General features: G+C 34.9%; 4 protein-coding genes and 1 long non-coding RNA gene across 6 annotated transcripts; 1 reads left to right on the top strand and 4 right to left on the bottom strand.

The window, feature by feature from the left end:
• Positions 1–19,273: 19,273 nt before the first annotated feature.
• On the bottom strand, positions 19,274–59,137 carry LOC144453135 (protein kinase C-binding protein NELL1-like). Its single transcript, XM_078144414.1, has 18 exons — positions 59,003–59,137; positions 43,768–43,933; positions 38,402–38,552; positions 37,231–37,257; positions 34,484–34,751; positions 33,083–33,238; positions 32,585–32,713; positions 31,553–31,646; positions 30,735–30,814; positions 29,728–29,839; positions 29,203–29,460; positions 28,605–28,727; positions 28,019–28,114; positions 27,498–27,641; positions 26,382–26,569; positions 25,653–25,823; positions 25,007–25,246; positions 19,274–23,994 (listed from the first exon to the last, which is right to left on the bottom strand). The coding sequence occupies exons 1-18, from the start codon at positions 59,135–59,137 to the stop codon at positions 23,956–23,958; spliced, it is 2,577 nt and encodes an 858-aa protein (XP_078000540.1). The 3' UTR covers positions 19,274–23,955.
• A 12,095-nt stretch (positions 59,138–71,232) lies between these two features.
• Positions 71,233–108,855, top strand: LOC144453134 (uncharacterized). Its single transcript, XM_078144413.1, has 24 exons — positions 71,233–71,376; positions 77,529–77,816; positions 78,091–78,156; positions 79,656–79,723; positions 80,619–80,751; positions 81,418–81,487; positions 81,969–82,042; positions 82,787–82,895; positions 83,233–83,357; positions 87,797–87,955; positions 88,488–88,604; positions 90,625–90,729; positions 92,257–92,360; positions 96,131–96,248; positions 96,960–97,112; positions 97,994–98,245; positions 98,801–98,974; positions 99,421–99,522; positions 99,804–99,950; positions 100,815–101,025; positions 101,733–101,914; positions 103,098–103,277; positions 104,411–104,524; positions 108,670–108,855. The coding sequence occupies exons 1-24, from the start codon at positions 71,233–71,235 to the stop codon at positions 108,853–108,855; spliced, it is 3,381 nt and encodes a 1,126-aa protein (XP_078000539.1).
• On the bottom strand, positions 84,517–85,934 carry LOC144452924 (uncharacterized). The gene is made up of 3 exons (XR_013482379.1): positions 85,741–85,934; positions 85,218–85,454; positions 84,517–84,980 (listed from the first exon to the last, which is right to left on the bottom strand). It is a non-coding gene; the product is annotated as an uncharacterized LOC144452924 (long non-coding RNA).
• A 4,922-nt stretch (positions 108,856–113,777) lies between the features above and the next one.
• On the bottom strand, positions 113,778–120,170 carry LOC144452811 (ciliary microtubule associated protein 1A-like). 2 transcript variants are annotated; one of them, XM_078143966.1, is made up of 5 exons: positions 120,050–120,170; positions 118,016–118,441; positions 117,514–117,776; positions 116,760–116,867; positions 113,778–114,956 (listed from the first exon to the last, which is right to left on the bottom strand). In XM_078143966.1, exons 2-4 carry the CDS (start codon positions 118,413–118,415, stop codon positions 116,778–116,780), a joined length of 753 nt encoding a protein of 250 aa, XP_078000092.1. In that variant the 5' UTR covers positions 118,416–118,441; positions 120,050–120,170; the 3' UTR covers positions 113,778–114,956; positions 116,760–116,777. The 2 variants fall into 2 exon arrangements, with proteins under 2 accessions (XP_078000092.1, XP_078000091.1); XM_078143965.1 differs by lacking the exon at positions 116,760–116,867.
• Positions 120,171–126,081: 5,911 nt separating this feature from the next.
• On the bottom strand, positions 126,082–141,138 carry LOC144453133 (tenascin-N-like). Its single transcript, XM_078144412.1, has 15 exons — positions 141,069–141,138; positions 139,993–140,102; positions 139,080–139,361; positions 138,007–138,174; positions 137,470–137,598; positions 136,343–136,615; positions 134,471–134,638; positions 133,317–133,445; positions 132,022–132,294; positions 131,283–131,387; positions 129,697–129,969; positions 128,568–129,094; positions 127,939–128,151; positions 127,214–127,397; positions 126,082–126,452 (listed from the first exon to the last, which is right to left on the bottom strand). Exons 2-15 carry the CDS (start codon positions 140,078–140,080, stop codon positions 126,217–126,219), a joined length of 3,048 nt encoding a protein of 1,015 aa, XP_078000538.1. The 5' UTR covers positions 140,081–140,102; positions 141,069–141,138; the 3' UTR covers positions 126,082–126,216.
• Positions 141,139–144,179: the final 3,041 nt, after the last annotated feature.

Genomic DNA, 144,179 nt, shown 5'->3' with positions numbered 1-144,179 from the left:
TAAATTAATGTGTTGCGAGTGGTAAGAAATCTTGAATTTCAGTGTATAACCAAAGTATGGCAGTTTTTATTAATTTTTTTATTAATGTTTTCAGAAATATTGATTTTAATTTTTCAAAAACCACTCTAAATTACATGTTTGATATTATGAAACGTAAAAGAGATGATTTGGTTTGGCCGTGGACACGCTATTATCGATTAAAAGAAGAAAAGTCGCATTTTTCAACTATTACGCAATAATGCGTTTTTGCAGTCCAAACGGCCCCAATTTCGGCTTTTTTGAACTTTGTGAAGAAATCGACTTTTGGCGATGTATACTGCCATCTACAGTTGACCTATCATTATTAATGCATAAATTAATGTGTTGCGAGTGGTAAGAAATCTTGAATTTCAGTGTATAACCAAAGTATGGCAGTTTTTATTAATTTTTTTATTAATGTTTTCAGAAATATTGATTTTAATTTTTCAAAAACCACTCTAAATTACATGTTTGATATTATGAAACGTAAAAGAGATGATTTGGTTTGGCCGTGGACACGCTATTATCGATTAAAAGAAGAAAAGTCGCATTTTTCAACTATTACGCAATAATGCGTTTTTGCAGTCCAAACGGCCCCAATTTCGGCTTTTTTGAACTTTGTGAAGAAATCGACTTTTGGCGATGTATACTGCCATCTACAGTTGACCTATCATTATTAATGCATAAATTAATGTGTTGCGAGTGGTAAGAAATCTTGAATTTCAGTGTATAACCAAAGTATGGCAGTTTTTATTAATTTTTTTATTAATGTTTTCAGAAATATTGATTTTAATTTTTCAAAAACCACTCTAAATTACATGTTTGACATTATGAAACGTAAAAGAGATGATTTGGTTTGGCCCTGGACACGCTATTATCGATTAAAAGAAGAAAAGTCGCATTTTTCAACTATTACGCAATAATGCGTTTTTGCAGTCCAAACGGCCCCAATTTCGGCTTTTTTGAACTTTGTGAAGAAATCGACTTTTGGCGATGTATACTGCCATCTACAGTTGACCTATCATTATTAATGCATAAATTAATGTGTTGCGAGTGGTAAGAAATCTTGAATTTCAGTGTATAACCAAAGTATGGCAGTTTTTATTAATTTTTTTATTAATGTTTTCAGAAATATTGATTTTAATTTTTCAAAAACCACTCTAAATTACATGTTTGATATTATGAAACGTAAAAGAGATGATTTGGTTTGGCCGTGGACACGCTATTATCGATTAAAAGAAGAAAAGTCGCATTTTTCAACTATTACGCAATAATGCGTTTTTGCAGTCCAAACGGCCCCAATTTCGGCTTTTTTGACCTTTGTGAAGAAATCGACTTTTGGCGATGTATACTGCCATCTACAGTTGACCTATCATTATTAATGCATAAATTAATGTGTTGCGAGTGGTAAGAAATCTTGAATTTCAGTTTATAACCAAAGTATGGCAGTTTTTATTAATTTTTTTATTAATGTTTTCAGAAATATTGATTTTAATTTTTCAAAAACCACTCTAAATTACATGTTTGATATTATGAAACGTAAAAGAGATGATTTGGTTTGGCCCTGGACACGCTATTATCGATTAAAAGAAGAAAAGTCGCATTTTTCAACTATTACGCAATAATGCGTTTTTGCAGTCCAAACGGCCCCAATTTCGGCTTTTTTGAACTTTGTGAAGAAATCGACTTTTGGCGATGTATACTGCCATCTACAGTTGACCTATCATTATTAATGCATAAATTAATGTGTTGCGAGTGGTAAGAAATCTTGAATTTCAGTGTATAACCAAAGTATGGCAGTTTTTATTAATTTTTTTATTAATGTTTTCAGAAATATTGATTTTAATTTTTCAAAAACCACTCTAAATTACATGTTTGATATTATGAAACGTAAAAGAGATGATTTGGTTTGGCCGTGGACACGCTATTATCGATTAAAAGAAGAAAAGTCGCATTTTTCAACTATTACGCAATAATGCGTTTTTGCAGTCCAAACGGCCCCAATTTCGGCTTTTTTGAACTTTGTGAAGAAATCGACTTTTGGCGATGTATACTGCCATCTACAGTTGACCTATCATTATTAATGCATAAATTAATGTGTTGCGAGTGGTAAGAAATCTTGAATTTCAGTGTATAACCAAAGTATGGCAGTTTTTATTAATTTTTTTATTAATGTTTTCAGAAATATTGATTTTAATTTTTCAAAAACCACTCTAAATTACATGTTTGATATTATGAAACGTAAAAGAGATGATTTGGTTTGGCCGTGGACACGCTATTATCGATTAAAAGAAGAAAAGTCGCATTTTTCAACTATTACGCAATAATGCGTTTTTGCAGTCCAAACGGCCCCAATTTCGGCTTTTTTGACCTTTGTGAAGAAATCGACTTTTGGCGATGTATACTGCCATCTACAGTTGACCTATCATTATTAATGCATAAATTAATGTGTTGCGAGTGGTAAGAAATCTTGAATTTCAGTTTATAACCAAAGTATGGCAGTTTTTATTAATTTTTTTATTAATGTTTTCAGAAATATTGATTTTAATTTTTCAAAAACCACTCTAAATTACATGTTTGATATTATGAAACGTAAAAGAGATGATTTGGTTTGGCCCTGGACACGCTATTATCGATTAAAAGAAGAAAAGTCGCATTTTTCAACTATTACGCAATAATGCGTTTTTGCAGTCCAAACGGCCCCAATTTCGGCTTTTTTGAACTTTGTGAAGAAATCGACTTTTGGCGATGTATACTGCCATCTACAGTTGACCTATCATTATTAATGCATAAATTAATGTGTTGCGAGTGGTAAGAAATCTTGAATTTCAGTGTATAACCAAAGTATGGCAGTTTTTATTAATTTTTTTATTAATGTTTTCAGAAATATTGATTTTAATTTTTCAAAAACCACTCTAAATTACATGTTTGATATTATGAAACGTAAAAGAGATGATTTGGTTTGGCCGTGGACACGCTATTATCGATTAAAAGAAGAAAAGTCGCATTTTTCAACTATTACGCAATAATGCGTTTTTGCAGTCCAAACGGCCCCAATTTCGGCTTTTTTGAACTTTGTGAAGAAATCGACTTTTGGCGATGTATACTGCCATCTACAGTTGACCTATCATTATTAATGCATAAATTAATGTGTTGCGAGTGGTAAGAAATCTTGAATTTCAGTGTATAACCAAAGTATGGCAGTTTTTATTAATTTTTTTATTAATGTTTTCAGAAATATTGATTTTAATTTTTCAAAAACCACTCTAAATTACATGTTTGATATTATGAAACGTAAAAGAGATGATTTGGTTTGGCCGTGGACACGCTATTATCGATTAAAAGAAGAAAAGTCGCATTTTTCAACTATTACGCAATAATGCGTTTTTGCAGTCCAAACGGCCCCAATTTCGGCTTTTTTGAACTTTGTGAAGAAATCGACTTTTGGCGATGTATACTGCCATCTACAGTTGACCTATCATTATTAATGCATAAATTAATGTGTTGCGAGTGGTAAGAAATCTTGAATTTCAGTGTATAACCAAAGTATGGCAGTTTTTATTAATTTTTTTATTAATGTTTTCAGAAATATTGATTTTAATTTTTCAAAAACCACTCTAAATTACATGTTTGACATTATGAAACGTAAAAGAGATGATTTGGTTTGGCCCTGGACACGCTATTATCGATTAAAAGAAGAAAAGTCGCATTTTTCAACTATTACGCAATAATGCGTTTTTGCAGTCCAAACGGCCCCAATTTCGGCTTTTTTGAACTTTGTGAAGAAATCGACTTTTGGCGATGTATACTGCCATCTACAGTTGACCTATCATTATTAATGCATAAATTAATGTGTTGCGAGTGGTAAGAAATCTTGAATTTCAGTGTATAACCAAAGTATGGCAGTTTTTATTAATTTTTTTATTAATGTTTTCAGAAATATTGATTTTAATTTTTCAAAAACCACTCTAAATTACATGTTTGATATTATGAAACGTAAAAGAGATGATTTGGTTTGGCCGTGGACACGCTATTATCGATTAAAAGAAGAAAAGTCGCATTTTTCAACTATTACGCAATAATGCGTTTTTGCAGTCCAAACGGCCCCAATTTCGGCTTTTTTGACCTTTGTGAAGAAATCGACTTTTGGCGATGTATACTGCCATCTACAGTTGACCTATCATTATTAATGCATAAATTAATGTGTTGCGAGTGGTAAGAAATCTTGAATTTCAGTTTATAACCAAAGTATGGCAGTTTTTATTAATTTTTTTATTAATGTTTTCAGAAATATTGATTTTAATTTTTCAAAAACCACTCTAAATTACATGTTTGATATTATGAAACGTAAAAGAGATGATTTGGTTTGGCCCTGGACACGCTATTATCGATTAAAAGAAGAAAAGTCGCATTTTTCAACTATTACGCAATAATGCGTTTTTGCAGTCCAAACGGCCCCAATTTCGGCTTTTTTGAACTTTGTGAAGAAATCGACTTTTGGCGATGTATACTGCCATCTACAGTTGACCTATCATTATTAATGCATAAATTAATGTGTTGCGAGTGGTAAGAAATCTTGAATTTCAGTGTATAACCAAAGTATGGCAGTTTTTATTAATTTTTTTATTAATGTTTTCAGAAATATTGATTTTAATTTTTCAAAAACCACTCTAAATTACATGTTTGATATTATGAAACGTAAAAGAGATGATTTGGTTTGGCCGTGGACACGCTATTATCGATTAAAAGAAGAAAAGTCGCATTTTTCAACTATTACGCAATAATGCGTTTTTGCAGTCCAAACGGCCCCAATTTCGGCTTTTTTGAACTTTGTGAAGAAATCGACTTTTGGCGATGTATACTGCCATCTACAGTTGACCTATCATTATTAATGCATAAATTAATGTGTTGCGAGTGGTAAGAAATCTTGAATTTCAGTGTATAACCAAAGTATGGCAGTTTTTATTAATTTTTTTATTAATGTTTTCAGAAATATTGATTTTAATTTTTCAAAAACCACTCTAAATTACATGTTTGATATTATGAAACGTAAAAGAGATGATTTGGTTTGGCCGTGGACACGCTATTATCGATTAAAAGAAGAAAAGTCGCATTTTTCAACTATTACGCAATAATGCGTTTTTGCAGTCCAAACGGCCCCAATTTCGGCTTTTTTGAACTTTGTGAAGAAATCGACTTTTGGCGATGTATACTGCCATCTACAGTTGACCTATCATTATTAATGCATAAATTAATGTGTTGCGAGTGGTAAGAAATCTTGAATTTCAGTGTATAACCAAAGTATGGCAGTTTTTATTAATTTTTTTATTAATGTTTTCAGAAATATTGATTTTAATTTTTCAAAAACCACTCTAAATTACATGTTTGATATTATGAAACGTAAAAGAGATGATTTGGTTTGGCCGTGGACACGCTATTATCGATTAAAAGAAGAAAAGTCGCATTTTTCAACTATTACGCAATAATGCGTTTTTGCAGTCCAAACGGCCCCAATTTCGGCTTTTTTGAACTTTGTGAAGAAATCGACTTTTGGCGATGTATACTGCCATCTACAGTTGACCTATCATTATTAATGCATAAATTGATGTGTTGCGAGTGGTAAGAAATCTTGAATTTCAGTGTATAACCAAAGTATGGCAGTTTTTATTAATTTTTTTATTAATGTTTTCAGAAATATTGATTTTAATTTTTCAAAAACCACTCTAAATTACATGTTTGATATTATGAAACGTAAAAGAGATGATTTGGTTTGGCCGTGGACACGCTATTATCGATTAAAAGAAGAAAAGTCGCATTTTTCAACTATTACGCAATAATGCGTTTTTGCAGTCCAAACGGCCCCAATTTCGGCCTTTTTGAACTTTGTGAAGAAATAGACTTTTGGCGATGTATACTGCCATCTACAGTTGACCTATCATTATTAATGCATAAATTAATGTGTTGCGAGTGGTAAGAAATCTTGAATTTCAGTGTATAACCAAAGTATGGCAGTTTTTATTAATTTTTTTATTAATGTTTTCAGAAATATTGATTTTAATTTTTCAAAAACCACTCTAAATTACATGTTTGATATTATGAAACGTAAAAGAGATGATTTGGTTTGGCCGTGGACACGCTATTATCGATTAAAAGAAGAAAAGTCGCATTTTTCAACTATTACGCAATAATGCGTTTTTGCAGTCCAAACGGCCCCAATTTCGGCTTTTTTGAACTTTGTGAAGAAATCGACTTTTGGCGATGTATACTGCCATCTACAGTTGACCTATCATTATTAATGCATAAATTAATGTGTTGCTAGTGGTAAGACATCTTGAATTTCAGTTTATAACCAAAGTATGGCAGTTTTTATTAATTTTTTTATTAATGTTTTCAGAAATATTGATTTTAATTTTTCAAAAACCACTCTAAATTACATGTTTGATATTATGAAACGTAAAAGAGATGATTTGGTTTGGCCGTGGACACGCTATTATCGATTAAAAGAAGAAAAGTCGCATTTTTCAACTATTACGCAATAATGCGTTTTTGCAGTCCAAACGGCCCCAATTTCGGCTTTTTTGAACTTTGTGAAGAAATCGACTTTTGGCGATGTATACTGCCATCTACAGTTGACCTATCATTATTAATGCATAAATTAATGTGTTGCGAGTGGTAAGAAATCTTGAATTTCAGTGTATAACCAAAGTATGGCAGTTTTTATTAATTTTTTTATTAATGTTTTCAGAAATATTGATTTTAATTTTTCAAAAACCACTCTAAATTACATGTTTGACATTATGAAACGTAAAAGAGATGATTTGGTTTGGCCCTGGACACGCTATTATCGATTAAAAGAAGAAAAGTCGCATTTTTCAACTATTACGCAATAATGCGTTTTTGCAGTCCAAACGGCCCCAATTTCGGCTTTTTTGAACTTTGTGAAGAAATCGACTTTTGGCGATGTATACTGCCATCTACAGTTGACCTATCATTATTAATGCATAAATTAATGTGTTGCGAGTGGTAAGAAATCTTGAATTTCAGTGTATAACCAAAGTATGGCAGTTTTTATTAATTTTTTTATTAATGTTTTCAGAAATATTGATTTTAATTTTTCAAAAACCACTCTAAATTACATGTTTGATATTATGAAACGTAAAAGAGATGATTTGGTTTGGCCGTGGACACGCTATTATCGATTAAAAGAAGAAAAGTCGCATTTTTCAACTATTACGCAATAATGCGTTTTTGCAGTCCAAACGGCCCCAATTTCGGCTTTTTTGACCTTTGTGAAGAAATCGACTTTTGGCGATGTATACTGCCATCTACAGTTGACCTATCATTATTAATGCATAAATTAATGTGTTGCGAGTGGTAAGAAATCTTGAATTTCAGTTTATAACCAAAGTATGGCAGTTTTTATTAATTTTTTTATTAATGTTTTCAGAAATATTGATTTTAATTTTTCAAAAACCACTCTAAATTACATGTTTGATATTATGAAACGTAAAAGAGATGATTTGGTTTGGCCCTGGACACGCTATTATCGATTAAAAGAAGAAAAGTCGCATTTTTCAACTATTACGCAATAATGCGTTTTTGCAGTCCAAACGGCCCCAATTTCGGCTTTTTTGAACTTTGTGAAGAAATCGACTTTTGGCGATGTATACTGCCATCTACAGTTGACCTATCATTATTAATGCATAAATTAATGTGTTGCGAGTGGTAAGAAATCTTGAATTTCAGTGTATAACCAAAGTATGGCAGTTTTTATTAATTTTTTTATTAATGTTTTCAGAAATATTGATTTTAATTTTTCAAAAACCACTCTAAATTACATGTTTGATATTATGAAACGTAAAAGAGATGATTTGGTTTGGCCGTGGACACGCTATTATCGATTAAAAGAAGAAAAGTCGCATTTTTCAACTATTACGCAATAATGCGTTTTTGCAGTCCAAACGGCCCCAATTTCGGCTTTTTTGAACTTTGTGAAGAAATCGACTTTTGGCGATGTATACTGCCATCTACAGTTGACCTATCATTATTAATGCATAAATTAATGTGTTGCGAGTGGTAAGAAATCTTGAATTTCAGTGTATAACCAAAGTATGGCAGTTTTTATTAATTTTTTTATTAATGTTTTCAGAAATATTGATTTTAATTTTTCAAAAACCACTCTAAATTACATGTTTGATATTATGAAACGTAAAAGAGATGATTTGGTTTGGCCGTGGACACGCTATTATCGATTAAAAGAAGAAAAGTCGCATTTTTCAACTATTACGCAATAATGCGTTTTTGCAGTCCAAACGGCCCCAATTTCGGCTTTTTTGAACTTTGTGAAGAAATCGACTTTTGGCGATGTATACTGCCATCTACAGTTGACCTATCATTATTAATGCATAAATTAATGTGTTGCGAGTGGTAAGAAATCTTGAATTTCAGTGTATAACCAAAGTATGGCAGTTTTTATTAATTTTTTTATTAATGTTTTCAGAAATATTGATTTTAATTTTTCAAAAACCACTCTAAATTACATGTTTGACATTATGAAACGTAAAAGAGATGATTTGGTTTGGCCCTGGACACGCTATTATCGATTAAAAGAAGAAAAGTCGCATTTTTCAACTATTACGCAATAATGCGTTTTTGCAGTCCAAACGGCCCCAATTTCGGCTTTTTTGAACTTTGTGAAGAAATCGACTTTTGGCGATGTATACTGCCATCTACAGTTGACCTATCATTATTAATGCATAAATTAATGTGTTGCGAGTGGTAAGAAATCTTGAATTTCAGTGTATAACCAAAGTATGGCAGTTTTTATTAATTTTTTTATTAATGTTTTCAGAAATATTGATTTTAATTTTTCAAAAACCACTCTAAATTACATGTTTGATATTATGAAACGTAAAAGAGATGATTTGGTTTGGCCGTGGACACGCTATTATCGATTAAAAGAAGAAAAGTCGCATTTTTCAACTATTACGCAATAATGCGTTTTTGCAGTCCAAACGGCCCCAATTTCGGCTTTTTTGACCTTTGTGAAGAAATCGACTTTTGGCGATGTATACTGCCATCTACAGTTGACCTATCATTATTAATGCATAAATTAATGTGTTGCGAGTGGTAAGAAATCTTGAATTTCAGTTTATAACCAAAGTATGGCAGTTTTTATTAATTTTTTTATTAATGTTTTCAGAAATATTGATTTTAATTTTTCAAAAACCACTCTAAATTACATGTTTGATATTATGAAACGTAAAAGAGATGATTTGGTTTGGCCGTGGACACGCTATTATCGATTAAAAGAAGAAAAGTCGCATTTTTCAACTATTACGCAATAATGCGTTTTTGCAGTCCAAACGGCCCCAATTTCGGCCTTTTTGAACTTTGTGAAGAAATAGACTTTTGGCGATGTATACTGCCATCTACAGTTGACCTATCATTATTAATGCATAAATTAATGTGTTGCGAGTGGTAAGAAATCTTGAATTTCAGTGTATAACCAAAGTATGGCAGTTTTTATTAATTTTTTTATTAATGTTTTCAGAAATATTGATTTTAATTTTTCAAAAACCACTCTAAATTACATGTTTGATATTATGAAACGTAAAAGAGATGATTTGGTTTGGCCGTGGACACGCTATTATCGATTAAAAGAAGAAAAGTCGCATTTTTCAACTATTACGCAATAATGCGTTTTTGCAGTCCAAACGGCCCCAATTTCGGCTTTTTTGAACTTTGTGAAGAAATCGACTTTTGGCGATGTATACTGCCATCTACAGTTGACCTATCATTATTAATGCATAAATTAATGTGTTGCTAGTGGTAAGACATCTTGAATTTCAGTTTATAACCAAAGTATGGCAGTTTTTATTAATTTTTTTATTAATGTTTTCAGAAATATTGATTTTAATTTTTCAAAAACCACTCTAAATTACATGTTTGATATTATGAAACGTAAAAGAGATGATTTGGTTTGGCCGTGGACACGCTATTATCGATTAAAAGAAGAAAAGTCGCATTTTTCAACTATTACGCAATAATGCGTTTTTGCAGTCCAAACGGCCCCAATTTCGGCTTTTTTGAACTTTGTGAAGAAATCGACTTTTGGCGATGTATACTGCCATCTACAGTTGACCTATCATTATTAATGCATAAATTAATGTGTTGCGAGTGGTAAGAAATCTTGAATTTCAGTGTATAACCAAAGTATGGCAGTTTTTATTAATTTTTTTATTAATGTTTTCAGAAATATTGATTTTAATTTTTCAAAAACCACTCTAAATTACATGTTTGACATTATGAAACGTAAAAGAGATGATTTGGTTTGGCCCTGGACACGCTATTATCGATTAAAAGAAGAAAAGTCGCATTTTTCAACTATTACGCAATAATGCGTTTTTGCAGTCCAAACGGCCCCAATTTCGGCTTTTTTGAACTTTGTGAAGAAATCGACTTTTGGCGATGTATACTGCCATCTACAGTTGACCTATCATTATTAATGCATAAATTAATGTGTTGCGAGTGGTAAGAAATCTTGAATTTCAGTGTATAACCAAAGTATGGCAGTTTTTATTAATTTTTTTATTAATGTTTTCAGAAATATTGATTTTAATTTTTCAAAAACCACTCTAAATTACATGTTTGATATTATGAAACGTAAAAGAGATGATTTGGTTTGGCCGTGGACACGCTATTATCGATTAAAAGAAGAAAAGTCGCATTTTTCAACTATTACGCAATAATGCGTTTTTGCAGTCCAAACGGCCCCAATTTCGGCTTTTTTGACCTTTGTGAAGAAATCGACTTTTGGCGATGTATACTGCCATCTACAGTTGACCTATCATTATTAATGCATAAATTAATGTGTTGCGAGTGGTAAGAAATCTTGAATTTCAGTTTATAACCAAAGTATGGCAGTTTTTATTAATTTTTTTATTAATGTTTTCAGAAATATTGATTTTAATTTTTCAAAAACCACTCTAAATTACATGTTTGATATTATGAAACGTAAAAGAGATGATTTGGTTTGGCCCTGGACACGCTATTATCGATTAAAAGAAGAAAAGTCGCATTTTTCAACTATTACGCAATAATGCGTTTTTGCAGTCCAAACGGCCCCAATTTCGGCTTTTTTGAACTTTGTGAAGAAATCGACTTTTGGCGATGTATACTGCCATCTACAGTTGACCTATCATTATTAATGCATAAATTAATGTGTTGCGAGTGGTAAGAAATCTTGAATTTCAGTGTATAACCAAAGTATGGCAGTTTTTATTAATTTTTTTATTAATGTTTTCAGAAATATTGATTTTAATTTTTCAAAAACCACTCTAAATTACATGTTTGATATTATGAAACGTAAAAGAGATGATTTGGTTTGGCCGTGGACACGCTATTATCGATTAAAAGAAGAAAAGTCGCATTTTTCAACTATTACGCAATAATGCGTTTTTGCAGTCCAAACGGCCCCAATTTCGGCTTTTTTGAACTTTGTGAAGAAATCGACTTTTGGCGATGTATACTGCCATCTACAGTTGACCTATCATTATTAATGCATAAATTAATGTGTTGCGAGTGGTAAGAAATCTTGAATTTCAGTGTATAACCAAAGTATGGCAGTTTTTATTAATTTTTTTATTAATGTTTTCAGAAATATTGATTTTAATTTTTCAAAAACCACTCTAAATTACATGTTTGATATTATGAAACGTAAAAGAGATGATTTGGTTTGGCCGTGGACACGCTATTATCGATTAAAAGAAGAAAAGTCGCATTTTTCAACTATTACGCAATAATGCGTTTTTGCAGTCCAAACGGCCCCAATTTCGGCTTTTTTGAACTTTGTGAAGAAATCGACTTTTGGCGATGTATACTGCCATCTACAGTTGACCTATCATTATTAATGCATAAATTAATGTGTTGCGAGTGGTAAGAAATCTTGAATTTCAGTGTATAACCAAAGTATGGCAGTTTTTATTAATTTTTTTATTAATGTTTTCAGAAATATTGATTTTAATTTTTCAAAAACCACTCTAAATTACATGTTTGACATTATGAAACGTAAAAGAGATGATTTGGTTTGGCCCTGGACACGCTATTATCGATTAAAAGAAGAAAAGTCGCATTTTTCAACTATTACGCAATAATGCGTTTTTGCAGTCCAAACGGCCCCAATTTCGGCTTTTTTGAACTTTGTGAAGAAATCGACTTTTGGCGATGTATACTGCCATCTACAGTTGACCTATCATTATTAATGCATAAATTAATGTGTTGCGAGTGGTAAGAAATCTTGAATTTCAGTGTATAACCAAAGTATGGCAGTTTTTATTAATTTTTTTATTAATGTTTTCAGAAATATTGATTTTAATTTTTCAAAAACCACTCTAAATTACATGTTTGATATTATGAAACGTAAAAGAGATGATTTGGTTTGGCCGTGGACACGCTATTATCGATTAAAAGAAGAAAAGTCGCATTTTTCAACTATTACGCAATAATGCGTTTTTGCAGTCCAAACGGCCCCAATTTCGGCTTTTTTGACCTTTGTGAAGAAATCGACTTTTGGCGATGTATACTGCCATCTACAGTTGACCTATCATTATTAATGCATAAATTAATGTGTTGCGAGTGGTAAGAAATCTTGAATTTCAGTTTATAACCAAAGTATGGCAGTTTTTATTAATTTTTTTATTAATGTTTTCAGAAATATTGATTTTAATTTTTCAAAAACCACTCTAAATTACATGTTTGATATTATGAAACGTAAAAGAGATGATTTGGTTTGGCCCTGGACACGCTATTATCGATTAAAAGAAGAAAAGTCGCATTTTTCAACTATTACGCAATAATGCGTTTTTGCAGTCCAAACGGCCCCAATTTCGGCTTTTTTGAACTTTGTGAAGAAATCGACTTTTGGCGATGTATACTGCCATCTACAGTTGACCTATCATTATTAATGCATAAATTAATGTGTTGCGAGTGGTAAGAAATCTTGAATTTCAGTGTATAACCAAAGTATGGCAGTTTTTATTAATTTTTTTATTAATGTTTTCAGAAATATTGATTTTAATTTTTCAAAAACCACTCTAAATTACATGTTTGATATTATGAAACGTAAAAGAGATGATTTGGTTTGGCCGTGGACACGCTATTATCGATTAAAAGAAGAAAAGTCGCATTTTTCAACTATTACGCAATAATGCGTTTTTGCAGTCCAAACGGCCCCAATTTCGGCTTTTTTGAACTTTGTGAAGAAATCGACTTTTGGCGATGTATACTGCCATCTACAGTTGACCTATCATTATTAATGCATAAATTAATGTGTTGCGAGTGGTAAGAAATCTTGAATTTCAGTGTATAACCAAAGTATGGCAGTTTTTATTAATTTTTTTATTAATGTTTTCAGAAATATTGATTTTAATTTTTCAAAAACCACTCTAAATTACATGTTTGATATTATGAAACGTAAAAGAGATGATTTGGTTTGGCCGTGGACACGCTATTATCGATTAAAAGAAGAAAAGTCGCATTTTTCAACTATTACGCAATAATGCGTTTTTGCAGTCCAAACGGCCCCAATTTCGGCTTTTTTGAACTTTGTGAAGAAATCGACTTTTGGCGATGTATACTGCCATCTACAGTTGACCTATCATTATTAATGCATAAATTAATGTGTTGCGAGTGGTAAGAAATCTTGAATTTCAGTGTATAACCAAAGTATGGCAGTTTTTATTAATTTTTTTATTAATGTTTTCAGAAATATTGATTTTAATTTTTCAAAAACCAATCTAAATTACATGTTTGATATTATGAAACGTAAAAGAGATGATTTGGTTTGGCCGTGGACACGCTATTATCGATTAAAAGAAGAAAAGTCGCATTTTTCAACTATTACGCAATAATGCGTTTTTGCAGTCCAAACGGCCCCAATTTCGGCTTTTTTGAACTTTGTGAAGAAATCGACTTTTGGCGATGTATACTGCCATCTACAGTTGACCTATCATTATTAATGCATAAATTGATGTGTTGCGAGTGGTAAGAAATCTTGAATTTCAGTTTATAACCAAAGTATGGCAGTTTTTATTAATTTTTTTATTAATGTTTTCAGAAATATTGATTTTAATTTTTCAAAAACCACTCTAAATTACATGTTTGATATTATGAAACGTAAAAGAGATGATTTGGTTTGGCCGTGGACACGCTATTATCGATTAAAAGAAGAAAAGTCGCATTTTTCAACTATTACGCAATAATGCGTTTTTGCAGTCCAAACGGCCCCAATTTCGGCCTTTTTGAACTTTGTGAAGAAATAGACTTTTGGCGATGTATACTGCCATCTACAGTTGACCTATCATTATTAATGCATAAATTAATGTGTTGCGAGTGGTAAGAAATCTTGAATTTCAGTGTATAACCAAAGTATGGCAGTTTTTATTAATTTTTTTATTAATGTTTTCAGAAATATTGATTTTAATTTTTCAAAAACCACTCTAAATTACATGTTTGATATTATGAAACGTAAAAGAGATGATTTGGTTTGGCCCTGGACACGCTATTATCGATTAAAAGAAGAAAAGTCGCATTTTTCAACTATTACGCAATAATGCGTTTTTGCAGTCCAAACGGCCCCAATTTCGGCTTTTTTGAACTTTGTGAAGAAATAGACTTTTGGCGATGTATACTGCCATCTACAGTTGACCTATCATTATTAATGCATAAATTAATGTGTTGCTAGTGGTAAGACATCTTGAATTTCAGTTTATAACCAAAGTATGGCAGTTTTTATTAATTTTTTTATTAATGTTTTCAGAAATATTGATTTTAATTTTTCAAAAACCACTCTAAATTACATGTTTGATATTATGAAACGTAAAAGAGATGATTTGGTTTGGCCGTGGACACGCTATTATCGATTAAAAGAAGAAAAGTCGCATTTTTCAACTATTACGCAATAATGCGTTTTTGCAGTCCAAACGGCCCCAATTTCGGCTTTTTTGACCTTTGTGAAGAAATCGACTTTTGGCGATGTATACTGCCATCTACAGTTGACCTATCATTATTAATGCATAAATTAATGTGTTGCGAGTGGTAAGAAATCTTGAATTTCAGTTTATAACCAAAGTATGGCAGTTTTTATTAATTTTTTTATTAATGTTTTGAGAAATATTGATTTTAATTTTTCAAAAACCACTCTAAATTACATGTTTGATATTATGAAACGTAAAAGAGATGATCTGGTTTGGCCCTGGACACGCTATTATCGATTAAAAGAAGAAAAGTCGCATTTTTCAACTATTACGCAATAATGCGTTTTTGCAGTCCAAACGGCCCCAATTTCGGCTTTTTTGAACTTTGTGAAGAAATCGACTTTTGGCGATGTATACTGCCATCTACAGTTGACCTATCATTATTAATGCATAAATTAATGTGTTGCGAGTGGTAAGAAATCTTGAATTTCAGTGTATAACCAAAGTATGGCAGTTTTTATTAATTTTTTTATTAATGTTTTCAGAAATATTGATTTTAATTTTTCAAAAACCACTCTAAATTACATGTTTGATGTTATGAAACGTAAAAGAGATGATTTGGTTTGGCCCTGGACACGCTATTATCGATTAAAAGAAGAAAAGTCGCATTTTTCAACTATTACGCAATAATGCGTTTTTGCAGTCCAAACGGCCCCAATTTCGGCTTTTTTGAACTTTGTGAAGAAATCGACTTTTGGCGATGTATACTGCCATCTACAGTTGACCTATCATTATTAATGCATAAATTAATGTGTTGCGAGTGGTAAGAAATCTTGAATTTCAGTGTATAACCAAAGTATGGCAGTTTTTATTAATTTTTTTATTAATGTTTTCAGAAATATTGATTTTAATTTTTCAAAAACCACTCTAAATTACATGTTTGATATTATGAAACGTAAAAGAGATGATTTGGTTTGGCCGTGGACACGCTATTATCGATTAAAAGAAGAAAAGTCGCATTTTTCAACTATTACGCAATAATGCGTTTTTGCAGTCCAAACGGCCCCAATTTCGGCTTTTTTGACCTTTGTGAAGAAATCGACTTTTGGCGATGTATACTGCCATCTACAGTTGACTTATCATTATTAATGCATAAATTAATGTGTTGCTAGTGGTAAGAAATCTTGAATTTCAGTTTATAACCAAAGTATGGCAGTTTTTATTAATGTTTTCAGAAATATTGATTTTAATTTTTCAAAAACCACTCTAAATTACATGTTTGATATTATGAAACGTAAAAGAGATGATTTGGTTTGGCCGTGGACACGCTATTATCGATTAAAAGAAGAAAAGTCGCATTTTTCAACTATTACGCAATAATGCGTTTTTGCAGTTCAAACGGCCCCAATTTCGGCTTTTTTGAACTTTGTGAAGAAATCGACTTTTGGCGATGTATACTGCCATCTACAGTTGACCTATCATTATTAATGCATAAATTAATGTGTTGCGAGTGGTAAGAAATCTTGAATTTCAGTTTATAACCAAAGTATGGCAGTTTTTATTAATTTTTTTATTAATGTTTTCAGAAATATTGATTTTAATTTTTCAAAAACCACTCTAAATTACATGTTTGATATTATGAAACGTAAAAGAGATGATTTGGTTTGGCCGTGGACACGCTATTATCGATTAAAAGAAGAAAAGTCGCATTTTTCAACTATTACGCAATAATGCGTTTTTGCAGTCCAAACGGCCCCAATTTCGGCTTTTTTGACCTTTGTGAAGAAATCGACTTTTGGCGATGTATACTGCCATCTACAGTTGACCTATCATTATTAATGCATAAATTAATGTGTTGCGAGTGGTAAGAAATCTTGAATTTCAGTGTATAACCAAAGTATGGCAGTTTTTATTAATTTTTTTATTAATGTTTTCAGAAATATTGATTTTAATTTTTCAAAAACCACTCTAAATTACATGTTTGATATTATGAAACGTAAAAGAGATGATTTGGTTTGGCCGTGGACACGCTATTATCGATTAAAAGAAGAAAAGTCGCATTTTTCAACTATTACGCAATAATGCGTTTTTGCAGTCCAAACGGCCCCAATTTCGGCTTTTTTGACCTTTGTGAAGAAATCGACTTTTGGCGATGTATACTGCCATCTACAGTTGACCTATCATTATTAATGCATAAATTAATGTGTTGCGAGTGGTAAGAAATCTTGAATTTCAGTGTATAACCAAAGTATGGCAGTTTTTATTAATTTTTTTATTAATGTTTTCAGAAATATTGATTTTAATTTTTCAAAAACCACTCTAAATTACATGTTTGATATTATGAAACGTAAAAGAGATGATTTGGTTTGGCCGTGGACACGCTATTATCGATTAAAAGAAGAAAAGTCGCATTTTTCAACTATTACGCAATAATGCGTTTTTGCAGTCCAAACGGCCCCAATTTCGGCTTTTTTGAACTTTGTGAAGAAATCGACTTTTGGCGATGTATACTGCCATCTACAGTTGACCTATCATTATTAATGCATAAATTAATGTGTTGCGAGTGGTAAGAAATCTTGAATTTCAGTGTATAACCAAAGTATGGCAGTTTTTATTAATTTTTTTATTAATGTTTTCAGAAATATTGATTTTAATTTTTCAAAAACCACTCTAAATTACATGTTTGATATTATGAAACGTAAAAGAGATGATTTGGTTTGGCCCTGGACACGCTATTATCGATTAAAAGAAGAAAAGTCGCATTTTTCAACTATTACGCAATAATGCGTTTTTGCAGTCCAAACGGCCCCAATTTCGGCTTTTTTGAACTTTGTGAAGAAATCGACTTTTGGCGATGTATACTGCCATCTACAGTTGACCTATCATTATTAATGCATAAATTAATGTGTTGCTAGTGGTAAGACATCTTGAATTTCAGTTTATAACCAAAGTATGGCAGTTTTTATTAATTTTTTTATTAATGTTTTCAGAAATATTGATTTTAATTTTTCAAAAACCACTCTAAATTACATGTTTGATATTATGAAACGTAAAAGAGATGATTTGGTTTGGCCGTGGACACGCTATTATCGATTAAAAGAAGAAAAGTCGCATTTTTCAACTATTACGCAATAATGCGTTTTTGCAGTCCAAACGGCCCCAATTTCGGCTTTTTTGACCTTTGTGAAGAAATCGACTTTTGGCGATGTATACTGCCCTCTACAGTTGACCTTATATTTATCTTTGTTTTGCAAGGGTTGGCGTTATATTTAGAGCTAATTATAAATTATAGTATTTTTCACTTCAGCAGACGACACTTCAATATTGCCAATTCTGACCAACTAATTTGCATAAATCAAGGTACATTATTCAAAAACTGTATTCATATTGCATCCACTTCAAACGTTAGATGTCTACAGTGAACAACTTGTTTTATCTTATCTCTTTATTTGCACAGGTGATTTTTTCCAATCACTATCATAACATGGCCATCACTTATCATATTCAAATTTTGAAAATCAAATTCAAAACTTGCAAATTAATTCTGATGATAATTTACGAGAGGTTTTATATTTTATCTTTATTTTTCAAAATCATAATTGATGTGTTATTGTTCTATATAGGTGGGAAGAAAGTGTGAATTTAAAGAAGACAAAACTGATAACTGTGATACATGTGACTCTGGAGATGATCCTTCATATGATCTCACAAACCTGACAGATCCCTGTGGACTGTGCTTCGTAGACACTCATATCTACGCCCATATACTGTATCTTGTTCACGACAGTGGTACCCGTCCTGTCTGTTACCAACTTGATGGTGATGTATGGGAACCTGTGACGGGTCAGTCTTGTACTTCTAGACTCCATTTCATCCTGTATTTGGCTATAGTTGTATATGTAATCCAAGTTTTGGTTGATGGGGACTCTCGATAGCAGGAGTAACAGTCCAAATGTTACCAATGGCCAAAGTGTGGATACATACATACATACATTGTACATACACACACACACACACATGTACATACATACATACATACATACATACATACATACACACATGTACATACATACATACATACATACATACATACATACATACATACATACATACATGTACATACATACATACATACATACATGTACATACATACATACATACATACTGTCATACATACATACTGTCATACATACATACATACATATACACACACATTTCCTGTCAATATGTACTTTTGTCACATCAAAGTAAAAATATTCAAGGCAATAAAATATTGGTATAATAAACTAAGACTTGGGTTTGTTTTATTTCTGTGAGGACAAATTGAAATAATCCATTTCATCTACATAATTGTTTTCGGTTAATAAACACATACATAAACAAATATTGTGTTCAAGTAGTGACTTTTGTGCAACATTCTTATCTTGACATAAACTTACAAGTCAACCGATATACATCATCACTTTTATCACAAAATCGCTGCTTAGACATAGATGTAATATGGTGAAGTACAACCATTGAAAGATTTAGTTCCTGTATGCTTGGTACAATACATGTTCAAATATTGAGATGCTAGGTCCTTCTTTTCTTTTAACAAAAGTTTACCAGAAGCGGGGGCCTTCGAAATATTTTAACAGACTATGAACAAAACTGTTCTGATAACAAATACATTGAAATTCCACTTTGCATGTCTAGAAGTGTGGACCAAATGCAACAAGACAGAAACATAAACAATTATTAATGAAAACTAATACAAAATTAAAGTTATGAAATTAAAAAAATGCTTTGTTTAAAAATAACTAAAACTTTTTACGAAATCTAGAATGGGTGAATGCTGTTCCCCTGATTAAAAATTGATAGTATGAAATGTAATGAGGTAAACTAATTTCAGTACGAGTACAAAAATGGCTTTTCAAACTAAGATTTGCACCTGAGCAGGCTTTCAAGGTTTCTGATTCCTAGGACACTGAATTATGATGTAATGTTTACAACACATTACAACTGCACTGTAAATGGCGCCCTCTAGAGTTGAACAATGCATGTAGATGACTTGTTTACATTACAAATTGCGCGGTAAATGGCACCCTCTAGAGTTGAACAGTGCATTTTACACTTCCATCTTACAACAGATAAAATATTTTAAAGCTCTATAAATTTAGAAGTGAAAAAAAAACAGGGAAAAGTGAAAAAAATAAATCTCTGCTACTAAATTCCTCAAATTTTGGTCACGATATCTTCAAGCACTGAATCCTGTGGCAGTGAGTAAAACATTTTGAGTGCAGAGGTTTAAGTTATCCTTCCTAGTAAAAGTTTCTTAAGATTGTATTTTCCTTGGAAGTAAAAATCTTCAAATTCGCCTTTTTAGTTTGTTAAAAAAATATTAACCCTTTTTTGGGGGTAAAACCTGGGGGGAACAATCAGGTTCATCATACAATTTCTTTAAACGTTATCAAAATGGCTACATAATATTATTTTAACTGTACATAAATAATAAAATAAAGACTGTCAAGTTCCTTAAAAAAAAGTAAAACCACAAAATTTTACACTTTGAAAAAGGATCAAGAGCTTTCATATGGTAAAGTGTGCAGAGACTGACATATTTTGACAAAACTGATTCCTGTATCACATTCTATGTTTTAGCTATTAATGGGGAATACCACTCTCAGAAATAGATATGTTTTCATAAACTGGGGTTTTTGGAGAGTCATTTCATGATTTCATATCACATAAATTTTATGCAAATACCAAGACACAACAAAACTGAAACTCTGTATCACCTTTGTTGTTCTCACACTGGTCCACCATTGCATCATGGGACTTCAGATTCATGAATATTCATTAGATGCACACTGAATATTCATGACTATTTATCTACAGGTAATAAGCACTTAGGAGTCACTCACAAGTTTAATCAAACGCATCTATTTCCTGGATGGAATTCTCCGTTTTCGGTGTGAGACTGCCATTTTTTAACTTATCTTTGAACAACTCTGCTTAAGTCATGGATGTAGTCACATAAGTTAACTCTATGCGTATGTAACATTGCGATTTTAACACTGTTTTAGCAACCCCCCACCCCCACCCCCGACTCGCATCACCTCTTTGAACAGTCTCTATTCTGCAGCATAATATAATATACAAAATAAAAGGCATCTGACCTGAGAACAAAATAATTTTCAAAGTAATTTTCAACTCAAAAATCTAGTACTCTCAAATATATAACACACAACCCTAACGCTACTAAATATAATTTATGCAAAACAGTATAAACAGAAATATATTGGAACATGTACATCACGTTTAGGAAATTTAAATATACAAACAAACAAAAACAATATTATTACATATGTACCAGTGATTCCTTGCACCAGTGTGCATGTATGTTTGCTAGGAGGTATAATAACTGGCAGTGCAATACTAAAAACCGTATTTTGCATCTATATGCAAATGATATGCAAATGATTTTACAATCATTCCTTGTACATGAAAGCGTGTGTCTGCACACGATGAATTTTATGGAAATTTGCTGTCTTGAATAAACATATGTAATAATAACATATCCCTGTGCAGCTTGAGTTTGAGTGTGGAACATGGGGCGTATTTGCACATGTACTTGCAGTGTTTTGTGCTGCACATTCTCTCACTACGCTCGTGAAAGTACGTACGCAGAGAACACTGCAACAACTCACGAAATACCCCTTCGCTGGTCCCGGCAACGTAATTACACACCAAATATCGGGTGTGTCAAGCTTTAAAGGGTTAAAATTGGGAAAAATAATGAAAAATAAATTTATAAATAATATGAAAGTGGGTACTAATATTGTAGAACACACTTGCTAAGGATGGGGTGACAAAAATGTAGTAAGTGCAGTGTACATTTTCAATTGAAATGGCTGACTGTATATTGTATTTCATATTACAACTACTGACATCAGACCATGGATGAACAGAGCCTATTGAAAACAGGAAAAATAAACAAATGAATTGGATTAATAACACTTAGCACAGCATGTAGGAAGTACAGAAACTGTGAATTTATAGTCCATTATTTGATAAGAACAGTTTTATGTTGAAATAAGAACAGTTTTATGACCACTTTAGTAAAATTCCAGTTCCCCTGGCATTTCATGTACACACAAAGCGGCCATAAAACTGTTCTTATCAAACCATGGTATGTAGTACAAGTCTCTGTACTTCCAACATGCTGAGCCAAGTGTTATTAATCCAATTCATTTGTTTACTTTCCCTGTTTGTAACAGGTTCCGTTCATCCATGGTCTGACGTCAGCAGTTGTAGTTAACATTTAAAACAACACAATATCAGCTAAGTTGCTAAGTCAAAGTAATTGTCAACCAGTACAAAGTTTTCACATTAAATAATTTTACATATAAAACACCTAGATAGAGTGGATTTTTTAAAAATAAACATTCCTTGGTAATCACTACGTATGTATCATTTAAGTTGAACAAACAGCATTTTTCATACAAAATAAAAACAATTGAAAAGTTCTATCACAACACGATATCATACAAATACAACAGTATATCCTTGATATGGTAACTTGAGTACAACTAACACTATTGACAAAAACAAAAGAAATCTTACATTGGCCTGTGAGGGCAGATTCTTTACTTTCCAATTTGTGGCACTATTACAATAAAATGAATCAGTGAATGAGACTAGGACTTGTTCAGCCTGTTGTTCTATGATGGCTTAAATGATAGCAACATAATTATATTTTCTTAAGTAGTATGTACCAATTACCTACAACTTACAGTTTTTGACAAAAACAAAGGAAATCTTACACTGACCAATGACGGCACTGTTCCTTTCCCCCAAATGAATAGAAATGATAAAAACAAATGAAATCTTATTTTGATCTGTGAGGGCGCTGTCTTTCTCTATTTGAGCAGCTGTCATAATATGACGGTATGACAAACTATGTTCTTTGTTATGTCATATCCATTTCTTATTTAATGTTGAAAGGAAGAAAATTATAACACAGCCATATTTCCTCTTTCTACTCTTCCCTGTAAGATTCCTGACATCTATCACAACATGATACAATATATAAACACATTGATTCTTTGGTATGTGATAAGTAGTTTTACATGCAATTTGACAAAAACAAAGGTTATTTCACTTTCACCTGTGGTGGCGCTGTTCATATCGTCCTTCATCCTACTTTAACCGTAATCAGGTACACAGGCATGTGAGTGCCACCGTCTTCAACTTTCATACTAAGATATCCTCTCCTTTTTTTACAGTTGAGTTGTAACTTGTGTGTAAATGTCTAATAAATAGTCAACATTTTCAAATCTTTGCATAAATATCAGTAAATTATGACAGTTTTTTTGGATAGATAATATTATATTTCCAATAGTGTATATTATACTGTAAATATTCACATTGAACAAATGAACATCTATCTGTAAACCAATACAAATATTGAGTAACTTACTAACATATACGGGATCACAAGTCAATATTTAGAAGTGTACTCCAACATTTTGGGTCTTTTTTTGGGAATGGACAGATGTTTGAATTCCTTGGGATATCCTCTGTGGTTTTTTTTTTGAAATCTGTGGAATATCTTCGGCATTGCTCTTGAAATCCTTGGGATATCTTCTGTGTTGTTTTTGAAATCTGGAATATCCTCGGTGTTGTTTTTTCAAATCCATGGAATATCTTCCGTGTTGTTTTATTTGAAATCTGTGGAATATCTCCAGTGCTGCTTTGAAATCCATGGAATATCTTCAGAGTGTTTTTTAAATCCATGGAATATCTTCAGATTTTTTTAATCCGTGGAATAAACTTCAGAGTTGTTTTTGAAATCCATGGAATATCTTCAGAGTTGTTTTTGAAATCTGTGAAATATCTTCAGTGTTGTTTTTTAAATCCTTGGGACATCTTGTGTTGTTTTTGAAATGTGTAGAATACCTTCAATGTTATTTTCAGACTCTTAGCATTCTGGTTTAAATGTGCAGCAGACCTTTCCTCTCTGTTAGGAAAAGAAAATTTTAGACCAAAATGAAAACTAAACTAAAATATATAAATTATGTATAATTATTGATTTACACAGGTTATATAACACAAGAAGTTCAAAGTTTTTAGCATTGAGCTTTTGTTCTGTCTTGGTTGACAATCCTCATCAGAATGACAAATTCCATAGTTACAGTTGTCCACTAGGTGGCGGTATGATCGGTTGATTATAGATGTTAGGTGGTCAGTAGTAATGGACTTTGTCATTCTCATGAGGATTACTGTAAAGTACAAATTAAGTGCATATGCAAACACATTAGATTATGATCAAGTCTGGCCTGTGACACATCTGTGTACACAGCAATGTACAGTTATGTACATACAGGTACTGTCACATGTAGACAAAACAGACCTGTGACATGCCTGTATACACATCACTGTATCAGCAGTGTACCTACAGCAATGTATACAGTCAATGTACACACAGGTACTGTTACATGTAGAAAAGACAGACCCTGTGACCTGCCTGTATACACATCACTGTATCAGCAGTGTACCTACAGCAATGTATACAGTCAATGCACATACAGGTACTGTCAAATGTAGAAAAGACAGACCCTGTGACATGCCTGTATACACATCACTGTATGAGCAGTGTACATACAGTAATGTACATAGTCAATGTACACACAGGTACTGTCACATGTAGAAAAGACATCCTGTGACATGCCTGTATACACATCACTGTATCAGAAGTGTACCTACAGCAATGTATACAGTCAATGTACACAAGGTACTGTCACATGTAGACAAGGCAGACCCCATGACATGCCTGTATACACATCACTGTATCAGAAGTGTACTCACAACAATGTATACAGTAATGTCCCTACACCTCTGTTGACTGACCTGTGGCTACAGATCTGTTACAACCCTTAGCCATCTTCACAGACACCAGTACCACAGGACTGTTACACGATTTGCACATGACCTAATCCAGGGGCCAAACTTTATTTGGTGTGTATACTTACCCTACAAACACAATCTGAGCAGTTATCTTCCGAGAGTACCCATCTATCGCCCTCAAAATACTCCACGCCATCTTGTTCACAATTGATGAGGACATCATCAGGGTTTCTAATGATGTCATCAGTAATGTCTAGACTACATACATCATCGAGACAGATAGGACAGCAAGCACCAACAGGTGTGACGGTTTCACCACAGTTTAACTCAGGGCATGACTTGTCATTGCAATCGATACGTCCATTCTGTAACAAAATTAACCAAGTATATTTGTCAATGCTAGACTGATTGTTAATAATCTTCATTCATCCAAACATATTCAGAAATTTGTTGAAATGGTTGCCACAAGAGCAGCGCCCTAGTGTTGAAGAAGCAGGAGGAAACTGGAGTACCCGGAGAAAATCTGCATTGTTCAGCAGGGTCAACCTCAGCATCACCCTTCTTACATACAGACCTGGTGAAATTTTAATGAAACCCAGCTAACACTTGTTAAGAACTTTAACATTATTTTAACAATTTGTTGTGCCAAAATAAATCAGCATGAACTGGAATCATTGTTATTGATAATTTATGAGTAACTACAGATAATATTTTAAATCATAATGTGGACAGCACTCTCACTTATCAACTTAAATTTGGTAAGTTACTTACCAAACACTGACATCTTTGACACTCGTAGTCCCAGCGATCCCCATCGTCGTACACTACAGGTTTAAGTTGGTGTAAACACTGTCCGTTGAAATCACAATGTGGACAACAATCTAAGTTGACGGTAGCCGCATTACAATCACACACATCAGGTGTACATGTCTTCACACCGTCCTGAAAATACAAACATATCGTGTAAGGGACCAACACAAGATATGTACTGCAGTAACCTAAACTGAAATACAATCCCAGAAAAAACACTGATGCATTTGCTTGCTTGTGGTAAAAGCACAAAGGAGACAAAGTTCATGCAAAGATACACAATGTAATTAGCGCCAATACTTCATCAAAGTACCTAGCTAAGAGACTTGGAAGGACTTGAATCTTTCATCTGACACTAGCTAAGAGACTTTGAAAACCCTAGTTACTGTAACGCCTGGAAGGACTTCAATCTTTCACCTGACACTGGTTAAGAGACTTTGAAACCCTACTTACTTTAACGCCTGGAATGACATGAATCTTTCACCTGACACTAGCTAAGAAGCTTTGAAACCTTAGTTATTATAATGCCTGGAAGGACTTAAATAACACTGGCTAAGAGACTTTGAAACCCTGGTTATTATAACACTTGGAAAGACTTACAAATGTAAATCTCTCACCTGACACTGGCTGAGACTGTGAAACCCTAATTGCATATTTACTATAATGCTTGGAAGGACTTGAATCTCTCACCTGACATTGACAAGTATAGCATTCATCATCTGGTTTGAATTGTTGTCCATTACGTATTTCTTCACCGTCATGTATACATTTACCGTGACATTGATCAATATTGTTACACTGACACTGATAGCCACCATCTTCATTTAGACACGTCATGTCACGATGACACATACCATTATCATCACACTCATCAATGTCTGAAATGATAATAATAATTAATAGAATGAGACAAATTACTTCACAAAATGTGGTAACGTGGTTCGAGCGTCACCACTGCACACCATCATAGCATTTATATACAAAACATCAACAGTAGTCTGGATGACCAAACTTGTTTCCTAACCCAGTCTGGTTAAATTCCCTCAATCAGCACACATTCCTGTGCGCCCTCCTACAGCGTTCATATAAACATGATTATGCTGTTGCATCCCCACGTGATTTAGTTTAAAAGGGCTGGCTGTGGAGTACTGGTTGGACATTGTCAAAAACAGCTGTACCAAATGAATATTTAATGAGTGGTGACAACAGTCTGTTATTACTAGTGACATGTGCTTTTAGCGCTTTACTCACTATGAGGTTAAACCATAATTAACACCTTTCATCAGGGCCTTGACTATACTGTGAGTCATAGCATGGAAGTATATGTCCATGGTCGTAGCGATACTGTATAGGAACTAGACTACATCAACAGGCATTGCCCAATAACAGGATGGTTCAGTGTTAGTGCAGGGGGAAACCAGAGTCAAACTGAACGACACTCTTCTTACTTACAGGGTGGTATATTTAATCAAACCTTGAATGGGTTTGAACCCCGACCGCAGTGGTAAGAGGCAGGTGGTTTAACTACTCGGCCACTGACAACCCTGAATGGATTCGAACCCCAACCACAGTGGTAAGAGGCAAGTGGTTTAACCACTTGGTCACTGCCAACCCTGTTTGAATTGAGCAGTATTCTGGAGTCCAATGACATCCAAATCAAATTTTCAAAGGGTGACAAAGTTAAGATGTAGTTTGAAAAACTCTAAATTAGGACGACAGAAGAAACTAAGATAAGTCAAATTATTGCCCTACGTTATCATCGTTATATTTACATTACAACATACAATTCTTAAATCTTTGAATTACCTTCACAAGAAGCACCTAGATCTGAGTGAGGATCTTCGTCACTATGGTAACCAGTCTTACATTGACAATAGAAGCTTCCTGGTAAGTTGATACATTCTGAGTTGCTGTGGCAACCATGAGTTCCTGACGCACACTCGTCAATATCTGTTACAGAAATAAATATGGTATTTAGATAAAGATGTTTAGCAATGATAAAGGGCGGTAGTTGTTGTGAAGGTCTATTGTGTTTTGCTATACAGGTGATGACTTCCCAGTTTGACAATGAGAGCAGGTGCTAATGTCTGATAGATAGGTCTATCCCAATACATATGATGGTTTGTAAGTAGGGTGATGATAGAGGGCGCTAGTTGCTGTAAAGGTCTATTCTAATACAAGTGGTGACTTCCCAGTTTGACAATGAGAGCAGGTGCTAATGTCTGATAGATAGGTCTATTGCAATACATATGATGGTTTGTCAGTAGGGCGATGATAGAGGGTGCTAGTTGTTGTAAAGGTCCATTGTAATACAGGTAGTGACTTACCGGTTTGGCAATGATCTCCAAGATATCCAGATGGACACTGGCAGGAGTCAGGTGCAACACAACGACCACCATTCAAACAAGTACTAGTGCATTTAGCTGTCCAAGAAAAAGTTGTTTATTCCAATATTAATATCATGAATCCGTGAAAGTATACGTTATTTGCCAAATACTTAATATTTCATATATAATAATTATGGTTAACCAGAAAAATGTCCTTATATAGAATTAGAGTAAGATATGTTGTCACAAATATTCAGTGTTCAACCATTGAATAATGTTTTTCTGCTATACTACTATCTCCCATCATGCAATAGCCCATAGCAAAGATACCCTATAAAGGCACAAGATCAACTTGATGTTTCTCTGAATTCGCAACTAATTGTAGGTGATGTAAAATCATGAAATGACTCTCCAGAACCAATAGTACCCACACTATCTCCTGGAGTGGCATTCAATTTAAACTTTTATAAATCACTTACATGGTTGGGTCAAAAGACTTCACATGATAAATTATGACTGAATCAAACGTTGATCTGATACGGAAATACGCCAGGTAAATGTGAGAGGGCAATGGTAGGATACATACCTTCACATTTGAAGCCATCACCATAGTAACCCGATGGACATACACACTTGTAACTGCCATCTGTATTAATACACTGTGCGTTAATATCACAATCGTGGACTGCAAAGGCACATTCGTCTAATTCTGAAAAATAAAATTAATGCACATTTATTACATCTTCGTAGAATGGTACAAATCTGGGAATATTTTTAAATATACTTTACATGTAAAAATTTGCATCGCTAGGCATTAAGAACGATGTCATATACTGTAATGAATGATTACTGGGCAATTATACCCTGTCACATGATAGTCATGTGACTGTCAGATCCAATCATATGACATTTAATCTGTCAAAGTATGCTTATCTCACTCAATCACATGATCATCTCCATATACGGGCAATGATGTAATACAATGTCATGTGACAGTCTTGTGACTATCTCATCTGATCACATGACTATAAAACCTTCATTACCTCTGCAAGTGTAAGCATCTATTCTTCTATATCTCACACCTAGGAACACACATTACTGCTCTCATGGCAATGATGTAACAATGTCATGTGACAGTCATGTGACTATCATGTCTAATCACATGACTATAAAACCTTCTTTACCTATGCAAGTGTAAGCATCTATTCGTCTATATCCAGGCAGACATTGACAGTAATAAGACCCGGGAACATTGACACATTCAGTGCTATCACGGCAATGATGACCGATTGGTCCGCCTTCATTTTCACACTCATTTACATCAACGCATTCTTTCCCGTCTCCCTGGAAACCAGCATTACACTGACAAGTGTGCGATGTTTCTAAGCTGACACAGGTTGCATTAGGGTGGCAATCATGTCCGTCTGTACAGTAATCAACACCTACAAAAAGAACAACGACGTCACATTTTAGTGTTTAAGTTTTTGTTATACAGCTGGGTTGACTGAGGCACAGTCGTGGTTCAAATCTTGCACAAGGACTTTAGCTAGCCATTCAGAAAAAAATGGCAGCGGCAAGACTCGACCTGCAGCCTGCAGATTGTAAACCGACCACTCTAACCAACTGACCATCATCAGTGACTCCAGTAAACATAAACAAAAGCATCAAACATTTTTACTTATAGTTTGTGATGGTGCTATATCACTCACCTCTACAAAACTTGCAGCATTCACCACTAACAGTGAATTGTTCATCAGTGGGACACGTCAACTTGGGACAGATTTCATTACGATCGTGAGATACACACCCTACGTTACCATTCTAGAAAGACAGAAATCATATGAATTAACAATCACAAAGATAACATTAAATTTAACTGTTATTAATCACAAAATAAAATATTAGTTTGTATTGTATGTAGAATACAGTATATCATGGGGGAAATGTCTTAATATTTCACATAATAATAATAATAATAAAAATAATAATGTTGGTGTTTATATAGCGCTTTCCTACACTGTGCTCAAAGTGCTTTACAATTACTACCCCTGGTACGGATCTATGGTGGCACAATGGACCTTTATACTTTCTCAACTCCCTGGGGAGCATACAAATCCATTGCAGCCTCTATAAGTATAGAGGATTAAAACATTCACATTTCAACCTCTATCCTACCAGATCCCCAATTATACAGCTGGGTTGACTCAGGTACAGTCGTGGTTGAAATCTTGCCCAGGAACTTTAGCTATTCAGAAACAAATGGCATCGATGGGCTTGAACCTGCAACCTGCAGATTCAAAGCGGGGCACTCTAACCATTCACCCATCATGACGCCACCTGATAATTTCTGTGCTATCTTAAGTGTAGGCATACACTTGTCACCTAATCTGATCTCATAGTGAGTTGTCAATCATGAAGGTGTGTGCATGAGCCAATCAGATCTGATAGTGAGCTGTCAATCATTTGTTAGGTGTAGATATACAGTTATGAGCCAATCAGATCTGATAGTGAGTTGTCAATCATTGTAAAGTATAAGCATAAACTAATCACCAATCAGATCAGACTTTGAGTTTTCAATTTGAATATATATTCATATGCTAATTAGCTTATGTCACAACTTTCACTATGAGTTGTCAATCATTCCATTATCCAATCAGATCTAAGAATCATCTATCAATCAATACATATTAGAATGTATACTGGGTGTGATACTCACCGTACATTTACAGGTGTAACACTCCCTAGGTGAGATCTCCTCGCCGTCATCCAGGTATTTACCGATAAAAAAACATTGCTCTGTGAAAATATACAAAACACATGTCAAGCAAAGACTTTATCATATATACGTACAGTTCTAGTCAAATCTGATTAAAATCTGATGTAGTGTACACGTCATGATTTCTTTTTGGCTGTTACGTTTACTGTCGTTTGTTCTTTTGTGAGCGCTCATTACAGACATACATAGTCAAATCTGATTAAAATCTGATGTAGTGTACACGTCGTGATTTCTTTTTGGCTGTTACGTTTACTGTCGTTTGTTCTTTTGTGAGCGCTCATTACATACATCTGACACAATACTATATTTACGAGATTCAGAATCATATGAATGGGTGGCTCGAGCACAGACATGACGATCATCAATATTAATCGATCGATTGATCATGATCATTTTCCAGGGTTTTCCAGGGGTAGGGCGCATTTTTCCAGGGTTTTCCAGGGCTTTCCAGGGAGGGTTTGAAATTCCAGGGTTTTCCAGGACCGTGCGAACCCTGATATGAACTATTGTGTAAAATGTCCATAAAACTGTTCTTATCATATGATGAAATGTAATATAAGTCTGTGTACTTCCAACATGCTGTGCAAATGTTATTAATCCAATTCAGTTGTTTACTTTCCCTGTTTGTAACAGGTTCCATTCATCCACGGTCTGATGTCAGCAGTTGTAGTTATGTTGTTTAAAGAACACAGGAAAACAAAAATGTTAAAGTTAAATAAAATGCAATAAAATGCAATTGTTTCATTTATATAACTTACCTCTGCACACAGGACAGCACTGCCCATTTGGTATGACGGGATATTTACAGGATACAGTAGGGCATGTCATTGGACCACACTGCACAACACCTCCCTGTAAATTTTTTAACGTCTTTGTTAGATATAATGATTTAATGCTTGTAATATTACACACACCCTAGCAGTACAGGCCTTTCCAAAATTTACCACGGTGGCACTCTACTTCCTGTCCGTGTGTACATTGGGGGTATACATGGTATAGGTTACTTGGTTAATCATAGAGCACTGCTACTTTCCTCAATGTCTGAACAATACGAAAAACATCTCTGATTTACACTTCTACAGAATACCAAGGGACAAAGCTCTTAAGAAACGGTACTTTGAGGTGATGATACCCCTAATTTGAGCGAGGGCGCTGTATTCTCAATTTACTGTTTGCAGTCTGCAATGGCCTATTGAATCACCTGTGGGTACATGTATTTCAAGGAGTGCAAAAGTACTGGTATAAAAGTCATGGATAAAGGCAAGATATATGTACTAAGTATTAAACCTAAGAAATATCAGTGATAAATATCCTTGTGTAGCTGTACAAAGAGATTTTGCAGTAAATCCAACCAATTTGATTTTTGGGTCTGCACCAAAAAATTAGCACCGTAATGCGATCATGATTCAACCAATTACTCAATCTGATTAAAATCTGATGTTAGATAGGCTGGTTTTCCTGTATTTACCTTTATTCCATCGTTATTGCGTCTTTTATGTGAGTTTTTTTTCCCCTGGGCTAACGAAAGGTGTTCGCCCAGGGGAAAAAAAACTCATGTAAAAGACGCAATAACGATGGAATAAAGGTAAATACAGGAAAACCAGCCTATCTAACATCAGATTTTAATCAGATTGCCAATTACTGTACTACTTATGGATAAAATTGATCCCTTATTAACATGTACAATGTCTTGGTATTTTTGACAATTTTCAGTGAATATATTGCTGGTTGTCTTATCGAAAAAATAATACCTCAGTTACAGCTAGTGCAGGAATATGAGATAAACTTACAGTACAATTACAAACTTGACACTCATCTGTCCATGTATCACTGTCTTCCTTCAACATATCTTTGTATTGACATGATTTCTGACACCTGCATTCTTCTAATTCAGTGATACGTCTCTCTGCTGTCACCACCTGTGTGTACAAGTCACAAACTTGTATTAAATGGCACAAGCTGAGTTTCTATACCTTTTACTCAAGTGAAAATACTTACAAAAAACTTTGATTAAACTATTCTAGTATAATGTTAATGTCAATGCATGTATTCTATGACATTGCAATTTGTCTTCTGGCATTGTTAGAACAGTTGATTGCCTTGTATAGATTCCTCAACATTTTAGGGTACAAATAAAAAATCATGTTATCAGATCGTTTACATGTTATGTCTAATACTAGGTTTGATTGCAAGTGATAGTTAAGTATGCTTCAGTAAGTAGAATACTATAAGTGACTTTGAAATACACAGTATAAATCTCGTCATTGAGCTATGTACATGTAACTTACCCTATTCTCCATCACCTGTAGTAAACTTGCTAGTCTATCCATATCTTCCACCATCTGCATATATTCACCGCATGTAGGACATTGTCTTTCTAGTTCTGAACACTGAGATAAATATCCATGGCTTGATACAACTAGTTTTACATCCTGCAGAATACCCTACAAGTTAAACAATTCACAAGAAAAATTGAAATATATCTACAAAATTAACAAAATAGAAATGGCATGTTCGCATAATAGTCATATTCAAGTTGCACACTGAATATTCATGATACACTGTTAGGATATACTCATGAATATTCAGTGTGCAACTTGAATATATTATTTTTACTATCTCCCATGATGCAATAGACCCCAAAGATACCCTACAAAGGCACAATATCAATTTGATTTTTTTCCTGAAATCACAACTAATTGTAGGTGATGTAACATCATGAAATTACTCTCCAGAACCCATAGTTTATGAAAATGTCTGTATTTCCTGCAGTATTGTTCACTTTTTTTGTAAATTGATAACTGTTCTTCTAGGTTCAACTGTTTCTAAAAGATAGCCGGATTTCTACACGACATGCTGCCATCAGAACAAGTCTACGTGATGTAGGTAAAGGGTGGTTTAATTTACATGAAACTAACTGGGAAGTCTATCAAATCTCCAAACTCAAGAAGTTTATGGAAATGGTCAAGTTTTCAATGCAGGTAAATATACTCTTTTAAAATGTCCACCACTAAAGTTGTCATATGTAGTTCTATTTCTTGGAGTTGTTTATCAACCTAGCAACAGTTGCCAGGTATATGACACAAGTAAAGCAATGACATTAAGTACTAGTATATAATCTATCAGAAGTTCTCAAAAACAAGTTAAAACTACAAACCTAAATCAAACAACCAGATAACTAAGTTTAGAGCGGTTTCTACACTTCAATCAAATATTTCGAGAAATTTCTAGAAATATTTGATTGAAGTTTAGAAACTAAAATGGTTTGAAATTCTAGGATTGTTTGTTTGTTTGTGCTTGTAAGTGATTTGATTGGCTATCTGCCTCACCATTAGACTGTAAATACATTGTATCATGCCACCCTCACTGGCCTGTTTTCAAAGGGGTTGATTGATGTGTGAGGGCGCCATATCACGGCATATCTTACAGACTAACTCAACATACTATCTCAATAGTGCTGGTTCTGGCAAATGCTATTGTCAAACCAGATAACCAAGGCTAATTCTAATAAGGACTGTGAGATATGTCGTGTCATTTGGCCCTCACTGGCCCACTCTATCCGACGGTACTAATCTGAAGAACTATGATGGCAACTCATCAGGCCCCATCCTGAACTGGTGATGAAAAGGGGTTGACTGATAATGTGAGGGCGCCCCATTACGGTGTGTATCACTTCTAGTATTACTCACTTTAAAGTAAGCTTGCTGACTTCGCTGTCCCAGGAACATAGCCAAACCTTTAGGATCTACATCAAGATCTGGCTTGTGGATAACTCTCTCATAGATTTTGTTACAATCTACGTATAGGGCTAAGTGAGTACCGCTAACACTGAGGGCGATCTTTGTCCATGTCTCAGGCTTCAGCTGGTATGAGAATCGTTCCTGGTATACCTCGTTATCAGACCGATAGAAGAATTTAATTTCTTCTCGACGTGTACTGGTGTAGAGTTCAAGATATCTGAAAAATTGGAGTTATGTGTGTCCATTAGTTTTTGATAACAATGATATTATTTTTGCAAATTCGTCTTTGGAAACACACACCGTGACCAGATCTGAAATAAATTCTGGTAGATTTCATAACTTACAGCTATTTCATGACGTACTTTGCTAATGATATAGGATTAACAACATGATATGACGTCCTTAGCACAGAGATGTGTGGTGTCGTGTCACTATTTCAAGCTATAGTTCAAACCAAGTCTCTGGGCAGACATGTCAAACCCTTTACACAACCACCTGTGGAATGTCTCCTGACAATGCTTGACTGACATGACCTTTGTGTGACCTTGTAGTGTATATTATGCATCATTTATGAATAAATTTACATCTAATCATAAACATGCCATCCAACTGTGATGTTCATAATTATCTTCTTCCAAAATTAAAACTTTAGAGTTTCATTGGCTTCCACAGAGTACATTTTTTTTGCTGGAAATTGTTCCCTGCAATTTTCTTTTATGCAGACATATATATACACAATCACATAATTCTATAGAGTTCCACAGAGAACTTGGTAGTCTGAAAGGTTCAGCCATTGGTCCGTTTATGTAACCACTCACTACTGAGGGAGTGCATCATACAACCAGAACCAATGCCTGGATCTTTCAGACTACAGAGAACTAGGACATTCACAAGATTTAAAATTCTTGTTCAGAATGCCCAGATGTGGGGTCACACAGAGGTCATGACGATGGCAAATTATCCTGATCTTGACCTGCATATAACAGGATGTCAGTTGTGTTTAAAAAATAACAAAATATTGTTTATGTCAACATGCACTGCTTACTCAATGCAAGTGAGACACTTAATTAGCCTTATTTGTATCATAACACTCTGTCCTAAGTCCTACCTCAAGTAAACCTTAGCTCCTCACTCCTACCCAAGTTAGGACAGTGTCTGCATAGATCATACTTCAATGGCTTTAGTCAGTAGGGTGAAATAGCGCCCTCGGAGTTCATATTCGCTATTCTCCCACCCTTTGTTTTTTCCCCATGATCGTTTACACTGCTACTACAAGCATAGACACTTGGCTATAACCTGCCATGAAATTAATGCTGACATGACTTTAACACTAATGATAATCCATAGCCATCTGTTATTACTTATTTTTCAGGGACAGTACTGTATTAAAAAACCACATTAGTACTGCCTATATGAGGGTAGGAGCCAGGAGCATCTGTAGTAGGACACCAGCAAATAAACAAGGCTAATATTGTTAGTAGTTATGAATCCAATGATAAATGTCTACAAAATGAAACGTAACAATGTAGTTAGTACAAAGCCATACATGTAATATTCAGCCTTATAAAGAACTCTGATGTGTGTCATGGAACTCACATATCTGGGCCATGCATAAACTCAAAGCAATAATAAGCCAGAACTAAACAGGTACATCCGTGAATAGTTTCATCAGGTTGGACAATATCTTGAGAAAAATAGTTATATTTCACAACCAAGGTAATTTTTCATACCAGAAAACGTTGACGTTTCGACTACCATCGGCAGCCATCTTCAGAACTGTTTGCCTCGTAGTGGTATCTGAGTACCGTGTGGACTGGTCTACTTTCGCCGATACCACTATGAGGCAAACAGTTCTGAAGATGGCTGCCGATGGTAGTCGAAATGTCAACGTTCTCTGGTATGAAAAATTACCTTGGTTGTGAAATATAACTATTTTTCTCTAAACAGGTACATGTTTTTGTTTAAAATATACAGTGAAAACATTACCTGTATCATCAAGGGAATATGAAGACCTATATACATTTACAACACGTATAAATGCTGTCATGTCAAACTATGATGATCTCATACACAAATACATTTTCAATAGGCAATTGTCACTTTTCTTATTTGACATTAAGTATCTCCTTGTTTAGCATTTTGTAATAATTGCATAATTCCTCTCCATAATGATGGATTCCTTTTTTTGAATGTGAACATAAGATAATGTGTCATTTAACAATCAATGACATTTTTTCAGCATTCTAGATTTTTTTATAATTTAATTCCATTTTCTTTACAGACATTTTTTAAAAAATATAACAGAACAATTATCAGTGTATGAGAGCTGCATGATAGAAAAAGTGTATTCTGCACATCCTTTGAACAGTTTGACACACAGCAAAGATTACACGGTTGTAAAGTAAAATAAACTCTCTTTTTTGGCGACCATCTTGTTTTCACCAGCTAGTACCATATATGGCACATTTGACCTTTGACATTCTGAGGCATTATGGGAAATCCAAGATGGCCACCAAAATCAAATTAAGTCAACAACACTCTTGGTATCTGTAGCTTATATATTAACAACAGCCTCTAAAAAAGCAAATGTTATTGCAAATATGTAATCAGCATTCCACTTTTCTCTGCGATGAGTTCAATGAAATGCTTGCAGACTGTAAATAAATGGGAAGTATGTGTACTCCAGAGTTACTCACTGTGTATCGTTTGATGGTGTTACTTCACTGTTGAGATGAAAACAATGGTACAGCAAGTTTTTAAAAACAACACAACAACAAAAAAACAGTCGACTATGAAACATAAACATGATAATATTTGATGTCTTGCTAAGTTAAACATATGATGAAAGTTACATGTACATGTATGCGTATTGATACCTGACTTGCATGCATCAACCCTCTTTGAATTGAGTTATTTCAAGATGGTCTGCCATTACAAGTACTACTGCTCAGTCACTCAATAATTTGTCATGTTGCTATAGTAACCCTCAATATATGTATCTTGAGTGCAAATCGCTATAAGCTGCCTGCATTAGTTAAATCCACTTTGTATACAATATCCATTTCTTGTTAACAACATTGACAAGGTAGTGTTTTTGCTAAGGTTGGGGACCCGGTAACAAAAAGGGGGAATATGGTAAAACTGACATACATGTAGTTACCACGAATTTGATGAGGAACCCCTTTAAAATGACAGGGGAACTCTGGTAGATTTGACTTTCTTCTTCAATGTAGAATGTTGTAGACAACTAAAACATAATATTGAGTGAGCACAAGCTACTGTATAAGCCACAGTGACAAAATCTAGAAACAACTCATTTACAAATAGGCAATCATAATTGGAGAAAAGAATTGATCATGCAATTTAACAACATTACTTCTATTGTGGAGAACTTACTGTACACAAGCTTATAGACAAATATAAACTGATGCTTATTTTGCAGCTGAGACAGTTATAATAATTAAGAGATGTGGTTTACATCAATCAAATCCAACTATTTTCAGCAAAGGAGGTGATCAACAATGAAGATAAAAATATCACTCTACTATCAGTGACTACACCTCCATGAATCCAATGGAAGAAATCCCTTTTCAATTTACCAACCTGGTGATGCTCAATTCTACGGCTGAGCTAGCCTAGAGTTAACATGCGGCTAGCTCACGCAGGCATTAAAACATAACTTTACCTTCCACTTGAATTGTTAGCTTTTTGCAATTACATTATCAAATAAGGTTACGTTCCACAATAATTTTAAACTGTGTGTCGATCCTTAATTCTTAGCTTGTCCACAGTAAACGTTCCACAGTAATATAATTATTACATGCATATGGAAATAATACAATTTAGTAGATGATTGAAAGGACTTACTTTGATCTTCCCTCAGACATTGAAATAATACTACCAGAGTTTCTGACATCTTGTTTGATTGACGCCATCAAAGTAAACTCATTGTCACTTCTAAGTAGGTTGATTGCCTTCTCAAAGGTGTAGTCTGGTACCTGTAAAAGTCTGTTACCTCCTGAAAAAAAAAGAGAAAAGAAAAATATACATCAAATTCACCCTTATCCATCCTTCCCTTTTTTCCATTCTCACATCGTCATAAACCGTAGCCTCTTTTACAGCACTGTACGTCCACAAATCACGATGTGTCGAAGAAGAAAGATCAACTCTGATTTGCGAGAATGCAATCTCAATCAATGAGCTGTACAAAACCTGAGTCAATTTGGAATTCTATTCAGACATTTAATTCTGTTTGTGAATTATGTGTTTTAGCTTTTTGATACTCTTTCATACATTTAGTATTAATTGAATTTGTCTTATTTCAGGACGTGACTTGGGGGAATTATTATACAAGTTCATTCAAAGTTCACTCAGTCACAACTATAATGATGCATATTGAATGTTTTTTTGAACATACATTGTACATCACTGATCACTACCACTGCTCTGATCGACTTATCTTGGACATCTCCCTAATTTATACAATGTACATATCTGACAGATAGATAATGTTGGCATAGCTGTATGAACCTGCACAATGGCCTAGTAAACTAGATAGCGTGTTCTAAAATCTGCAGTAAAGCATATATCGATCACTGCATACATTAACATTTAAAGCATACACAGTGCCTTTATCTGTTAGAGACATCACATCTACATTTATATCATGTATACATGTATATATGTATGCATGCAGGTAACAGTTGTCTAGAGTTTCATGAATGATGTACACTGTATATTGTCTAATATAACCATGTCTGTGTCTGTCTGAGAAGGCCACAACCTGAATTAACAATGTACTTGTCTGTATACAACACAGGCCAATCTGCGCCACTCACTGTCAGCGTGTTTTGTAGATTCTACTCAGGCCAAAAAAAAAAAGTTGTTTGGTTCTAGTTACCTGACCCCACCTAGTTTTTCATGCCGACCCTAAACCTTTTTTTTTACGAATTCGAGAAAAATAATAATAAAATAGCGAAAATCGTGAAGTCTCGCAAGAAATAGCGGGTGCGGAAACTGACATCAACTTAAAAAGACAATATACAACTATTCTTCCAATCTGAAATGGCTGTACATCTGATAGGAAGAAATAAACAACACAGAGACTATTTGGAAAACAATGGAAAACCTGAACTAGACACTCATACATGAAAAAATATATACATGTATGGTATAATAAAATAAAATAAAATATCTACATACATACCCCATCTATTTTAAAATTAAATGTACTTGGAATTACAAATTTTTTTTTACACCTCAGGAGCAATCTGAATGTCCATGTTCTTATTGGCCTTGTAAAACACATTGTGATCATCATATGGCGACACTTTTCTTGCACAAACACTGTACAAATATACCACCACAGTTACATTACACTTCTTATTCCGTATATTCAACACCAAATACTTCCTTTTGCTCAACTGCCCTTGAAACTGTATATTATTAGTGGGAGTGGTTGAGGAAATTAAATTTTATTCTTGTTGCAAAAATAATAAATACAATTAAAGGGGCCATGTGGATGAAAATTGGCTATTTATCTGGGAATTTTAAATGATAAAACAACTCTAGTACTAAGTTTTTCTAGTTGAATATACAATGTGAAAGAACATGTATCAAGTCCATATTTGTGACTCAAAAATTGTAAAACATTGAAAAATTTGGAAAAAACAACTTTGTTATTGTACATACCTACAATACTAAACTTTTTACACACTTTTTAGTTTTTTTGAAATTTATTGAGTTACAAATATGGACTTGATGTATGTTCTTTAACATTGTATTTAAAGTAGACAAATGTAGTAGAGTTGTTTTATGAATTAAAAATCCAAAATAAATACCCGTTTGTCATCCATCCATATGGTCACTTTAATATCACCAAAACAATGGCATAAATCAGTTACCGAGAGTCAACCTATATTTTCCCCGCTAGTATCGTGTTGTTAAATTTTGTTTTTGAAATATTTGTCTTACTGATGACACTTGCATCTTAACAAATATGCCGCGTATCAAATGATGAAATTCTAAACTTAGAAACTGACACATCAAGTGGAAATATTCATATCCGATTAGTCATATACACTAGAGTATAGTTATCAATTTCATTGTTGAGTGTTAAAACTTTCATTTTTATTGCTTGAGATTTATTGTTTTGCACAATCATTTATCACTGCCGTTTGGTCAATAATATGTGTAGCGCGTTCACTATGCTGTCATCGTTAACGGATCGTACCTCCGAGCCCTCATCTCGGTAAAAATACGCGAGCTAACGAAGTACATGTATCTCGAAACTCGAAACAAACTTTGAGTAGAAAATGCAGAAGTCAGAGAGAGAGAGAGAGAGAGAGAGAGAGAGAGAGAGAGAGAGAGAGAGAGAGAGAGAGAGAGAGAGAGAGAGAGAGAGAGAGTGTGTGTCTGTGTGTGTGTGGGGGGGGGTTCCCTGTGGCCAATGGTGTTTAATAAAGACAAAAAATAATGAATGAAAGGTTAAAACTGTATGGTATGTATATTTGTACATCCCTCATTGATGGTAATATTAAATAGTGCATGATAAACATCCATAATTACTTCTGAAGCAATAAATTCACAGCATAAATTTATCTGATATGTCACTGACTTGTTTTATAGAGGACTTTATCGTCATTTCATCATTCCATACTTTTTTAATCTTAAGAGAAATTGACATCACAACACCAGTAGCTGTACACTGTATGCAATGAAGTTGGGTTACAATTTCATAATCTCTGTGAAAACCAAGATGGTATCTTCCTAGATTTGCATGTGATCAAATCGAATGGTATGTAGCCATTATGTGCCAATAATACAATAAGCTAGGTTTTAGAAGTGTTAATATACATGTATGTATGTATATGTACCTAGTAGAGATCAACATATGGACAGCAGGTGCTGTAAACTAATCTAATAACAGTCAACTGTCTACAGAACTCTAGGGACTGAAAGAATATAATATGAAAGTTTTTGTTAATTAAGTGTAATGAATGAGTAATAAACACAGAGGTGGGCATCTGGTTGGACAACTTCACTTCTCAGAATATTGAGTCAGTCCGTGTATATATGCCTAATAAACGCTGAGGTGGCCATCTGGCTGGTCAAAGTCACTTCTCAGAATATTGGCCATCTGGATGGACAATGTCACTTTTCAGAATATTGGCCGTCTAACGGGACATTGCCACTTCTAAGAATATTGAGTCAGTCCGTGTGTATGCCTAATAAACACTGATGTGGCCATCTGGCTGGTCAATGTCACTTCTCAGAATATTGGCCATCTGGATGGACAACGTCACTTTTCAGAATATTGTCCGTCTAACGGGGACATTGTCACTTCTAAGAATATTCACACAGTGTGTGTGTATGCTTAATAAATGCAGAGGTGGCCATCTGGCTGCACGATGTCACTTCTCAGAATATTGAAGTACATGTGTATGCCTAGGCTAGTCTAGAATCTATATGTGAGTTCGTTTTCTGCAATCTCTCTCCACCGTATAGTCAAATAGCTTTCTTTATAGCTTGACATTCTGTTCTTACTACCAACAGCAGTAGTGTAATGCTATTGGAGCGTTGACATTGATATAAATGTGCTGATGTTATCGCATTCTCACGTCACTGGAGGTCAAGTTTGTCGTAAACTGAATGAAGTAACCAACTACAACCACCATCAGTGTGTGAGAGATTACTAACTGACATGTGCTGTTCATCCTTTCCTCAGCAGGAGATTTGGCTAGAATTTGTTCATTTGACTATACATGGAGAGAGAGATTGTAGAAAACAAGCTGACATGTACGGTTTCTAGACTATTATACCATGCATAAGCTAAAAATATGGAGTATATACTCTGGTCATTCTACGATACGACAATGCGTGTGTATGTCATGATAACGTGTGTCTACATCACTGGTTCTGCTGTGTTTGAAATATGAGTCAAAATGTTCAAAATTGCCAATACTTTCCTCAATTTTTCTTTGGTATTACTGGCGGTGGTATAATTATGTTATTCTCCAATACTTTTATTTCATTCAGCCAGAAAATAATCATGACCTAAGTTGCTAGACTTGTAGTGATAAAGACCCCTTAGGTCACTCATATTTTCCTTGGTTGAACAAAGAAAAATATTGGGGAACAACATCTAAGTATATGCCAAGCCGGATATTGTGGTAAATTACGTCTCATTCTTTTTACAATGCCAAACTTGCCACTTGTGTGATGCGACACGTTTCAAATTCCATATCCTAGATTCATGAATGAAAACTACTTTGATGAACCATGACTGTTCTGTGTTGTGACGACACAAAACATAAAACCACAACTCAGTGAGGATTCATGTGAAGAGTATTTGTGACAGTTACCACACTTTTAATTAACTACCTCGTCAAAGTTTGTGATCCTAATTATCATGCAGTTATGAGATGATTAATTTTGATAGTTATACCCCATGGTACGTTTGTAAGATAGCCTACAGTGTATATATCATATTGTAGATGAATCATACATGTTACACCCTTACATAAACCACATAACACAGACCAAGTACATGAATTAAATATTGTAATAAATAAGTTGAACTAAAAAGCTGACAAAATACTAATATTACAACTCTGTATGAAAACTAAAGAAATCACCAGCAATATCACATGGGGGAGGGGGGGGGGGTTCTGGATATATTTGAGAATAGAGTTATGGAGTAGATTTTTTTCTGTATAACAACTGTGTATGCGTGTGCATGTGTGTGTGCATACAAGTACATATGTATACAAAACATGTACATGCATCATATCAGGATATCTGTATACAATTTACAAATATATAAACTGTGTGTCTTCTCACATTTTTGTTGATGTGTGTGACTCTAAACTGTACAATCAATATATATTGCTATACCTGTAGTGTGTGTCACACTGTGTGTGTGTGTGTGTGTGTGTGTGTGTGTGTGTGTGTGCGCATATAGGAGTGCACATGCATGCATGTGTATACACGTGTGTACACATGATTGTATACAACTTACAAGACATATACATACATATACATACATGTACATATTTGTACATCACATCAGAATATCATTTGTGTACGACTTCTCACATTTTTGTTGATTCTAACTCTGTTGTGTGTGACTTAGTCTCTAAAACATATAATCAAATGTCAACACACGTTTTGCAATGAATGTACATTTGTATTTCTACACTCATTCTGTTTCTGTACAGCCAATCAATGCTTACCTTGCAACAGGAAAGCAGGTGATCTGTCATGTAATCCAGGTACTTGAATGACATCTGCCATTCTATTGGTTAGCGTCAGTGACTCCATGAGGTTGACTTCTAACCTGCTGTCCATGCCATAGCCATAAACTGTAAACAAAGAAGATGATAACGAAGCGTCAAATATCTGTAACAGTTCATAACTAATCAATTTAAAGCTACAATTTTCATTCTAAGAAAACAACAACAAACTAACAACTGAATGTTCTTTTCTGGATTTTCAGAGTGATATACATGTATGCTAACGTAAAATATTCTAAAAGCTTTGGAAACTCAACCACTTATTAAGCTAAACGATATCGGATTAAATGCAGTGTACATGCAATATTGAAAATGTACTTAACACTACAGTATCAGAAGGAAGTGTTTTAGTTAAGGCCTACAAGTAGGTAATACTTGAAGTTTAATACCCAGTCATTTTATGGTACCAGGGGTTCCTCATCAAAAGTAATTTTATTTATGGATAACTATGGCACATTTACATGAGTAGTACAGTTACTGTACTACTAGTAGTATGCTTAGTCTAGTTCCAATACGATGCATTACGATTTAGTACAATCATCTCTACTCACGTATAGGGAAAGTCGTTATTCTACTAGCACAGAAATCTGTGCTACCCTTGATGGGCGAAGGGTAAACAACGCATGTCAGTAGTAATCCATCACAAATTGATGGGCATCTGCAATTGGTTAGTTCCTTTAGACAATTGTTCATTAACCAAACTCCACCTCTCTAGTCTGGAACTAAAATCATGTGAGGATACGATAATATCATCACATTTATATGAAGGCAGTCGGGGGTAGCACAAATTTTTGTGCTAGAATAGTGACTTTCCCTATTATTACTGTACATGTATGTAAGTGAAATCATGTGGGGACGCGATAATGTCATTACATTTATACGAAAGCAGGCAGGGTAGCACAGATTTTTGTGCTAGAATAGTGACTTTCCCTATATGTGAGTGGAGATGATTGTAGTAAGGAACTAGGCTATAAGTTATATGTATTTATGTAAGCAGCATGTCTCCCTACATATGTGGTAAGCTACAGGAAACGGTAACTGAGTTATAAATGTCAACTTAATTGGAGACACACTTCTGGTGCCAATATATGGAATGTGTTGGTCTGGCGGAAGACTCTGTTTTGACTTAACTCTTTCACCACCATTGGCCTCATGGGATTGCTTGTGCTCCACCAGCCCCCTCACTAACATAAAGTGAGAGTGAGTGGTATGCAATCAAATTGATACAAAAATCCTTAGAATTGCCCAATCTTTGAAAATTAGGTATCATTTTACTGGAAAATAAATTGTCTATATCATACTTACAAATAATCAGATTCAAATATCACATTCACAACTGAAATTTGGGTTAAAATAAGAAAATATTGGTAAAAAAACCCTGTGTTGTTTATTTATTGACATGTCACAAATAAACAAAACATTTATATAACAAACTAAATTCAAAATACCAACATTCATGTTTCTACAAAATTATGTATACTGGTTAAATGGTCAAAATCGGCGAAAATTTGGCAGAAAATGTTATTTTCAGTCGTATTACATTTGAACGGAAAAAAATAACGGCTCTCTAATCTGATTACAACGCAATTAGTCGGTCCCGCACCGACAATGAAAGGGACAAAAATACCTGAAGTCGTTGCACCAATACCTTCAGAAAAATTAGTTTGTGTAATTATATATCATTATTTGACAGAACAACAAAAAATTATCACCAAATTTATGCTCAAAATCAGTAAAAATGCCCACAAGTTGGTAGTATACGAGTCCAAATCGGGACGCCAAAGTGGCGCTTTTTGCCAACATGCTGTACCCACAAAACCAAATATGCAGTCGGGACTTTGAAGTTACGTTGCGATAATCTGATCCTTCCATTTCCTGCATTGAGTTCACTCAGTCATCTCCTTGTATAAAACATCGTATTCATAGTCAAAATTGAGTGGAATTTTCTACGAACAGCACCGTTATTTACATTGTAAGTTACGTTAGGGGAGACAGATTTTGCTTCGGCAATGTTGAAATTTGAATTTTACGTTGAAAAACGCACATAAAAAATCCGATTCGTAAAATCGCCCGTATCGTGCATAAATTTCCCTCCACTGACCTGTACACGCTGAGCAAGTACAAATACAAGTCATTACTGAGATGTAACAAAAGAAATAAAACCAAAATAATCCATTTTATAGCCAAAAATTACAACCAAGACGTTAGTATGGGAGTCGGTACCTGTCACAAGATTGCGTAAATTTGCCGACATTCAAAAATTCAACCGTAAACTGCCACCGGCAGCTCATACGGACTTAGCGGGAATTTGATGCTTACACACAAGTACAATGTGTTCCCACAGCTAAATACTTGTATTCAATGATGTATTTCGAGTCAAATTCAGTCGAAATATTCAAAGACAGTGACATAATTTATATCGTAGACCATGTTATGAGAGCCGTTAATTATATCCGCCATGTTTAAATTCGATCTTGTGGGCGAAAAACGCACGTAAAATTACGATCGCTCGTCATTTGGATCGTAGCTCTCGATACCGTTCACTATCATACATTCAAAATGGCAGGCAATATAAACAAGGCTAATACGCATGTGTGGAACTAGTTATGGCAGCAAATTTTGCAGCAATTGCTGCCTTTGAACGGTTTTACGGCAAGATAGGTGAATGAACTTTGGCGTCCCGGTATACCGGGTACTGGTGGGCGCCCTAGCGCGTCCCGGTATACCGGGTACTGGTGGTGAAAGGGTTAAAAGTAACTAATATGTACATGTCTATCAATTTAAAAATAAAATAGCATGTCACCATAACAAACCAATCAACCACAAAACACAACAACAAGGACACAGAACAAGTGAATAATCTTATCTAATCCATACAGCTCCACTGATAAGATAACTGGATTGAATTTTATACTGTACTATAATAGGCCACCAGCATTTACATACAACAAATTCAGAAAACAAAAAGTATAGAATGGATTGCCGTCATTCTTAAAACTTAGTCACTGAAACCCTTTCTTGAAGGCCAGGGTTTCAATCCCAGGTTCTCACATAATTAGTGTGCCGGCAGTGAAAAACTAGGTTGGGTAGGGTAACCATTCATTTTAGGCCTAATACAGAATGGGTGGGTCAAAAAAAATAGCTGGGGATATACATTTGTACTTCCTTGTTTAGGTCATCAAACCACTGTACACTTATTGTTTTCTGAATTTCTTGTAATATAAGTTGTATGTAACGGCCAGCAGATATGAGATTACTGGAGTGGGTGGCAATGGCATATCTGTTACGTGATATACATGTACATGTCCACGTAATTACTCTGTGATAAAGAGAGTATGATCAAGATAGTCCCCTCCCCTTCCCCCCACCCCGCAAAAAAAATGTACTCTACCAAATCATAGAGACCATCAAAAAAGCAACCGTATGATTCAACCAACATCTATTCAATGTCTCTATTACATGTCCCATATCAACATGTCACAAAAATTAAGTGTGTGTCTATCTTAAGTAAACCGAAGCCTAGCTTGCCAGAGTAGTACTATCAACCCTACTGTAATACTATTAAAACAAAGTCCACTCAAAACAATTAAGTTTTACAAGTTTTAGTTTGTGGCTATTTTAGTAAACCAAAGCCTAGCTTGCCAGAGTTGTACTATCAACCCTACTGTAATACTATTAAAACAAAGTCCACTCAAAACAATTAAGTTTTACAAGTTTTACATGTAGTTTGTGGCTAGCTTAGTAAACCGAAGCCTAGCTTGCCAGAGTAGTACATATACTTAAACTTTCACCATGATAGACTAGTGATGATATCTACTGTATAAGTACAAGCTAAAAAAGTAAGGACACAGAAAGCTTACATGTAACTTCAATTTGAAAGTGAAAGCTGACACCGTACAAGACTGTCAAATGTCTTAAGTCATTTAAGTTACCATACGTTATCAGTTGTAAGACTCTCAGATGAGTATTCATGCATTAGTCATCAGACTGTTACAACAAGTGTCATCTAGAGGTCAATAGATCAGTATGGTCTCATCTTTATCTTATCACATTGACTATGTGAATCATCACTTGTTGTTCAGTATTTATCATGTATAACTCACAAAGCAATAAACACAGTTGGGGTAGGGAGACTTAGTAAAACTTATCACTTGATGTACATTTACATGTACATGTATCATGTATAACTCACAAAGCAATAAACACAGTTGGGGGTAGGGAGACTTAGTAAAACTTATCACTTGATGTACATTATTTGTATAACTCACAAAGCCAATAAACACAGTTGGGGTTAGGGAGACTTAGTAAAACTTACATGTATCACTTGATGTACATTTATGTATAACTCACAAAGCAATAAACACAGTTGGGGGTAGGGAGACTTAGTAAAACTTATCACTTGATGTGCATTATTTGTATAACTCACAAAGCAATAAACACAGTTGGGGTTAGGGAGACTTAGTAAAACTTATCACTTGATGTACATTTGTATAACTCACAAAGCAATAAACACAGTTTGGGGTAGGGAGACTTAGTAAAACTGATCAATTGATGTACATTATTTGTATAACCATAGACCCTCCACCCACAGTTGGCAGTAGGGAGACTTAGTAAAACTTATCACTTGATGTACATTTAGATTTATCATGTATAACTCACATTTAGCCAATACACAAATAGAATGTACTGCATACATGTACAAATTCATCCAATCCTATTAGCAAGATTTTGTTGCAAGAAAGCAGTGTGGAACAAACTACTTTTGATGGCCTTGTGATAACCCTACCTCTCATGGTAAAACTGGAAATTAAATACAAATGTTCTGTCACTGAATTACGTACACGCTGTTGTCATTTCTTGCTAAACGCTATAGTAGCCATGTATGTGACATCTACATGTAAGTGCTAGCTTCATATTGGCCATAGTAAATGTACATGTAACTGAAGAATATTTCTGTACAGTTACTGTAGCTTTTTATTTTATTTTTTGACATATTCATTTTGACGTATGAGAATGAGCTTACATGTATGATGTACACTAAAAGTGACAGTGGCAATAATTACAATAACAGTGTAGTGCTATTTGTGGTATCGAATCATCTCTTCACCCCAAAAAGAGACATTTTGAGATTTGATGCCACAGATACATGTACTACTATGATGTAGTGCTAGATACAATGATGCTACATAGGATAAAGCTATGGTGTATCATTGCAATGTTTCATGGAAAATGTAATTGCCATTGAGATAACACTACACTGGTATCAAGAGTGAAGTAATGTACATCTGTATTGCTACATGTACATTGTATATCAGCTAGACACATGTATTACATTGTACCTACATCATACATGTACATTTGTACATACATGTATATGAACAAGTACATTTCTCCATAGTGGGAGGTACTGTATTGATAATCATATCCTGGTTTTGACAGCGTGAGGATAATTAACCTATAACAACTGTATCATTGGAATGTTTCATGGAAAGGTAATGGCAGGAAATAACATCAGGGATGAAGAAATATATATCCGTATTGCCACATCAGTTTAATAACAGACACATAACAGTACTATAGTAGTAATAATAATGTTGGCTTTTCCTATAGGGCATCCCCATGATTCTGTGCTCAAACCACTTCATAATCATTACCAGCAGTATGAACCTAAAAAGGCACAGTAGCCTTTCAACTCCCCAGGGAGTATATACATGTACACGTATACACCACCAACAATGTATGTGTATGAACAAGCTGTTCTCTTGTAAACTCCATGATATAATGGAGATGTTGATATCCTGTTTGATAGCTTGGGATATAGCCTTGTTACTGGAAAATCAGTTATAACATTGCATCATTGGAATGTTTCATAGAAACGTAATTGGCACTGAGACAGATATGTGTATACAATGTATAATCTAACTACACGTTGTACAGGCTGCAGTACGATCTTAAACTTGAGGATTTCATGGAAATGTACGGTATCAGCTACCACGTTCAGGTACCAAAATGCAAATAAGGTAATATATTATACGCTGATGTCACAACATCCTGTTTTATGATGTATATAGCTCTATTACTGGAAAATCAGCTATACACGTATACATATACATTGATTGTCTGTAATTGATTAATCACACCGTCAAGTGATGACATACATGTATCCTGTGTCAATGCTGTGTTACCATAGGAACTACATGTACCAAGTTAATCAGGCCAAACCTGTAATACATTTGCATCTATGATTCTGTGAAATGTCAACAGCCTTGTTACTGGAAAATCATGACATTGATTAATAGATTGTACATTGTACCACCATGTGAATCAACCAATACATGTATCAGTGTACATCATGTGTTCCTGGACCAGGAACATGTACCAAGTTCTAATGCCAAACCTACAACACATGTGAGTCATGATGGGTGAATGGCTAGCGTGACCGGCTTGGAATCTACAGGTTGCAGGTTCGAGCCCCGTCGCTGCCTGCTGTTTGTTTCTGAGTGGCTAAAGTCCTTGGGCAAGATTTGAACCACGACTGTGCCTCAGTCAACCCAGCTGTATAACTGGGGACCTGGTAGGATGTAGGTTGCAATGTGAAGGCTTTAATCCTATGCGCTTAAATGGCTGCAATGGATTGTATGCTCCCCGGGGAGTTGAGGAAGACTAAAGGGCCGTTGTGCCATTCTGATCCGAGCCAGGGGTAATAATTGTAAAGCGCTTTGAGCACGGAGTGGGAAAGCGCTATATAAGAAACCAACATTACATTATTATTATGTACATTTGCATCTAGGATTCTGTGAAATACTGACAACCTTGTACATTTTTCTGTAACTGGAAAAATCAGCTATTGGTTGTTTTTTAATTGATCAATGCGATGACATAAACCTATCTCAATGTACACATGATCATGTATGCTGTATTACTGGTACTTCTACCACAGTTCCAAGTAAAGTTAAACCTACATTTTAGTGGAAGGCAGCTGTTGGTATGATTTCTATATATGCATGTATTTTGTATGACACATACATGCACTTAAATGTATGCAGTCAGAATAAATTCCCTAGAGTTAAGTAAGATACAGTTCAATTCAAGTCAAACACTTTATTGTCTGCACAAAAACACAGACTGAAATAATTCGCTCACCAACAATTAAATAAATGATTGCACAAACATAGTTTTATCACTGTATCATCCTAAGATTTCTCCCACATGTATAGAATAGCCTGTTTTCAGCACTGACATACATGTTTATACTCAAATACACTGTAGGTCTTTAAAAAAATGTGCATCTTCAGCTTGTCCTGATTCCCATTTCAAGTCCTTATTACATGTATGGTTGGAAAATATCTGTACCAATATTAAATCTGACTTGTCCCAGTGGGGAGTTTATTTAAATGAAGTCATTATGTAAATGAACACTGCATTATGTAAATGAACATGCACTACTATGTTGAACTTTAACCTAGTCTGAATGCCAATGTGGTATCGAAAAGCGAGATTTTAAGATCCAATGAAAGACAGCACTAGACTAGCTGAATACAAGAGTCATCACTTAAAAACACAATGCAATGTGTAATTAACATGTAATTTACACATACATGTAATTATGTAAATCTGAAAAGGGTAGTTGTTGATATAAGGACTTTTACAGGTATATATACACTGTATACAAATGTAGTTGTAAGAGGTTTGACAGTAACATATCAGCGCTGAAAACTGGCTGACAATAGAATGACAACCAGTTGAGACTAGTTGAACATTGCAGAATCAATCATCAAACCAATAAACAGGCTATCAAAGGTCATCTAAGCAAAACACTGCAGAAGTATTATGATAAAGAAGTACAAAGTCAATGACCAAGTAATCTGATTCCATAGATAACATGTCAAAGGTCAGAGGTCATTTTAATTACTTGACATTTAATTAGAACTGTATCAACTTGACAGTAACTGATCTCACTCAGCACTACTGTAGCTGTCACTTACTTTAAGTATAACATGACGTTCAAATTCATACAATATCCTGCATAGCATGTACTGTACATCTACACACTATGCACTACTTGAGTGTGCATATAAATTGTTATCTATGGCTTCTCTAGTCTAGTGTTACTGTTAGTCATGGCACTGAATCTCAAGATCTCTCTTTTTGATACCATGTGAAGCATCTACACTGGGGCTTCTCCTATCAAACCCATCTTAATTTCCTCTCATTATCCACATTTTCTTTATTTTTTGGTATGTTAATACAACATCTTTAACTAATTTTCTTTTCTAGGTAAAGTATCAATATCAGTTACAAGTATAAAAACAAAAATAATTAGAAGGAAGTGGTGGAATACAGATTAGATCTTTCAGGAAGACTGTTTATATCTGTTCACCACTGACATTAATCTACACAGCAATACTATTAGGGATGTGGTTAGGATTACTTTCCATTGTGGCCATGAACTTGTTACTACAAAAAGTACAAAACAAACTACATGACTAGCATCTGTTATGAACTTAGCTGCATACATCCTTCTGGCCTAGTCTAGTTCCTATACAACACTTTATGATTACTACAATCATCTTCCCTGATGGGTAGGGAAAGTCGTTTTCCTAGCAAAAAAAATCTGTGCTACCCCTGCTGGACAAAGGGTAAAAGAGTTATGTCAGTAAAATCCATCACAAATTGATAGGCAGTTGTAATTGGTTAGTTCCTTTAGACAATTACTCATTCAAAGAATTTCATCTCTTCAGTCTGAAAGTGAAACTAAAATCACAAGGGGACATGACGTCATCACGTTTATATGAATGCAGTCAGGGGTAGCACAGACTTTTGTGCTGGAATAATGATGATCATAGTAATCGTAAAGTTAGACTGTCGACAGTCGCTCGCGCCTTTTTTTCCTACGTTTTATCTAAACTCCGATCCGGCGCAACACTAGTCTAATCGCAAACTGATATCGAGGGCCGAAGATATCGATTATACTAGTGTTGCGCCAGATCGGAGTTTAGATAAAACGTAGGAAAAAAAGGCGCGAGTGACTGTCGACAGTCTATCGTAAAGTGTCATAATATGAATTACACTACCTCAGGCCTGCCAGTGACATGCATGTACAATTACTTCTGAATTGCATATCAATTCCCAAAACAACCCTACAGCACAGATTTAATTACCTCAAGTTCATATCTCGCTGAAAAGGTTAAGATGCACTTTTGTTGACCTGTGTTTTCTATTCAATATTCCATAACAACTACAAGGCCAGTACACTATGTGTTACATATTTTATCTTATAACTCTGCAATGTAATGTATCATTCTCTGAAATTCAGTGAAGACTTTGAATTACATTGACAATACAACACCAAAACACAGTACAGTATCTCTCTGCAACTCGATCACTTACTACATGTATAATAGCCAACACTAAATGAGAGGATAAAACATCCCTACAACAAATTATAATACATGCAAATTATACAAGCCAATTCTCTGGAACTCACAAATATAATGTAAACTCAACAATTTACAGCTGAAGTCTGAACACTTTGAATTCTCACTACCTGTAATAGCATTTTAACTCATACTAGAGGGTCAAAATAGAACAAGAAGGTTGACTTATTCTCAGTACCTGCAATAGCATTTTATCTCATGCTAGAGGATCAAATTAGCACAAGAAGGTTGACTTATTCTCAGTACCTGCAATAGCATTTTAACTCATACTAGAGGGTCAAATTAGCACAAGAAGGTTGACTTATTCTCAGTACTTGCAATAGCATTTTACATCATACTAAGAGATCGAAATAGAACAAGAAGCTCAACTTATTTTCATGCATGCCTATAGTAATGCATGAGAAGAGCGTGGAGTAGAAGTTATGGTATTGAACAAGAAATTTAAAAGTTGGTATTTTTATGATGTACATAGGCAGTAATTCTATTTCAGGTACATATCTATTGCACGGACAAAACAACACTACATCCCACATCACGTCAGTACATGTACATAATATATTTTATATCTTTACATCTCAAATCCATCTGGTGCATCACTTGGTCTCATCCAAATTATCCCTTTTATACATGCCTTTGCTTTCAATTCTCTCTTTTCATGTTTTATGTCCCCATGGAAAACCTATAGAGGCATCAACAGCTGTTCTACTAACACCTCAGCACTCCCTTATCAAAAGCTGTTCTATGTATACCTCAGTACTCCCTCTTCTACCAATGACTGTCTATTCAGACACATGGGAATAAAGTACATAATATCTTTAATCTGTCCTATAAACTCATAAATAATTTATCCAGAATATTTCAGCTAAATCACCAACACCTCTATACAATATAAAAAAAACCACTGACAAAAATGTAGGTACTTTTTAAAATTAAAAGCCCACTTAGATACATTTTTTTTTTTAAATTAAAAGCTCACTTAGGTACATTAAAAAAATAAAAAGCCCACTTAGGTACATTTTTCTCATAAGAAGCCCGCTTAGGTACATTTAAAAATAAAAAGGCCCACTAAGGTTCATCATTGAATTATATACATGTCATGTACAATAGCAGCTGAAATAAACTGAGTGATTTAGCCAAAATACACGAGGCAAATTATTTACCAACTGAGTTACGAACTATCACAAAATTCATTTCTCAATATTTTTAACTGTATCATAAAACTTGGACACTGAACAATGACACAAAAGTATAAGTGATTCATGCGAAAAGTACGTAGAAACTAAACATTCAGAATGATCTGTACAGTGTACATGTAACTATAAATCTCTGGAATGTTTTATTCTTAAATATATCTTAACTTCATTTCTCATGTTTTTTAACTGTGCACGGAAACTTTAACACAAACACGACACTAAAAATATCTTAATGAATCACATAAAAAGTACGTACACACTGAAAATGTACTGACTTGGTAACTAAATCTTTATCTACAATGTGGACTGTAGTACTTTGTATTTCAACATTAATTTATTTTTTGCTTTCTTTGCTGGTGGCCCTTTTCCTGTTGGAATAAAATTACAGTCAAAATATCTTTATTACCATGTATGACTTCCTATGAATCTTCACTTAGATACAGATAACAACTATTAAATTTCTATATTTCTGTTTACTTGGACTATACATGTAGATGTGTATATATCATATATGTAAAATATTATGTATAGTAACCGTACTACATGTAAGTACTGGTACATGTACATGTAGATTAATGTAGTTCCTACATGTATATGACATGTTATCAGGCAAAAAAAAAAGAATTGTTTTCTGGTCAGCATGTGCATCACTTAAATACTCCCACGTCGGTTCTTCTTCAAATCATGGCATATATGAAAACTTATGCAAGCTTATCGGATCCCCCATTCCCTTTTACCCCCACCTCCCACCCTCCATTTTTACCATAGTTCCCCAACCACAATTATGGTAGATAGAAATCTACATGGCATGTAACCTACATTTTATAATAACATGTGCTTACCAAGGATACACATATGTATTCACTTCATTTACCTGGACCACTCCTAAAACAAACTAACAGTAACCCACCCTTCTCTATTACACATCACTAAGTCATAAAATTGGGATATTGTCAAGACACCACTTGACACAGGTAATAATAATAATTACAAAGGTGAAACATCACACAACTTCCTGATGGCATGCCAAACCCAATACATCATGGTGATACGGCCCAATGAATTCGATGACATGGCCCAATTTAGCAATTTTATTGCAATTTGTATAAGTGGGGAGTGTATCACTGTATGCAAATAATTTCCTTTCAGGCTTGGCAGGAAACATGAGGTGTACTCAATGCAGGTACTGGCAGGTACAAATCAATATAAACATTGGGGAAGGTACATGTGTACAATATGACCTGGATAAAAGTGGAATATTAAGAGTGTTGACTAAATTTAAGAACTTTATATTAGGTACACTCATTGACTGGCAGGTACACTCCCATCAAGCACTGGCAGGTAGTGAATTGGCTAAAACTGAAGTAGAAGGAGTGGTCACTTGTAAACTTTACATCAGGTACACTCGATACAAATACTGGTAGAGATTGCAATCACTAGTTAGCGAGTACAATCTACATTATATATCAATGACCTACATGTAGCTAAAACTGTACTAGTAGTAGGAATGGTAACTTTGTAAACTTTAACATCTGCCCAAGTCTATCTATCTATCTATCTATCTATCTATCTATCTATCTATCTATCTATCTATCTATCTATCTATCTATCTACCTACCTACATGTACCTACCTACATCTATCTATCTATCTATCTATAAATCTATATATCTATCTACATGTATCTATAAATCTATCTATCTATCGATCTATATATCCATCCATCCACCCACCCATCCATCCATCCATCCTTCCGCCCATAATTCCATCCATTCATCTTTCTAGTACTGTACATCTATCCATCTATCCATACAGTACATCATGTACATGTATCTACATTGTATTATTTGTAGTCCCATCCCATACAAGTTGTTCACAATACAGTATTTCTCCATTGATGTCTGTCCTGAATAACTTTTTCAAGTTCAGCAATAGTTATCCCGATGTTACCTAGACTTGTCAAAAATACTCAATAATGTCCTTTTCAGTAACTCAGGTCATCCAATGTCTCCACAACACAATGCACAATGTAGACTGACTCATTAACCATAAAACGGCCTTCAGAAATACAATCATACACACAGCTTAGAAGTTTAAACTTACAAGGACACTGTAAGTTTATACATGTGTAATAAAAAACTGAACTCCTTCTGAGGGGGCGATTCAGGATAACGCTTACAGTTAGAACTTACAAGCTTAGGCCACAGTAGGCTGCATTTATGTGTGTAACAAAAGTACTGATCTCCTTGTAAGGGGGCGATTGAGGACAATGCTACATTTGTGTAGCTTACAAGTGAGAACTTACAAGGCCATAGTAGTATCTATAAGTACAATAAAAGAACTGATCTCCTTCTGAGGGGGTGATTCAGGACAAACCTGAGAAGCTAAAACTTATAAGTTTAAAGCCACAATAGCATTTATACATGTATAATAAAATACTGACCTCCTTCTTAGAGGACTATTCAGGACAAAACTAGCTTACAAGTTATAACTTACAAGGCCACAGTACTATCTATCTATACGTGTAATAAAAGAACTGATCTTCTGAGGGGGCTATTCAAGACAACCTTCAGACACAAGGCCACAGTAGTATTTATATGTGTATTAAAAAAAATTGACCTCCTTCTGAGGGGGCGACTCAGGACATGATTATCATCACTTTAACCGGAAATGTTAGTGATTGATGATTGATACATGATCTAACAAAATGTACGCATCACCGGACCACCGGAATGGGTCTAGCTATGCCAACAATTTAGCAACAGGCAATTCAAAGTATTCTAATGGTACAGCTATAAATCCATATCAAGAATGCAATTTTGTTTTCTCTGTGACTTTTAAGGACACGACCTCTGAAATTATTTGTATGTCATTTGAATAAAGATATATATATCACAGAAAAAGCAATTGATTAGAAACGATTTTCATACATTTCAAAGTTATTGTAATTTTCAGGTGTTTACATCTCTTATGTTAATAGTTATTTTTCCAGGAACATTTTGTAGTACTGTACTCACTGAGGAGATTGTGCAGCATTGACAGTGGAAACATAAAATTGATGTCAGGCATTCAGAATTTTCCACATCTCAGATCAGACCATTTCCAGAAGTTTTTAAGAATAATTGACATGATTTTCCAAAACTTTCAAGGGCAGATAAATGATATACTCCATGTACATGATTGTGGTATGTACCCAATTCACACCTTCTAAATCCCTCTTTGTCTTACACTATCTATTACTGATAATGCAGCAGCAAGGAGTTGGTTATTACCTGTTGCACCATAGACCCTACACAAAACAGGTTTTAGTGTTGCCTGCACAAACTTTAAAACTTTTCAATATCAACGTCAGTAGAGGATTGCTAAACCCTTACTTACATGTCAAATACTCAACATTTTGACAGCTAAAGGGTATAATCTTTGATCAGTACTAGTATAAGAATCATAATAAGGCCTACAACAATTGTTTGCTTCCGGTTACCCGACCCCACCCAGACCCTAACCTTTTTTGTACGTACATGTATTAGAGAAAAAATAATAAAATCACAAAAATTGTGAAGTTTTGCAAGAAATAGTGAATGCGGAAGCTGACATCAACTTGAAAAGACAATATAAAACTGTTCTTCCAATCTGTAATGGCTGTACATCTGATGACAAGAAACCAATAACACAGAGACCATGTGGAAAACAACGGACAACAACGAGACATTCAGATACATGTAATGATGTATGTAAAAAAAATAAAAAATCTACCTACTCTACCTATTCTAAAATTGAGCATAATCAGAACCACACGATTTTTTTTGTCAGGCCTAACGCCATTTAAAACCAATATGGCATGTAAGTGACACACAGACATTTATTCTAGTGACAAACACTGTAATAAAATCTAGCATTCCCTTATCCCCTTACGATGGGGTGACTCACAAGAAAACCAATTCTTTATCATTTTGCTGAACAACAAATCTTATGCTGGAGTGACTCACAAGAAAATCCATTCTGTATCATTTTGTCGCACACCAAAAAAATGTTCTCTTTGTTATTGGGCCCACACATACAGCCCTGGGTGATACCCATTTCCTATACATATGTATAATGGAATGTCAGATTTCTGTATATGAACTTATTGGGAACTCTGTACTCATAAGATTATAACTGAAATCATGTCTGTAGATAATTTATATTTATGTCGGTAACTCTGAACTTTACATTGTATTAGAAACTGGCACTTTGTAAATTGAGATTGATTGGCTGATTGATTGGCTGATTGAGTGTGCAAGTGAGTAAGTGTGCAAGTGAGTGAGTGAGTGAGTGAGTGAGTGAGTGAGTGAGTGATTGACTGTTTGTTTGATTGATTGATTGATTGATTGGTTGGTTGGTTGGTTGGTTGGTTGGTTGGTTGATTGATTGATTGATTGATTGATTGATTGATTGGTTGATTGATCAAGAAAAAAATATTGGTTTACCAATCGTGGGTGATATTTCTAGGAGTCAACTAGACTTGCTCAATAAATTTGTTCTAATTTTCAAGTGAGATCCTAAGTACCAAGAAGTTACAGAATCCAGAGTTCTGTTGAACATTGAAAGACTTGAAGTCTCTTAGAATGGGCACAGTTCCAGGCCATACCAAGTATGAACTATAGTGATCTTCAGTGAACATGGTATGTTGGTACACTGACATGTGGAAAGTATATAATTTCTTTTTGGCCAAGTGTACACTCAGCTGCACCACCTTTGTAACCACTCACTACTCTACTAGAGTGCAGATTACATTGACGGAAGCAATGCCTGGATCTTTCAGGCTAGCATGTACCCTATACAACTATAGACAGTGGAGGAGACACTTATGACATTAATATTCATACACTACTCCTTGAATCTTATTGGTTATTTACTTTGCTGCCATGAATATTCATCAGCTACTTTACAATCTTATTGGTTATTTACTTTGATAATATGAATATTCATAAACCACTCCTTGAATCTCATTGGTTATTTACTTTGCTTAAGTTATATTAATATTCATAAACTACTCTAAAATCTTACTGGAAACAAGTTACCCCATTGTTTTAATCACTTCCTTGGCTTAGAGTGGAGCCATACCTTAGGATTAAATAAAATTATTTTTTATTCTAGATCAACTTTGTCTATAACTCTGCCAGAACTTTTTCACACCTAAATGTTAATTGCAATGAATGAAACAAAGTCTGTGGTGTAAGAAAGGACATGTCCATGCTTTCCTATCACAGCCAGCACTCACAAGAGAAGACTTACTGTGATGATGGTTACCACATCAAAATACAACCAGACACCCAGCAGTGCACTGTATATTATATCCTACAATAGAACTTAGAAGTAAATCGTAATCAACATCTCTGTAGTAAATACAGAATCTGTAATCATTGAAGGCGTGAAAGTTTTCAAAATTTGGTTAGAAGTGCGCAAATTAAGTTCAATAACTGCACTGCTGTCAGACCCCCTCCCCCTAAACGAACGAGTTCACTTTTATAAGTTATTGAGCTTGTGTGACATATTGTGCAATTGTTCCTTAGAGTCCATGGTGTAAGAAATGACATATCAATTCTACATTGTACAATTGTATCTAGCGCTGAATGACACAATCTATCCAGCATTTAAACATGTAGACCTTTCAAAGCTTCCTGTGTACCAGACAATGAAATAAAAGCTGGTCATATCACAGAAAGAGAATTCAAAAGCCAATGAAATTTGAACCACACCAACATCAACAGGTTTACAACAATGCTTCACAAGAACAAGTTAACAAAACTGACATGCCATTCTTTAAATATTTGATATGTGGTTTATATATCCAGTGTTTTAGAAACCACAATAGTCTACATATGCTGGTATTATCCAACCACACCGGAATATCAACATTTCCATGTCGTAAGACAAACCGGAACGTTGCCATTTCCATGTTGCAGACAAATCTGGCTACTATAAAAGTAAGGGATGTTAGGAATGCTATGTTGGTAAAAGGACACGTGGAAGTACTTCAAGCACTTCAATATCCTCTTCAATTTACTACACCCCATACACAGTTTGTTTCACTACCATCAAATATTTGGGTGGATCTATAATAAGTCATCCAGTATATTATCAAAGGAAAGTGGGTTGATAGAGGAATGCTCTCATTGCTTCACACTATGGTACTTGTGAGTTGCGTAGGAGTTCTTAACAATTCGTGACCCCAACCCCATAACTTGTAAATTCTGTGTGACAAGGAAATGTAATAGAATTGTATGTCTGGAGATTCGATGTAAGATAGCACTAGACTACCTACTTGTACCTCATAACTTGAGTTTGATTTGATTAAAGTCAAAGTCAACAGAGTTAGTACATATCACAATGTCATAATTCATTACCTACATGTATGCCCCCATCTCCATCCACACTACTCTTTGTAATTCATGGACTAAGCAGTTAAAAATGTGATACCTTGTATATTGCCCTGATGCATACCCCAACCATCCCCACCCCTACCTAAATGTAGTCTGTAAGGTACATGTACGCTGTGACGGGGCGCCCTCACACATCAGTTAGTGAGAGGAGGTCAGTAATGGCAGAACGACACAACATACATTTGTACATTTGTATCCTGCAGTCTACACCCCTACCCTACCCTACCTATAATTTGCATTAAGATTGAAATGAGAAGGTTTGAGTGGTTAGAAAATGTGGCACGATAAATGTTTAGGTATGTCATGAGGTAATTTACCATTTGTAACCCCAAACCACATTGCAAATTAATTCAATATTTAGCTTCTACGTCACAAGACATTTTTATGTAAATTATTCATTCATACCTCATCTCACCCCTTAACTTTTATAATGTCATACATTTCATATTACCACATCTGAGCGACTCAGGAATGTGTTTTAATTTTATCACCCATCCCCCACCCTGCCACATAACTTGTGTTACATGCACATTCAATATTAGAACTTCTGTGTTACTGAGTAATGTGATATCTCGATTTTGAAGGAGGAAAATACCTCCTTGAGTCCACAGTAATCTTACACCTTTAGACAATGTAGCTTGCCTTGGGTGATTCGATCGGAATTATGTACTGCGGAATGTAACCACATACATTAAACTGACTGTACAGACTTGATGTGTTTATTTTTTATCATGCCCTATAATTTGTTTCACAATTTGTTCTTACTTCTGTGTACTGGCTAATGTCAATATTCTTTTGAAAGAAGGACCCCAGTTTTAACTTTTATGCTGTAAATAATGTACCATACGATTTGCATTCAATTTCAGGCTATACTATTACACTAGCTCAGTAACACCAAGTTGGCACTAACAGTCACCCACTGGCATGATGTGTGCATAAATGGGACAGTTGACACCATGTTAACTCAGTGCTATCACCACACTGGTACTATGGTAACACCTCTAGATACTCGATAATGCAAATACCAGCCAGATCAATGTTCACAACATGTAACTTACAGGCTAGCTCAGTGATCAGAATAGTATGTAGCAATAGAATGGATAATAAATTCCTGCACCAACCCCAATGCTAAGATTGGACTACATGTGTAGCTGTCAACATGGGGTATAAGGGGAGATCTCCTACTATTCCTCCATGCTGTAAGGGATTAGCAAATTAGAACATTCGTGCCACACTTGTCGCTACATGTACATGTATCAACTACCACTCTAGGGCTAAACAAAACAACACATCTACAGTCACTCTGTACTAAGATCTTATAGTGATGTGAAAGCATATATTACTTCCCAATCAAACAATGAAATCATTACATCTTCAACAAATCCAGTTTTACAGAGCATACCATTTCCTTATTCTATTATATATGACACCATGTATTCCAGTCTATCTTATTTGCAAGCAATTAATTAGCATTATCTAAGTTATTCATGTTATTTTTACCCCACAGTTCACACACACATATGGGTAGCATTTCATATGTAAACACAGATAAGTTAAACAAAACTCATCTCCAACAACCTATTCTTTATTTCCTTGACTTCACAAGAGACTATGAGTATGAAGATTCCTACAGCAATTACACAATAATTCTTGGATCTTTGATTTTTTTTTAAATATCTCAGTTTTTTTCAACGAAATACTAGTCTAGTGGTGAGTCTGTGGCATTGAAATCTCGAGATCTCCTTTTTTAAGAGACGGTTCGTTACCATGGTAGCATCTAGATTAATGAAATACATACACAGAAAGTTTGAAATGTTGAGGGAACCTGAGCTGAACCACTCAACACAGCCAATTCCAGTATATTCAAATTAACAATACTTTTACGATATTATATATATTGTTGTTGATTTCTTAAAGTGTTCATAGTGGGTGAAGGATCTCTGAAGTGTTCGTACATTTTCATACACAAAACTAAAAATGTCACTCAAAGGCCAAGGTTTCAATCCCTGGTCCTTCCATTGAATATTATCAGTGGCGCCATTCAGTAAACTTAATTGTTCAGAATCAACTATTTCTATAGCTATGCCAGACAAGTATTTTAAACACCTAGATTATAATCCCCGTCCAAACTGGGTTTTTTTTCAACAGCTGTGTGTTCATGATGAAAAAGACACTGTGTAGGCAGGTATACATGTATGTACAGAGGAAGGAAATATACCAGACATACTGAGTGATACCACAACAAACAACATAAATAAATAGACAGTCCATGGTCTGTTAGCTGTCCTGAAAAGACCATCTCATGTCATCCATTGTAAATGTTTAGTGGTTTACGCCCTTGTACACATATATACAAAATGTACCATTGGTACACAATATACATCTTTATACTAAATTCTAAACGGATGATACAGCATCAAACAGACTATATATGGTATGGTTGTCCTACAAAAATTAGCCTGGAATCCTTGCAGATTGGATTTTTTTTTTACATTCATCTTTTCAATGATTGGAAAGTCGAATGTAAAAAATACAATCCGCACCGGATTCCAGGCCATACTTGAGATCATTTCATGTCATCCATTGTATACGTCTTTGGTGTACGCCTTGTACAGATGTACATGTATACAAAAATGCACCATCGGTACACCTTACAGAATTCTAATCGTCAAACAACAGTCTATATATACGAGGATGAATGTTCGTGGACTCTGGGTTCATACTTAGTAATGAAAATTTCTACTTACAGAGTCAAAAATTTCATGGAAAGGAACCACAAATTTTTGTTGACATCTTTTCAGCATCGTCAGTAGCCAATTTTTTGTAGTACATGGTCACTCACAAGACGTCAGCAAAAAATAGGGATTCCTTTCCAAGAAATTATTTCACTCAGTGCGAGTGAGTAGATATTTTCATTACTAAGTCTATAGAATATGTTTGTTAGCTGTCCTGCAAAGAGATGGCTATCACCCACTGGCTGTTATTTGGTGTATGTACTTGTACATGTACATACCATACACAAATGCACCATTGGTACATCTTAGAGAATTTTAAACAGATGATGACACATCAAACAAGACTAGAATCTAGCTGTTGGCTTCAAAGTCAATGGAGAGCCCCTTAGGCTGTAGACTACATTTTGTACATGAAATAGTATGGTCTGTTGGAGGTACCTCCTTGGTCTGTTATTTTTTGCTAAAAAGATTCTCATGTCACCCTTTGTTCTGTATTAACAGTATATCCTTGTCCATATATACAAAATGTCTTATTGAGTTCTCACCTAATGATGCAGCAACAAACAAAGCAAACAGATTGTATGCTCTGTTAACTAAATGCTAAAAGCCTGTCATGGCAGCCTTTAGTGAGCTTCTATACTTAATTCACTTTGCCAATTCTAACAAGCGAAGCCATTATAATGATGTAATTCAGCCTTGCTAACAGCATACATTGTAATTGCCTTGCCTCTGGCATTTCATTATATCTTTTTCCATTCACACCTTTAATGAAAAACATAAGCCAACCTTGCCAACAGCTAAAGCAATACTTTGGTTGCATCCTTTCTATTTACACCTCAATGAAAACCATATAGGCTCACCTGTGTACACTGATTATGACACCCTGGCTTATTGAAACATGCTACCAAATAAATTGTACGACTCTGTTTATGAACATTCATTCTAAAATAGTCTGTCTAAACCCATAAGCCTCTAGACAACACTGTCCAAGGCGAAAGCCATTTCCCAAGATATATTTTTTCTTGCGCCAACAGAAAAATATGCTCTGGCTTGCGAGAATAGTCTACTGGTAAAGAACTGACTTGACTTTGAATTTGGCATTTTCTCTTTCCGCTAGGCTAGAGTATAATGCATACACCCCCCCCCCCCCCAACCACCCTCCCACCCACCCACCCAGGAGCATGGAGGGTCTATGACTAGAGCTATTTGTGGCAGAGAACCTTACATGTAAATGATGTAAGATCTATTTTTAGGTGGTAAAGAGATACTTCAAGTTCAATACCACTGGTAGCATCCAGACTACATTTGTATCTTTACACTACATGTAAGTCCAAGACATTGCCAGTAAAGAGGCTAGATCTACACAGTCTAAAATGATTGGTTTTGGTGATGAAACTGCTTAAACATGTATCACAGGGACACGTAATGTTGCCTGGATGTCAGGAGTCAATATCACAGGGACACGTAATGTTCTCTGGATGTCAGGAGTCATTATCACAGGGACACGTAATGTTCTCTGGATATCAGGAGTCCAGAGAATATCAGGAGTCATTATCACAGGGACACGTAATGTTCTCTGGACATCAGGAGTCATTATCACAGGGACACGTAATGTTCTCTGGATATCAGGAGTCATTATCACAGGGACACGTAATGTTCTCTGGATATCAGGAGTCATTATCACAGGGACACGTAATGTTCTCTGGATATCAGGAGTCATTATCACAGGGACACGTAATGTTCTCTGGATATCAGGAGTCCAGAGAATATCAGGAGTCATTATCACAGGGACACGTAATGTTCTCTGGACATCAGGAGTCATTATCACAGGGACACGTAATGTTCTCTGGATATCAGGAGTCATTATCACAGGGACACGTAATGTTCTCTGGATATCAGGAGTCATTATCACAGGGACACGTAATGTTCTCTGGATATCAGGAGTCATTATCACAGGGACACGTAATGTTCTCTGGATATCAGGAGTCCAGAGAATATCAGGAGTCATTATCACAGGGACACGTAATGTTCTCTGGACATCAGGAGTCATTATCACAGGGACACGTAATGTTCTCTGGATATCAGGAGTCCAGAGAATATCAGGAGTCATTATCACAGGGACACGTAATGTTCTCTGGATATCAGGAGTCATTATCACAGGGACACGTAATGTTCTCTGGATATCAGGAGTCATTATCACAGGGACACGTAATGTTCTCTGGATATCAGGAGTCCAGAGAATATCAGGAGTCATTATCACAGGGACACGTAATGTTCTCTGGACATCAGGAGTCATTATCACAGGGACACGTAATGTTGCCAGAATGTCAGGCGTCACACCAGCGAAAGATGTGAATAATGAATAATACTGTTATGAATGAGCTAATATTCTCTGCATACTGACACACTTACTTGATACAATGACACATGATTTCTCTATTTAAACTGGCAGCATCATTGGTTATATCCAAGATGGAGTAGAAGTAGTAACATCATTCATATTCAGGGTGTCATATTTCATACAAACAATATTACATGTCCCTATGACCTGTACATCATTGCAGAACATAAAATCTTAGAATATGTAAATCAACAAACCCAGTATTAAAATATAGATTGTTTACACAATTGTATATTTAGACTACATTTTGTAACATGTACATTGCCAGAATTAGAATACATGTAAGTTCCCAATGTGCGGTAGAATTATTACGCAGATAGAAACCTATAGTGGTATTTATACCTGCTATACTTCCCCAACTCCCTGGAGAGCATATATACATGTAATCCAGTTAATACTAAGCTAAAAAAGATTAAATCATTAAATCCCATTATGTAATAATCTCCTTCAAATCCTGATGTATAGCAAATAACACAGCTGAGTTAACTAAGGAAAAATTAATCCTTGTTCAAATTTTGCCAAAATTATTGAAGAAGCAATGACCTTTCCTAAACTGCAAATTAAGTGAAGAAGAATAATGGTGATGACTTTAAAATCTAATGAATAATGTATCATGACTTATAACCTTGTTATCACATAAGAATTTAGGATATTGAATAATTCATCTCAAGAAAAGAATGTTTGCTATGATTTGAATTTTTAATGCAAATGTTTCAAAGAAAATCTGCTTCGGTGTGACTTGACGGATATTCTAGTAATCTATTACGAAATTACAATAGAAATGGCAATGTCATACTTGAGTACTCATAAACCTTCCCATTTATTTTCATTTTTTGCATTTTAAGGTCTCAGTAATTGTTTTCATTATTTATGTTCGCAAAGATTATATCCTACATCCAAGCATTTATAAAGCCAACATATCATTTATCACACTTCATATTATTAGTACAATATTACCATAAAAAAATATATTTTGTCTTTATACCTGTAAAGTGTCAGCGGCAGTAAGCAGGTGAAATCTACCTGAGTTCCTCATGTGTTTTACCAGAGTTCACTATCATCAGTTTTTTGCTCAGGGTGATAAGTAGGTAAAATCTATCTGAGTTCATTGTACCAGGGCTCCCTATATCAGTGTTTCTGGTAAGTAGGTAAATCTACCTGAGTTCCCCAGTCATTTTACCAACATTTAAGTTAAGGGTGGTGCAATGTAAGTACGGTAGGTAAAATTCTGAGTTCCTTCAGTTACTTTACCAAGGTTCCTTGCCATTTTTTTTTCTTTAGGGTGGCAAGCAGGTAAAATCTACCTGAGTTCCCACATACAATACAAATGTATATTATAATTTTCACGTGGCTTCCCACCAAAGTTAAGCTACAACATATGGATATTCAAAGTAAAATTTTACTACATGTAGGTATAAGCTGCTTTCACCTCTCTGTTGCCACGGATAGCAAACCTTAGCCAAAAAAAATTGTTCAGATAAAGTGTACGAATATAGCTGCACTTAGGTTTTAATGTATGAAACTAGTTGCCTGTATCATAACATTTATATGAAATTGTAAAGTGGTACATCTGTTACTGACAAGAAGTCAGATAAAGTTTGACATTATTTTAAAAAACATTTATAAATCTGTAAATAAATTAATAATAATATTTCATATTTAATCAGAACTTTTTAAAGTCTTAACCTTACTACAATATATCCATTTCAATAAATATTTTCAATAAGTTAGCGAAAACAGAACCATAATAATATATTACAATTTCATGTTTTTCAAATAATTCTGAAATTCTCCACATTTTTAGTCAACTAGATTTGACCAGTTTATAAAGTATTCTTTTTAGTCATACATCAGTAAACCCACGCACTTGTTTCTTTTGAGGTTATCAGAATCGTCTCTGGGGGGCCACTTTCAGATGTCCATGCTAGAAACAATGTAAACTGTTTGAATGGAATATTGTTGTAGAGTCCCTGGGAGAGCTCAATGCTCTGTACCCTCTATAAACACTCCTTTGCCATTGGTAACCTTTGAAGAAACCTTAACTCTAATATTTCAACACCCCTGAGTATGAATCATTCTCACAATCAAAAAAATATTACTACTACATGTACATGTACTATGTAGTACTACAGGCATGCTTTGAAATGAAGGCTGTGTAATTGTAAGGCATTCTTTCTTTCTGTGAAGACAGACGAGTTGAATAAAATCTTGTCTTTTCTCTGACCTCTCTATAAATTGCATCAAAGAGGTCACCAAACAGCCCCAATCCATAAATTGCTATGGCAATATCAAATTAACAAGTCGAACTTTCCCATCACATAAAAATAATAATAGTATTCCTAAGCATGACCTTGTCACATTAATTTGCCTTTATATCAATTGAATGATCAACTATATAGCAAAGGTTAGGATTTAAGTTGCGTGACTTGAGTTCTGAATATTTGTGAGAGACAGTTCTACAATAGAATTTAAAAGGTTTACTGACAACCTATTACTGTACAATGAAGTTCATCCATTAGTATAAATTACCACCTTTTCAGTATTAGCTTTTGACAAAATGCAAACAACCTGGAGGACAAATGTGTATTCACACAAATAATCAAAGATTTCGTGTGACTTACCGCTGGCTATGAAGAAACTAACAAAGGCTGGCACGAAAATTAACATTGTTCCTTCTTTCGATAATGGTCCTTTAAAAATACGATCGTAGTTTCGCTTCAGTGGACTGTCGACTTATCTCAGTCGCGTGTTCGTCTTTCCGATGTGATTTGCTCACGTCTTAGACTTCTCGCCTTTTTGTAAATAACACTTTGGAACCAACTATTCTGTAAGAGGGGAGACGTACAATGAGGGGTGATGCGTGTTCTTAACGTTAGAACTCTATCACGATCTCGTTTCTCTAGAAATCACTCTCATAATCAACAAATAATAATAACATTTCTAATTCTTATATATTACATTATCAAATCGGTTCACATTTCTAATCCACGCATAGGCTGTTTACGTCAATACCATACGCAAAACATGGTGAAGCCCACGATATATAAATGTTGACCGGAAACACTTGGACGCAACCATTCAATAGAATGAATCTATGTTGAAAAATGTCCACCCAACTATGATTTGTAGTTGACGGCGCGAACAAAGACACGGAAAGACACACAATAAACAACGGTACTTGATAGCTGTCATAAGTATTCGGTAGTGGGAGGATCTGCAATACATTAATTTCGACTACAACCCACGTCCCGTGTGTAGTGCCTTACATACAGAGCAGCGTGGTTGTGTCTAATCTTAAAATAATTTATTCATTCATATCTTATTTTTAGACCTGGGAAGCTGCCAAGACTTGGCGCAACATGCGTCAAAACTACCCGTGGGGTAGAAGTTGGCTCTTAATTAAACTCGGAAGGAAGGGCGTTTGTCTGACGCGAGCTGTTCTATCACCATCACTGATACTATAGCCATAAGTAAACACTCAGTATGCCTCCCGTCTACACACGGTTTGTAAACACATCAAGTGACACATGGAACTTCTCGAGTACAAGATAGATATATCCTTATAAAGGCCTCAAACCAAAGAATAACTTACGGCATCGCCCATCTTGCCTTACCACTCACCTTCTAAAGGCATTTTCTGAAAGATTTGTCGGCAAACTGTCCTTATTTTTCTCAATAAAAGTGAACGATTTTCCGCAAAGGTGTTGAAATGACCGCCATATTGCCGATACAGAGCTCTCGTCCAATCACAGTTGGTCTTTTGTTTTGTGTTTGTGTCAAAGAGCGTGGTTTTGGTTGGTTAGAAGTTACAAAACTAGCAGAAATTGTCGTCTGCCAGTGACGGACCTAGGCCCGTAAATCTGAATATTTTATGTCGAACAGGGTAAACTATAACGACGTAAAGTTACGAATTCATACCACAGGGCTAAATTAAATAACCTGCGTTTCGAGCCCAACAAGGTGACAGACGAGGGCGAAGAGAGGTGAGCAGTCCAATTATATTGATAAATTTCCTCTAGTGCTGTTCAGTTTCTTTGATAACAGAGTCACAGTAGTGGCATGTGTTGACAGTAACCAGTTTATACAATTAATCTGTGAATAAGGTGTAATATTACATGTTCTTTGTGACATAATCAGGTCGTGAATAGTTCATATTCACCTGCCTGGCTACAACCGAGGACTGCTTGATTTTGATGTGCAAAATAATTCCAGAAAAGGTGTCCACAGCTTCAGAGTAGATGTAAAACATGTGATTCTTCTCGTTCCGTTTCAATGTAGGAGTTAATTCCACTCAAAACAAATTCATCAACACGTTTATTCATACCAAAAAAGGTTCAACACGACCAAACACTACTCACTTTGTGTTTGTGCCTTTCCGACTTTCGACAACGTTGCAGTACGGTGTGAACACGTTTGTATTCCAAAGGCAATTTCAATGAATTTTAGTCATTTTGAATAATTTTTTACTCATGCTTTCAAGAAAGAAGAATTTATATAGAATTTGTTAGCATCTAAATATATATAATGAATATTTTCTTTTAATTAATTTCCTGTTTAGCTTAGTCTAGTAGCTATCCGTACGTGGTTTCGATCCTCTTCGATCTCTCTCTGTAAGTCTATATATGTATCTGTTTTGTTTGTGGAGAGAGATCGAAGAGAATCGAAACCACGGATAGCTTCTAGACTATGTCTGTAGCTTGATGTGTACATGTGTTTGCTTTGAACCAAATGTCTTGAAACGATGACAACCACGCCATTGACATTGTCTGCCTTACGATATACAATTTTTGGGTTGGGTTCAAGGGGTTTTGGTTGTAATGGTAAATCTTTTTGAAACATACTAAAAGTAAAACATAAAAGTTAAAATGCACATACTTGAAATACTACCAATTATCATGTTACCTTGACAGGTTCGTCTTTTCTTTACTGCGTTCATATCTTACATACTACTTCTGTACTGGTAGATGTTAATGTTCAAGAGATACAGACCAATTTCGTAAGTTTCACCAAAACAAAACAACAACAAAAACTTGAAAAGACATATGCAACCACATGACTTTTTCTTGTGATTATAATTTGCAGACTATGGCATAACAGAATTTGGCAGTTGATATTTATTATTTATTGTCCAAAGAAACCTAATTGAAGAATTCCATGTTGTATAGCTCAGTTTTGAAGACATTCACACAGTTTCTCTGTGACAGCTTTTAATGCCACCATGCAGACCCAACGAGAACGAGAAAAGGTTCCCTTCTTCAAACCACTGAATTCAAATTCAAACAACAATGGAAGCTTCTTTAGTTTGAATTCAAGAGAATCTACAAATGTTACAGAACCAACCAACGGCTCTCCACTTTTCCAGGTAAGAACGTTAAAACTATAACTAATGGTTAGAAATTAGAGTAATTTATTTAGCGGACGTATTTTGTATTAGTTTCAGACTCTACAGTATACTTCAGCTGAATCGCTCAGCCTTCTTCCTAAATGTCCATGTATGTGATCCAATAATATAGACTTGTAATATTTAAATTAATAGTAATACTCTTCGTCCCTGAAATGATTTTCCTTTTTTTTCTAGACTTGTTTTTTTTTGTCATAAGCATCTCTCATTCCCTTAGTTGTGGTCCTGTCAGTTTTCTAAATTCTAGTGAATGTATAACTTGCATTATTATGCTTGTATCCAGTTAGCATATTCTTAGAGTAGGTGAATCATTACTTTTCACAATCTGTTCCAGCTGGTTGGGAGTCAAAGCTTAGAACATTCAGAAATATTTCTAAAAGCCAGAAATGACAAACTCTGGGGATTGGGAATGAATATCCCTGACATTATTTCATGAATTATATATCCTTTTCACATCTACCACATTTGGGAAAAGATTATTATAATTGAACACAGGAGAAATGAAAGTATGCTGCATGCCATAAAGTACTTTTAATATCATAAAGCCTTCCTACTGAAACTACTGCAAAAGGTTGAATGTGGAAATACACTTATTCTGTATTTTTTTTAAATTTAAAAATCAACATGTACATAAAAACTATGACATGTATTCATTCATGGAAATGCAAATGAAAACTGGTATGTCTCAACAAAACTCGAATCAAAAAGTTTCCAAACTAACTTTCAACATGTTAATGTTTGTTAGCATTTTTCATCAAGTCAGTACAATCTTCTTTAATGGAAGTGTGTTACAGAAGAATGTCAGAATCCTTTCACTGACATCTCATTGATAAACATAGATCAAATTACCTAGTTAGAGTGTAAATTTCAACTTGACGTATCTTTCATCTGAATCATTCAGATGTATGTCTCCAGTATTGTAACATATGTTTCAACTCAACAAATTTTGAATATAGTATCAGTAGTAGTAGGAATAGTAGTAGTAGAAGTAGTAGTAGTAGTAGTTGCTGTAGTAGTAGTAGTAGTAGTAGTAGTTGCTGTAGTAGTAGTAGTAGTAGTAGTAGTAGTAGTAGTAGTAGTAGTAGTAGTAGTGGTGGTGGTGGTAGTAGTAGTAGTAGTAGGAATAGTAGTAGTAGTAGTAGTAGTAGTAGTAGTAGTGGTGGTGGTAGTAGTAGTAGTAGTAGGAATAGTAGTAGTAGTAGTAGTAGTAGTAGTAGTAGTAGTAGTAGTAGTAGTAGTAGTAGTAGTAGTAGTAGAATATTTTATTACAGTGACATGAGGTAATAAAATACCTCCCAGCCCATCAGACTAAGTTATAAGTCACCTTGAACATAAAAAGATGATACATTGACAATATATAATAGAGAGCTTACAGTGGAAAAAAAAAAGGTAATTGTACGTTCAGTGTGAGAAAAATAAATTAACTAAGATACAAAGTTTCATATAACCAGGTATAAAAATCTTCTATCCTGACGACATTCATTCATTTATCACACACAGTAAATTGGTCAAATCTACCCGATGTTCCCATGTCATGTTACCGGGGTTCCCCACCCAAATTATGGTAAAATGTATTATGGGAAACTAAGTTATTTTACCATATTCCCCCTTTCTGTTACCAAGGTTCCCCAACCTTAGCAAAACACAGTGTCAAATACTACTTAGTAGTCAACTGACAATGTAGAAATGATATTGCCTTGGTGTTTCACTCATATCATATGATATTTTTTACACATATTCTGTTACAACTCAGACAACTTCAAATACAAAAGAAACAATTGTGCCCTACACTGCACTGAGCGGGGCCATCGAACTTGAAGTAGACAGAGTTACCATGTTAATTATCAGCTGGAAAGTAAACAATTGAAGCCATTAAAATCGTCAAGTCCATGTGTAATGTACAACCCATAACACCAAAGTAAAGCATTTTCTGTATTTACGAAAATTGTTTATAGCATCCATATCAAATGTAAAAGTATACTGTTTCAATTGCTAATCGACCACATTAGAAAGGCCACATGCTGAGCTTGTAAATAAACTAATTGAAACAGTATATTTTTGCACTTGATATGAATGCTATAAACGAGTGTACTAGCACATAAAGAAAGTGATTTACTTCAGTGTTACTCCTTGTATGTAGATTCCTTTTTCTACTGTGCTGTGTGTGACTGAATAACAATTTGCTTACCGTTTTTCAATGTGATTGGGTAAAGGATCATGCTGTGTGTGTTGTGTCTCTGTTGTTGTTCAAAAATGCATCTTATCTTTGTGTCAAAATATTATGTCCTATGAGTGAAAGACCAAACCAACATCATTTCCCCTGTAAAAAGCCTAACCATTGAAAATTGTAAGGCACCTATCAACCATTGAAAATTGTAAGGCACCTATCAACCATTGAAAATTGTAAGGCACCTATCAACCATTGAAAATTGTAAGGAGCCTATTGAAAATTGTAAGGAGCCTAACTATTGAAAATTGTAAGGCACCTATCAACCTGGTTGATAGGTGCCATTGAAAATTGTAAGGAGCCTATTGAAAATTGTAAGGAGCCTAACTATTGAAAATTGTAAGGCACCTATCAACCATTGAAAATTGTAAGGCACCTATCAACCATTGAAAATTGTAAGGAGCCTATTGAAAATTGTAAGGAGCCTAACTATTGAAAATTGTAAGGCACCTATCAACCTGGTTGATAGGTGCCATTGAAAATTGTAAGGAGCCTATTGAAAATTGTAAGGAGCCTAACTATTGAAAATTGTAAGGCACCTATTAACCATTGAAAATTGTAAGGAGCCTAATTATTGAAAATTGTAAGGAGCCTAACTATTGAAAATTGTAAGGCACCTATCAACCTGGTTGATAGGTGCCATTGAAAATTGTAAGGAGCCTATTGAAAATTGTAAGGAGCCTAACTACATTTGTGTATTGAAAATTGTAAGGAGCCTAACTATTGAAAATTGTAAGGAGCCTAACTATTGAAAATTGTAAGGAGCCTAACCATTGAAAATTGTAAGGCACCTATTAAATATTGAAAATTGTAAGGAGCCTAACCATTGAAAATTGTAAGGCACCTATTAAATATTGAAAATTGTAAGGAGCCTAACCATTGAAAATTGTAAGGCACCTATCAACCATTGAAAATTGTAAGGCACCTATCAACCATTGAAAATTGTAAGGAGCATAACCATTGAAAAAATGAAGAACAAAGCTGAGTACCACTATTTTGCAATGTATTGGTAATTCTAGATGATAATAGATAAATTAGAGAGGTTAATGTGATAAATACTTGACATTTAGTGAGTCTCTTAAGTCATACTGTATCATCTGCTTCATGTCACATTCAAAAGATATCAGCAAATCATTGATGTGGAATGAATCTTTAGGCATTAGATATGACATCACATCTAATATTACCAACCTTTTGAGTCAACACTGCAGAGCTCTTCTTTTGATTGTCAATTTATTTGTTTTTGCTAAGGTTTTGGAACCCCACTAAAAGGAATATGGTAAAACTGGTATAGTTTTAAATTTATTGCACCATAATTTTGGTGAAGAACCCTAGTAAAATGAACTTTTTAATTTATTGTACCATAATTTTGGTGACGAGCCCCAGTAAATGACTGGGGAACTTGGGGTAGGTTTTTGTATGCTTTCCATCTTTCATAAAAAGACTGTCATTTCAATCAACAGTTATTAATAATGTTATACAGAGATCAGTATTAGTTAACAGAAAATGGGGAAATATGATAAACTGGAATACTTTTTAATTTATTGTACCATAATTTTGGTGATGAGCCCCAGTAAATGACTGGGGAACTTGGGGTAGGTTTGTGTATGCTTTCCATCTTTCATAAAAAGACTGTCATTTCAATCAACAGTTATTAATAATGTTATACAGAGATCAGTATTAGTTAACAGAAAATGGGGAAATATGATAAACTGGAATACTTTTTAATTTATTGTACTATAATTTTGGTGACGAGCCCCAGTAAATGACTGGGGAACTTGGGGTAGGTTTGTGTATGCTTTCCATCTTTCATAAAAAGACTGTCATTTCAATCAACAGTTATTAATAATGTTATACAGAGATCAGTATTAGTTAACAGAAAATGGGGAAATATGATAAACTGAAATACTTTTTAATTTATTGTACTATAATTTTGTTGATGAGCCCAGTAAATGACTGGGGAACTTGGGGTAGGTTTGTGTATGCTTTCCATCTTTCATAAACACACTGTCATTTCAATCAACAGTTATTAATAATGTTATACAGAGATCAGTATTAGTTAACAGAAAAAGAGGAAATGTGATAAACTGAAATACTTTTTAATTTATTGTACCATAATTTTGGTGATGAGCCCCGGTATATGACTGGGGAACTTGGGGTAGGTTTGTGTATGCTTTCCATCTTTTATAAAAAGACTGTCATTTCAATCAACAGTTATTAATAATGTTATACAGAGATCAGTATTAGTTAACAGAAAAAGAGGAAATGTGATCATACTGAAATACTTTTTAATTTATTGTACTATAATTTTGGTGATGAGCCCCAGTAAATGACTGGGGAACTTGGGGTAGGTTTGTGTATACTTTCCATCTTTCATAAACACACTGTCATTTCAATCAACAGTTATTAATAATGTTATACAGAGATCAGTATTAGTTAACAGAAAAAGAGGAAATGTGATAAACTGAAATACTTTTTAATTTATTGTACTATAATTTTGGTGATGAGCCCCAGTAAATGACTGGGGAACTTGGGGTAGGTTTGTGTATACTTTCCATCTTTCATAAACACACTGTCATTTCAATCAACAGTTATTAATAATGTTATACAGAGATCAGTATTAGTTAACAGAAAAAGGGGAAATATGATAAACTGAAATACTTTTTAATTTATTGTACTATAATTTTGGTGATGAGCCCCAGTAAATGACTAGGGAACTTGGGGATGATTTGTGTATGCTTTCCATCTTTCATAAAAAGACTGTCATTTCAATCAACAGTTATTAATAATGTTATACAGAGATCAGTATTAGTTAACAGAAAAGGGGGAAATATGATCAACTTAAATTTTTTTTTAATTCATTGTATGGAATCCCAGTAAAATTACAGTACTCGATGAATAGAGTAGACTTCACCTGCTTTATAATAAAAAACACTGTGTCATTTCAATCAACACTATTTGATATTACACAGACTTTAGTTTATTAAACTGCAGAGACTGAAATGAATATATTTCATGTCTCCCAGGATGTCTGTCCCCAAGCGATATCATTGCATTACGGGAAAGAATCACAGCTACCATAATGTAATTACTTGATATATATCAGTGGTATACCAGTATCTTATGAAATGTAAGACATACTTTCCAGAAGACAGGCAGATAATTGAGGTCATACATTAGGATGTGAAGAATTCACCATTGATATCATAATTTCTATTTTAAGAGATGAAAGTAAAACACCAAGAGTTTACGACAGCAAACCTTGGAATGCACAACATCAATAAGTTCAAAGTTCCTCTAATAAAAGTCAGCACACTACTACTACAATAATTCACACTGCAGGAGTTCAAAACTTAATTTGTTAATGACCTCATATTGAGCTATTTTCTGGCTTCTGTATACTACTGATGGACATTTAGTCTAGTTCCTAACTTTGTTAATCAATCACAAAATTCTAACCGATAATACAGTCCCCACATAAAGTTAGTGTTTATTGGGGCAATTATGTAATGTCCAAATATGATATATTCATCAGCCCAGGACGTCATGTTTACATCACTTAACAGTTGGGGTTCACTGATTGGATGAACTGCTTAGACTGACTGATGAGTAGACTGTTGACAGTCATTCGTGCCTTTTTTGCTATGTTTCATCTAAAACAAAGTCGCCGCCTTACTCCGTAGCACTAATACGTACTGATAGGAACTGCGAGTGCTGAAGGCACGAACTGTTAATTTCAAGCCTGTAATATGGAATATATCAACATCTTTATACTTCAATTCTGCAGTCAAACCAGTAGTTCGATCTATTTTATGATTAATTTATGTGAGTTATAATTTAACTATCAGTATTAGTAAGTATTCTGTTGATTTCCATTTATTGACAGTTTGCTGCTCAGTCACAAACACAACAAAATGGTAACCAGAGTAATTTCACTATCAATGCACCAAGTACACCAAGACAGAGAGTTACATCTAACATAACCAGTGCTAGTCCTGCAAGAATGCAGCAGCAGCAGCAACAACAACAACAACAACAACAACAACAACAACAACAACAACAAAGTCAGGTTGTAGGTACAGAAAAAATAACTAACCTACATACAAAACTACAACAAGAAGCTGAGAAGATTAGAAGATGGAAAGTATCCACTGAAATGGAAATCAAGCAGAAGGTAAGATCTTTGGATAATATGTTGAGATGTTATTCCCCAATATTATTCTTCGTTCAGCCAAGCAAATACGAGTGACCTAAGGGGCCTTTGTCACTACGAGTCTTTTATTTGTAAATATAGGCTGAGAATTTTTGTGCGGCCAAGATTACCTTGTTTCCCCTCTCAAATATGCTGTCACTACTTGAAGTGCTGTCATGTGAAACATCCATTGAAATGAATTGTTATAATCCCATGATGGTGAGGTTTGTTCTTTATTTCTATTTACTTAATTCAGGATAAAAAGATCACTGATGCTCAGCATACCATTGAATCCCAAAGAAAATCCATACTGGAGTTACAGGTTAGTCTCAACAGAGTCTTCATAAACTAATGATGGTTTAAACCCAGAAATGTAACATATACAGCTGCTGACATCAAAGCATTGACGAACAGAACCTGTTACAAACAGGATTGGATTGATAACACTTGGTACAGCATGTTAGAAGTACATAGACATGCATTACATTCCATCATTTGATAAGAACAGTTTTATGGCCTCTTTACATAATAGTTACCTCACAAACAAATTTCCAGTTCCCCTGCCATTTCATGTACACATAAAGATTCCATAAAACTGATTTAATCAAACCATGAATTGTAATACAAGTACTGCTGTTCCAACATGCAGTACCAAGTGTTATTAATTCAATTTATTCGTTTACTTTCCCTGTTTGTAACTTCAAGTTCCGATCATCAATGCTTCAATGTCGGCAGTTGTACCTGTAAATGTTGAGTATTCCTGCAATGCTTCAATGACGGCAGTTGTACCTGTGAATGTTTAGTATTCCTGCAATGCTTCAATGTCAGTAGCTGTATCTGGAAATGTTGAGTATGCCTACATTGATGTGGCATTTCAGTTTTAATTCTCAAAGAATTTTTGCTGATACATAAAGTTTTATTTCTTTCCTTTGTCTATTTTCAGTAGTCAAACATAAAAATGTTTGAATATAAATAACTAAGTTTACCAGTGTAATATTTCATATATTTAAAATACTGTCTCTAAACATCCTGTGGAAGTATTCAGTTATTGTATTTTTTTTGAAAGATCAAACACCATTTAAGGGTATCGTCTGTCTAGGATGTACAGTAATGGCAAGATGTTTCAATTAAGAAAGTGTGCTTAGACGTAAAAAAAAATTGTGAGGTTCCGATCACATTCAATTTTAAAATAGGTGTGGTAGGTAGATTTTTTATTTTATCTTATTATATTTTTTTTTTCATGTGTGATTGTCTAGTTCAGGTTTTCCATTGTTTTCCAAATAGTCTCTGTGTTGTTTATTTCTTGCTATCAGATGTACAGCCATTACAGATTGGAAGAATAGTTTTATATTGTCTTTTTAAGTTGATGGCAGTTTCTGCACCCACTATTTCTTGCAAGACTTCACGATTTTCGCGATTTTATTATTAGTTTTCTCAGATACGTAAAAAAAGGTTTAGGGTCGGCATGAAAAACTAGGTGGGGTCAGGTAACCGGAACCAAACAACTTTTTTTATTTGGCCTTACAATAATACAAGGAGCTAGCCTGTTTGGTTGCTAGCGCTGAATCTATAACCATACACTTGTTCACTGATAGTGAAAGAGTGTACTGTAGAGTCACAGATTCGGCCAGTATAGACTGACTAACATGAGTAAAAATTAATCTCTGCATATACTCGATAAAAATATTTGTGCTTGGCAAGTAACATTGTTCATACATAGGGTAGTCAGTGTGTTGCCTAATCAACATAAACCTCAGAGTTTGATGCTATTGTTACAAATTTAACAATTGATTCTAATTTTTTGTTTATTTTACTCTGCAGCTTCAGTATGAAAACTTGAGTGCAAAACTGCAAGATGAAATGGATAATAGAGTTGAAATCATACAGAAGTAAGTTAAAAATACACTCACACAAGATTTTCACTTTATTGGTGGTATAATGATGATCTTGTATTTTATTCCTTGAACATAAAATTCTACTGAAGAATACTCTTTACATTTAATTATCATTTCCTTTGAGTAGCCAGAGAATAACACGTTACCTGAATTGGTAGTACAAGTACACATACAAGACATTTTATAGAATTGAGTCAACAAAAATGAATTTGTAAGGCTTGAAAATAATAATAGAGGGCCTTGACCTATGACCCTGACTATTTTAATCATAAATCAGTTATTAAAAAATAATACTGTACTTAACACATATAGTATTGAATTAAATTTTTGTTCCAAACACAAACTTGAAAAATTGTACCTTTGAATTTTTTGTCTCACTCACTTCAGTATTTGTAGATATAATTATATACTTGTTTGTGCCGTGGAAAATGTCAGGGACAATTTTCAAGTTTGTGTTTGGAATAAAAATTTAATTTTAAATTTAAGTTTAATTTGATCCTATGGTTTACCAACACAGATGAATTTTCATTTGAAGGTACTTAAAAATGTAGCGCAATACCATGAACTGAATAAATGTAACTCTTTTATGTGTATCATCAATATGGTACTCATAGATCGTGTTCCCAAAGTGATGTAAAGGCCCACTTTGGATAAAACACACACACACACACACACACACACACACACACACACACACACACACACACATATGCAGGCATGCATATGCAAGCATGCATTGTCGCACGCACGCACGCACGCACACTCACACACTCACAGACAGATGGACAACCAGAAAGAGCTTTTTTTCGGATATCATAAATACTGTACAATAATTTTTTTAACTTTTTTTTTTAAATTATCAAATATTTTGGTTGTGTATTGTATTCAGGATAGACTCTACACGTGAAATGTGTAACTTACTGAAAGACCACACTGCCAAAGTTCAAGATAAACTCACAGTATTTGAAGGAGACCGTGATGCAGTGAAGGAATCTAGCAACCAAACTATCCAACAGTATGAAGTAAGTTTATATGTCTTCTGTACACATATTGTTTTTTAAATTATTACAAATTGGATTTTTACGTCTTTCTTTCCAATTAATCTGATTGGAAAGTTATCTGATTGGAAAGAAAAATGTAAAAATCCAGTCCGCATGGATTTCAGGCTACCAGCTTCTATAATTATCCATAATTTTCAGTGAGGAACCCTATAGAAATAGGTAGAGTGTAGTTCAGACACTAGCTGAGATGAGACAGCCTACCTATGAGGTCTGGAAAGCCTAAAACAATGCAAAAAAGTAAATTTTAGTTCAGAAAACATGTTAGATAAGAAACTATAATTGTTGTTGCTAATTCAAATCATTTCTGTAGCCAGTGATATACTGATCAATATAGCAAATCCAAACATAGATTTATTTAGTCCTGTTTCCGCCTTTCGGCGTGTGCTTCAGGCTGCGTGTTTTTAATAATTTTTCCTGTTTTGTTGTTTTTATTTCTGTGTTTGCCTTTTATGTCATGTCACTTCTTTCTGTTATTGCTACCCCTTGTTTTTATCTTTTTAGTGCTTGTTTTTCCTTATTTGTTTCTAAAGGTGCCTGTAAATGGGCTTTATGCCCGTTGGTTTACCTGAATAAATAAATAAATAAATAAATATAAACAAGAATGAAATGTATTTTGCTTTTACACAGGAGTTGTCTGAAAAGTTTAAAGAGCTGACACTGAAGCATAATGCTACGCTGAACGAACTTTCTGTAAAATGTAAGTTTGTTGTTATATAGTTAATGTACCACTGTGTTTGGTTTCATTCCATTTTAAAGGCCCACTTTGGAAAAGGATTGATTAAACTTTAGGTGTGAAAAACAGTTTTCTGACAAAACTATAGAAAAAGTTGGCCCAGAACGAAGAATAATGCTATGTATTAAATCCTAATGGCTCCACTGATAAGATAACACTAATGTGAGAACCTGGGATTGAAACCATGGCCTCTATTAAGTTCAATGTGGTAGAAGACTTCAATAGACCAGTAGTACATTTGTGAGCAAAAATCTAAAATATACACACCATTATTACAATTACAGTACTGTTCAGTTTATTTGAAATGTCTTGTTTATTTAGCTGCTACTAGGTGTTTATTCAGTCAATAATTAGGTACACAATGTCATGAATGTAATTTTTGGTTATCATTACAAATCAAACACTGTGTAAAAATGTCTTATGTATTAATTCTCTCTCCATGTAGTGTCCAAAGAACAAGAAGAAAATCTGAAAATCAAACAAGAATTCCAAACAGAAGAAAGTTGTCTGCAGGAAAAGGTTTGTCATAATCACTATATACTTACATAGTCCAATGGAGAACTCTTTATAGAATTTAGAAATATATAGATTTTGTCTGAAAACTTTTCACAAATTTCGCATCCTCAGGAATTAACAGAATGCAGGCAGTGTACGTGCAAAGTAAAAATAACTTGCCTGCACATGTCTAGCTTGTCAGTGTCAGTCACCAGAACCAGAATATTGAACCAGATAGCCAATCTCAAGTTGGCTAAAATCATGGTCGATTTTCCAGTTCCAAAATTCATTGTATGAGATGATGTAATTTATTTGATAACTTTTTGGCTTGTATTGTCTTTATTACATCATTTGAAATAACATTTCCATCATGAAATGATGGAAAGACTTGATCTCTCTAATTGTGAGTGATTTTATAGAACAAAGATTTAACATCATAATGACAGAAAGTTTTTAATTAATAGATCCAGGGTATGGTCAGGTGACAAACATCCCTCTGAGGAGTGTGAGCAAACCAAGTCTGGATGCCAATGTGGTCTCTAACAAGGGGAGGTGTAAATGGTAATGATATACTGTGTAGGAACTAGACTAGTGCATACCTCACTGTGCATACAGAATACATGGCACTGTATGAGGATATTCACAAAGTGCATCTTGGAACTGACAACAGGTTCATTACCATGACAACAGGTTCATTGCCATGACAAGTTACATTGCAATTACTCATTACATCATCTTTACCCCATTCCATCATTTTTTTTCAACCAGTTACAAACCCTGTCACAAGAATTGAAAGAGAAAGATCAAAATATCAGTGACATTCAACAGCAAATGAAAGAAAACATGGACAGAATCACAACCATGCACGATGAAAAAGGTATGAATTCAACAATTTATTCGTCAACTTTATTTTGAAGAACTCGTTCTCTTTATAAAAAATGAAAACTTATTCTAGAATTTGTAAAACCTGTCAGTTCTGACAATGGTATAACTTTATGTTCCAGAAATCGCTTTCAAAGCTAGTTAGTGTCATTCAAAACCATATTTGTGATCAAAATGCACTCACTTTTCATTTGTTAAAATACTTTGGTGCTTCGGTATGGTGCTTATAATGAGTATAGTCTCATCTCTAATGTTTGTATGGCAGAATATGTATCACAATTATTAAAACATGAAAAATTGAAAAGATTGTAAAAGTGATTCTTTCTTCATAGAGTGCATGGATGAAAAGTTGAAAGAAGCAGAAAGTATGATTGAAGAACACAAGACCCAGCTTGAAAGTGCTAACTGTGTGATCGAACAAGAGAAATCAAACCTAGCTCAGATGCAGGAAATGAAGGTATTATTTCAACAACCTTAGATAAAAGTTTAATGAAGATCATTGGTGTTCACAAAGTGCTGTAATAAAGAGACAAATATGAAAGATCTACTGCTTCGTTTTTGTCATCCATGCAGGTTTTTAGAAAATTATGTCTTTCTTTGAAAACATGCATGTACAGATAGTTTATCAAGCCTCAAAAAAAGTTTCAGAAAACAACAACACATTATAGCATGAAATATATGTACACACACACACATTTTGTACATTTGCTCACGTGCACACACACACACACACACACACACACACACACACACAGACAGACAGACACACACAAACACAAACAAACAAATAAATAACAACAACAACAAACAACTTGTGATTATATCATTGCTTTCATCATAAGTGGAATAGATATAATAGTAATTTTTTATGTCCAAATGAAAACACTCAGTCCACCAGACTACCCTTACCGAAATGAGACAGCTGTTTTTGAGCTGCAGCAGCTCTCAAAAAGACTTCTGACAGTTAGCTGCCGGAAGGCTGATTTTTGTGCATACATAATTAGATTTGAGCTGCAGAGAACAGCTCTCAACAGCTCAGGTAAATACCTGACAGACATTCAACTGCTTTATAACAGACTTATGTAAGACTATCGTCAGACATCTGAAAGACCACTAACAGACCTGACAGACTAACAACAGCCTTCTGACAGCATTGTGACAAACTGCTGAAAGACTATAAGCAGACTTCTGACAGGTATCATTGGCACACTGCAAAAGGGGAATTCCTTACTAAAAATCCACTAGTTTAAAAAGTGTTCTATACTAATTCAAAACAAGTCTGATCAGTTTTGAGTGTTTCATTCATGTTTTAAACTTGTCAGAAGTCCTTAGTCAACTCATTTGAAACTAGTTTTAAACATGTTTTAAACCATATTAATTTTGACACTTAAAACATGCTTATACACGTTGGGGAAATATATTTGACATACAAATGTATATCAGAACTGACCATATTTGATTTGAATGCTTGTTCCCACTGAAACATATTTAAAAATGTCAGTTTCACAAACTCACAAAGTTTGTTCACGTACATGTTTTAGGGGATACACATATATGTATGTATGTACATACTACACACACGGGCACATACTTTTGCAACCAGTAAATCATGCAGAAGAAGAATTAAATGAAAACAAGAAGCAACTTTATTGCTTTTTTCCAAAATAACTAAAAGGCTTGAGACATGTCTGTAGTGAAATGACAGTACCAACATACCTGAGTTTAACAATAGTACCTGTATTCATCCCGTGATTAGAAGACAAAAAATATATGTCCCTTAATGATGGGGTTCTTCAAATCAAATCTAAAGAATTACCTACATCATACATGTGAAAGAGCTCTGGCAATTTGAGTTTGGCTTTCAACAGTTGCTGGAGTTTCAGAGTCTGACATTATTTCACTTTCAGTCATTATATAAGCTAAAGCCATTGTGTTCATCATTGGCATCATCACTTCGGCAGTTTACATCATCACATTGGCAGTTTACATCATCACTTTGGTAGTTTACATCATCAGTTTGGCAGAATCAGGATCAGGATCAGAATCAGATCAATCAATATCCATTGGTTCCTGAAAGTCACTGCAAAGAAAGAAACAAGAGCAATCAATTAACAAAAGAAATATTTGTTATGAATGTGAAGGGAGAGGTACACAGTTCATTTTATCTTTTGTTTCTAATAAACAGTTACATGCTACAAACAAAGAATCTATAGAAATGCCAACTGTCCTGTGTCTTTTTACTATTTGCTCCTCTCGGGGGAATTATATTGCTCTGTTTTGTTTTTATACACTAACAGATTAAAAAAGTTACTAGTACCTTTGAAAGTAGGCCTGTTCCTTCATCCTTTTTAAAGTTGCCATACAACTTTGCTAGGCGTTTGGCTTGCTTCTCTTCAGCAATTTCTCTATTTTTGTCAGTCTTTGCTTTATTGCTTTGCTGTGCTGCATGTGTTCCATTTTTTGTCCTGCTGGAGTTTGCTTTCTTTGTCCACTTTCTGTTTTTTGTACTTTTATGTTGACACTGCTTTTTCTAAAGTCATCTTGAGTTTCTACTCTAAGATGCAACAAATAAAAACATGCATGTAAGTAACACTAATTTTGGCAAAACAAAAATTATCAACTGGTAAATAGAATCTACAAAATGTATATTCTTGTAGTGTGTTAACAGTGGTACACCCTAGGTAATACATTTTATCAGACTTCCCAAAAGTACATCAGAGCAGCCATAATTAAGGAACAACATTTTTATAAAAACTTTATACAAAAATAAAGGATTCTATCGTTTAAAAAAACACCAGAGCCTATAATATGCTATGAAAGCGTCAGTTAAATTAACATACCTTCATCACCAAAATGAGTAGGTCTTGATGTATACCTCTTCTCATGATCAGTTGTCGAAAACGATTTTCTTTGCCTTTGTGAATCACGGCCGCCATCTTCCGTTTCATTCCAACATTTTCTGATTTGAAGTGCTGGTGAGATTGCGCCCGTTGATTTGATTGGCTGATACGTCATAGCCTCGTTCACAATAATTTCAAAACTGCAATGCGTTGTAAACTTTACAACAGTCGTTGATTCAATTTTGAAAATATATATTTTTGTTTATTATTTTGTTTCTTTCATATTATCCATGTTTGCGCTGTTATTAGCCATAAACAAAATGTTTGTTCCTCGCAGTTTTTCCACAAGCTTTGAAAGAGCCTGTGACGCTATATTGTGGATGTAACCTAAGCCAGCGATCTCAGGGCTAGGGGTTTGTTTACGTTCACGTTACGTATCGACTCAAAACAGAGCAGTATACTTGTAATCTCCAAAAGTTGAAGCAAAATGGCAATCTATGAGAGATGGAAGCGAAAAGTGGCCATTCCAGTTCTGAGGACAACTTTGCGATCATTGGCCTACACACGATGAACTCCCATCACTTCCGGGTGATGTCCCTCGACATCAACAACACACGAACACGTACACAGACAATACCGATACCGTTTCAAGCGAGTTTGGTAGACTAATGAGATGATCGACAGGAAGGAGATGGCGAGCGTCATATTTATTTATTCATGTTATAACATAACGGAGGAAAATGAAGACAACTGTGAGTTATTTGACAATGAAGAGGGGAATCAAAATCCCTTGTTGACATCCGAATGTTGAGATTTATCAGACGGCGTTGATGATGGGTATGACAACCCTGAATATGACCGACTATAGTGAAAATGAAAACTCAGATATTGGCGAGGCCGATCATATGCGGCCCAAAATGAACCTCTCTTTTCAATGCCTATACGCTACACGACCGGCCCAAGTCAAGAAATGCAGGGGACATTTCCTGTAGTAGCCTTGAAAATGGGCTGTGTTTCTGCATATGTAACCACTAATTGCTAGTCCCAAGTTGAAGTATAGCATGGAAGTAGAACTACTTCCATGAGTATAGTAAACAAATTTCACACTAATATACGTGCATGGCTATCACAAACCCAGAATACTAAATCTGGCAAATGATTTTAAAATGGATGTTTGTTATGTAGGTGACATATTACAAATAATTTGAGAAAACAGTTACATTAAATCTCTGTAAGTTGTGAGTGTGAACGATGCAAATAATAAATGTATACAACAATACATGTACATTTTATATTAGAGGTATTCTGTAAGGATTGATTTTGTTGTTCATGCAGCTGGTTTACATTTTAACAAGAACAGATTCCAGTGTTTATACTTAACAATGAAACTACTTAATAAATATATTTTAACATGTAAATGTACTGTAGTTATTGGACATTTGATGGTGTTGCAGGCATTCTTATAAATATTACCTACATTCACCTGCATACATTTGATGTATGTTTTAGTGAATAAGTATTTAGGCAAGTATAATTCCAAGCAATATTTATTATGACACAGAAGCATATTAACAGAAAACCCTTGGATTGGTATGTCCTTCCACATTGCCACTGTCCAGGTAACTTTAAAATATTCTGGAAACTACAACAAGAGCTGCTAAAAGTCTGCTGCTAGTCGTTTTGCCCATGACAGAGCAAAGTGTAAACACTCCTGACAGACATTATTTAGAAATTAACTCCTGTGGCTGAAGACAGCTGCCAGTAAACTGCAAGTAGCTGTTGGTGAGCTGAAGACAGCTGTCAGTGAGATGCAGACAGCTGTCAGTAAGCTTAAGAATTTTTTTCCTAACAGACATAAACCCTAGAAGTCTGTTGCAGACATTCAGCAGCTCAACACATTTTTGAATGTCTGCAATAGAACTGTTGGTAGTGTGCCACAGAGCTGAAAAGCCCTGAAAAAGCTCTTTGACAGCTTGGTACTGAGCTTTCAGTTTGGTAAGGGTAGGCTTAAGAGAGTTTGTAAAAATCAATAAAATTGTTTTATATGTCATTTCAGTATGAAGCAGACCAGAAATACAGTGACTTGACCAAACAACATGATGACCTAGAAGTCACTATAGACGAATTGAAAGAAAACGTTGCAGAACTTGAAACAGAGAGAGACAGATTGTGTGAAAAACTAAGATCTCGTAACCACTCTCTGGCTGACAAAGAGGTTAGTACATGAATGTTAAAAGGAAGGTCTGAAAACCTGACATCTAGTAACCTGGCAAAGAGGTTAGTATGTTAAAAGGAAGGTCTGAAAAACTGAAATCTTGTAACCTTGCAAAGAGGTTAGTATGTTAAAAGGAAGGTCTGAAAAACTGACATCTTGTAACCTGGCAAAGAGGTTAGTATGTTAAAAGGAAGGTCTGAAAAACTGACATCTTGTAACCTGGCAAAGAGGTTAGTATGTTAAAAGGAAAGTCTGAAGAAAGGAATGATAAATTAAAACTAATCATAATGTATAACATAATTTTTTACTTTGTATGATTAATCACGCAGTCAGACAATCTTTTAAATTTTTGGTATGTTGTGGTGAAGCCTTTATGTTTTTGTACTGGTCACCTCAACTCACCTGTAAGGAGACTTGTCAGAGCAAGTCTATTCATGTACATAAATTTGGAGGAATTAATTGTACCGGTATTGAAATTTCCAGTCACCCATAACGCTATCCAATAAACATGACATTACTTCCATTATTATAGGATGAACTGAGTCAACTTGCTGAAAAATGTAAGATGCTGAGAGAGACATATGAGGTAGAGAAAGAATCTGATAGACTGTTTATTTATCAGTTGAAGGAAAGAGAAGAAGAACTCAAGGTAATTTATCCTATATACTGTACTCTACGCAGTTTGCCCACTAGTGAAAGACAAAGTACATTGGTGTGGGTCAAAATTATTAAACTATGTGTTCTTATGAGTCACCAATACTATATAGTCAGGGTCGCTATATGTGTCTCAAAATGGGTTTTCTTACATGGATAGTGGGGGATAGCAGAACAGTACACATTATTAAAATCCAGGATTTCAATCCCAGGTTCCAATATTAGTAAATCTTATTAGTGATCACAAACATGAAATCGAAAAAGGTTGCTTCGTGCAATAGCCAATAAGAATCTTTATTGTATCCATCAAGAAAACTACATTTCTTCATTGGATTGTCTGCAATAAATATTTGGTGCTAAAGTATTTGGTGCATGTATAATAAAATATATACAAATGTTGTAACACATCACTCCTAGAGGATTAAAAAAAGTTCTTCTATTGCAGCGTCCACTATCAATATAATAATTATGGAAGGGAATTTTTTTTTAAATGCAAAACAATATAGGCAATTTAATACCCTCCCACTAGAAAAGAAATTCAAGGATATTATGACTAATGAAAATCTATCCATAGCTTTTTACCCAATACATTATACATTCAATCTTGGACCACTATAATGATCTGAGATTCAATACAGCAATGCGTAATGTTAGGTAAAGTCATCTCCAAATCTAATTTTTCAGAGTGTATACAGCAATCCTTGAAATGTATCTTCTTTTTTGTTGGTTTTTGCTTTGATATTTAATGGTAATTAGATTAATTCGCAGTTTAGTTTAATATTTGTTTGTCTTGTCCTTTTCTTTATATATATGTTAGATAAATCTCTTGGTTTTTATTAAGTGTACTAGATATAAATAGATGCTGATTATAAACAAAATTTCACCATGTCACTTTATATAGCCACAATTCATTTTCAATGTGATTCTTTGTCAATGATTGAATAAAAAAAAACACCATTAAGTCAATTTTTCTGCCAGCATTTTGACTGTAAAGTGTTTGTAATAACTTCAATATTGAATGTATACCTATCAAGCCAGTGTACATTAGAAATAGCTATAAACCTAGTGAATGTAATGGGTTTGAAATTGACTTAAAGTACTGAATCTAAATCATTTATGTCAATAAATGCACCAAGCAGTATTCTAATTGTGTGGCATTTAACACATCAATGACCTTTTAGCATCTTGTTGAAGTGTTACAAGAGACAATCTTACATGTCTCTAAGTGACCCACAGTCTAAAGTAAACATGAGTATTTTAACAGTGTTAGTTCTTTGTCTATGTTTTCATGATGTTTAATGTACCATTATACTTGTCTACTTTTTAGTTGTAACCATGCATATCAGTTTAATCCATGTGTGAACATTGAGAAATGTTTGCCTTTATTTAAAGTGGCCATGTGGATTAGGATTGCATATTCATTTTGGATTTAAAAAAAAAAAAAATTATCATGGCTTCCTACTTCGAAAATCAATGTGAAACAACATATGCCAAATTTTTATTTATAACTCAATAAATTACAAAAGATTAATAAATGTGTAAAATGTTTTTCTATTGTACATACAATAACAAACTTTTTAAACATATTTTTAACATTTTGCAATGTAAAGTTGCAAACACAGACTTTGTCAATATTGTTTCACATTAATTTTTCAAGTAGGAAGCCATGATAAAATTGTTTTATAAACTAAAAATCCGAAATAAATACCCAATCCTCATCCATATGACCACTTTTAATTCCCTCTGGTATTTGTTTTTTATAATGATGATTACTAGAATGATATATTTGTTTAAGGCATTTACTAACCAGGTTTAAGACCAATGTCAGATTTTAGACTGTCAAGGTAAGTAATTGTGACTGTTCTTCCTTTCATTCAATATTCTTTGTCGATGGACTAGTGACTAAGTCACTAACTTTGATCTTAAAATCTTGTTGTTAGCCAGACACAGGATATAAGGTACTAGGTAGTCATGCTGAAATACTTCATTTGATTTGTGACTTCATTTTAATACAGGATACCATTGGTAATCTTGGTAATCAAATCAAAGATTTGACAAGAGAAAGAGATGCCCTGAATTCACAGTTAGATGAATTGACTTTAACAGCAACTATAAGAGAAGTAAGTAAAAAATCTACATTTTATGGAATTCCACAGTACAAAAATATATTATCCCCCCCCCCCCCCTCCCTACTCCGTTATTTTCTTTATTTCAATCTTAAGCATATATATATTAATTTATGTTTTATTCTACTTGTGGTAATTCACATGCATTTGCTTCATGTGCATTCTTTTATTAAAAATATATACAGTTCCATTCGACTTTGAAACTTCCTAAAAAAAAGCTTGCGGCTCAGCAGGTAAACTAGTCAAATATTCAAGCCATTGTTACAGTGAATTTCTGCTGATATAATAGAAATATGTAGCACTACACTTGAAATGAAATGACGTGAATGTATGACATGTATTTTGGCTTATTTAGCTGAAACTATTTTGTTCTGAAATGAATCAATGCCCATCGATCGCTTTCTTTCGGAACAAAATAGTTTTCACAGATAAATTGGTAAATTTAACTGGTAAATTCTGAGTAACTGCATATGATGCTCAAAGGCAGATGACAAAATCAAAGAGAACACCTTTAGATACCACCATCTACATGTACTTTAATTTTACCTGCTATTTTTAAACTTAGCTACACCCCTGACTATTTGCCCCAGAATTTCTTTATCACCATATGTTTTCCTACCTAACCAAAATATGATGAGTCATCAAGTGAAACATATGCCCTGTACTTTATAATTATGCTGGTATGTAAATTACCAGGAAACTTGATAAAATGAATTCCTGTATTGGAAGGAAATAAGACCTGTACAATTTCTTTGAACAAGTGCAGATCGACTTACCTTGACTTTTAATCAAAGCTTTGCCACTTGGTGAATCATTTATATTGAGTAAGACATTATACCAATTTGTGGTTAGGTGAAATAATACCATAATACTCGGCTATAATCTTACTCCAAATATTGGTTGTAAAATGTCTTTGAACAATTGCAGACCTGCCTTGTTTTAATTAAAGCTTGGTGAAGCATTTGTATTAATGTTGGGTTCTTATATAACGCTTTCACAGTCCGTGCTCAAAGCGCTTTACAATTATTACCCCTGGCTCGGATCAGAACGGCACAACGGCTCTTTAGTCTTCCTCAACTCCCCAGGGAGCATACAATCCATAGTATTGAATCATTGTCATACATCACCGCCCTCTACAGCGAGTCTTATCAGCCAATTTTTCGTTGCATCAGCCAAGAAAAAAATGCTCAGGCTTTCGAGAATGGTATTGAATAAGAAATTAGTCCGATTTGTGGTTTAATGAAATAATACCATCATAGGCTATAGGCTTACTCCAGATACTGCCTCTGTTACTAATTAGTGGTCATTTAGTTATAGAGCAGGAAATGAATGTATTCATTGTGAACAGAAAAAAAAATTTACCACATTGCTAATTTTTCTCATTTTTCTTTCATTGTGGACAGCTTTCATCAGGAAATTTACTGTTATGATAGTTTATTTTTTTTAATTAAGTCAGGACATGATGTAACACTGGGTAACAACTTTTAGGTTTGTAATATAAACATATTTTCTTCATCATAGGAAAGCAATATTTGTTTACAAACTGACTTGAAAGAGGCTCTTGGACGTGAAAAGGCTTCCTATGACAAACTAGATGGAATGAGAGAGCAGCTTGATACAGCCAGGTAAGTTATCAGGAGATTTGAAGCAGAATCTAAGACATAATGTGATTTCTCTAAAGTGGTAAATACTGTACAGTATTAGTGTAACAAAACATGTTATTACATGTTTTCTTTTTTTTCCTTTACAAAATCACACCAGACTGTAGCTGACCATAAATATAGTCCGGGTTGGTAAAACCGTAGTCCTATCAACCTGAACAGGTGTGAAATGTAGAAAGTAATAATAATTTTAGTGCTGTCATCTTTACCTTAAATGTGAAAATACCAAAAATACTGTTTTATAAAAAAAAATATAAAAAATTATCACTTTATAAGTTGTTATAATATTCATGAAAGCCATAAATCCAATGATAGAGTCAGTCAATGACCATAAAAGTTAGGTTTTCAGAAATATGAACGTGCATCTCAACATTGAGTAATTAGATTAAGATCCTCAGTTATGTAACAAGAACTGTTTATTACTAGTAATGTATGTCCATACATTGTGGGTGTCTGGATAAACTCATTATAGTTAATTGTCAATTACCTGGTAATTTCAAATATGACAAGATGAAAATAGTTTGACGTCATAATGTACCAAGAACACTATAAACTTTGTTGTCATAAATGGTAGAATTACCAAGAAATAATTTATTATGATAATATCTACCTGAATGTGCTTCATAAACAATGCGAATAATTAGATCTTATTTCCAATATTCCCGTCGTTCAGCCAAGAAAAATACGAGTGACCTCTTACCTTTGTCACAATGATTCGCTAGACGAGTGGTGACAAACCCTCAGGTCACAAGTATTTTCCAGATGAATGAAGTAAAATATGGATGTTTTTTCATAAGCAATGAGAATAATTAGATTTTATTCTCCAACGTTCAGCCAAGAAAAATACGAGTGACCTGTGACCTTTGTCACAATGATTCACTAGACGAGTGGTGACAAACCCTTAGGTAATGAGTATATTTTCCAGATGAATGAAGTAAAATATTGGGGAATAATAATCTAATATGCCTCCTCAAGCATAATTCATGAAAGTAATGACAATTTGGAATGTTTTTGGGGAGTGTTTGCACTCATGCGTGCTGTGATTCCTACTGAACTTTCACTCACTATGCTCATAAAAGTACTGCCGCAGAGAACAAGTTGCAAACCCGCATGAAAATACCCTGATTATGCCACATTTGCTCTCACTCATACACATCATGGGGGTTCTGTCATTAGTTACCACTACCTAGCATCTAGTAGAACAAGCAAACAAACAATTTGCCAAAGCCTGTCACAAATAAAACAGACTAAATTAATATTACTTGCAGGTAATAATAAAATTAATGATAATGCAATATTACATTTCTCACAATCAAAAATTTAATAATGAATAAATACACTTGCTACAAAACACTGCTTTTGTATGAGAATAAATGGGAAAAAGAGAAAATAGAATATAACCTGAGTCCAACATCCAGCCAATTGTTATTGTTCATGGTCATGCTGTAAAAAGTGGCTGGTCTACTGAAGTGATGAACAATATACATTACATTAAATTACATGTTCCACTAGTTCAAAACAGTGAACCTAGTGAATAAAATCAATGTTTAAATTTAGCCCAGACTTCCTTTAAATTTACACCAATATAATCATTCAATTTATGCTTAAATATGGATCCAGACTTTCCGGTTTAACTTTGCACTAAAGTAATCAATTCTATTTATACTGAAGCTTACCTATGAGTATGAGTTCTTTTCATCTGGCCTTCTTAACATCACTTTATATGTATGGTGTACATTAATTTCACATGTCACTGGCATAAGACAATTAGATGTTATTCCCCAGTATTTATCTTCGTTCAACCAAAGAAAATATGAGTGACCTAAGGTGGTGGCCATTGTCACTACTCATCTAGCAATGTGAAGTGACAACCCTTAGTTACGAGTATTTTCCAGCTGAATAAAGAAAAATATTGGCAAATAATGTAATTATACCATCGCCAGTAATATTTTAAAAATCAGGGAAAGTAATAGCAATATTGAGCATTTTGACTCATATTTCTAACAGTAGAACCAATGATGTAGACACGTGCTGTTGTGACAGAGACGCACATTGTCATGACATAGAATGACTAAAGTATATACTCCATATTTTTTGTTGAACGTGGCTCGTGCACGGTATGATGTATTATATTCTATAGTACTGGATTTGTATACCGTTATACATTTCCGTTTCCATTAGCAAAAATCACTTCATTGCCTACTGATTAGACCAGAACGGCCACCTCAATGGTGTAAATAAACATTTCCAAGTTTTAGAACAGGTAGCAATTTGTGTGACATTCATACATTGTGTAAATTAGCTGTTGGTGAAAGGATGAATTGCAGACAGTGCAGTAGAGGAAGTAATGAAATACTTGAATGCACTTGTTATGATATTGGATAAGCATATAGTGCTAGAAGCCATATCTTTTTCCTGACTATAAAAGGAATTGTGATGTTAACATTTTAAAACAAGCTAAATTTATACACTTTTGGCCATAATTTTTGCTGTGTATTCTACTAAATGAAGTGTTACTTAACCATCTTCTGCAATGTATCAAACATTTTAAAACAAGCTAATTTTATACACTTTTGGCCATAAGTTTTACAGTGAAGTTTAGTTAACCGTCTTTTGCAATTTATCAAACTCTAGCCTCATATTAAAACATAACCTATATATAGTCTAATGACGTAATTTAGTAGACATACCATAAAATGCCAAGGAAATACCTATACTTAGGCAATCAGCTGACTTTTCTAACAACACTGCACTAGATGTTAATTGTAATGTCACAGAAGGTATGTATTGACATTAACATTAACATTATACTAGAATACTTTAAGGTGTGATGCAAGTATTTTCACTTGAGGAAAAAACTATATAACATTAACTCAGCTTCACTGTCAGTCCTTTTTCATGTGTATTTACACTTCATCATCTTTTTCCTACTCTACTCAAAGTATTCTGCTCAAAATTGATCTTGGGTTAAGGGGGAAATAAATATAATTGGTTTTAATCAGCATTGCAGTAAGGAGGTTAGAACCAAGGAAAAACAGCTGTATTGCATTTTTGTGTGACACATTGCTTCCTATATACATACCGCCACTACTCTATGATAGATAAGATAGATTATCAGTCATACAAATGAAAGACAGGTGTTTTTCTGGTCTTGGAAACCTGTAAATACCTAAACTATCTAAAGCTCTTCTCTTAAACGTAGCTGTATGTTTTAAATGTGTTTAATCACCTTTGTATCATTTAAGTTGGCATTCTTCATCATAATGAGTACAATATGCGTTGCTTGCCAGTGTACTGCAAATTGAAATAGCGCCACCATGTGTCCAGTTTGTAATCTGAAACAAACTGTTGTATTTGACAATAGTGCTATGGTCATAGCCACTTGTCTGTGTTATTGTTGAGCTGTTTAGAGCTTTTTTGAATTTGTACATCCTTCAGAGTGCTTTTTATGGCTTTTACTATAATATTTGACTTGCAAATTGTCAGTCTTAGATCATTGAATTAGCAACTTGAAGATGAAAATAGCCATAGTGTTTCATAATATATAGTTTTCAAAATGTTCACCATCAACTTGCTATTTTAGTGATCTAAGACTGACAATTTGCAAGTCAAATATACTCAGCTTGTGCCTCATTAGTGCTTTAATAGCAACATGTATTTAGGTAGGGCTTGTAAAATTCAATTCCGTTATAGATTTATTTATCATTATTTGTATTTTTATCTTTTGTTTCTAGTTCTGAATATCAGGAAATAAAAGAGAAACTACAGAAGACCTGTGATGAAAAGTCCAAGTTGGAAGACAAGCTACAGAAGAGCAAGACAGAAGTGACAGAACTAAAGAGAGATATCAAGGTATAATTTGGTTTATAGACTTTGCTACTATCTTCATCATTTTAAGGCACCTATGTATAATGTAACACACCTAATTCATTTCATATATTGTGATTTGGTGGAGTAAACTTTTGCAAATTCCTGTGATGTTTTTATATGACATATGACAACCAGCACGGTTGTCATGTGGAAACCTAGTCTAGTTCCTATACAGTATCGTTATGATTTATACCTTCACTCACAGTCTTGTCAAGTCGTTAATTCTAGAAGTCCTGAGATGCATGAGATGCAATTTAAAATTCATCCACAGCCACCCACACAGTCATTAACATCATGTCTTTGTTAATCAATCACAAAATTCTAACCAATACCACAGTACCGCATAAAGTTAGTGTTTATTGGGGCAATTATATAATGTCTAAATATGGTATATTTATCAGCCCAGGATGCTACCATAGTATACAGTGTTTATATCACTATAACAGTTGGGGTTCACTGATTGGATGAACTACTTTTTTGTGCTGATGATCGAGGAACTTTGACCAGACTGTGGTTAGAAACCACAGTTGGCATCCAGACTAATGGAAACTCTACAGTGCATACATCATGATCATATACTTTTTAGGCAGAGTATACAATACAGTAAATGATATGATGTGTTACAAAACATGTAACACCATACACCAGTTTCCCTTGGGCCTTTAATTGTTGAGTTTAATTTCTTCATTATAGGATACCCATAAGAAGTTTGACTCCACCGAGGTTAATCTAGATTCTGCCCTCAAGGAAAGAGAAGAAATCCAAAAAGAACTTGAACAACTACAAGAAAGTTTACTGCTACAAGATAAGGAAGCTTTAAGTAAACTTGCCATAGAACAAACTACGGTAAATATCTATTGTGTATGGACATACTTTGAGATTATGCTAATGGCCATTTCTATTTCTGAATTTTGATGTTACTACCAAACCAGAGTGACTATAGAGTTTGAATTAGCAACACAATGTTTTTTACATCTCACAAAATGTTTTTTTCTTACGAATTTCCATAAACAAAATACAGAAATTGATAATGTGCAAGCATATAAAATGATACATGTTATCTCACTGTGAATACAAATCAACATTACTGTCAGATGAAACAAGAATGGTTCAAACACAGGACTATTTGTGTTCACAGTGACATAAAATGTAAAGTTTCATGTACACAAGTTATTGTGATTTAGAAAATAACTTTAAAAGCTTAGAGAGGATTTGATATCACCTACATTATGTATGACTGATGGAAAACGCTAAGTTGAAACTTTTTTCCCATTCATTGTTCAGGAATATTTCTTGCCATGAACATGCATTGTCACATGACTCAGCAGACATGCATATGTAGTAGCAGAGTAGAAATATTCATGACTCTTAAGTGCTTGTCATGTTTTGCTCAACTAGCAGAATTTTGTGTACATGTTTTGCTCAACTTGTATATTTTGTGTACAAACAAATATCCCCTAGGCCCCTGGTTGAGCATTCTCGCAAACCAGAGTTATATTTTCTACCACTACATTTCGAAATAAATAAATGTGGGAGGCTTGTTAAAAATGTTGCTGTAAAACAGGCCGTGGTTTGCGATGATGCTGGTTGAGAGGCTTAATTTAATAAAACCATCATGATATGACTCTCCAGTAACCAAAGTTAATGTCTTTATGCCCTACACTGGTCATTCTCATCAGTATGCTAATTCTTAGGTAATTTGATTGTATGTAAATGTTTTCTTGCAGATCAAAACTTTGCAAAGTGAAGTGACCAAACTAAACAAGCAAGCCTCAAGTCTTGAGAATAAGAATAAGAATCTACAGGAGCAACTGAGTAATAAAACAAAACAAACCAAGGAACACAACCAAGAAATCCGAAGTCTGAAATCTCAGTTAAAATCCAAAGATAAAGAAACTAACAACCTACAGCATGAAGTTGATAAACTACAAGACAGTGTTTCTACGGAGGTAGAAAAGAATCTACAAATCAAAACTGAAGTAAGTATTTGATATAAATATACCAGTGATAGTCTGTAAGGTACGCTGTGACAGGCGCCCTCACAGGCCAATAAATATTATTATCATTAATTTTGATGGGATATACATATTTCAATCATTGTAGTCACCTGATTAGTCCAGCTATAGTTTAATTCTTGGTACCCGAAATAAAATATTACAGCCGAGGCTCACCATAAACATTCATTATTTCTTGGTCGACATCATAATTTCCACTCCTCGCTCTTCACATACTATAGCTACATGTGAGAATAAGTCAACCTTCTTGTTCTATTTTGACCCTCTACTAGCTCTAGCATGAGGAAAATGTTATTACAGGTACTGAGAATAAGTCAACCTTCTTGTTCTATTTTGATCCTCTAGCATGAGGAAAATGCTATTGCAGGTACCGAGAATTGTACTTATTGTTGTTGGTTGCCGGAGGCTTGAACTTGAGTAAGATGAATATTTTGATAAAAGGACAAAACATCTGACACAAGTGGGGGAATAAAAACACTTTAATCTTTACAAGTACTGTCAATTCTATTTAATCTACAGTTTTCAGACATAAAAGAAGAATTGAAAAGAAAGAGTGACGCTCATTCCAAGTTAGAGAAGGAAGTAACTGATTTGAGAGAACAGACCAAGAAAGCTATAAAAGAACATACTGAAGCTAAGAATTCCTTTGAACATCAGATGAATGAAGTCAGTGCTACACTTTCAAAATACAAGGTAGGCATTTATGAATTATCTGTGCTATGTTTGCTCGGGATTTGGAATTGAAATGACAGTTGTAAACTCCCTGGGGTCCTGCTAGTAAATGTTCACTACCACTCACAATCTTCCAGTTATGGACTGATTTGGAAAGTGAAGACTGCCAGCATATATCAGATTATTTGCTACTTTTTCCAGAATGTATAACATGATAGTACAACTCAAGATTTACACTTACAGTTTACAAAGAATGACCGTGATATTACAAGACTATGGTAAATTATTCTATTTCTCAATTTTATGATTTTCTAACTTTACAAGATTTTTCAAAGCTAAATTTCTTTTCTTCCTACTTTTTTTCAATAACTTTTCATGAATCACTGCAAAATGTAGCCAACTGAATGCATAAATGTCATACACAGCAGTAGAAATAGTCAAACTTTTGTTTTAAATGATTCTTGCAGACTGAAAATGAGAAAATAGTGGCTGTACGAGACAAAGAAATAGAGCAACTTAAACGTCAACTGGAACAAAACAAAGATACAGATAAGAATATCAAAGAAAAGGTATTTGTTATCATTTTGCAATTTTATCCATTTTTGAGAGAGAGAGAGAGAGAGAGAGAGAGAGAGAGAGAGAGAGAGAGAGAGAGAGAGAGAGAGAGAGAGAGAGTGAACGAGAGAGAGAGCGAGAGAGACAGACAGACAGACAGACAGACAGACAGAGAATATGCATACAATTGAATGAAAGTTTTACCTGAATTTTTATGCATAAGTAGACTAGGAAAGATAAAACTGTAATGTCTAAACCGTACCATTAACCAAAAAAATATATATACTTTAATCAGGAACAGATGATATCAGAATTGAACAAAACTATCAATGACTTCAAGAAGGGAGAGACTAAGCAGAAGAAGAAAATAGACAAGGTTGAAAAAGAAAAAGAAACTAAGGAGAAAAATATCAAACAATTACAAGAAGAAATGGAAGCTAAGGTTTGTGCTGAAATATATTGTGTTTCAAGTAGCATTCACAAATTTGTGTGTTCAAAGTATTTGCTAACTAATGATTATGATGATAGTCATTGATAATGATGTATCAGAATCCATATGATATGATGATATATAGTCATTGATAATGATGTACCAGAATCCATATTCAGTATGATGTAAATTGTAATTGAATATCCAAGACAATTTTGTGTTGAACATGATAAAACAAAACAAAAGAAACCATCTTTAATGGACATAGAGGGCCATATCAGTGCAGCATTAACTTATCATTATAGATAACCCAGAGGTTGGAGTGACAGTTGTGACAAGATTCCATCTTTAGGGTCTTCTATCAGTGATATCTTGTCAGTAGAGCCATAAGGATAAAGTGTTATCAGTATGATCACCAATTTTTGTGTTGTGAGTCAAAATAATCAAAACTGGCATTTCTTGTTGGTCATGTAGTAAGAGATAGGGGAACACCAAATCTTGGTGCGTCACTAGAAATTGTGTGCATCAGTGGCATGTCAAGTTGGCTTAGAGGGCACACTGGGTGTTATATCATTCTTTCGTTTGGAAGACAACTCTCTTTCTAACTCAAACTTTTAAATCTAATATGATACCTAGGGTACAGTATGTATACCCTTGAGGTTCATGCAATATGTGTTTCTGTAAAGCTCTTCAACAGTGTCAATTTAACATGCCACTGACGCACACAATTTTTAGTGACGCACCAAAATTCGGCATTCCTCTATCTCTTACTATGTGGTAACTCACAAGAAATGTCAGTTTTCTTAATACTGACCCATGTACAACAACAAAATTTGGCTATATCTGCAATATTGTATTTTTTATAACTATACCTAGAGTACTGAATTTGATACACTACAAAAAGAGTTTGAAGATTTTAAGAAGACTGTGAAAGACAAAGAAGAGGCTAGAGAAAAGGAATCTTCTACACCAGATATACCATTACCAGTCCAAAGAACTCCTCAGGCTGCAGAGTTACTTGGAATGGTGACACCTAAACAAACTACACAGGGTGTTATACCACAGACACCCAGGTCATCAATCAAAGGTATCCAAAATAGCTATACCAGGATAATATACATGCTATACTGCTAAATTGAAGTCATACAGGAGATAAAATAAACTGTACCATGAGAATGAAAAATAGTGGAATTGAAGTCAGAATGACGATTTGTGCAAAACTGGAAAAAAAACTAACTACATAAAGGAAATGATGAAAAAATGGTTTCTGTGGTACTTAGGAAGTTTTCTACACAGGTAACTTCCAACACATTTGACGAAAAAATTATTTGATTTTCCATGACGATATCCATATTTATATATGAAACAGACTATTACTTAAGTCTCTGAGCTTTTTTTTACTCTTTATTTAATTTGTTTTAAGTAATTGTATTCTTTTGTGTAAAATAGCGATCTGAGTATTAAGTAATTGCAAACAGCCAGGTGAACGCTAATCCCAGTACACAGAGTGTATACTACATGTACCTTGATGAACAAATGAACAATCACATGGTCAGGAGGGTGGGGTGGGCGGTTAACCGCAACTATTCTAAAAATAGACTTTGTCTAAACAAACACACTGGGCACTTGCCCATGTGAGGGCACTAACCCCGAGTAAGTAAGTACAATAGTAACTGGGAAAAATAAAATAAGAGTTGACCACACTTTCCTTCAGCTCTATAGTGTACGTGATAGACACCATGATTTGTCAAAAAAAGTAAAACATTAAAATCTATATGAATTTTTTATTTTCAGTAAAGCCATCAACTCCAGTGTATAAAACACCACAAAATAGAACACCACACAGTATCTTAAAACAGTCCAACTTTAGTTCTAACAAGAAAAGAAGAGTGATATTTGCATCAGATAATGAAGATGATTCAGATGCTGACACTAATTCAACAACATCATCTACTTCACAGTTAATGGAATTAGAGGTTAGTTCTTAATTATACATAAATATCTTAGACTATCTTTACAACAACAACAAAATGTTGCAAAGTATATTTTGATGGTATATATTTATACTCATTTGATCATATATAACTTATAAACAAATTTATAAAATATTGAAAATATATAATATAATATTGTATTATAATAAATATTATAAATATAGAATATAATATAATATTATATTATATTATTAATAATAATCTTTATTTATGCTGGATAGTTCTTAAGTATATAAACACTTGTCTCCCAAGAAGTCCAGTGAGGGCCATCCCTCATGGGTTCAGTGTTATTAATATTATTGCACTTACAAATAAAAAACTTTTTACACACTTTTTAGTTTTTTGTAATTTATTGAGTTACAAACATGGATTTGGTTGATGCTGTTTCACAGTCTTTTCAAGTAAGAAAACACACTAGAGTTGTCTTTAAGAATTAAATATCCAAAATACATACCTTTATGCCATCCATATGGTCACTTTAAAACTATTTAGTACATTAAAAAAACTACTACAGTACTACAGTACTGCCTGAGAAGTATGGTGTTGGGCGTACCCAGATACAGAACATACTGAAACGCAGGTCTGAATTTTTGGAGGAGTTCGAAAGCAACGCACCAGGTGATCGTAGAAGAAAGATTCGAAAGACAGGTAACGAAGAAATCTACAAGCTGACGTGGGAGTGGTTTAAAGACGCTGTTACATAAATTTGTAATAGGACTAGACTGTATTCATGATTGATATTTTTCACAGAAACTGCAAAATTACTTCTAGAATGTATGCAAAGCAGAGTTGTCATTGAATTGTAAATACATGTACATGTATTTTTGATGTGAGATACTGAGATTAAATAATTAGTTTTGAAACCCTTAATATTGTGTTGTATTTAGTTTGGTTCCCGACTTCTCTTAACTTCTAAATGTTTTGGCCACCCGATTACAAAAACAACCAACCCTCTACAGAAAGGTCACCTCTCTATAGTGGCCACATTTTGTTGGTCCCTTGGCTGACCACTATACACAGGTTTGACTGTATATATATCAAAAGATAAAACAGTGCCCTATATATCCTTCCTGTTATGGGTCGTGTTGTTTAATCTGTATTAAAAAAAATCAGTGGTTTTATTAACTTATATTTCATGTAAAATTTATTGTTATTCTCCTCAAAGCTAGAGAATGTTCAAATGGCTCTGACACCAGCAATGCATGGAAAACCTAGCCAAGCAGTGACACCACTATGTGTGAAATCACCAGCTTTGAAAGCATCCACCAAACATTCCCCTGCAGTAGTGAAGGAACCTCTGAAACCAGTACCACGGGGTAAACCCATACAGTATAAAAGCAAAAAGGTGAATTAACTTACTTCTGTTAAATCATGTGATGAGTTTAATACTTAGTATAATTAATAGAAAATTATTACCCCTCACTGATTATATAGATGCTGTCATTGGTTAGATTCTTTCTTCAAAAAAGTCATATGACATGATGAAGTCTATAAAATACAACATTCATGCCACGCTATCAGCCAGCACTAAAAATTAGTTTAGAAGGCTAGACTGTAAGATACATTAATTGTGTCACTCCATCCTCATTGGTCTGCTCTATCTAAAGGAGTTGGCGATGTGTGAGGGCGCCCTATCACAGCGTACTTACAGACTATTTAGAATGAAGCCTGATACTGGGCTGAACAACACAGCATAGCTTACAGTCTGGACAAACAGATATATAGTGATAATCACATAAAGTGATGTTGCTAAGCTGTCATGTGCTGATTGTGATGTTCCCCTACGATGACAAATTAAATGTCTGCTTGTACATTCTACGCATAACAAATAGGCATTCACAAGTATACAAACCCATGTTAATAACTATAGCAAATAAATAGTTTTATTGGCACATATTTAGGTGTCCAGCTACTACAAAAGATTTAAGTTCACGAGGGTGTGTAAGCATGCAGTGCTGTAAACTTATTAGTCCTCCAAAATGTTGTCAATCTCATAAAATCTGGTTACACCTACATTTCAAAGGAAATGGTAATAACTTTTCAGCGGCAACACTCGAGGCAACACTCGAGATTAAAAATCCAAGTCTTTTTTTTTACTTGTGTTGGGATGTTAATTTCCCTGTGATGTCAAATCGAACATCTGTGCTTGCAACTCTGTGCATAACAAGTGGTCGTTCACAAGTACAACCCCACATACAGTAATTTGAGTGGTTGAATTATTTGACTGATTGGCTGGCTAGCTAGTTGATTGATTGATTGATTGATTGATTGATTGATTGATTGATTGATTGATTGATTTATTGATTGACTGACTGACTTGTTGGTTGGTTGATTGATTGATTGACTGACTGACTGACTGACTGACTGGTTGGTTGGTTGGTTGGTTGATTGATTAATTGATTGATTGATTGATTGATTGATTGATTGATTGATTGATTGATTGATTGATTGATTGATTGATTGATTGATTGATTACAGATGAAACCTGAGAGAAAGGAAGAGACTAAAACTGCTGAAATGAGTCAGTTTGAGGATTTGTTTGCAGATGATGATGATGATATATCAACACTGTATGCAACTGGCAAAAAACAGGTACAGTAACAAGTATATTTATCGTTATTAGTAATGAAAATTCCTAAATTTCAATTATTTGAACTTCAAAATATTGTGTTTTTTACTGTGTACTTGCTGTAAACAAATTGCAATTATTTGAACTTCAAAATATTGTGGCCCTACAATGTGCTGGCAATGAATGCACAAATTGCAATTATTTGAACTTCAAAATATTGTGGCTCTACACTGTGGTGGCAATGAACAAACTGCCATTATTTGCACTTCAAAATACATGTATTGTGTTTTTACACTATGGTGGCAGCTAGTGAACACATTTCAATTATTTGAACTTCAAAATATTGTGTTTCTACTACTTGTCCCATTTAAGTGCAATGACGTATGTAACACATACTGTCCAATTCAAAGTGTGCAATATATTGACTGACCTCCTCAACTTGTCATCTTCACCTTTCACACAGACCCCATTACAATCATCTAGCTCTCAATGCCATTTATTGCTTTGTAGCATTTAACAGTGTAGCATCATGGTGTACTCAAAGACACTGTCAGTTTATGGTTACTGTATTCTGTCTACTGTCTACTGCAATGCCCCATAAAGCGAGTTAAAAACTAACTTGCAGAGAGCTGCCCTACTGAGAATATAATCAGGGCTGAACAAATCATTTTGTGAACTGGTGGTCCCCGGACCAGTGCCCTAAAAATTCAGTGGTCCAAGGTCCCGCTTATGTTAAACATTAAATCTTACCTATGAATCTGTATATTCAGACGACTTTTTAACATAGTTACTAAACAGTAATTAGGTACTGGTCCAATGGACCAGACAAGGTAAAATCTGTGTGGTCCACCCAAAAAAATCGTTGGTCCCAGACCCAGGACCAGGACCAGTGGATTTGTTCACCCCTGATAATTAAACCAACATCCATTCAACAGCTTATCACTGTTGTATTAATATGTTAATTGTGACATTAGTTTTAGTTTGTGTCTATCTTAGTAAACCAAAGCCTTGATTGTACCAGAGTAATATATACTACTATAAAAGCCAAGGACATGTATACCTAGAATCAGTGTGTCCTCTATTTAAAGCCAATATGATACATCACTAGCTGACACATAATTTCTAGTGACACACCAAACTTTGGTATTCCCCTATCTCTTACTATGTGATGACTTACAAGAAATGTCACTTTTCACCAAAAGTTTTGACTTGCAGTGACAACAACAAAATAATTGGCTATAGTATATATTTTACAGTCTTAATCTCTAATGTATTAAAGATCATAGACTATAACATCTGCTGACATCAGACCCTGAACAAGGGAATTAACCTGTTACAAACAGGGAAAATAAACAATTGAATTGGATTAATAACACTTAATTGGTTCAGCATGTTGGAACAGCAGAGACTTGTATTACACCATGGTTTGATAAGAACAGTTTTATGGCCTCTTTATGTGTACATGTAATATTACTAGGGGACTGAACATTTGTTTGTGACAGTCTGGACAAGCTATTATGTAAAGTGGCCTTAAACTGTTCTTATCAAATGATGGAATGTAATACAAGTCTCTGCTGTTCCAATGTCCAATGTGCCAAGTGTTATTAATCCAATTCATTTGTTTACTTTCCATGTTTGTAACAGGTTCTGTTCATCCACTATCTGATGTCTGCAATTGTACATCACCAGGAACATCAGATCATCCCTCCCCTTTGTGAAAATTTCAGATAAGAGCACCTACGACACGGCTGATCTTTCAATCTATCATTAGAAGGCACACTGCCAAAAATAAAGTAGAATTTAAATTGAAATAGTTAGTTTTAAATTTGCTTCCATTGTTAAACCATATTGCATACCTTCCATACATACTGCACAACCATTCAAATACTTGTATAAGTTGACATAAATGAAAGTAATTATGCTCAATAGTGGGGTCACAATAAAGTCCTGTATGTAAGTCAGGGACCAATGACCCCCCCACAGTCTAACTTAAATGGTAATAATGTTTATAGCTAATCATTTTGAGATCAAAGTGCAAATGACTAGGCATTGTGAGAATATGGTGACAGCTGAGTTTAATATAAATAGTACTGCAGTCAGTCACTTAGACAACTAAAACATGTGTGTGTATTGGTCTATTTATTCTACATTCAAGCACTGGTAATCCCTCTGCCTGATTACACAAACCATTAGTTGTGTTCAAATACTTCATTCTTACTCACTCAGCATTTACCCATATCATAACTACATACAGACCGGGGACGTCATTCTCAAACCTGTCACTATACAGTAATTCTCCGAGCTATGTGCGGATAACCTGGAACGTTTATCCGTTTTCCAGACATGTTTGTTCTAGTTGACAGCCAAATTAAAATTTAGTGTAGAACGGTATATGTGTGGGCTCGTGGGCTCTACGATCTCTGTCTCCACAATGAGTCAATTGGCCAAATTCTACCAAAGATCTAGCTATATAATAAATCTCAAGTGAACAGTGCATGTCAGTAGTAATCCATCACACACTGACAGGTGATTGTAATTGGTTAATTTGTTCAGGTTACTACAAACTCAACCTCTAGGCTTAAAGTAAGTCATTTGCGAACATGATAACGTCATCACGTTTATATCAGCGCCCTTATAGCATTAAACGTTTGCTGTAGGTGGTAAGAACGTAATGTGCTAGAGAAAGGTATTTGACTAAACGATGGATAGAGAGAGGTTATAGAAAATGTACCCATATATATAGTTTCTCGACTTGACTGTAAGGTACGTCGTGTTGTTCTGTCCTATCAGGCTTCTTGAGTGCTGCCTGATAGCATGCCACAAATTTCTATATCATACAGACTATTTCTAGTCTAGCAGGTATCAGAATGTAACTGTTTCATTACTATACTATAACACTATTCAGTTTGTATTGAGTTAATTTAATGGCTTAATTATCCATGAGCAAATATTTTCACACATAAATTCAATTGAAATAATAGGTTAAAAGTATGTAATTAGTCTTGTTCAAACATTTTCAAATATGAATAGAATTGAAATGATAAATTGGATTTGGCCAGCAGCTGTTTACTTTTACTAAATGTTGAAATTTAATATGTTTCATGAGTCAACATGATTAAATAGCCAGGGTTTCAATGCCCCTGCTTTGTATTAGTTAGTAATACTAGTAAGGCCAAATAAAAAAAAGTTGTTTGGTACCCGCCCCCACCTAGTTTTTCACACCGACCCTAAACTTTATTTTACATATTCAAGAAAAAAAAATCGCTAAAATTGTGAAGTCTCGCACGAAATAGTGGATGCCTAAACTGACATGGGAAAAAGACAATATAAAACTGTTCTTCCAATCTGTAATGGCTGTACATCTAATAAGAGGAAGCCAATAACACAGAGACCATATAGAAAACAACAGAAAACATAACTATCTGAACTAGACACTCACATATAAAAAAAAAAAAAATTTAAATAAAAAATCTACCTACCCATCTTTTTTAAAATTGAATGTAATTAGAACCACACATTTTTTTTAAGCCTAAGCAAAAAATACAAATAAATAAAAAAACTGAACAATTACACTGTTTATTGGGGAAGTCAGGTATAAATAGATAAGGATATGACTTTATATAAAGTTCCGTCAGACACACAATTTAATCCTAGTCTAAACTGAGATTTTAAACTTACTAAAAACTTGCAGTGAACAACAAAATATGAGGAAAAAATTTCACTTTTTAAAATGAGTAATGTCACTGCTGTTCCAGTGTTTCACTACAATCTATTAAACTGTTTTATCAAAAAAAGTTGTGTGGTGCATTGACCAACAAAATATCAGGAAAGAATAGCTGTTTCATATTTTTCAAAAGAGATATTTGACAGCTGTTAATTTCAACACAGGTTATTTCTTGATGCAATGAACAACATCGACTGTAAGCTACATCGTGTGTCATGGGAGAGGTTGACTGATGTGTGAGGGCGCCCCATCATGGCGTACTTCACGGACTAATGAACAACAAAATATCAGGGAAGAACTACAATTTCAATCATTCAATAGATAAATTTGACAATTATTTCACCACGTTATTTCTTGATGTAGTGAACAACAAAATATCAGGTAAAAATAACAGTTTCAAATGGACAAAAGAGATATTTGACAGTTTTTTATTGTTCAATACAGGTAAAGGAAAAGAAAGGAAGTGTATTGGGTAACGTCAAGAAAACTCCTAAAAAACAGTACAACGTTAGATGTTATGGGACATCACCTAAGAAGACCAAGAAAAAGAAAGTAGGAAATACTAAGAAAAGTGATGATATATTAGATTGGTTTGATACTGATTCTGTGTATGGATTTACTGACGACTAAGTATGCAAATATTTCTAACGTTATTTAAAATAAATATATTTATTAATTGATTTATTCTACATGAATCATTCAGATATTTAGAATTTGATCAATTTCTATTTAAAATAAAAAAAATATACTTTATAGTTATCAATTTATTCTATATGAACCATTCTGATATTTAAAATTTGGTCAATTATTTAAAATACAAAATATATTTATCAATTTATTCTAAATGAATCATTCAGATATTTAAAAATTGATATCTTCATTTAAAATAAAAAATAGATTTATTAAGTTATTCTACATGATTCATTCAGATATTTAAAATTTGATCAATTTATAGGAATTGTTTTAATCTTGAGGATTAAAAGTGAAATTTTTTGTTAAAAGTTTGAAACACTTTGCACTTGAAGTTTAACACGTATTGTTTACTTAAAGTTAAAGTTAAAAGTTTGATTTGTTTTTTAAATTGACATGTCAAATCCAGTGTTATTCATTTGAATGTGGAAACATTTATTCAACAAAAATATGCAGACTGCCGTGCCCCCATTTGTGGATTATGAAAATAAATGTTTTAACACAGTATAAGTTACAGTAAGTTTAGCTGATGCCATCAATATTGCATTTTTGTCAGTTTTGATAGTTTGCATAAAATGCTACAGAAAGCAAATATGTCATAGACCCTTTCGTGTAGGGTCAGTGTGGTCAGACAAGCTGATTGTTGAAAAAGATTAACTTTTGAATATTGCATACAAAAGAATAGTGACGGATGCAACTGTACTTTTTATTTTTGCTTTATGCAGACATAGAATGTGTGTTTACAGAATAAACACGCAGTGCTTAGCTTGCTGGCACTGTATATTAGACTGCAAGATACATAATTGTGTTGTTCCACCCTCACCACCCCACAATGGCGTACTTTACAGGCTAACTGTATATGAATTTTAATAATTTGTGTAAAACTCTAGAGAAAGCAAGCGTGTCAAACTGATTGCTAAAAAAGATTAATTGTTGATATCATCAACATTGCATACAATACAGTAGTCATTTGTGCAACTGTACTTTCTTTGTTTAGATAGACATAAAATTTGTGTATGCCTACAGAATTAACACCACAGCTTGGTGGTGCTATATATGTTATCTGTTTTGATAACTTGATTAGAACCCTATACAGAAAGCAAGGATATGATATAAACTGATTTGCTGAAAAAGATAAGCTGTTGATATACCATCACTATTGCAAACAATGGAATAGTCACTGATGCAACTGTGGTTTCTTTGTTTTATGTGGACATATTAAAAATGTGTCTGTGTGTAAAGAACAAACACAGTGGTTAACTTGCTGGTACTGTGTATGTTGTCAGTTTTGGTCATTTACATGGATCCCGTGGTTAATGTAGGCATAAGATTTGTCTGTGTCTACAGAACAAAACCAGTCTTAGCTTGCGTGATCAGAAAGCAAGGATTTCAAACAAGCTGATTGCTGGAACAGATTATCAGTTGACGCCATCAATATTACATACAATAGAACAGTCATTGATGCAAGTGTACTTTCTTTGTTTTAAGCCTGATACCCTATATTTGGGATGTAATTAAATACAGTTACAGAAACCAAGTCATTAAGTGGTTAATGTAGGCATAAGATTTGTCTATGTCTACAGAACAAAACCAGTCTTAGCTTGCGTGATCAGTTTTGATTGCATGCATAAAATTTACCGTCACTAATGTCAAAACATTTCACCACTAAAAATAGAGAGAGAGAGAGAGAGAGAGAGAGAGAGAGAGAGAGAGAGAGAGAGAGAGAGAGAGAGAGAGAGAGAGAGAGAGAGAGAGAGAGAGAGAGAGAGACAGAGACAGAGACAGCAGACAGAGCATAAACTTCAGACAAACTGTTTTCTGAAAATTTCAGCTATATGTCATGATTAATACCCCATTTCACTGGAATTTAGTTTTAGATTGTAGTTTGCAATTGAATCATTTTAGAAGTTGTAAAGGAGAAATAGATGAATTTCGACTCCGTTCCTTTTGTCAAAATGTTTTAGAGTTTACCTGTATATATTGTAAGTATTGATCATTAATTTAAAGCAGATATTATGATATTTATTGCCGATAGAATTAATTTCAATTAATGTTACCTGTTTCATATACTTGCCGGGCTAGCCTAGCACCCAGGTAATATAGCTAACATGTGCCACCTGTGGGACAGAGGATGAAAATATCTGCTGCACAATAAAGTGTAGTAAATGATTAATATGTAAGTAAAACAACAAACACTTCCTCATAAGTATGAACCCAGAGTCCATGAACATTCTCACATTACATAATTTTTATCTCTTTATGTAATGACCTGATCATTGGGGTCTATCATGTGATAGGCCAAAAAATATATATCTGGTTCTGGTCAGGGTAAACTTTCTAAAGTGGTGCGACAACGCAATTTTTTTTTTTCAATTTTTTTTTAGTAAATACACATTTTTTTTGACACTTTACATACTCTGTTCTATCATATTTATCTCTTGAAAAACTTCCTTTTTCGTCGAAGCAGTTTAGGCTTTGTATTTAAGCAGTCTTGGCATGTAGGGTAGATTTCAGCTGCTTGTTCTCCTGATATCAGGAATAAATAAGGAATGGGAAAGCAAAAATTATCGGGAAAAAAAGGATCGACGTGGGGGTATTCAGGGCACGCATGCGCTAACCAGAACCAGATATATATATTTTTTTGGCCTTGGGGAATTTACATGTTGTATACCTGTATATGGGAGTACCCACCCACACTCACCCTGGGGCTGAGCACTGTCAGAGTGACTGGCAGATGTAATAAATCGGTACAGCTAGACTAGATCCCAAGTGAGGACATTGATATAACCTAACTCTGTAATTACATGTATGCATATAGGCTGGACAAGTAGAATGTCATGGTCCAAACAGGTCTTGAAAAGTTGATGTTTATTGGACTGGGACCGTATTCTGCGTACTTTACAACATGTAGTCTACTTGGTCCAAGCTGTGTTTATATATTTTAATCAACCCTACTGCATACCTTGGTTACAGTTGTATGTTTGGTCCAACAATGCATAACTCCTAATTCACCTAGCTGTAGGGATCGTCTACTGTGTGTTTATTATCTTTGCTTCACTGACACTTTTACTGAAAAGACACCATTAGTATCGTTTCCATTGAGTCTTCTTTACCTGTATCAACATCTGACAACTTTACATTGACAATACACATTGTACAGATTCCATCGACCACAACCTTTGTATCCTGGTCTAATTTGTGCACAGCTACAGAGTGTCAACACAGCAATGACAACACCTCTCAACTGTTTCGTTTGTTTAGTCTAACCTTTGTCCACCTGTATATTAGCCACCTAATTTATTATCTGGAGCAGTAACTGCGACTATAATTAAACCAGAAACTTGGCTGTCTGACACAGCATATTGCACTGGGTTGCAAAGGATATTGTCACACTGAATAACCAAGTCTGTGTAGTCTAGTCCCTATACAATTTACACCTCCACTCACATTTAGTGGTTTAGTTAGAGATAGACGTTGGCATCCACACTATTATATACATATGAAACATACCATGACCCAGCTTGATTTTTTAGGTGAATTGCAAGATTGAGTTTCACTATGTCTTGTAACACTTGAAAGGACATAACCGAAATCAATCAAACAAACTGTCTAGTCAAGTGAGATATAGAATCTGGGCATACATTGATACAAATTTGTTAATCAATATACAATTACAGTAAAGGTTCTTAAATTATCTCTTGTCTTCTATTCAAACCCTTATTATTGGATTGACTGCACAATAGTCAAAGCTGGACTTGATTGAAAATAAAAAAAAACACAGAACACAGCTATAGACTTGGTGTAAGGTTAGCCATGACTACATCACTGATCTGTGTCTACAATTATACTGTATATAAAGCTCTTGTCTACAAGACAGTCATCACAGTTACAGATCATCCATGTAGCCTGGCAAGTGTAACTGTATAGGCATATGTTGTGTTATATATAGTCAGGCTGTATCTGATAGGATAGCATAGGTATGTCATATCTCACAGACTATTGTTTACTTTCCTAAAGAAATTTGAGTTTGTGTCTGAACTGACCTTGAGTGAACCCTGTATCAGATATGGGCGTAAACCTCAAGCCTTGTGGCACACACAGGTAAATGAGAAATTCTAACACAAAGACACATTGTCTAGAGATAAGTCATGCATACACTCTGCAAAGGTTATCTGAACAGTGATGCCATCAACAGGAAACTGGTAATGTTAATTGGTCCATAAAATTACTGGAGTATAAAGGCGGAACTTGTGTTTTGACATATCAAAGGAGATTTTTTCATAATATATTTTTTCATTAACTACACATAATGTAGATGAGGGCCTTTAGAGACAAAGTAATTGCCTGTTTTTCTCCTTTTAAAAGTATTTCATTTCACTAATTCATTCAAGCTTTTCCCAATTTTGAGTCTATTAATTTTTTCCAGTACCTTCTGTATACTCAAGAGGGTGCATCACTGAATGTGATCAACACCCCCCAGATCAATGCAAAAGTGTGACATTACCAGAAAAACAACTGTGCAAATAAGATAAGACAACCACATATACTCTACATCATGATCAGTGATCAATTCACACAATCAACACAAATGCTATTATGCTTCCAAGAATTTCCTTGTAAACAATGTTTTTTGTACAGTTTTAGAACCCTAGTAACAGGAAGAGGGAATTGGGCAAAATTGGCGTAGTTTCCCCTAGTTTATATTTTGGGAACCCTGGTCAAATGACTGCAGAACCCAGGTAAATTTTTCTCACTTAATGCCTGTAACAAAAACTGGTCAAAAACATGAAAACCACAGACTGTGGCTACATCATTTACATAATCACACACACATGAAATGAATGGATTTACAAAAGAATAGATTTACTTCGTAAAAAACATGAAAACTTTATTTCATATAATAGGAAGAGATAGATACAACAGATTTGCTTGCATAATTTGGAATTCAAGAACTTGTCGCCACACTGCTTCCTAATAATACTGTCTATCATTCCTGGGCAGATCACACCTGAGTTATGACGAGCAAATCATGATACTCCATTTCTCATCGCTGTGATAAAATACCTTACCATCTACACACAATGTTACGGTAGATCCAAGAAAATCAAAATATGGTATGTACAATATGGTATGTACACGCGGCAAATGTATACACCGTCTGTACTGCTAAAGTCATGATTTGAAAATAGCGCGCTCTAAATTTTCATTCTCAGGATCTACCAGTATTACTTTTCCCTTCAAGTTCTTGAAAGCCGTAAGTTTTTATACATCTACTTAAGGCAATCTTTTGGAAGATCAGAAGCTATATTAGTATAATTTTGATATATGAAGAAGTACCATCTATTTTAGAAGTCTGGAAGATAATATTTTTCAAATACACTCGTTTCTTTATGAAGCATAGCTCTTGGGTATCTACTCTATTGGAGATGCACACATCAAAGTTCCCCCCTCCCCTCCCCTGTAGTATTTTCCTACAAATTATGATACAAGTTCTACCTATGATGTTTTAACCATCAAAATATGATTAAAATCTCCCATGACACTCTCCTCATAATATACACTGTGTAATAGCTCACTAAAATGTGTTATACGTAAATGGTAATATACAAACACAAAATGACAACAGAAACTCAAAAATGTAAAAACCGTGGGTCTTTTTCTTATAAGGACGGACATTGAATACAGGTGTGTTTAAAAAAATATGTTGGTACTGACACAAAAAGTGTAATAGCCAACGAGAGCCCTGTTTGGTGGCGATTATATTTCTCAGCATTGTCTATCTTGCACAATGTTATTTGGGTTCAGCACATCCACGCCACAATACATTACGTTGGTATGATAAATAATTATTCTTTTATTTGTAACTGTTCATTTAATTTCCAACTTCATATCCATGAATTAGTAAAAGTTCACTTTTTTTCATCATGATCAATATTTTATCCAATGTTTTAATCGACGGGATCGCAAATTAGAGGAGCCGTATATTGTGAATGATGGATTCCGAATGAGAAACCGGGTGCTTGTGGTTTGTTGATAACAACCTAAATGAGGAAAAAAATAAGAAAAAGAAAATTTAGCTATTAAAATGGTGAGGTTTTCAATGTTAGGATTATATAATTATGGTTGCTAGGTTACCATGAATGTTGCTTGGTTACCATGAAATGAATATGCATGAAAGGACAAAGTTCCATTTTTGAAAGCCTGGATCAATGCTTTTTCTGTCCTAAAGTAATGACAATGTTAAAGAGCCTGCAATGTCAGAGGTCTTGACTAGGTGTTGTTTCAAATGAGACATACTGGATTATTCTGGTCTTTTAAATATGCCATTTGAATATTTTTTACCAGCTAAGTATCGATCACACCTCAAAATAATCGCATGTCTGAGTTGCTCCTTGTCACGGTCCAAATAAAGATATTTCGACCCAACCCTCGAGTAATTTTGTTCCCACTAATCAGAGTCACTATATTTGTTTTATTGTAAAGCATGGATCCAGGCATGGATTTATAAACACAGCGATCACTGTAATATTGTAAACATTAGGTTAGGCAGCGCATGCACACACACACACATGTAGATACAGTTGCCCAGAACACAGCACAGTGATGAAACACAGAGCTGGATTGGCGACAGACTTCAAAGAAAATTAAACTTGGTTAAATTAAAAGAAATTTTACCAGGAATACAGAAGCCATGATCTCTTTTATAGCCCTAGAGTGCCATAAAAGAGTGTGGTAATCATGTATTGCACGCTTTACTAAACTTTGAACCTTTTGTAAAATATCTCCTTTTTATAAATTTTCAGCATGAGTATAGTTTTAATGAAGACACAGCACAGAGTTTATGTTACAAAGTGGTTATATATAACTAAGCTGTTATAAAGTTTACTATTTTACTTGTTGACATTGACCCGCTATGTCAAGAAATTATTGTTAAGTGATGTGTTTCAGAAGAACAGAACACAAATTTAATCATTTAAATATCATAAAATAAATAGAATTAGGTTGAAAAGATCATTTGCAAGGGTTCTTCTGAGAGCTATTATAACTACCGTATATATATGTGGTAATGTGATATGTATGCAAATGATATGCATTTATTCACAGAAGACTTTGTTATGCTAATGAGTATCTCAGTGTGCATCCATGGGGGTAAAAGTGGCTACACAATACACTAATTACCACACTCTTCTTGTGAACACTTGTGATTAAAGAGACAACTTGTGTAACAGAGTTTTTACTATGGTAAAAGCTACTCAAATCCCCTACCCCACCCCCACCCCCACAACTTTGTCAGTCCCACTCAAAACTTGCAACCATATGCAATGTTAAGTGTGTAAATCAAAATGTATTATTCTCTCAGTTGCTAGGTAGCTAAAACCTTAGTAACAGCACTGTAAAATGATTACTTCCGTTTTGTCCTTTTTCAGAAATTAATTTTTCATACACATCAACTCAGAAAAGTGGATGTGTTGCTGTCAGCATGACAGAAAAACAGCATATTTCGAAAATTTCACATTTTTGTAACTACTAGAATCAAATTTAGTGATATAATTATTAAGTATCTCAAAAAAAGTAATCATTTTTTTATACAAATTGTCTCTTTATATGTTCTGTAATAAATAAAATATGTTGGTTAATTTTTTAAAAGCATAGAAAATTGACCCATTTGATCTATTACAAAAAAGACTAGAAAAATGATGATTATCGAAGGGAGTAAAATGACACCACGATGATCACAAACACACCTCCTACCCAAACACACACCTCCTACCCTCCCCTCAGATGATAGATACAGACTGGCACAGGCAGATCATTTTCAGACCTTCCCTGCATCTAGCCCTTACCTCATTCTGATTAACTATTTAGTCGTGCTCAAGGATAACTGGGCACATGTATTGAGAATGTCTAATGCCGAATGAGAAAGACGGGGCCTTCCTTTTGGTAATGTAAACCTATGAAGGTAAGAACCACCAAATTGTTTCTCAGTTGCTATGACAATAAAATGTTTGATGATCAAAATAAATACTAAGAGATGTGGAAAACAGTAATTTGAGCTTGGTCTTCTAAATTTACATGTGAAAACTTTGTTTTGTTAATAACCCTTATTATCAGAAGGTTGGTTTTATATAGTACCTCGATCGAACAGATACAAAAATCCAGTTAGGAAGGCAAATGTATGTGCCTGTTTCCATGTCAACAAAAATGTATTTTAAGTATTTCTTTTTAAATATGAATTTCATCTTGTACACAGAGTACATCACACTATGAATGTCAGATTATCAGTAATTAACACTGCAGGATGAGATGAATGTAATATTTATATTTACTCACTCACTCTCACGATCGTTATTTTCAACATTTCGAAAGTCATATTGTATTCTTAATACAGGTAAAAGAGACATGCCATATCTAATAAAGCATCACTACTTCATAACAAAAAATCACATAGAATGTACTTGTAATGACTGCTGCATTTGTGAATATGTCATCAAATATATATTTCAAACATTCGTTATTCCCAAACCCCCAAAAAATTGTGATGAAAATGAGAACTAATATTAACGGAATATGTATTACAGTGATTTTATCAAAGTTTACCTTTTCTGGGCTATGTTGGCCAGGACCTGGTTTCCTGGTTGAGTCACTAGGTAGTTGATTCCTTGCAGTCATCGAATAGGAAGGTGCGTTTTGTCTGTACTGGTTGGGATTGGTTACACGGTATGTTCCTGGTCCGGGTGTTTTCTGAAGATCTTCATGGAAACTTCCGATCTTGCTTCTTCCGGTGAGAGAATAACATGGAGCAGAGTCCTTTCCTACCGCCCGACCACCCAGGATGTTTGGCAGAGAATATGCATTTGCAGCTGAGAATTAAATATGTAGAAAGCATTTCAATGAGATATTGTTCGACAACGTTTGTTAAAAAATAAATCCTAAATCTCAATATGCAAGCTACTTTTTCGGTTCCACCCCACCCCTCCCCACAAAATATGATTTTACATATGTATTTGTGTAATTTCTTTTCCTTGTCAAAACAAAACCCTGGAAAATTAAAATAAAGTATACAAAACTAATTCACAAGAAATTTGATACAATTCCGTACCTGGAGACTGGTCAAAGCGAAATCCTTTCGTTCTTGATGATAATGAATAAGCAGGAGCTGATTTTTTTGCAGATTTGCCGGCTTTTTCTGGTGAATATGTTCCTGGTCCTGGTGTTTTGAAAGCCAAGGCATCCTTAGGTCTTCCATACAGGGAATAATGTGGTGTTCCATCTGGACCACCACGTGTAATGTTTGGTTGTACAAGGTATCCAGGTCCTGGACTGCAGTCACTGGTAAATTTGGCATGACGAATACCAAAACTGTATGCTGGAGCCATGTACTTCCTAGCATCATGTTTCTTCTGACCAGTGGAACCTGGGACCATGTAGCGAGGGCCAGGACTGCTGTATTCAGCCGCTATAGGACCTCTCCTCTGATGTTTTTCCCAACCTTGAGCCATGATGCTCTAATATATTTACTATTTATCTGGATGAAAAAGCATAAGTTTAAAATATAAGTAAAGCAAGAAATCAGATTTTGTGAAAGCACATCGACCTGAAACATTACGTTACCCCGGCCCCTAAGACTAAGTAATTACAACTGTAGAACACTTTGCCATCACACACAAACTAAATATTCCCACATAATAGCACTAACTACAGCATTTCAGCGCTAAAACCTAGTACTGATTCACAAACAAAATTCAAAATACTTTATTCACCATCAAATATTTTATCACTATATTATCACGTTTGATTATTTGCGAGACGCGATAAGTTAATCCCGTACAAATTAAAACTTGTGAATCTGTCCCTTTGTTGTTGTTATTGTTGTTATGAATGCTTGAGTCACACACAAAGACAATGCGAGAGTGATTTGGGAAGCCACTGTTGCCATGCGATATCAACTCTCGTGAAATAATGGCGCAACTGTGCTGAAATAATATCAATTTAATGCACGGATAAGACGTTTTTGAAATTGTCATGCTGTGAACTTGATCATATAATTGGACATCATTCACGCGACTTTGATTCTAGTAACCGGTTTCACTCGCTAAGTTGATGAAGTGTATAATACTAAAATAAACACAAAGTCATCCAGTACCGTTATTGTTTATTTATATATGTATTTAGTAGAAGAAAATTAGTGTATGGAATAGTCTGGGTAGTTTGGAAGCTCTGAAGATGTTTAGAAAAGCGATAAATATGTATTTTCATGACACCCCCAACAGAAGCCCCAACTACCAAGCACGGCATTGCGACGCGGTCTTCGTTGTATTTGGACATGTTTATCGAACGGGGCAACCACGCACGTCTGTCAACATACACACACCAAATTGTTTAATAAAATGAAATCTAGGTCGTATAAATTGTCAAAATTATCTGGTTATCTGCAAAACATTAAGTCTGGGGAGAGATATTGTGTGAGACGTCCATAGCTATGGTACCATATTGCATTTATATACGACACTCGTTGACATTGTAATGTGTTATGGAGGTAGCGGTGTATTGTGTTTCGTTCATGGCATTACTGCTACACTGTCACAAATTTATCATGGCATTTTATGTCTCTATGTACAAAACATCAACAAAATTATGGTCATACATTATTTGTCTAAAAACCAACGACTCGCGACGGCATCGAAACTGCAGTTGATAGTTCAGAGACCTTTGAAATTGCCTTAGCAACCATTCATTACAGAAAATTTGCATGAGAAGTTGGTGGGGTCGAGACGAATAAACCCATTGGCACTTGACTTCATTAGTAGTCTTCCGAGCGGTTTTATCACGGCAACAGACTGAAAAGAATATTGAATCTAACACTTGGTATTATTCGATTTGTGTGCGTTATTTCTTGAGGCCCATATTATAACCAAGTCGTGTATTATTAACAGAATATCTTTGGGCATGCAGAATTATCTCGAACAACAATGGCCGCCATGCTAAGTAAGTTTGGCCCATCAAAGTACAAACACTGAATATTAATCTAGCTAAAATTGTCACGAAAAACGGAGAATCCTACGTTTAAAATTGCATCTAACGAAAGATAAGGATGAGATCCTAACGATCAGCACATTCATAAATGTGTACTCACCTTTAAAAACGTGTAAAAATACGGATGTACGCCGAGAGAACTGATTGTACGTTCTCGCTTGCTGATAACGCTTGCAATCTGAGCGCAGACGCCGCCAAACAGTAACCAAGATATACAAGACGGTATCTAGCCAAGTTTTGACTGACAACTCTAGGCAGAGAGTAACAATAGATTGGAACGCCCACTTTGTCATGTGATCAATTTTGCTGTATCTTATTGGCTATTGTTGCGATACGATTATTTGGAGAACGAGAAATCGATCCGCGTCCATGTGACTGGGAGACGCGTTGTTATTGGCTTGTGTTTGCTACCAAGGTAGTGACGTCGAATGTCGTGTAACAAACCTGTTGTGTTTATTGTGTAAAATTCACCTGTTACCAGAAGTTCTATGCCCCAGATACAAGCTCACGTCAAATTACCCATAACCTAAAATAATATCAGATACTGCTCGTGAAAGTGAAACCCTCACGATACAACAAGAAGGAGGGATTCTATCAGCCTGCCACGCCCATCAACGAACAGACGCGATAAACTTGAATATAATTAGACACCAGCACTATGCCGGTGACGTAATATTGTAAGCTTAGTAAGTTGTTGTATCATGGAAGTATAACTAAACAGCTAGCTAGCGCCGCTAGACCAGAGACAGATACCGTGAATACACTATTTGACATCGTTGCTTCGAAACCACGTTCTCAGGTTTGATACCGGAATTTATGAGGCCAGCTCCCTTGAAGGTATTTGCACACGTACCGTACTCGTTATTCGCGTCCTTCAAAAACAGATGTGTCCTAATGCTCATGTGTGATATATTTCTTGGGGGCATTTTACACCTGATCGATTCATTCATTTCAATACATTACAATTCCTACGGCTCTCTATTGATATTGCATTCATTTTTCATTCTTTTACATCTTTTCAGGTGCGTATTTGTTCTCCGTGATATTACATAAAATCGAAACCTTGGCCAAGTAAATAAAAATCTCCTTCGACCTCAATCATGAACTCTGCAACCATGGCAACAAACAAGCATCGCGGCGAGAACGCGAGTGGTATGCCATGACTCTAACAGCAATTGCATCGAGTTTGATTGCTATATCATTACTTGTACATTATCTTGATAGTAATCAATGAAAATATTGATATGGAGCTAGTAAGTTAACTCGTCATGACAAGGCTGGGCGTTATCAGAACGAAGATATATTGACAAATAGTATCATAAATCAGAAATGAAAATGTGAAATGTGAAATAAACATGAATGAATGAATGAATGAATGAATGAATGGATATGGATGGATGAATGAATGAATGAATGGGTGAGTAAAAATTAATTAATTGAATGAATGAATGAATGAATGAATGAATACGAGTGAAAGAATGAATGTAATGGGTGGGTGAATGAATGAATGAATGAATACGAGTGAAAGAATGAATGTCATGAGTGAATGAATGAATGAATGAATATAAATCAATTAAATGAATGAATGCCATTTGTGAATGTATGAATAGATGAATGGATGAATGAGACGATTTAAGCACAAGTGGAAAGAAGAGTTGATTGGTGTAATAGTAGAAATGTAAAGAACTAGTCGTTGGTCTGCCTATATAACCCATCGTGCATTAAGACCTAGATTGTATTTACCTGCACTATTTGATGTTGTTGGTTGTGACGGTGCTACTGAAAAGTCTTGTAACCATGGTAACTTGTGATGATGCTACTGAAAAGTCTTGTAACCATAATAACTTGTGATTATACTACTTAAGTCTTGTAACCATAGTAACTTGTGATGATGTTACTGAAGTCTTGTAACCACAGTAACTTATGATTATGCTATTGAAAAGTCTTGTAACCGTAGTAACTCATGATTATGCTACTGGAAAGTCTTGTAACCATGTACGTGTGGGTATGTATGTATGTATGTATGTATGTATGTATGTATGTACGTACACGTACGTACGTACGTATGTATGTATGTATGTATGTATGTATGTACGTATGTACGTATGTATGTATGTATGTATGTATTTAAATATTATAAAAAAAAGTTTTGTAGAAATATGTATGTCCCTCTCCTATTACTCATACTATATATGGTCGCGCGTATTCAAGACACCACTACTTTGTCTTGAAGTCTGAGTGCGCGGAATTTTAACCCCTCCAAAATTAACCACTTGACAGTAATTGGACCGTTGGTATGTGTACCTTACTTGACTGTAGCCACTGTACTAGGTCAACAACGTATATAGTTATTTAAGCAGTAAAGAATATATCGCTTTTTGTATTCGTGTTTGTTTTCGTCGCTACAGATGGCGACCTGGCACAATTTCTCCCACTTGGGATTTAGAAGTAGTACCTTTTTTATTTGGACAAACGCAGAAATTAATCAGAAGTAAATATACAATTATGCATAAAAACACACGGGGTGAATAATAGCACATTTTGTAATTGATTATTTGTAAGGCCTATAAAAAATTGTTTGCTTCTGGTTACCTGGCCCCCACCTAGTTTTTCACGTACTGTCGACCCTAAACCTTTTTTACGTATTTGAGAAAAGTACACTGTAAAATAAAATCGCCAAAATTGTGAAGTCTCACGAGAAATAGTGGGTGTGGAAGGATACATCAACTTAAAAAGACAATATAAAACTGTTCTTCCAATCTGTTCGTTCCACATGGTCTCGAGATCTGTGTTATTGGTTTCTTCTCATCAGATATACAGCAATTACAGATCTAGATTGGAAGAACAGTTTTATAATGTCTTTTAAGTTGATGTCAGTTTCCGCATCCATATATTTCTCACGAGACTTCACAAATTTCGCGATTTTATTATTTTTTTCTCGAATACGTAAAAAGAATTCAGGATCGGCAGTGAAAAATTAGATGGCGTCAGGTAATCGGAACCAAATCATTTTTAGGCCTTTTACCACCAATATACAGAGAAAGCGTAGTGTATGCGGAGAATATGATTCGAGCACTCGTATCCGTCGCTGGTATATAAATCCTCACATTTGTACGAGTCTCTGTGTTCGATATATATATATATATATATATATATATATATATATATATATATATATATATATATATATATATATATATATATATATATATATATATATATATATATATGTGTGTGTGTGTGTGCGTGTGTGTGTGTGTGTGTGTGTGTGTGTGTGCCATTATATTGTGTACAAAGTACGTCCAGGGAGAAGTATTGTTATCGCGTGTTTAAAGTGGATTGCAGTCAGTACAGTAGAAAGGCCTGGGCAAGGTGTAATGACCTGTAAATAACGCATGAACTACGGCTGTATTATGTGTATAGTGAAGAACTCTGAATGCAAGGTGAATATATACAGTGTTATACAGAGATCTGTTTTTTATGGGGGTGACGAGATCAGGGGAGGGGTCTACATATTTTACAATCACAAGCTGAAAGGGGAATCACCATGGAAGTTGGAAGTCTTATTATATCAACTTGTCCGGATGGATCTGTGTCACCTTATTACTTTAGCTGTGTTAAATAGCTGACAGACTCGTATATCCAGCGTTGATGTGCTGGTGGTTTGGAGGCCATAGACAATTCACATTTGTTTACAGTAGGTATTTTTTTCAATCTGCCCATTCTTATAAAACAGTGAACGCTTCCGATAGGTTTGACAAGATGATATGGCTACACAATAGGAGTTTGCAACCATTGATTTTTTAATAGATATATACACGTAGTTCCTCCACCCCCACTGTTACTGAAAATTATAGAAATATATCGAGCTAAAATGGAAACAAAATCTACCGGTCCAGTTAGGGAAGAGTTTCCTAACCTCCTCTGGCATAGGAAAGTATACCCTTTTCTCATACCTAAGATATGAACGTAAAAACCCTTCCCTGGCAGACCCTCCCCGTATGCACAAGGTTGTCTATGGAAGCCCCCCCCCCCCATGTAATTCAACTTGAGACAATTTTATTTCCAAGTAAAAAACTAAAATGAAATAAACTCGTTGAATATTGTATTCGTGTTAATTTGTGCGTAATATTGAGTCTACTACTGAGAAATATGCTTACTCTCCAGGTGCTAATAAAATAATTATGCCTATTAAAGAAAACATAATTATCGTCAACACAATTCACTTCGTTTGTCTAAATATTATGGCAAATGTCAATATGACAGCCGAGCAACACCAAAGTATTTTTTTTTCATTTTCTAGCTGTAGTTTTTTGCATTTTTAGTGTTACAGACCATTTTTAACCATTGATATGAATTTTTGGATGGAATTTACACTTTTATTCCATGTTAATATTATTTAATTCAAATAAGATTTTAGATTATTGTTTAATATACGTACAGGAGTTATTTAATTTTATTTCTTTTCAAGAAAAGCATAAAATTGAAATTCAAAATATATTATATATATTTAAAAAAATAAAACTGGTTTGAAATAAATAATATGTAATAAAAGTGTGCGAGCGAGAGAGAGAGAGAGGGAGAGAGAGAGAGAGGAGGGAGGGAGGGAGGGAGAGAGATGCAAAAAGCTCAACATGAATAATTATGTATACTCTAACAAATGCAAAACTTTATCTGATGCAGGAAAAATCATCTTTATTCAATGGACGAATGGAACACTACTGATCCATATATATAGTGATGTATATGACATACAGAGTTACACATTTTAAATTTAGAATAACATTGACATAAATTGTTATATAGCAATAAATGAATGGTCTGTTTATTTCAATAAAATACTATATCATTGTCATTGATTTGGACGGTGGGTGAGCATTTCACGCTTACAACAATTCTAATTTGGTTTATGTTTTCTGTCATGTATGTAATTCAAAGTGTAATGGCGATACATTTTGAGCCACGTGTGAAATTACTTATTCAGTACGTAGATATCAATCCCCATTTCACTGGACCGACGACACTGTTTTTCAATGTGATACTTGTATAGGAAGGGACGTGGACATTCCTCAACAAGACGCTTGGTTACATCTTAAGGTGATATTTTAAAAGTCACCCTAAGCCGACGTTGATCGAAATTATTCGAATGAATAAATGATGTGATTGGTATCAACTGACTTCCTTAAACATAAACTTGTATTGACCTGAGACTTCTAGATTGAATAGGCTAGTTCTATCTTCAACTGTTGCCAGGATACCAGCTGTTGTCAGGATACCAGCTGATGAAGAAGCTAACCTTTTTCACTAAATACTGTGGCGTAAACATTTTGACGGGACGGATAAAGCAGAGTTTCAAATTTGGTGATATATTTCTCATCTCAACAGACCATGGCGTATTGAATATCACTGGACGGGTCGTTTTGGATTGGAGTCTGTTTTATAAATTGACAACAATTTGGTGGGATTCTCGTACCTTCTGATCACGAAGGCGTATAAATGCTGACGGTATAAATGATTTCTTTTGTTTATAGTAAGCTGAAGTGTAGCATCATCGCATGTACGACCTGCAGATTTTTACAGGACTGGTGTGATTTAACTAGAAGATAGACTATAACATGTCGTTCCACCTTCATCACCCTGTTCTTCGAGTGAGCGAAGACTGGGATAGCGCCCTCACAGGGCATATGTTAAACACACACGATATCCATACGACATTATCATATTCCTGCCACACGAGGGCGCCATACATTAGTTTCTACGAAAGTATACCGACACATGTCAACCAGCGACCCAACACATTCACCAGTCACAACTTCAACCTATTTCTGTACTACTTATGGATACAATAGACCTGTAATTAGCATGTACAAATGTCTAATTACTGACACTATAAAAAATTTCAGCATGTATATTGTTTGTTGTCTGTTCGAAAAAAAAATGTCCTGTTAAATCGAGTGCAGCTTCAAAGCCAAGAGATTGACACATTATCAAAGGAAGTTCTCCAATATAGCATTGCATGTTTGTGTTACAGTCCGACCACATGAATAAATTATTTGAAGGCATTCCATTTCTTCATATAAGAAATATTAATGTGATTATTGCAAGTCATGTTGTGCGCAGAAATACTCCTGCTGTCCTTGCTGCATGAAGTCACGTGATGTTATTTCTACATGACGTCATGTGATGTGCATGCGTAGTATAATTCGTGTACTTCGTGCATGAAGTCACGTGATGTGCATGCACGTGCACAGTATAACGTACGCCAAATCAAGTCCTTCCAAATCCATCACAATGTGAGATAGCATAGTCCATAGCATTCCTAAAGTCGTTATAGTTCACGTAACTTGTTGGGATGAAGATTTCCTTAAAGCACGTGTTTGTCTTGGGTAGGCCTTTGGCTTGGTACTCAACCAGAATGCGGCCATACGATTTTGGCGGCAAAACAGTGCATCCAGTAATAAACTGTAGAACCTTCGCCAGGGTGACCCTTTTATGATCAACGTCTGAAAACAACAAAACCCCAAACGATTGACAAGTGTGACTCAGTGCCGGGTAAAAGGCCAATAATAGTTTAAAATTATGGGTACAGTTGTTAGGAAAAGTTGGTCCTGGATTTTGAACAAATAGAATAATCCATCTATAATTTATGACTCTACTGATAAGATAACATTAATATGAAAACCTGAGATTGAATCACGGCCCTTTACGAATTTAATATCTTCTATTCACGTCCAAATATTGTGAAGTACTGTAGAAAAGACCTATATAATACAATTTCTCGCTGTATTTAGCTAGACCCTTTTCCTGGTAATATTCCAAAGAATTGGGAAAATTCCATGAGATTAAGATTAAGTGTGAGATTATAATCCAATAATTAAATATGGCATTGAAAACTGATCTACCCAGTGGGATGCCTTATAAATGTGAATATATATATATATATATATATATATATATATATATATATATATATATATATATATATATATATATATATATACATATATATATATATATATATATATATATATATATATATATATATATATAACACACACACACACACACACACACACACACACACACACACATATATATATATACATGTTGAGGGTAAAAGAAAATCAAGTCGGGTTTTTCGTCTCTACAAGCCTGTTTCGTGAGTAAATCACTCGTCAGGAGATGCTGATGTACAACACTATAAAAATCATACACATCTTTACATACGTAAACCTCATCTTCAACCAATAATAACTTATCTTACCAATCCCTTCCTGTCGTCTCTCACATTCTTGTAAATACTTCAGGAAATACTTCTTTGTGTCGGTTTGGCATTTTGTTTGTCCCTGTCCAAATTTCAGGAGTGGACACACGGAACAAAATCTAGGTTTGGCTTCTTCTTGTTTTGGGAATATCAGGTCTGTTATCTTCTCATTCTGCTGTAACAGCTATTTATGAAATATTCATTGAATCAAATTATATCAATATAGACCATTTATGACAAAACTGTTGGATCGATTTATTGATTAACCAATTGATTGATTGACTGGGATTGTGGGATTGCACACTTGAGAGAGAGAGAGAGAGAGAGAGAGAGAGAGAGAGAGAGAGAGAGAGAGAGAGAGAGAGAGAGAGAGAGAGAGAGAGAGAGAGAGTCTAGAGAGAGACAGACAGACAGACAGACAGACAGACAGACAGACAGACAGACAGACAGACAGACAGAAAGAGAACAGACAGACAGAGACAGACAAACAGAGACAGCCAGCCAGCTAGACAGACAGACAGACAGACAGACAGACAGACAGACAGACAGACAGACAGACAGACAGACAGACAGACAGACAGACAGTCAGTCAGTCAGTCAGTCAGTCAGTCAGTCAGTCAGACAGACAGACAGTCAGTCAGTCAGTCAGTCAGTCAGTCACAGAATGAAAAGTATTACTTGAGAATGACGGTGATATAAGGCACTACTTGATTAGTCACACTCACCTTAGTTATAGATAGACAATTCATACCAGACCGGAACTGAACTAATTCAGCTTTTCGTTTCCTGATTACATTGTATAATAATATATCTTGTATTGCAACTTGTTTTCTGTCCTTGTTAATCAGTCTATTACCATATCCAGCATTCACCATCATTTCAAGGACAATGGGATCCGTGGCCAACTCTTTCAAATTGTCATCACTACAATCCATCACCTATAATGACAAAAATTAGGAACTGCACTAACGGATCTCAGGTGGTATTCCCCTGTCCTAGGTCCCAGTACGTGTTACCTATACTTCTACTGGAAAAGGGACAGGAAAGGAGGGCTGGGAGACGAAATAACAAGAGGTGTCGTGTGTGTGTGTGTGTGTGTGTGTGTGTGTTTGACAGACACGGACATCCATCCATCCATCCATCCATCCATACACACATACATACATACATACATACATACATACATACATACATACATACATACATACATACATATTTACATACATACACAGACAGACAGACAGAAGACATTGGAGAGACAGAAACGGGTAGGGAAGGAGGACAAAGTATAGCGAGGCAAGAAGTCCGTTATTGTTTCATTAAAAAATAATAAATGTGTATGTTCGTTATTCACCTTCTGAAGTTTTTCTCTGATATCCATGTCTGGAATATCATTGATATTAAGAGAGATCATCAATTCATGTCCGTGTGTGACGTAATCCTTGACAGACTGCGCAAGTCCAGCAAGACCTGGTCCTCCCCACAGGATAGAATGTTGAACCATTCTTCCAATGATTTCAAAAAGGTTTTTATCTAGTGCAACTTGGTCGTGTACTGGAACTTTGTGATCCTCTTGTCCTTCGAAAAGAAAGGCAACATTTTCATCTGCAGTAGACCCCCCAGCAATACTGTCAATCAACAGAGTAAAGTACTCCCTAGTAGGACCGCCAATATTCAACGTCTCAGGGTTTTCTGTAAAAGAGACATCAGGACGATAGCGTAGTGTATCAATGTCGTTTTCTCCAGCGAGTATATAAAGCTCGGCACACTGTTCTATGATAGGTTCCTCCCTTTCCAACTCAACCTTGAAAGAGAAGTCTGTGTCGTCTCTAGTTTCCGTAATGAATTTTTCCAGGATTTTTCTATCACGATATTTTCCATCTGTTTTAAAATATAAGATATATTATATCAGACTGGGACAAGTTGCAAATAAGAAATAAAATACAACATAGGTATGTTGACAGTCATTTGCGTCTGCTTTAATCTCAGACCACTATAGAGAACTTCTCTATAGTGGTCTGAGCTTTAATACATGTTTTGCTTGTAACACAGAGAGGGAGACAAAGTGAGACAGAGACACACAGAGTGCTAGTGACAGACACAGGACAGGGACACATAGAGACAGTGATCGAAAGACAATGACAGAGACACCGAGATGAGTGACAGAGATAGAGTGAAAGAGATATATTGAGGGGGTGAGAGAGGGTGAGAAAGACTAGGACAAAAATATGGAAAGAGAGAGAAAATAGGTAGAGAGATAGCGATAGAAGGGAGAGATGCAGACAGGCAACCAACCGACCTGTCAGTCAGTCAGACAGCCAGTCAGTCAAACACCGACCGACCGACCGACCTACCTACCTACCTACCTACCTACCTATACATACATACATACATACATACATACATACATACATACATACATACACACATACATACATACATACATACATACATGAAGAGAGACGTGTGGGAACTTGACCTACCTGTTACAATGTTAACTGATACCCCAGTACAACATAAAGACGGATCTTTACAGATTGGTTTCACCATTACTCTGTATGGAACACCAGGTTTTAAATCGGTCAAATCGTATTCATGTACATTAGCTGGTACTGAGTCTAACTTCCTCTCCCTACCGTCACCATGAGACAGGTATATCCCATACCCTTTAAACCTGCCGATAGCTGGATCCCATTTTATAGTGAGTGATCTGTCCGTTATGTTCTTTGTCCTGATAACACCATCAATAACAGGTCCTGGTAGAACAACGACAAGGGTTAAGGACCTCTTACGAAAACGAGTCTATGGCATGGAAGTGTATAGAAATTCTATATAGAAAAGGGGGCCCAAAACGACATGAAAATCCATAAAACGTCTGTAAAAATTTCCATAGACATTCTAAAGACAGCTTTATGGATTTTCTATAGACATCTATAGACTAAGTGCATAGGATTAAAGCATTCACATTGCAACCTCTATCCTACCAGGTTCCCCAATTATACAGCTGGGTTGACTGAGGCACAATCGTGGTTCAAATCTTGCCCAAGGACTTTAGTCATTTAGAAACAAATGGCAGGCATGCAGGGAAGGGACTCGAACCTGCAACCTGCAGATTCCAAACCGGTCACCCTATAATCATTCAACCATCATGACTCCATAACATGTTAGCATGGCTATCCTGAAAAACGAACGATCCACTCTAGGGCTTCATTTGCGAAGTAATTCGAAACCTGGTCTGACATTCCGTAACGTTTGGGAAACGATTGTTTACTTAATCAGCATTTTTTAATACCTTTTGAGAGGTGCAACATCTTATTACACACATACACAAAAAGACATACCCCCTTCACACATACAGCCAATGTCAAAATACCGTGCAGTTCTTTTGTTATTTGCAACCATTCCAAGCAGAAACCAAAAGACACTGTATATGCCACACTTCAATAGTAAGATTAAATGTTTGCGACATTCGGGCGCCATGTGTTTCTTAGTATCAAGCACCGCGCAAAATGTCCTTTGTGATGTTCATTTGATGTCTGTCTGGTGGCATGTGTAGTTCATTTCACTTAGACAAAATGTAGCAAGAAACTGTATTCATTCAATCTTGCTATCTTAACAGTTTCTTATTGATTTCTGTGTGGTTGTATCAAACAGAAAAGCTGCATCGAATTGTGAAATTGACTGTATATACCTCCACACATATACAAACATACCCCTCCCACACACATATATCCACACACACAGTCACATACACAGACACAGTAACTACAAATGTTCATTTTCATTTACAATGTGTCGAATTATGTATTCAAGCCAGCTTGTGAGCACCGGTAACAATTCATTCATATTGGAACTATTTGCGAAGTTATCAATTTGAAGGCAGTGAATTAAAATAGAAATTGGGTATAGTGGAATTTCGATATGATTGCCCCCCTCCCCCTCCGCACAGGATGCGCTCCAAGCGAACTTTGATTCGTTTGCAGGTTTTTATAATACAACACCTGGTACATGTCTAGTGATTTTTCACAACATGTTCACGCTAAAGACACAAGTTTTAAAAAGTCTCTACCTTCTTCTTCAATTTTAGATTTCTGTTTATCTTCTGCATTTCGTTTGCCCAATTTCCGTTTACCTCTCTTTTGTCTTTCTCCAGTCTGTTTTGGTATTTCGTATGCTGGAAATGAAGATAAATGCTATTAGTAAAGTAATTATATATAAATGAAATTATATATAAACATATTATAAAGTAATATTAACCCCAAACAAAGCAGTTTATAATCACGAAGTTAGGGGTATTCAATGTACGATAATTAGTAGTACCTAGATTGTCAACATTTTTATGTTTTATAAATCTTCGCATAATACTTTCATCTGCTGATATTTGTGAATGAAAACCGAGTACTTTTTAGAATTCTGTACCTGTATTCGTTTGAGAGAAGTCGCCGATGAGATCACCGTGTTCTACAAATCAACTCGGGGACAGTGTGGGGCGCCCTCTGACATGTGACAACAATTACAATCAGAATATCTGTATGCGCACAATAGTGTTATTAATAGTATTGATATTGTATTGAATAAAACAGTTATAAGGAGTATGGCACGTTTTTGAAACAAATTAGCTGTGACGTCAGTTCATTACTAATTGAACTTTCCCACTGATGAGTTACGCATGCGCATTATACAAGCAAAGCATAAGCTTATCTAAGAATACACGTGTCCACCATATTCAGCAACACATACCTTCTGACTGGATTATGAATCAAAACACTTAATTAGTTTTATTTTAATTAAAGTAATTTCTGACTCACCCGTGACAAGATGTGTTGTTATTGGTTCTCCTATTTGTTCAGGTTTCCACCGTATAGGTTTAACTGACACAGTGTATTGTGTATTGGATTCCAAATTTTTCATCATATAATTTTCTTCACCAGGGTCGAGATATATTACCTCGGTTTCCTTCTTTCCTGGACTCCGGTGAGAAATGCAGTAGTTATCGAAGTCACCCAAAGCACGTTCCCATGACAACGACACTGAACTACTCGTTATTTCACCAACTTCTAGTGTACCAACCATGCGAGGGTCTAGAAAATGAAAACGAAAGAAAAAATTGAACTGTCGTTAAACCAATATGGCGCCTTTCACATTACAACGCTGGTTGCATTGTGTTAGTGGCATGGTGCAGGATTCGAGACCATTTATTCATATATGTAATTAAGTGGATGAATATTATTTTTTAAAATAAATTTAGGTAGAGCGTAGGGCAACATTTTCATATTAAATTCCCAATATCATCGATCAATGCAATACATCTAAGATTGTACAATGCATTTTCATTATTGCACTCGATAGAAAATGAAATTGAATGGTGTACTTTTTAAGAGATGAACATAGTACAACTATCAAAGACATGTGGAAATGGCTAAACAATTTGATAATGAACTGTAAAAGTATGCAACACATATATTTTTACTTCTTCAACGTGACAACAGGTAGTATGCAGCTCGATGCGAAAGGTTACTGTTCACTCTCTCTGATTGATACAATTACACAGAAATCAGTAAGCAACTGCACATTCTATACTTTACAATGTAAGACAGCAAAATTGAATATCATTACCGTTTCTTGCTACATTCTGTCTAAGTGAAATGAATTATCATGCAATCACAATCATCAAAACTGAACACCAAGAAGGACGGAAGTCACCCTCCGCGTACATTGTACCAACACAATTAGTTGACGCCTGCGTGTCTGTGTATAGTTGTAGTGTGTTTTAATTGGCTGATTTCATTCTGATTAAATGTAGCAAGAAATTGTATTCATTCGATCCTGCTATCTTTGCATGTAGCACGTGCAGTTTCATGTTGTTGTTTTTGTGTGGTAGTAGCAGAGAGAGAGAGAGAGAGAGAGAGAGAGAGAGAGAGAGAGAGAGAGAGAGAGAGAGAGAGGGGTAATTTGCAACACACTGTAGCAATACAGTACTACTGACATTTTCCGAAACTAGCTAATATTATTGTGTCTTTGCTTACAAACTTCATCACCATGTATTTCGGGACATAGAAACTTTTTTCTTTCTAGATGGATCTATGCACAACATTATTCTTACCATCTGGCGACTCAAACGAACCAGACTGTATACCAGAACATGTAGGGTGAGGTTCAGGGTCATCGTGTGATTTTGGTTTTGAACTGCTTTCATCTTTGATCAACATTTTTTCGATTCTTGTCATTTTCTCTGCAAGGAGAGAAGAACGAGAATAGTGGTCGTCACATCATTACTGATGCGCTGTGTTGTGTTGTGTTGTGTTGTGTTGTGTTGTGTCGGGCTTCACATCTTTATACCTATATTACGCTCAGCACTCAATTTGCATGCAACAAATTACACAAAATTTTGAAAAAAAATCCGTTTGAGCCAATCACGCCGTAGTATAAGTAAGACAGACTATTCGTTCGGTAGGGTTATGTGCCCAAAACCCTCGTTTATTGATTCATAACTCTCCCGAACTCGTTGACTATCTATTACATAATCAGAATTATTATAGATAATCAACGAAAATAATAAACCCCGAAACGAAACGTCGCTGGCTCTCGACAAAAATCTTATTAACATTTTATCGTCTGGCTAGACAAAATTCTTACGAACAGCGTTTCGTCAATCACCTATAGTGTGACAAACATCTTTACCAAAATTTTACAATTCTTTGTTTGAGCTACCGTTATCGTACGAGATCATCGCCAAATTTAAAGTCCCTGGTAAACTAAGGTTGGCGAGTTCTTTGACAAAATTGAGACAGTTGATTGACTAAAATGTATCAATTGTAGTTCAGTTCTTGTGCCAGACGATAACATGTGGAAATATTAATTAGATCTTTGTCGAGCCAGGAGAGAAGATTTACAACATCAAAGAGATGTTTTGTCTAGCCAGACAAAAAAGTGTAGATTCTTGTCGAGCCAGGCGACGATTTGTTTCAGGGTTTATGAACACTGCCCTCTGTGGCAAGAGTTGTGCTTACTCGTACCGTCTCTACTAAATAGTCCCCACTGCATAAAATAGCACTGGTGCATGGATAATGACCTGTCTACACACAAGACTGCGCATGCATCCTCACCATGTCGAAGAAAGCATTCGATTTTCAGAAGACTGAGCCTGTATAGCGCCCTCAAGTTTGAATAGTGCACTCTGTGGCAAAACAGAGCATACACAGGGCAATATAACAGTTGTTACATGATTTTTGTACCATCATTAGAAATTTAATTTACCTTGTCTGGGATCGGAGGACAGTGAGCTCGATGGGACTGACAACGTTTGCGCCAACGCGTTCAGTTTCCCGGTGTGTAGTCTATCTTCTCCCGTACTGTGGTTCGTCGGTTTTCTCGTTCCTTGATCAGTGGACGACGTTATCACTTGTGAACTCTTTGCAGTTGACTCTGTTGATTCTATATAACGAAATGATGAAACATTATCTCCAATCATTGGGTAGACAGTACAAGTTATGTTTGTAATGAGTAGTTAAATTTAATTTTCTGTGCTCTAATGTATACTTTTACTGAGTTTTTTCATTTGGTTAGTTTACTGTGAATTGTATGGTCCATGAAGACACGTGTAGCGTTAGAAAAAGGAAAACACATAACCAAAAGATCGAAAAAGTACAAAGTTATACCCTTACAGGTAATGAAAAAATCATCATAATTTATTCATAATGAAACTGATGCCAACACATTAATAGCGATATAATAACCACAAATACATAAGGCGAAAAAAAGAAAGAAAGAAAGACGTGTTTCTGGTCAGCGCGGGCATCACTTAATGATATCCGGTCTTTTCTTTTTTCCTTGTTTGTTCAGCACATGCATTCTGCAGATCGGGGGGGGGGGTGACACAAAAAATAACCCTCCCTACTTCAGTGGAGACAACTGTAGAGCCAATCATGAACAGGCAAATGAGAACATACATACACTAGCACTAAAGTACTTGTGAGCCAAGATTTCTCGTTCTCTCGATTGGTCACTTGTTGTGTTCGACAGGTGTATGTTTGGATTTTTTACATTCAAATGAGCTTTATAAGGCGAGCCACACCCCATACGTGACACTTCCAGAACGGGCGCCTTGCCGTAGGTAGTGTCACTCAATGTCCCTCTCGGTCTAGCCAACGTGCGGGGTAAGAGTTTATGTACTATTTATAATTCATTATACTTGTGTTACTTTTATTAGTCCTATTTAATGAATTATTGTTCGCCTTATGTATCTGCTTTGAGTTGTGTAAACTTTCGTATGCTTTTCTTTTTTTGTATACTCATTGTAGGTTTTTTCTAGTCGTCTATTGTCTACACGTGAGTGTGAATAAAGTCTTGTTAGAGATTGAGTGAAACACGTCTCTTTGCCGCAGTTATTCAGTGACCCCGGTCACATTTGGCGTAGTCTGCAGGATTGCGGTGAATTGAAGACTGGTAACTCAAGCAGACTTGGTGGCGAATTGGAAACCTCGCCGTTGGAAATTGACATATATATCCTAACTGGTGACGAGCTGTCGTGTTCGACGTGAATGGAACCTACAACTCCTTGGACTGGAAGTAAACTATAACCTCGTGAGTGAAAACAAGCTACACCTTCGTGACTACACTTTCGTGCACGTGATGTTCACGACGAGAAGTATGTATTTTGTACAATAGGGAATTATAAAAGGTGTAACAGAGATACAATAGTTAATGTTTACTCTGACAGACTTTACGAAGATTAACTTTGGTTTGATACTTTGAACTTTTGATGTGACTCTATAAAGTGTTCAACACTGTAGTTAATTTGTTTTAATTTGATGTAATTAAGCTGTATACAATTTACTATTTCTTTGTATACTCATTGTAGGTTTTTCTAGTCGTCTATTGTCTACTAGACACGAGAGTGCGAATAAAGTCTTGTTATAGATTGAGTGAAACACGTCTCTTTGCCGCAGTTATTCAGTGACCCCGGTCACATACTAAATAAAAAAAACCCAGAAACTGCCATAAATAGTAGATTAAGTGTGACTGAATTCTTGAGAATAAAAAAAAAACGATCGTCACACCATTTTAGACAACCTGTCCTGACCAGATACAAATTTGACCGATGACGTCATTCTACCATGACGTACGTACCTGTCACAAAGTTTGTAGATAACGCATGCCCAGTCTTTCCAGTGTCCCAGCATACAGGTTTAACACATACACTGTATTGAGTGCTTGGCTCCAAATCTGTGATGTTATATGTTTCTTCGCTAGGGTTCAAATAGAAATCGTCTGACTCCACACCGCCATGGCTTCGATGTGAAACGCAGTAGTTATCGATTTGGCCAATTGCAGGAGACCACGACAAGGAAACCGAGTTACTCGTTATGTCATTCACGTCCAGAGTTCCAATCATGCGTGGTGCTGTATTAAAAACAATAATCCTTCATTTTATAACAAATACTTTTTTTAATTTTTTAAAATGGTACTGCTTTTCACCTAGTAAACAGTTAGATAACATCACGAAAAAGGGCGAAGGTGAACGAACTATTCTAAGTTCGTTTTAGTAGCAAAACAGATAATGTACTATTTACTTATCTACAGCCGTACGTTGTTATCGTGTCAGTGAAAATAAATTATGTATGTTCGGAACAATTAACACAGAGTGTATAGTGTTACATTCCAAGTACAATTTCTTTCTCGAACAACGATACTTGCAGTGACAGAGCAAACATAAAATCAGATCTGAGCAAAAACATTCTCGCAAACCGGAGCTGTTTTCTTCCGCCACACTGCGAAATAACGAACGTGAGTCTTGGATGGTGCCGTAAAAGAGGGTGTAGTTTACGACGATGAGCAAAAATCACGATTCAGGGCATCAAACTATTGAGATACTCTGCAAAATGATAACTTAGTTTAAATTTGTGTGGGGAATAACTAATGTGTCTAATTTTCGTAAAACAGGGATACAAGCGCAAAGAAACATTATCATTCATACACCTATATAGTTATGCCGTTATGATAACGGCATAACTGTAACTTCCTCAACTCCTAGCCTGAGGGAAGAATACACTTTCTCGCCGTTCGTAAAGTGAATAAACGTTATTACCCAAAGTGTACAGCATGGTAGCCACATGCGTGTGTTCAGACAATTTAAATATGATTTTGAAATATGCAATAGATGATGGGATTCGTGACAGCTTTTAATACAGTCGGAGGCTATGAAAATAAACCTATAAAATGTTGGATAATTATGTATAAAACTGACACTGGCTTACCATTAGATTCAGTTAATGGCGGTGGACGTACAGTGGTGAAGGCACGCAGATCTTCAAGATCAGCACTATTTTCAGTTTTGATTGTTCCTTCTTCTTCGAGGAGCATTTTCTCAATTCTGGTCATTTTCTCTAAACGAGAAGATTGTGAACGACAGATTTTTTTTTATATACACCTTGTACAGTGAGAGTCACAGAAACTTTTGCTTCTTTCCCCAAACCGTTTCTGATCTTAGTTGTTGACTAGTACTAAATGCAGAGCAATTCGGTTCTGTCATGACTTTCCAGTGTCTGAATATTTACAGCGAATTTCCCAATACCGTGCAGTTTTTTGTTTTGTTTGATACAGCCACGCAGAAACCAACAAGAAACTTGACATGCTACACTTTAAGATAGCAAGATTGCATGAGTACAGTTTCTTGCTACATTTTGTCTAAGTGACACATGCCACCATACAGACACCAAATGAACACCGCAAAGGAAAATTTACGCGCCCTTCATTGGGTGCTTGATACTAACTTCGTGGCCTATACACATTACCTTCTCTAGGATCTGGTGGCAGTTTGATATCTGTTAACGTCTTAGCCAAGGCAGCCATTTTCTGTGTATGTAGTCTATCTTCTCCTGTGCTGTGTTCTGGGTTTGACATTGATGGTAAAGTCGATGACAGTCTGGTTTGTGTGTCCTTTGATTTTGATGTTGTGCATTCTGTGTATAAAATACATGTACAATAATGATTGACTAAAACCACAACGTGACTATATACCTCACCAAGGAGAATAATTAGATGTAATAAGACCGTGAAACATACTTAGGACTTTTACAACTAACTTGAAGTGAATTTCCTAACACCATTCAGCTTTTTGTTTGATACAACCACACAGAAACCAACAAGCAACTGCATAATATGTCACACTTCAACAAGAAATAACAAGATTTTGGAAGTTACGTTTTACTGATTTACTATTTAGGCTAGACGAAAGCGTACAATAAACCAGCAAGTTGTAAATCTAACGCCTTGTTTCTAAAGTAAAGGCAGATTACTTGTGAACTATTGATTGATGATTCACAGATTCGATTTCCCGCCCCCACACTATCCCCTGCCACTATCTGTATATATTAAAGGTCTAATCTGCAATCAATAACGGTGTGAAAGACTACTTGATGACCTAAGTATACCACATGGCCTTGTACGTGAATCAAAAGTTATATCTGTAAAATAACAGGTGAATTGTAATCCACCAATCACAGCCAACCAAGGTTAAGCCAAATTAACGGGTTTGTTAACTTTTATGGCGTATTTACAACACCGTAAGAGGCAAAATAATACACATGTTGATTATATGTTTACAACTGCACCGTGTTTGCAATCTGAATGTTAGCCTCACATTGAGATGGGAGGAGGGGGGGGGGGGTGGATTGTGAGCAAAATTTATTTCGATGTAGATTCCTCCTCGAAAGAGAGACCTGGGATTTGTTTGTTTCTCAGCTTCTATTATCATCTGTCAAACTCATTGTTTAGCTGTCTGTCTGTCTGTCTGTCTGTCTGATTTCTTTGTTTGTTTGCTTTCTGTTTGTTTGTTTATCACTTTGTGTGTGAAATTTATCCATACCTGTCGGACTGATGACTGTAGCACGTTTATTCTTCAAACTGGCCCGATGATCTCCATGTACAGGCACAACTTTAAACCGATATTTCGTCTGAGTCTTCAACCCAGAGACCTTGAATTCATTGGCCCTGCCATCTACCTTACCAACACGCTTCTTTTCACCCGTCTCTTCATCTTTACAGAATATTTCTAGTTCACCAATATCACCTGTTGCCTTTTCCCATCGAATGGTAATCTCATGTGTGGTTCTGAACTTTATAATCGGTGTCCATGGTGTACCAAATTCTATGAAGACAATACGTATGACGTTAAACAACAACAACAACAACAACAACAACACCAACACCAACAACAACAACAACAAGTACTTTACAGGTACGTAAATAATAAAAGCAGGGTGGCCACTAGGGGTGGTATCATAGGATACAGGCCTTTTCTGTGCATATGCAGACGTACGGTACGGGTATGATGTAACACTCAAACGGAAATCTGTTCACGGAAAGTCAAATTTGGGGCCAAATTTCCGTTAACAATTCCCTAAACATGGCTTCAATAACGATGGGTATTTAATACATGCTTATAATTGTGTTCAAACTTTGAGTAAAAGGCAAGGGCAAGTTTAATTTCAAGAGACAAAGTCATACAAATCGAGTGTTTACATGGTCAAGCTAGCATGACTTGTATACCTTATGGCTATGTATCTTTTTTTAACGAAAACAACAACAACAACAACAACAACAACAACAACAACAACAACAACAACAACACGTCTTACATGTAAAAAGAAACGGGTAAGTGTGTGGAACATGGAGGAGGGGGTGGGGTTGGGGTGGTTCATCCCTGTCGAAAATTTATCCTGCTTTTAATGAAAGACGTAAATATACACACATGCAGTAAAATTTCCTACGTGACTTACCGTCCATAATAATGGTATCGTCCAAAGCTGTTGACTCGGTCGTTACAGTGTATTCCTTGCCATCACCTATACCACCATGGTATGCCATCACACCACTAGGTTATAATAATCTGTACAACAAAAAATCCGACAGGTATTAACAACATTTGGTTTTCTGTCACGCTATGTTAGAGTATTATTTTATTATCAGGGGATTTCCACAAGAGACTACGGTACTGGTTTGCAGGGCAGACTAATTATAAACAGTGCAGAATGATTAATTTACTTGGATATATCATGATACATTATATGAAATAATAACATGACGTCATAGACACACACATAGACATACATACATACATACATACATACATACATACATACATACATACATGTACATACATACTATACTTACACACACACACACACATGAAACACACTGTGACACACATACTCAATTTTCACAGTTACTTCCTACTGGAAGTTCAAATCAGGTTATTTACGTATCTAGGTGAAACTTCAGAATCTATATCAGCTATACCAATAATTCTATTTAGTTATGGATTTAATCTAATTTATGAATCATATCAATCCTGTTTTCAAAAGTATCATAATCTGGTAACCAAGCAACAAGATAGCAATAACCCGAGTATGAACCCTAACAGCGTAAACACTACGATTACAAAGTTGGAATCATGCCGCACATGCGCAGTTACGTAGCTGTTTAAAATGCGCTATCCATTACACATACTTCCTAGCTTTGGGTTACATCCTAATAAATTGGGAAGTGGTTTATTGATTTACGTGACAGTTACCACACAAATTACCAGAGGTTTATGTAGGAACTCACAAATGATATTCATGACGGTGCTATTGTATTAAAAGTCGACCTTTGCTTTTGAGGTCATTTTAGACTGTTTTTTTTTCTCCAAAATCTGCCTGCATGTCTAGCTACCGTTCGACCTAGTTAAGCCAGTATTATGTTCTCATAACTCCAATAGGATTGTGAACATGTCTGTCGGAGTTCTTAACGACACACGTTATATCGCTGTTTCCGGTTATATTTAATAAGCAAGCGAAAAATTTGCAGACCTTACCAGAATTCCTCGAGCTCCAATTCCTCTCTCCCTCTCACAGTCTTGTTAACATGTTACGTTTTAAATTTCATGGACCGTGTGAGTAGGGAAAACCCAGCCACTCTTTATTTATAGTGTATCATGTGACCGTACAGCCACTCAAGGTTACTATTGAGTTTAACGTCTCAACAAAAACAAGTTCTGGTACAGTGTATTGATGTTGTATTTGTAACATGCACGCAAAGACAATTCATAGGATAGAGCTAGCAGGTATTAGCAAAGACCATGATTTACAAATGCTGACATCAGAGAGTAAAGAAACGGAACCTGTTAAAAAAAATAGGGAAAGTAAACAAATAAATTGGATTAATAACATTTGCTCAGCTTGTTGGAACAGCAGAGACTTGTATCACACACCATGGTTTGATAAGAACAGTCTTGTGGCCTCTTTATGTGTTCATATGATATGCCAGGGGGACTGGAAATTTGATTGCGAATCTGAACTATTATGTGAAGTGGCCATACAACTATTCTTATCAAATGATGGAATGTAATACTAGTCTCTCTACTTCCAACATGCTGTGCCAAGTGTTATATTTTCAGTTGTTTACTTTCCCAGTTTATAACATGTTCCGTTCGTCCACAGTCTGATGTCGGCAGTTGTATATCATAAGACTTTAGTAATAGTACAGATATCCTGGACAGAGATTCATTCATTGTTACAGTACGTTTTTGGTTTATAATATCTACTAAATTATATGTTGTATTGCTATGTGTACTCTGTTCTCTTGTATGGAAGCGAGTGCTAGACAATCTCATCAGCAATGGAAAAAAGATAGAAGCAACAACAATATGATTCTATAGAAATTTAAGGATGCTGCACATATCATGGACAGATCGGGTTACCAACGAAGAAGTACACTACACTAGTCTTGACACAGAGCTGTTATTTCTTCGGCAACACAACGAAATAAAGGCGGCGCGTCTTGGACGGTGCGATATGTATAGATGTATAGGGAGCAAGGGAAGAGGGGAACTGTGGAAGAAGAGGAGGAGGGGGAGAGAGAGAGAGAGAGAGAGAGAGAGAGAGAGAGAGAGAGAGAGAGAGAGAGAGAGAGAGAGAGAGAGAGAGAGAGAGAGAGAGAGAGAGAGAGAGAGAGAGAGAGAGAGAGAGAGAGAGAGATACCTGCGCAAATACTGTACTGTTGGTAGAAAATTAAAGCTCATTTATGGTCAATGAATAATTTTGGTCAATTCGGCACAAAAATTTACTGGTACTAAACCAGTCACTTCATATTATATGAGATACCTGTTGTCGGAGTAAGTTTAAAACAGACTTCAAGAAGTACACCCTAACCCTAAATAGATGCTATCTTTTAATTAATATTTCTTTACTATTTTATCATCACACATATTGTAAGTTCTGTATCACGGCCATTGTGTTCATAATGCTTATTATTTGTAAGTTTTTCTTGCTGTAAACTTGTATATATTGTCTAATTTTATTCATAGAGTGAGGTCAAACTCGATTAGTTGTATCGTCAATTACTTTTGTCCTCATTTCTATGTTTGCTCATTAACAAATGTATTTTGTTGTTCACTCACTCAATTTTGAAGTTCCAGTTGTATAATTTTAATTTATTAGAATAGATACCGGTAATAGATACCGTCGAATAGTTGTGTAAAACAGTGTCCTCGTCAAGGCAATTACATCTATGTAATGCTAGCCAATGGTCATTTCCAATATAGTCATGGTTAAAGTGAAACACTACTCCAGGAAATAAAGGCATTACCATAAACTATGGTAATGGGTTCTGGGGAAACGTTGCATGATTTCATCACATACATTTTGGGCGATTATTGGCAAAAAAATCCCAAATTGTATCTTTGCTCTAACGATCTCTTTAATTGCTGGCGTGGTGTTCTCCTTTGAATTGAGAATTGGGTAGTTATTTAAAGATAAAACATGTGACGATGCATTGTGCAGGTCAACCTTTACTGTCATCGAATTCGAAGTTCACGACCGTGGTGTAATGCAATCCCAAATGCATAATACAGAGCTTATTACGATGGAGCAACAAAACTGGTTATATTGTAAGTTATGAACTTGAATGGATGATTCATAGATTGAAAAAAATGAGTTTCTTTCCCCTATGTCGAGTGTGGTATGAGAGACCATAACTACAGTGAATTGTACAATACCGTGCAGATATAATCACAGTAACCAATTCAATAAGAAAGTGGACATATGTACAGTTTCCTCCTACATTTTGTCTAAGTGAAATGAACTAAACAATCATGCCACCATACAGACATCAAATAAACACCACAAATGATATTTTAAGCACCCTTCATCGTGTGTTTGATACTAAGTAAAGCATTGGCGCCTAATTTCTGCATAGAGTTGCAATACATTTAAATCATAAATGGTTTATTTAAACTAAATGAAGCAAAAATGCGATCTTGCTATTGAAGTGTGGGATATACAGAAACTCTACACGGTATTTTGAAATTGGCTGTAGTTGGAGGAAGCTGAGCAACAATCAACGTTGTTAAAGCTTAGATTTATCCTACCCGCGACCGTGAAAACATTTTAATCTAAGGCCACATCAAATCACATCGAATATTTGACAACAAAACGTTTGGATTATGCATGCAAAATCTGGACACTTATTTCTGAACGGGTAGATTGCAAATTATAAATGACATTCTAGGGGGTTAAGTTTGCTACTGAACCAACCTACCTACCTGGACCTGCCATCGTTTACAGCAAGCTGCTATGTTTACAGGACAGTCGGCGTAACGTAGTGCAGGAGCTCATTGTGAAAACAAGGGACTGATCGCTGGTCAATCGATCGCCGGAAATAGGTGCATGAGTCACCTTTATTTCGTGGTTTAATGTAATAAAACAATACATACCATGCTAGCGATCATTTGTGTTAAAACAAACTCTACCCTTTATTGACGCCACTCACATAAACAAAGGTTGTCATGGCTACAGACAGATAGTCTTTCAAGTTCAAAACAATGGACACGACTCTCAATTCGACACAGGGGTGTACCTAAACTGTCTTTGTGAACTTCGTGCAAAAGTATTGTGGTGTTAAAGTAAGGAGCCGTGAGCGAGATTTT

The sequence above is a fragment of the Glandiceps talaboti genome, chromosome 23 (assembly GCF_964340395.1).
Source record: "Glandiceps talaboti chromosome 23, keGlaTala1.1, whole genome shotgun sequence".
NCBI lineage: Eukaryota > Metazoa > Hemichordata > Enteropneusta > Spengelidae > Glandiceps > Glandiceps talaboti.
The sequence above is the reverse complement of the archived record's forward strand: the minus strand, read 5'-3'. Positions and strand labels throughout refer to the sequence as shown.

Excerpts from the sequence above, each read along its gene's own strand:
- LOC144453135 (XM_078144414.1), bottom strand. The coding sequence starts at position 59,137 with ATGTCAGTGTACCAACATACCATGTTCACTGAAGATCACTATAGTTCA. Across the intron at positions 43,934-59,002 it reads CTGGATTCTGTAACTTCTTG|ATATTTGACGCTTCGTTATC; the intron begins GTACTTAGGATC and ends GAACTGTTACAG. Across the intron at positions 25,247-25,652 it reads GTCAAAGATGTCAGTGTTTG|AATGGACGTATCGATTGCAA; the intron begins GTAAGTAACTTA and ends ATTTTGTTACAG.
- LOC144453134 (XM_078144413.1), top strand. The coding sequence starts at position 71,233 with ATGCAGACCCAACGAGAACGAGAAAAGGTTCCCTTCTTCAAACCACTG. Across the intron at positions 71,377-77,528 it reads ACGGCTCTCCACTTTTCCAG|TTTGCTGCTCAGTCACAAAC; the intron begins GTAAGAACGTTA and ends ATTTATTGACAG. Across the intron at positions 82,043-82,786 it reads AAAGTTGTCTGCAGGAAAAG|TTACAAACCCTGTCACAAGA; the intron begins GTTTGTCATAAT and ends TTTTTCAACCAG.
- LOC144452811 (XM_078143965.1), bottom strand. The coding sequence starts at position 118,415 with ATGGCTCAAGGTTGGGAAAAACATCAGAGGAGAGGTCCTATAGCGGCT. Across the intron at positions 117,777-118,015 it reads TCGCTTTGACCAGTCTCCAG|CTGCAAATGCATATTCTCTG; the intron begins GTACGGAATTGT and ends TTTAATTCTCAG. Across the intron at positions 114,957-117,513 it reads GCCAACATAGCCCAGAAAAG|GTTGTTATCAACAAACCACA; the intron begins GTAAACTTTGAT and ends TTCCTCATTTAG.
- LOC144453133 (XM_078144412.1), bottom strand. The coding sequence starts at position 140,080 with ATGGCATACCATGGTGGTATAGGTGATGGCAAGGAATACACTGTAACG. Across the intron at positions 131,388-132,021 it reads AACAACACATCTTGTCACGG|CATACGAAATACCAAAACAG; the intron begins GTGAGTCAGAAA and ends CTTCATTTCCAG. Across the intron at positions 128,152-128,567 it reads TCAGAGAAAAACTTCAGAAG|GTGATGGATTGTAGTGATGA; the intron begins GTGAATAACGAA and ends TTGTCATTATAG.